At 43.5% G+C, this 144,179-nt stretch overlaps 1 protein-coding gene across 1 annotated transcript; it reads left to right on the top strand.

Annotated features, from left to right (window-relative positions):
- Positions 1–67,766: 67,766 nt before the first annotated feature.
- Positions 67,767–132,673, top strand: nsmfb (NMDA receptor synaptonuclear signaling and neuronal migration factor b). Its single transcript, XM_059994310.1, has 16 exons — positions 67,767–68,050; positions 69,465–69,532; positions 83,410–83,841; positions 87,744–87,819; positions 100,312–100,317; positions 100,424–100,492; positions 101,360–101,412; positions 108,891–108,980; positions 111,515–111,639; positions 113,882–113,965; positions 117,744–117,777; positions 120,567–120,637; positions 121,524–121,603; positions 124,369–124,471; positions 130,214–130,289; positions 132,434–132,673. The coding sequence occupies exons 1-16, from the start codon at positions 67,980–67,982 to the stop codon at positions 132,529–132,531; spliced, it is 1,536 nt and encodes a 511-aa protein (XP_059850293.1). The 5' UTR covers positions 67,767–67,979; the 3' UTR covers positions 132,532–132,673.
- The last annotated feature ends 11,506 nt before the right edge of the window (positions 132,674–144,179 follow it).

Raw genomic sequence — 144,179 nt, 5'->3', positions numbered from 1 at the left:
TGATTGAACCTTCCTAACTAACCTTCCGTGCGGAACCTTGTCAAAGGCCTTACTGAAGTCCATATAGACAACATCCACTGCTTTACCTTTGTCAACTTTCCTAGTAACCTCTTCAAATTACTTTAGATCTTAGACTCTGGCAGCTGTAGTGGCATTGGTTTCCTTGGAAAATGGTGAGAGCAGGATCAGTAATCAGAAATGAGACCGTAGCATGCACGTTCACACTTTACCTCCACAAAGTTTTATTTCCCATGTGTCATGGTTCTAAGTTGGCTCAATATGTTAAGCTACAATGATACGTTGTGAAAGAAACCATCTGATTTGTATGTGAATAAATCAGCAATGAGCAATGATTTCCCACATTGTCCTCATAACTCACAAAGCAAGTCATCCTTGACTTCAACGGATTGCACAAGAAGAAGACTAACCGCCAGAGTGCCAACAGATGGCCAGTGAGACGTCGTGAGCAACAGGAATGAACAGCAGGAGCCCGTTGCTGATTGCTCTATTCACATTTGTTCTGCCCTCTGAGTTTCTACAACAGTGATTGAATAGTCTAATATCAAACACTTAGCACAAATATTTATATTTCTCAATGCTAGGCTGAAATGGAGACTAAAATCCACAATTAAACCGTCGGATTTTCTCTGCAAACATCATGAGTCATTTGTTTCTAATTAAGTTCCTGGAAGCAAAGTGAAAGGGAGAGAAAAAGAATACAGCAGGAGTCAGAGTGAAAGAGAGCTCCAACACTAATTAAAGATTCATGCAGTGGCCAAAAGGAAACGTTAGCTGGTGTGACAACAGAGCACCCCGAGATGATAAGATGAGAAACATTGCCGGTTGTATTTTTGGCAAATTTAACATAGAACTCGGTGGAATGATACACAAGTAATCACTTTGCATTGGAAAAACTTCTTCAGAGTGCTGTGTGGCAGATGGGGGAATGTTTATTGTAATGCAACATCTGAAGCCCTTGACTGAAGGGAGCCTGCAGGCAAAGAGAGAGTTAGCCTTGTCGAAGAACTTGTAAATTAACTGAAATGGCCCATGACTAACAATGTGTATTTGTGTGACTTAACCTTGTATCAAGGTATTTGTCAAGACTGAATAAATTAACACCCATCCAACAAAGAACGTTTTAGGAAAGATGAGCAAAGGGCTCGTCAAAGTTAAAGGGTCTAAGGCAGGGGTCAGCAACCTTTACCACTGAAAGAGCCACTTGGACCCGTTTCCCACAGAAAAGAAAACACTGGGAGCCGCAAAACCCGTTTGACATTTAAAATGAAATAACACTGCATACAACGTTTTGTTTTGCCTTTATGCTATGTATAAACAAACTATAATGTGTTGCATTTATGAAATTGATGAACTCCTGCAGAGAAAACGAAATTACATTTCTGCATGCAACAAAAACATGTTGACCTCCGAAAAAAAGACGTTGGGTTGAAGGTTACTTTTAAGTAAAATACTCAACGTCTATTTGAGTCCTTCTTGTATTTATGAAAAACGCCAAACTTAAATTTGCCGCCAGCAGCAAACCAAAAATAACGTCAGCCAGCTGTCAACCTGAAAAATAAAAGGACTATTTCACTGAACAATGAAAGCATATGAATATACGTAAAATAATAGGCAATTAAAATATTTATCATCCTTGTTCAGGTTGACTCACACCTGACAATGCAGTCGTATTCAGTAGGGATGGATCGATGCTTAGGGGAGTGACCAGGAAGGATAATGTGTTTTTTTCCTCTCTGAACTCACAGAAGCGTTTCCCAAACGATGTTTGCATTGCGATGATTGCCCAATGTAAATACTCCGAATTTATCATGTCGTGACCTTTTTTGAACTCTCTCAAATTGGGGAAGTGAGACAATGTGCCTTTCTGTAAATCTCTGGCAAGCAACGTCAACTTGCGCTCGAATGCCAAAACATCCTCCAACATGTGCAGGGCTGTACGTCCTTACCCCGTTGAAGAGCTGTGTTCAGCGTGTTCAGGTGCGCTGTTATGTCTACCATGAAGTGTAGCTTTTCCAGCCACTCTGGCTGTTCCAGCTCAGGAAAGGTGAGCCCTTTGCTGCCCAGGAAAGTTTTCACTTCTTCCAGACACGCGACAAAGCGTTTCAGCACCTCCCCTCTGGACAGCCAGCGATAAAAACACGTTGTAGCGGTTGCTACACGCAGTCAGTAAACTGCAGTCAAAGATAGCTTTATTCGAACTAAACAGCCTTGCTTTTAAGCCTCCCTCAACCCGCCCCCCATGGGCGCGGATGCTGCAAAAGACACGTACTCACAAACCCCCGTAGGCTATCTCCCTTAGCCTGAACGCTGGCTAATTGTGAGCCGGTTCGGATGTGTCAGGAAATGGGTCGCCACAAAGTCTTATTTAGATTGTACAAGATCACCATAATCTTCAAATTTAGATTTACATTTCAAAAACTAACAAACTAACATAAAATACATTTTAATTAAATACTGACCATGTAGCGGTGTGCTACACGCAGCGCTAAAATTACGACACGGAGTCGGTAACTGCAGTCGAAGGAAAAAACTTTATTCGAAATCTTCAGCCTCACTTTTAAGCCTCCCTCAACCTGCCCCCCATGGCGCAGAGGCTCCAAAGCTCTGTGCTCGCAAACCCCCGTAGGCTATCTAATTGTGAGTCGGTTCGGATGTGCCAGGAAAAGGGTCGCCACAACCAATTATTTCCCAAAGCAACAGGGAGCCGCAGCACAGACGTAAAAGAGCCACATGCGGCTCCGGAGCCGCGGGTTGCCGACCCCCGGTCTAAGGATATTTATTTCAGAAATAAGCTTCTTTCATAAAAATATACAAGAATACAAATCACTACATGTCTTTCTTTACATCATGGTATCAGGTCCATGGGTTCATTTTCCCCTTTCGAAGCACCAATGATACTCATGATTTGGAAGATGATCATAAGGAAAAGTGGCTAAATATCAAGAGAAATAGAAGCTGAAATAGACCAAATGGCTCAAGTCTTTTCCACCACTCATGAAGATCATTAGTACTTTATCACCATTTCCTTGCACTGTCCCCATGACCCCAGCTCCCTTTAATATCAAGAAATATGTCAATCTCTGTTTTGAAATTAATTCAGTGATGAAACCTCTGCAGTCTTTCAAGACTTTTGTTCCTCATTTGAGTTCACAATAGCCTTCCCCTTTTTTTGAGACTGTCTTCCCTGGATTTTGATTTCTCATCCAGGTGAAACATTCTCCCTTCATCCAGCCTGTAATGATTTTATACATTCCAGTGAAATCTCTCCATCTGAACTCTACTCTGTCTCTACTCAAAATGCAAGTGCACTATTCCTGGTACTAGGCTATGGAATATTTTATCTTTGCTAAACTGTCCTAATGGCAAGCATATCCATTTTTAAGGAAGAAGACCAATCCTGTAGTTCAAAGTTCATATATGTCACCATATACAACCATGAACTTCATGTTCTTGTGGGCACTCCTAATAAATCCATAATAGAATAATAACCATAATAGAATCAATGGAAGACTGCATCATTTGGGTGTTAAACCAGTATGCAAAAGACAAGAAATTGTGCAAATACAAAAAGAAATAATGATAATAAATATATAAGCAATAAATATCAAGGACATGAGATGAAAAGTCCTTGAAAATGAGTCCATTAGTTGTGATGCAGCAAATGAGGTTGAGTGAAGTGAAGACAGAACATCAAACATAGAACACAGGTACAGACCATTCGGCCCACAATGTTGTGCTGAACCACCTAAAAAGCAAATCAAAAACACCCAAATATTAATCCCTCCTACCAACACCATGCCTGTATCCTTCCATCTTACATCCATGTGCCTATCCAAACATCTCTTAAAAACCTCAAATGTATTTGCTTCTCTCACCACAGAAGGCAGTGCATTCCAAGCATCCACCACTCACTGAGTAAAACTTACCCCTTACGTCCCCTTGAACCGACCCACTTTTACCTTCATTGCATGCCTCAGGTATTGGACATTTCAACCCTTGGAAACAGATACTCTCCGACCACTCTACCTATGCCTCTCATAACCTTGTGAACCTCTATCAAATCTCCCTTCAGCCTCCAGCGTTCCAGAGAAATCAACCCAAGTCTATCCTGCCTCCAGCCTCTCGGGGTAGCACGTGCCCTCTGAACCAGGCAGCATCCTGGTAAACCTCGTCTGCACCTTCTCCAAAGCCTCAGCATCCTTTCTATATTGGGATGACCAGAACTGTATGCAATACTACGAATGAGGCCTAATCAGAGATTTATAAATGTGCAACATGTCCTTTTGACTTTTGAACTCTGTACTTCAACTAATAAAAGCAAGTATTCCATAAGCTTTCTTAACCACCTTATGTAGCCTATGTTGCCACTTTCAAAGAGCTATGAATTTGGATCCCAAGATCTTTCTGTTCAGTAACACTGTTAAGGATTTTGCCCTTAACAGTCTACTGTCTCCTTGTATTTAGGCTATCAAGGTGCAACAGTTCACACTTATCTGGGTTAAACTCCATCTGTCATTTCTCTGCCCGTATCTACAATTGCACTATATTGCACTGTCTTCTTTGTCAGTCTCCACCAATCTTGGCATCATCCACAAACTTATTACCCCACCCAACCACATTTTCATCCAGGTCATTTATATACATCATAAATAGCAGAGGTCCCAGCACAGATCCTTGCGGAACACCACTAATTATAGATCCCAGCTCAAATAGGTCCCTTTTAACCACTACTCTCTGACTTCTATGTGCAAACTAATTCTGAATCCAGACAGCCAATTTGCCATAGAGTCCATGCATCTTAATCTGCTGGATTGGCCTCCAAAGAAGGACTTCATCAGAAGCTTTAATAAAATCTATGTAATAAGCATCCACTGCCCTACCCTCATCAATTTTTCTCATCATCTTATCAAAAGACTTAATCAAGTTGGTAAGACACGAACTGCTCCTTGCAAAGCCATGTTGGCTCCCCCTCATTAGGCCATGGGTTTCCAAATGCTCATATTTCCTATACCTAAGAATTTTCTCCAGCAATTTCCCTACAACTGACATGAGACTCACTGGTCCATAGTTCCCAGGATGTTCCTTTGTTCCCTTCTTAAATAGAGGTACAGCATTAGCCACTCAACCATCCTCTGGTACCTTGCCTGTGGCTAGAGAGAACATGAAGATACTGGTCAAGGGCCCAGCAATCTCATCTCTTGCCTCCTTCAATAACCTGGCATAAATCCCATCAAGCCCTGGGGACTTATTCACCTTAATACTCATTAGGAGAATGAAAGCTTCTTCCTCCTTAACTTCTAAACACCTTAATATACTCAGCACTTAACTCCTGGTCCTCTATATCCTTTTCCTTGGCAAATACTGAAGCAAAGTACTCATTAGTTACCTCACTCTCATTATCCGCATCCCCTTTATCCTTATGTGGTCCCACCCTCACCCTGGTTATCCTGTTGCTCTTGGTGTATGTATAGAATTCCTTGGAAGTTACCTAATTCTACTTGCCAAGTTATCCCCTTTGATATACGAGCTGGATGGTTGAAGGGTAGTAACTGTTTCTCAACCTAGTGGTGTGAGTTCTGAGGCTCTTGTACCTTCTTTCTGATGGCAGCAGTGAGAAGAGAGCACGCCCTGCATGGTGGAGGTCCCTAATAATCGATGCTGGTTGGATCTCCATGGAGATGTGCTCATTGGTTCGAAGGGCTTTATCCATGATGGATTAGGCCATATCCGCTAGATTTGGACATTGGTATTTCCAACCAGGGTGTGATACAGCCAGCCAATATACCCTCCACCACACATCAAAAGAAGTTTGTCAAAGTTTTAGATGTCAATCTGGATCTTCGCAAACTCCTAAGGAAGTAGAGACGCTGCTGCGCTTTCTTCATAGTTGCACTCACATGCTGGGCCCAGGACAAGTCTTCTGAAGTGATAACACCGAGGAAGTTAAAGATTCTGACCCTCTCCAGCTCTGATCCTCTGATGAGGAGTGGCCTATGGACCACTGGTTTCGTCCTCCTGAAGTCAACGATCAACTCTTTTGTCTTGCTGACATTGATTAAGAGCTTGTTGTGACACCACTCAGTTTCATTTTTAACCTCCCTCCTATATGCTGATTCATCACCACCTTTGATTGGGATAATGACAGTGGTATCGTCAGCAATCTTAAATATGGCTTAGTCCCACAAACATAAGTATAAAGTATCACAGGGGAATAAGCACACAGCCTTGTAGTGGACCTGTGCTAATGGAGATTGTGGAGGAGATGTTGTTGCCAATCGGAACTGACTAGTTCCTAGGCAAGTGAAGAAATTGAAGATCCAATTGCACAAGGAGGTTTTGAAGCCAAGGTCTTGAAGCTTATTGAATTCACTAGAAAATAATTGTTTTCAAGTGTTGCTTCTTCAGAATTTTTTGGTTATGATAGACCACTTGAAGCTAAACTCAGATATAATTACATAATATCAGATTGTTGTATCACATAGGAATTTGGAAAAACAAGAGATTGACTTTTATTGAATATAATGTGTTTAATTGCATAACAGTGCTAATGCTTTGCAATATTTCAACTAAGCTAAAAATGTTTTGATGATGATTTTTGTTTGTATTCAGTGTCTGAGGCTTCTCGCTTAAGGGTCCAACAATAAACTGCCAGCATTGATGGATTCCCAGTTGCCCTGATACTGTTTCTCCATGACTGCAATGTCCTGGTGAAACTTTCACCTTGTTCATCACTGACAGTGCCAAGGTTTGCAGAAAGAAGTCTAAATGGGAAGGCAACAACTGTGAAGAGCCCAAGCTTTGTTTTGGTCACCAATTTTACACTCAAAGTGGAGCTCAAAGGCTTTCTTAATAAGAGGAGTCATACTCCGTCTTTGAGATTTAAGCAATTTCTCACCACAAAAATAACAGAAAGTATTGTGGCTGTTGCAACTTTGGTGAGACATTTTGCCACCACAAATACTCCTGAAAATACAATTACTTCATTGTTGTGAGTACACACATGTAGAAGATGTGCATCAACGTGATCGCAAACCGATATACATGTGAAGGCAATGCATTGAGCAGTGTGGTGTGATGATTTTATAGTTTTATAAAATCTGCCCTCTGTGCCATTTCCGCCCTGCCTAAGCATGCCCAGGCATGCTTGGACAAGATTGAAAACATTCAGCTTACATTGTGGGCAACCTTTTAATGGACTTGAATTATGAATTGAAATAACAAATATAGGCAATTGCACAAAAATCGGTGCATGGAAGGGAAATTTCATCATGATTTTCATGATCAGCTGTCCAAAGTCTGTAAGATACATGCAAAAGTATTCAGGAAGCAAGATCTTTGTTGTCCGGTGTTAGCATTGATGGAATGATAATAACACAAACCTGTTCAAATATTGTGGCCCCCATGTAACTGCAGAGATTCCCTTACTCTTGTGTTCAAATCCTCTTGCAACAAAGGCCAAGTTACCATTTCATCGAATCACAGAAATGGGCCTATTTGGCCCTTGCTGTATATGCTGACCACAATTTGTGTACTGAGTTGACTCCTACAGATGTATCCGTTCACAACGGTGCAGGCCATTGAGAGCAGTGAACTTCCTGACCCCATGTTTGATGAGGTAGCAGCCTGAAGCAACCAGTTCCCTGCGCCACAGTGGCAAAGCGGTTAGCGTGATGCTATTACATCTTGGGGTGTCGGGAGTTCAATTCTGATGCTGTTGCAGCTTGTTGGGCTGGAAGGGTATGTTCCATACTGTATCTCTAAATAAATAAATATTACATAATCGACTCATGTGACTCCATATGAGGGTAGGGTGGGGGCAGAATGGTGTAATGGTTAGTGCCTCTGCTTCACCACTTCAGAGACCTGTGTTTGATCCTGACTATATAGTTTGCACTTTCTGCTTGCAACTCTCCTCAAAGTGCTCTGTCTTTGTTCCTGCTTCTCAAAGATATAATTTGCCAACTGTAAATTTCCCCCAGTGTTGGTGGGTGGGAAGTTGGGAGAGAGTTGACCGGTTAACTGCTAGAGAAGTGGGATTGGTGTAAATGGGTGTTTGATGGCCAGTGTGACTTAATGGGCTGAAGGGCCTTCTCTATGCTAGGATTCTAAACTGTATATGTAAACATTTGAATATTTACAGATCTGTCAGAGTCACAGGTGACCCCTGCCCCTTGGACTTATGGTGGGTGTAGCCACTTGGGACATTGACGACAGGTTACCTCAAGCTCCTCATCGCTGATCCCCCGCAGTTACCTCCTCTTCTGCTCTGGCATCCTCTCCAAACCCGATAGGTGACTCATGATTCAGTTTGACATTAATTCTTATATTTTGGGGTGCAGGCAAATTGCAAAAATCATTATGAACCTTCCAGAACTTTTGGCCAAAGTTTGTCGAGAAATTCCTATGCTTCAAGGTTCAAGATTTAAGAAGCAAGCATACATCAAAACGTACAGTGAAATGCGCCATTTGTAGGAAAAAAAACTGTGCTGGGGGAAGCCCGCGAGTGTTGTTGAATGTTCTGTGCCAATATTGCATGCCCACATTACTTGGCAGAATAAGATAGAACACTACAAAACACAATAAAACATACAACAACAGCAAAACAAGCCCTGTTCTGCCCTTTCATCCATGCCGTACACAGTTTGGATTCTTTGGCCTCCAGCCACCGGCAGACTTTGGTTCGGATGCAGGCATGAAGACGTTGGGCCTTCAACCACCACACAGTTTCATTGACTCGGGGCACTGGCCGACGGTACTCAGCTTCTGGACTTCAACTTTGACTCATAGGCCTCAATGCTTGGCATCGACCACATGACTCACCGATCACTCAACAGTCCTCGAATGCCAGACTCTCCGGTGATGAGATGTCAGAAATTAGGCCCTAACTCTGATTACACCAATTCATGAACCCAGGAGGTCATCAGACTTTGCTCCTCCCGCTTTCACAGAACTTGGACTACAGAACCTGCTGACAACTCACTGACCCTGGGGAAGCCACCAGCCTTCGACTACACTGGTCTGTTGGCTGGTTATCCTGGCCAGGTTTTGCAGACGTTCCATGTCTGCTGTGCTGTCCTTCAAACACGGAGCAGAGACTAGAGATTAAGATTCTGACCTGTCCTTCAATTCTGCTAATTCCCCCCCCCATCTCTGTCCCTGAAGCCCTAATGTCACCCTAACTCCCTTCTCATTCCCCAAAATTGTACCCACAAAACTAAAGCACAACCAAACAACTAAAACTGAGCTGCAACCTCAACAGAGGTCACAGCTCAATGCCATCTAGAGTCTCAATTACCCCTTGATGACTTGCCCAGACCATGAGATGTAAGTACTTGAATTTTGACCCTCATTCAAACCATCTAGGTTAGTAATCTCGTTCCATTTCCCTTCACTTCCACATTTGGTTGCACCGCCATTGATCTTGTCCAGATTAGTGGTTCATCAAAGCCTCAGTAGAGGAGTTTCAGTCAGATTCAAGATGCCTATAGGAGGATTGCATGTGTGCACAGTAAGGACCAGCCTAGTGTGTCTGGAAAGGTGATTTGAGGCAGGATGAATTCCAACATTGGCTTTGATCATTGTCTAAAATTATTTCTTAACATGGGTCACTATGGTTACCCTCATGGTTCAGGATCTCATTAGACACATTTCCAACCAAGGCTGGAGTTGGTGTTTTGTCATCTGAGGACTCTCTCCGGTCATATGTGGCTATAATTAAGATGAACCCTCTGGCAGTGCCTCTCCAACTATTTCATCTCAGAGTTCTCAGAGTCTGGGCAAGTGATGAGTTGAGTGTGTGTTAACCATGTCATTAGTTTTGTAAAATCATACAACTTATGTCTCAGAGGGAAATCACTTGGCTCATCATTTCCATGTCAGTGGAAAAGTACTGAGCAGGTCATCACCAAATATGCCCACCACTGTCTTGATCTGCATCACGCCAAGATACAGCCTTGAAATGCTCCTGTAATGCTGTGTCTCCATGAAATTCACTTTCTGATTTGTGGTCCATTTAGGACATCTGCACCATTCCTATGTCAGGTTTGTTCTATTAACTCAACATATCAAAGACCATAATCATAGGAGCAGACTTTGGCCATTCTGCCCAGCCTGCTTTGTCATTTCATCATGGCTGATTTATAACCCCTCTCGATCCCATTCTCCTCCCTTCTCCCTGTAACCTTCAACAACCTGACTAATCAAGAACTTCTCAAACTCTTCTTTAAATATAACCAATGACTTGGCCTACACAGCTGGCTGTGGCAATGAATTCTGGAGATGCACCAAATTCTGGTTAAGAAATTCTTCCTCATCTCTGTTCTAATTGGACGACACTCTATTTTGAGACTGTACCTTCCGGTCCTAGACTCCCCTCTCCATATTCACTTTATCGAGATCTTTCAATATTCCAAACCATATGAAACACCACTAGTCACCCTCAGCCAACCAGAAAAGGTCCCCTTTTTTCCGACTCTTTACCTCCTGCCGGTCAGCCTATATTCTATCCATACTACTATTTTTCCTATAATACCATTGGCTCTAATCTTGTTAAGCAGTGTCGTGTTTGGCACCTTGTCAAAGATCTTCTGAAAATCAAAGTAAACAACACCCACTGACTCTCCTTTGTCTATCCTGTCTGTTATTTCCTCAAAGAATTTCAACATATTTGTCAGGGAAAACTTGAAAGAACCCATGCTGACTTTGGTCTACTTTATCATATGCCTCAAATACCCCAAAATCTTATGCTTAATAATGGACTCCAACATCGTTCCAACTACTGACGTCAGGATAACTGGCCTGTAATTTATTTTCTTCTGTCTCCCTCCCTCCTTAAAGAGTGGAGTGACATTAGCAAGTTTTCAGTCCTCTGGAACCATTCCAGAATCTAGTGATTCTTGAAAGTTCATTACTAATGTCTCCAAAATCCCTTCAACTGCCTCTTTCAGAATCCTGGGGTGTAGTCCATCTGGTCCAGGTGTCATACTGTATCAATCTACATGTCATGTAAAATAAAATATTTTTGGAATTTACTCTGACTTCTTGGAATGGAGTACTGGGAGGACGTTTTGTACTGCAGAACCTAAGACCATAACCATTGTAGGAATGTATTACAGCCCATTGTTGCAGCTGTGATGCTTCCAATGAGGGAAGGACTAACTTTGGCCCAAGTGTGGCCAAAAGAGCTTTGCAATTTGTTTTGAGTATAAAGTAGAAAACTGTAAAAGTGGTAAATAATATTGAATATTTTGATTTGTGCATAATTCTTAGTTGTGCCAATGTGGGCGAAGCATATGCTATAAGCTGCTCTTGATCCATATCCACAACTTGAGTAATGATCACTCCAACACCATAACTGGAAGTATCACAGGAAGGCCTCAGTGCACTTTCTGTGTCATAGATGGCTAAGAATAACTCACTGCTGTGATTTGCTTTACATTTCCACACAGCCCATGTTTTTTTATCACCCTGGAGGCACTCGGGAGAAGCTAACGTTATGGCAAGGGTTGGTAGAACGTGACATCATGTTGCAGAGTGCCAAGATTTTTTTCTGTTTTGTGCATAATTAACACTGCTGACATCTCCTACCTGAAAGGCCATAACTCATTCTCATCCAGGCCTAGGTACATGAACGGTTTATGCAGGGAAGTGCATTTGCAGTTTAATGTTGTATACACAAAGTCTCAGGGAAATCTCTTCAAGTCTCCTGAAGTGCTTCTCTTGTCGTGGAGATCATCATGATTACAGAGACAATGAGGAATTCTCTGTAATACCCCAACAGGCAAGATATAATCCAGAAATGGTAACATAATAAATACATGCAATGCTTTATAAGTAATTACTTCACAGTGGCTTTGAAACACCTGGCCTACACTGGGCTGGGATATGTGGGAGGTGAGCTAACTATCCTCAGGGAACATCCGCAGACAACAAGCTTCATTCTCCCCTGTCCCATTAAAAGTGACATTATTGTCACCACAGAGATAGACTTCTGTCTGCCTTTGGAACTACATCCTGATGTTGCCCATCCTTTTCATGCTACCTGTCCCAGATCTCCATGTTATTCCAATTTAGTTCATCTACTTTGATCTTAAAACATAGGGCATTGGTGTTGTTGTTGGTGATATGCATCTCACCATTTGTGAAAGCTGCTGTCCACAGAGTGCTAGGATTCCATCCAGAGGGCCATATGTGGTATTGGAGTCTTGTTCAGATTGGAAGCAGACTGTAGATTTGTGTCTAATTGAGCTTGAGACTTCAACCATTCCTACTCAGCAATATTGGTATGCGTGTGTTTAGTCTGCCCATAATTAGTTGCCATATGATAACCTCACCTTTATGAAGTACATTTCACATCAACTGCTCCACTATCCTTAGCTCTTCACCAGAACTTCTGTTTAATACCATTTTGTGTTAATTAGTTGGACGCTTATGAACTTCTGGCTGTGTGTATATCATCCTATTGTCAAGGAATCTGCTGCTATGCCTTTATTTAGATGTAGAGTTTGGCCAGGTACTCCACAAGCAGTCTTGAAATCTGTGGCATATCTGTTATTTAAAGTCCATTTCCCATGGTGTTCGTTCAACCCAAAATTGTCCAGAGCTCTCTTCTGTCACTCCTTCATTAGCTTGCTCACTTCCTAATTGAATTGAATTACTAATTGGATTGGATGAATCTCTTAATATCTAAAAATCCATTGATTGGTGTGTTGGATATGTTCAGAGTCTGAGTATCCACAGCCCTCTTGGAGAAGAAATTCCTTTTCATCTCTCTTTCTGACATCCTCACACACCAGAGACCACGACTGCTAACTGGTTCTGTTAGAGGTTAATCTAACTGAGGCTGGTGCCTTTATTGACTCATTGGTACTAGCATTCAATGATGTTGTTGAAAAATTTCTTGGCACCTACAAAGCACCAAACTACGTGCAGCTGGTTGACAACATGGTTCAAGCATATAAATCCATGAAGTCCAATATGTCTTTAAAGGTTCATTTTCTGCATTCCCATTCAGACTTCTTCCCTGCAAATCTTGGTGTGTCAGTTATGAGCATGGCGAAAGTTTTCACCAGAACATTGCGGTCATGGAGTAATGGTATTAGGGCAACTGGAATCCATCAATGCCAGATGATTATCATTGGACACATAAGTGAGAAGCTTCAGACACTGAGTACAAATGAAAATCATCAACAAAATATTTTATAGCTTAGTTGAACTATTGCAAAGTGTCAGCACTGTTAAGCAAGTAAACACTTACTCAATAAAAGTTATTTTCTTGTTTCTCCAAAATCCTATGTGATACAAGTAGTCTGAAATTATAATTGTGTTTAGTTTCAAGTGGTCTATTATAACCACAGAAAAAAACTGAGGAGCATCACTTTCAAAAAAATAAGCTGTTCAATGATAGAATTCATTTTAGAAAAGGTTCTTCACAAAGTGTTCAATATGTCTGTCTTATTCAGGCAACAAGGCCCTTTTAAACTGGAAACTGGGCTGGCATTACACATAAATGAGACTCTAATTGTCATTTTAAGCCAGAGCTAATGGCTGTCAGCAGAGCACCTGCACTTATTAGTCCCATGGGTGATGGAACAGCCCAGAAGGAGCGAGAGCATGTCGCATAAATAATCCGGCTGAGATAACCTTCCTGAAGTATCTTCACAGCTAGCAGTGAGTTTGACCAAAATTAAAGACTCATTCCCCACTTGTGTGAAGTAAAACAATCAACTAAAAACCCATCAGTTGAATCACACCTGCTCACTCAGTTCTGTATACCTACAATTAACTATAGAATGTCAAACATAGATGGTTCTTTCAACATCTATCTAGCTATGTGTCTCATAAATCTCCTGAATGTATCCGCCTCTACCAGTGCTCCTGGAGTGCATTCTACTCTGTGTAAAAAAAACCTACTTCTGTCATCCAACTCCCTCCCCCCAACCAAGCTTAAAATTATGCCCTCTCTTATTAGCCATTTCTGCCCTCGGCTGTCCACCCTATCTATCCTGTTATCATTTTGTACACCTCTATCAATTCACCTGTCATCCTCCTTCACTCTAAAAGAGAAATTGATTTTTATTTAAAGTAAAATGTCATAAAACAAAGAAGACAAGCATTTTACAGATTGCTTTGGATGGTGCTTCACAGACGCATGCCATGAAACTTTCTGAAATGATATCAATCAGAAAATTACTTATCTGACCTTACTAGTCACTTCATTTATGCTTAATTAGAAAACTTAAGTTTTTTTACACATTTTCTTTAAAAAAAAATCGTGCTATTTAACCAAAGCAGATACGCAATCACAATGGGCACTGTAAAATATGAATCGAACATCGAGTGACTGGATTCATAAATCTGCTTCCAGTGTTTACCCTCAGTGACTGGAGTTTGATTCATGGGATCCACTATGGAGAACTATTATATCTGGTTTTGGAGATTGTGGATACATTACAGAGCCACTGGGGGAGGGGGGAGGTCTTCATTCAAGAGCACTTCTCAATCTCAGTAATTCATCCATTCCTATCAGCCGGTCAGTCTCTTCCTCCAAAATATATCAAGGTTGCAGCAGTGCGCCTGGAGTGAGATGTGAAGTTTACATATATTATTCTCTGCATGGGATTAGCTCCTCTTCAGTCAATGTGTTGCTGATTCAACAGAGCTAAATATTAAGATTTCAAGATTGTTTAATGTCAATTCCGGTACACAAGTGTAAAGGAGAATGAAATAATTGTTATTTTGGATCTGACACAGCACAGAAACCACACAATAAGATAAAGAACACAATAATAAAAAACAATAAATATAAATACATAAGGTAGATAGCTTATATACATAGGTTGATTTTATGTCCATAAAGTGATGATTGTATGTCCATGAAGTGTGGAGGGATGGGTCAGTGGTTCGAGGTGTTGATCAGCTTTACTGCTTGGACTAAGTAACTGCTCTTGAGGCTGGTGGTCCTGGCATGGATACTACGTAGCTCCTCTCCGATGAGAGTGGGACAGATCATCCATGAGCAGAATGAGTAGGATCCTGCATGATGTTACTGGCCCTTTTCTGGCACCTTCCTGTATATATGTCCTTGATGGAGGGTAAGCCGGTGCTGATGTTGTGTTGTACAGTTTTGACCATCGATCGTTGAGCTTTCTTGTCCTTGCAGTGATGCAGCAAATGAGGATCCTCTCTACAGTCCATTTGTAGATTTACTGGCTATCTTACAAAAGAAGCTCTGAAGTTCAAGTTGCAAGTTTAAGTTTAATTATCATTCAGCCATACACGAATATAGCCAATCAAAATAGTGTTCCTCTGAGGCCAAGGTGCACAAAATATTACCAACAACACACTGCACATAGTGTATAGCACAAATAGCATATATGATTATGATTTCAGAAAAACCTGTGGTCACACAGAAAATTAAATATAGCCCAAGTCCCTGAGTGGCATGACAGTTATTGTCCTGGTTCTGCTTGTTCTTCCACCAAGTGAACACTAGAGAGCAGCACCGAGTGAACACTGAAGGCAGCACCGAGCAAGTACTGGAGTGCAGCATCAATGGGAGAGGCCAGCCTCCAGCCCAGTACACCCAGCACAGTCCCCTTCTTTCTTCCATATGACCTCAGCTCTCCTTTCCAGGGTGGCTGCAGCAGGTGACACTGCAGGCTCAGCTTAGGCTTAGTCCTTGCCACAATTGCAGCTCTCCCACTCATTCCCCACTTGTGCATTCACAAGAAGAAAACATAAATTAAATATAAATTACATAAGTTTTGCAATAAACAATTGGAACCAATAAAAAAGGATTCCTTCCTTAGTGAAGTTAAGTATGCTAAATTTTGATGTTCATGCTCAGATGTATCCACAGCTAATAGAGGTCAACTCAGCTTCCACAAATCTGTGCCAATGTTCATTGAATGAACAACTGGCATTAGCTCTTTATGCAGCAAACTGGTCTCGGGAGTCACTGCGTTTAAAAGATTAGATTGCAGTGTACAGCTAATCAATCAGAAAAATCAAAGTTAAGATGGAAACATTTAAGGATTCCTGGCTCGCTCTGAGGCCCTTCATGCTAAATAGCAACACACAGGTGCTTCCAGTTCAGTTCATAAGCAGCTGCCTGACTAATCCGTTTCCAAAGTGTGTTTGCAACAAAGCTTTTCCAGCTCATGTGTAAAATCACAGATGCTAATCTCTGGCAGACGTGCTCTGATCAATTTATCTTTCTCCATTTTAAAACACTACTCTCAGAGGAAAGTTCCATCAAGTCTGCAGCATTGTCTAGTATCTGGTGGTATTGCTCAGTGGTTTTGAGAACACTTCCCTGCAATGGTCAATGATCTGCTTTAAGTTTCACTAAGCCTGGCTTAATCCTGATAAATCCGAAAGCATTGGTACAGGGTTCAAACTTGTCACAGGTAAAAGAAATTGCTAAGAATTACTTATCAATTTGTGCAGGTCTTGTCTCTGTGTGTCTCTCAATCTCCTTGATTCAAGGGTAACCAGATGTCCATTTTCTGTTGTTTCTCCAGAATGAGGGGCATTGGGCTAGACTGTTACCTCTCTTCGAAGAAGATTGTCGACAGAAAGATTTCACACTGCCGTTTATCTTCAGAATAAACTTTCATTATTACAAGTTGATGTCAAGAAGGGAGTCACTCACCCTAGAACGAATACCCCCAATCCAAAGTTTTCATTATTTTTATATTATTTCTGATCCACTCACCCCCCCCCCATCCCCACTACCTCTACCCAGCACGTGCTGTATAAACATAGGGTGAGATAAGCCTTTTGCAGTGTCAAACTTCAGTACCTACGCTTTATGTGAGCTTTGTATAATGCCCTTTTTACCTTATATGTACAATGACAAGCTTCTCCCCTAACGTTTTATAAAGTTTTAAGAACTTCTGCTAGGTAGCTATGCATGAGTTCACGATAACGTTTTAGCTAAAGCTTCGTTGCTCAGTCCAGTTGGGCCTGTTACAGACCCGTAAGCCTGTCTTTAACTCTTTACTCCGTGCTCATCCCCCTTCTGTTCAAGATGGTTCCCGTGAATCTCAGTGGCTTCTGGTTGGTGGCTAATGAAACAAGGAAACCAACTGAATACTTTGTTAATCACTCTTTTTCTGGTAAGCGATCATCACAAACTATAGTCTGTAACTTCTGTTTGGACTTGGAGGCAACTCGACGTGGCGGAGGCGAGGTGAGGCAGTGGGCCTATTGCCGAGGGTGAGGCAGACTTCAGATTCGATCGATTCAAGTCCCAGGCTGAATCAAAGAGGTCGGGTACAGGGCCCAGAACGTATCAAAGCAACCTGATCTTTGGACAATGATTTAGGCACCAGGCCAGATTGAAAAGGGTCAGAACGTTGGACCCTGAGGCTAAGCACAGGCAGGTTCAGCTCGCTGATCCACATTGTTTGCTCGGCTGTGCGTAGAACTATGGGTCTCGGACTCTCTTTGTGGACTTCAGTTCAGAATGCTTTTTGCTTGCCTACGTGATTTGTTTCTTTTCTCTTCACATTGAGTGTTCAGTAGTCTCCTTAATGGGTTCTTTTGGGTTTCTTTGTTTTATGGCTGCCTGTAAGCAGACAAATCTCAAGGTTGTATAATGTATACGTACTTTGATAATAAATGTACTTTGATCTCTCTCTGTTATGCTACAGAGCCAAGAATTCACTATTCCCTAATATGAATTTATTATCTCTTACTACAATGATAATATTTAAGAACTGAATTATCTCTGCTCAGCACCACTTCATTCCTTGCAGAACCAACCCTAACCCTCACCCTGGTTTGATCCTGACCTCTGCAGTTGCCTTTGTGGAGTTTGCTGTGACAGTGTAGATTGCCTGTGGGTGACCCAATTTCCTCCCAAATCTCAAAGATTAACTGGCCACTGTTAACTATCATTAGCATAGGTGGATGGAAAGAGAATCAGAGTGGAGTTGAGAGAGAGAATAGGTATGCAGGGAAACAAGATTGACGGGATTGCTCTGGAAGCCTGAATTGACTCAATGAGAAATGAAATCTTCTTGGGCTCTTCTCCAGCTTTCCTTCTGAAATCTCAGAGTAGCTTTATCACATCTAATAGATTACAAGAGCTTATTCAGATATTGAGCATGTCCCAGTACAAACTGGAATCATGCCACATCTGTCAAGGTTACATTCCTAAAATGGCTTTAATTTTGGCTGAATCTACAAAATATTCTTGGCTTGCAGCAGTATGTCCAATCATGGCAACTTCTTACCTTTGAAGTTGCACTTTGTCTTTCTTTAGTGTTGCTCTACACTCATTATACCTTTGTTGAAACGCTTCTCTACGTTTATCACAATCTTGAAATAATTCTTTAGATTTTCTTCACAACCTATGACAATCCTTGCAAGTTTAATTCTTGCAAGAGCATAGCGGATATACGCTACAACAACTCCTCCATCTATATAAAGCCTCATGTAGCATCTTGGTTCAAACCTAATATAGCACACTCCACACCATCCAAACCCTAGACATCACACCATTGACAACAAAAGCCAGATTCTTGGTTCCACTATCTGCTGATGTGAAGATGATGTTTTCCATAGAACTTCCTTGCAAATGGTTGCTTGCTACACATTTTACCTAAAGCAGCACAGAATTCCCTCCTCTGGAGCTCAGTCTTAGAGTTCCTTGAGCCTCAGTTGTTACTCTAGTGCTTTCCTTGGCTTTGTGTACTCCACTTATATTCTGCACTCTCCATTCACTTGGGACTATAAATTCTTCCTTGGTGCTCTGTGCTGAATAACAAACCTCTAAGCTTGGATTCGTTTCTGGAACAAATTCTTTCCTCACCTTTGAGTCTGTAGGACGTGTGCAAGCACCTTCTCTGGCCAGAAGGGAAAGTAAGCTGCACGGTGCAGATGGCGAGAAATGAGTGTTATATTAGTTTAGAGTCAGGAATAGTGCACTAGAGTGCAATAATGAGAGGCTGGTTAATGCAAATAATACGAATAATGAACTTATGGATTAAATTGGCAGTCTGTGAGAGCACCATACCGGTAAAATCAAAATTAAGTTACCTTCAATCCCTGCTTCCAGTATTTAGAGTACTAGTGTTACGTAGATTGAAAAACATAACAGAGCCCATTGAGTTGGCACCAACTATCAAACACTCATTAACCCTTTATCCCCCATCCCATTTCATTCTCCTCACATTCCCATTTTCTCATCCTTGTTCTTGCACCCCTTCCCCCCCCCCCATTCTATCACTTTCCCACATTAGGGGCAAATTATATCGGACAATTAACCTACCAATCTGCATACCTTTGGGGTGTGGGAGTAAGAATGAGCAAACTGCACAGATTGGACTGGACGTCATGACTGAACTCGGTTCGCTTGAGCTGTGAAACAGTGGCATACTTAGCTGCGTCACTCCGGATCAAATTCACAAATATTCAGTGGGTTTGGGCCACGCTGCTCTGCATTTAATCTTGTGTTCCTCTGTTAAATGTTCTCTTGCAGCTGGCAGGGCCGAGAGAACTTCTGGGGCACAGCTGCTGCCTCGTACCGCTCACTGTCCTGGGTGCAGTTTGTAGAGTTTTTGCTGTCCTACCCCCTACTCTTATCAGACAAGTGGCAGCCCAGACTCATTCTGTCTGCAGCTCAGTTTCACTGCCACAGCAAAGATCTGACCACTCAGATGTCCTCCACCTTCTGACCCCTTTCCGTCATGTATTTCCTGAAGCCATGCTGCATGGATTTAAAATCTTGCGACACTTAAAATTCAGATGGAAAGCCTCAAAACATGGTGAGGAATGTTTTAAACATTCCCTTCCGTGTGATTTTTCCCAGCTTTTGATTCTTCATATTCCATTGATCCTGTATGTACAAGTTTAACCTTGATGTTTTACCTAAAACAAAATTAGATTTTCCTTGAAATGTAATGCTAAAGGTGTAAAGCATTTCACAGACTGCCTCGCAGAGACTGTCTGGAAAAAGTAAAGAGACAAATCTAATCAGATGACTTCACTAACCACTGCCAGATTTACTTTCTGAAGTCATCAGTCCCTTTATGCTCCTTCCTGTGCTGAAACTCACAAGTACTCACAAGCACAAAGCATCCAGTTTGTTGCTGGATCAGCGCAGCAACAAACGCCTGTCCCACACTGAATTTTCTTTTGTTTTTCATTATTAATATAAATCCATTTGCATTTCAGACCAAACAGAAACCTGGCTGCACTTGATGACCCAATCACTAATTGCTACGGTACCATACAGGTTCGCAGTGGGGTCCCAGCACTGTACCCCACTAGTCACTGCCTGCCATTCTGAAAAGGTCCCGTTTACTCCCACTCTTTGCTTCCTGTCTGCCAACCAATTCTCTATCCACATCAATACCATACCCCCAATACCGCGTGCTTTAAGTTTACACACTAATCTCCTGTGTGGGACCTTGTCAAAAGCCTTTTGAAAATCTAAATATACCACATTCACTGGCTCTCCCCTATCCACTCTACTAGTTACATCTTCAAAAAATTCTAAAAGATTCGTCAGACATGATTTTCCTTTCACAAATCCATGCTGACTTTGTCCGATGATTTCACCTCTTTCCAAATTTGCTGTTATCACACCTTTGATAACCGACTCTAGCATTTTCCCCACCACCGATGTCAGACCAACCGGTCTATAATTCCCCGCTTTCTCTCTCCCTCCTTTTTTAAAAAGTGGGGTTACATTAGCCACCGTCCAATCCTCAGGAACTAATCCAGAATCTAAGGAGTTTTGAAAAATTATCACTAATACATCCACTATTTCTTGGGCTACTTCCTTAAGCACTCTAGGATGCAGACCATCTGGCCCTAGGGATTTATCTGCCTTTAATCCCTTCAATTTACCGAACACCACTTCCCTACTAACATGTATTTCCCTCAGTTCCTCCATCTCACTAGACCCTCGGTCCCTTACTATTTCCGGAAGATTATTTATGTCCTCCTTAGTGAAGACAGAACCAGAGTAGTTATTCAATTGGTCTGCCATGTCTTTGTTCCCCATGATCAATTCACCTGTTTCTGACTGTAAAGGACCTACATTTGTCTTGACCAGTCTTTTTCTTTTCGCGTATCTATAAAAGCTTTTACAGTCAGTTTTTATGTTCCCTGCCAGCTTTCCCTCATAATCTTTTATCCCTTTTCTAATTAAGCCCTTTGTCCTCCTCTGCTGGTCTCTGAATTTCTCCCAGTCCTCAGGCTTGCCGCTTTTTTTTGCTAATTTATATGTTTCTTCTTTAGACTTGATACTATCCCTAATTTCCCTTGTCAGTCACGGGTGCACTACCTTCCCTGGTTTATTCTTTTGCCAAACTGGGATGAACAATTGTTGTAGTTCATCTATGCGATCTTTAAATGCTTGCCATTGCATATCCACCGTCAACCCTTTAAGTATCATTTGCCTGTCTATCTTAGCTAATTCACGTCTCATACCTTCAAAGTTACCCTTCTTTAAGTTCAGAACCTTTCTTTCTGAATTAACTATGTCACTCTCCATCTTAATGAAAAATTCCACCATATTATGGTCACTCTTACTCAAGGGGCCTCGCATGACAAGATTGCTAACTAACCCTCCCTCATTGCTCAATACCCAATCTAGAATGGCCTGCTCTCTAGTTGGTTCCTCAACGTTGGTTCAGAAAACCATCCCGCATACATTCCAAGAAATCCTCTTCCTCAGCACCCTTACCAATTTGGTTCACCCAATCTATATGTAGATTGAAGTCACCCATTCTAACTACTGTTCCTTTATTGCACGCATTTCTAATTTCCTGTTTAATGCCAACCCCAACCTCACTACTACTGTTAGGTGGCCTGTACACAACTCCCACCAGTGTTTTCTGCCCCTTAGTGTTATGCAGCTCTACACATATCGATTCCACATCCTCTAGGCTAATGTCCTTCCTTTCTATTGCATTAATCTCCTCTCTAACCAACAATGCTACCCCACCTCCTTTTCTTTCCTGTCTATCCCTCCTGAATATTGAATATCCCTGGATGTTGAACTCCCATCTTTGGTCACCCTGGAGCCATGTCTCTGTGATCCCAACTATATCATATTCATTAATAACTATCTGCACATTCATTTCATCCACCTTGTTATGAATGCTCCTCGCATTGACACACAAAGCCTTCAGGCTTGTTTTTACAACACTCTTAGCCCTTATACAATTATGTTGAAAAGTGGCTCTTTTTGCTTTTTGCCCTGGATTTGCCTGCCTTCCACTTTTACTTTTCACCTTACTACTTTTTGCTTCTACTCTCATTTTACACCTCTATGATTACAATATATATTAATGATTTAGACGAAGGAATTAAATGCAGTATCTCCAAGTTTACAGATGACACGAAGCTGGGCGGCGGTGTTAGCTGTGAGGAGGATGCTAAGAGGATGCAGGGTGACTTGGATAGGTTAGGTGAGTGGGCAAATTCATGGCAGATGCAATTTAATGTGGATAAATGTGAGGTTATCCACTTTGGTTGCAAGAACAGGAAAACAGATTATTATCTGAACGGTGGCCGATTAGGAAAAGGGGAGATGCAACGAGACCTGGGTGTCATTGTACACCAGTCATTGAAGGTGGGCATGCAGGTACAACAGGTGGTGAAAAAGGCAAATGGTATGTTGGCATTCATAGCAAAAGAATCTGAGTACAGGAGCAGGGAGGTTCTACTGCTAGTGTACAAGGCCTTGGTGAGACCGCACCTAGAATATTGTGTGCAGTTTTGGTCCCCTAATCTGAGGAAAGACATTCTTGCCATAGAGGGAGTACAGAGAAGGTTCACCGGACTGATTCCTGGGATGGCAGGACTTCCATATGAAGAAAGACTGGATTGACTAGGCTTATAATCACTGGAATTTAGAAGATTGAAGGGGGAATCTTATTGAATAGTATAAAATTCTAAAGGGATTGGACAGGCTAGATGCAGGAAGATTGTTTCCAATGTTGGGGAAGTCCAGAACGAGGGGTCACAGTTTAAGGATAAAGGGGAAGCCTTTTAGGACTGAGATGAGGAAAAACTTCTTCACACAGAGAGTGGTGAATCTGTGGAATTCTCTGCCACAGGAAACAGTTGAGGCCGGTTCATTGGCTGTATTTAAGAGGAAGTTAGATATGGCCCTTGTGGCTAAAGGGATCAGGGGGTATGGAGAGAAAGCAGGTACAGGGTTCTGAGTTGGATGATCAGCCATGATCATACTGAATGGTGGTGTAGGCTCGAAGGGCCGAATGGCCTACTCCTGCATCTATTTTCTATGTTTCTATGCATGATGTTATTACCACCTGGAACATTGGAATCCAGAGTTCAATTCTGGCGACCTCTGTAAGAAATCTTGCATATCCTTCCGGTGAAACGCATGGGTTTCCTCTGGGTGCTCCGGTTTCCTCCCACAGTCCGAAAATGTACTGGTTGGTATGTTAATTGATCATTGTAAATTGTCCTGTGATTTGGCATTGTTCCAACTGCCCTCTTGAAGGATGTCTTTGACATAGTCGTTCCCAGCACCCTCTATGATTAAGAGTTCCCTGGCCACTGGTACCATTCCAATCTGCTTCAAGCGTGCTGTGGTCCATCCCCTCCCGAGAAAAACAACTTAGACCCTACCCTACCTAGCAACTACAGACCTATTTCTAAACTTCCATTCCTGCCAAAGGTTCCTGAAAAGGTTACTCTCAGTAACAATTGCTGCTCTACTTACACCAAAACAACATCTTGGAAAGATTTCAGTCAGGTTTTAAGGCTTATCATAGCACGGAGTCTGCCCTGCTGAAAGTGTACAATGACCTGCTCCCCTCTATCGACTCAGGTGACTCTGTCATTCTAATTCTTGACCTCAGTGCAGCGTTCGATGCTGTGGATCATGCCATTTTATTGGACCGTCTCCAATACAGAGTTGGTGTTGATGGCACTGCATTGAACTGGTTTATATCTTACCTCAAAAATAGAAACTTCCCCGTCAGCATAGGCAGATTTTCTTCTCCCCCAGCTAGTCCCTCCTGCGGAGTCCCACAAGGTTCCATCTCAGGCCCCATTCTTTTCTCTATGTATATATGCTTCCCCTCGGCCAAATCATTAAAAAATACGACATTTATTTCCACTGTTATGCTGACGACACACAGCTTTATCTCCCCCCGAAACCAAATGACCAGTCAAATCTCGTCAGCCTCATGAACTGCCTTGAGGACATAAAGTGTTGGATAACACAAAACTTCCTACAGCTGAATGAAGGCAAGTCTGAAGTTGTCCTATTTGGCCCCCCTGACCCCATCAAAGTGATTACCAACAGTGTTAGTAACCTGTCTCTCCCCCTGTCAAACCCCATGCTAAATCCCTTGGTGTGATATTTGATGCCACCTTAAAATTTGACAAGCAAGTTAATGCAGTAGTTAAAGCCAGTTTTTTTTTCCCAGCTACATACTATTGCCAAAATGAAGCAGTTTTTCTCTTTCAGAGATCTCGAGAAAGTCATCCATGCCCTTATATCCTCCCGCTTGGACGACTCCAACTCCCTGTATACTGGGATTAGTCAGTCATCCCTGTCCCATGTGCAACTGGTCCAGAACTCTGCAGCCAGGCTCCTGACAGGTGCCCGGAAGAGGGACCTTGTTACTCCTATCCTGGCCTCTCTCCACTGGCTGCCAGTATGGTTCAGAATTGATTCTCCTGTTTGTTTATAAAGTCCTAAATGGCTTGTTTCCCCCCCCCCTTATATCGCAGACCTTCTAACCCCTTTTTCTACGTCCAGGTCCCTCAGGTCGGCTGACCTGGGGATCCTGGCTGTCCTGTGACCTAAACTTAAGCTCAGGGGTGACCATGCCTTTGCTGTGGTAGCCCCTAGACTGTGGAACAGCATTTCCCTCCCTGTCAGATCTGCCCCCTCCATCGACTCTTTTAAATCCAGGCTAAAAACTTACTTTTATTCACTAGCGTTTGAATCCTCCTGATGTGGCTGACTTTTGGTTTGTGCCTAGGCCTTGTGTTGTTTCTTTTGTGCCTATAAGCTGCTTGCCTTGTTGGTTATGTCTGTGTTTCTTGTATTTGTGATTTTAGCTATCTGCTCTGATCTGTACTGCACTTTGGGTTGTTTCTAAATGTGCTATATAAATAAATTTGACTTGACCTGACTTGACTTGAGTTGCTGGGCAGTGTAGCTTGGTGGACCAGACGGACCTGTTCTGCACCGTATCTCTAAACAAAATAAAAACAGTGGCTATAAAAAGTATTCACCCCCCCCCCCCCCCCCCAGAAGTTTTCATGTTTTTTTGTTTTACAACATTTAATCACAATGGATTTAATTTGGCTTTTTTGACACTGATCAACAGAAAAAGACTCTTTCATGTCAAAATGAAAACAGATCTCAACAAAGTGATCTAAATTAATCACAAATATAAAACACAAAATTATTGATTGCATAAGTATTCACCCCCTTTATATGACACACCCAATCATCACTGGTGCAGCCAATTGGTTTTAGAAGTCACATAATTAATTAAATAGCGATCTCTTTTTGGAGAACTGGGTGTGGTCAACATGTTTCAATTAATTGTAGTAAAAATACACCTGTATCTGGAAGGTCCAACTGCTGGTGAGTCAGTATCCTGGCAAAAACTACACCATGAAGACAAAAAAATACTCCAAACAACTCTGCACAAAGGTTATTGAAAAGCACAAGCCGAGAGATGGATGCAAGAAAATTTCCAGGTCACTGAATATCCCTTGGAGTACAGTTAAGCCAATCATCAAGAAATGGAAAAAATATAGCACAGCTGTAAATCTGCCTAAAGCAGGCTGTCCTCAAAAACTGAGTGACCGTGCAAGAAGAGGACTAGTGAGGGAGGCCACCAGGAGACCTACAAAAACTCTGGAGGAGTTACAAGCTTCAGTGGCTGAGATGGGACAGACTGGGCATACAACTGTTGCCCGGGCGCTTCACCAGTCACAGCTTTATGGGACAGTAGAAAAGAGAAAGCCACTGTTGAAAATAACTCTCAGGAAATCTCAGCTAGAGTTTGCCAGAAGGCATGTGGGGGCCTCTGAAATCAGCTGGAAGAAAGTTCTAAGGCTTGATAAAACCAAAATTCAGCTTTTTAGCCATCAGACTAAACACCACACATCATCAAAAACACACCATCCCTACTATGAAGCTTGGTGGTGGCTGCATCATGCTGTGAGGATGCTTCATCACTGCAGGCCCTGGAAAGCTTATGAAAGTAGAGGGTGAAATAAATGCAGCAAAATACAGGGAAATCCTGGAGGAAAACTTGATGCCGTCTGCTAGAGAACTGCGACTTGGGAGATGATTTGTTTTCCAGCAAGATAACGACCCCAAGCATAGGGCCAAAGCTACACAGAAGTGGCTTAAGAACAACAAAGTTAATGTCCTGGAGTTGCCAAGTCAGAGTCCAGACCTCAACCCAATTGAGAATATGTGGCTGGACTTGAAAGGGCAGCTCTACTCATGATCCCCATGCAATCTGACAGGACGTGAGCAGTTTTGTAAAGAAGAATGAGGAAAAATTGCATTGTCCAGATGTGCAAAGCTGATGGGGATCTACCACAAAGACTCAAGACTATAATTGCTGGCAAAGGTACATCTACTAAATACTGACTTGAAGGGGGTGAAGACTTCTTCAATGTATTATTATGTGTTTTATATTTGTAATTTAGTTCACTTTGTAGAGATCTTATTTCACTTTGACACAATAATGTCTTTTACTGTTGATCAGTGTCAAAGAAAGCCAAATTAAATCCATTGTGATTTAATGTTGGGAAACAATAAAACACGAAAACTTCCAATGGGGGAGGGGGTGAATACTTTTTATAGGCACTGTAGATATGTTCTTGATCCTTAGGCCTGGGGCACCTACTGTAACCCCCAAATTAAACTGTGGATGAGATCCCAAAGTAGACATTATAAATTTAAGATACTCGGGAAGAAATTCTGGGGAAAATGCTTTGTTCAGGCATTATTTCAACTCTGAAGTTCACCACCACATGAATTATTTATGAGGAATCCAGTTAAATACATGAGGGAGGAAGAAATGGAAAGGTATTTTATAATTTACATGGGACACCACTGCTGCTAGTAAAATATCAGATGATAATGAGGAGGAGGTGTACTGGAGTGAGGTAGATCAGCTGGTTGAATGCAACAACCTTGCATTCATCGTCAGCAAAACCAAGGAACTGATTGTGGACCTGTTATGTATTTAATATTTCAATAATATTTGAGTAATTTTGTAAATATATTGTTTGATTTAGTATTCTTTGTTATTTACACAATTCATTATGGGTTGTGTGTAGAAGTGTGTGAACGGCGTACATCATTACACTACCACGTCATAAGTTCAAAGTTCAAAGTACATTTATTATGAAAGTATGCATGCTATATACAGCCTTGAGATTTGTCTCCTTACAGGCAGCCATAAGCAAAGAAGTCCAATAGAACCTATTAAAAAAACGGCTGTCAAACACCCAACGTGCAGAAAAATACACAAATCATGCAAACAATAAAAGTAGGCAAGTAACATTCAGAACTGAAGTTCATGCAAGTGAGCCCACAGCCACGGTCAATCACAGCCGAGCCAGGAACTAGTTGCAGGCCTCAGCCTCAGGTCAGTGCAGAGACAAGTAAACCTTGCCGAGCTGTGAGCTAAACGGCCATTCCTTGCCTCTGATGCTGGCACACTGATCTTTTCAGTCGGCCTGGCACTTAAATTGGTGAAATTTTGGGTTGTTCTTCACTCTTGGCCAAGGGCCCTGCTGTTTTGATATGTTCCTGATATGATTCAGCCCCTACCTGACCTTCCCAAACTGGCCCAATGCTTAAATTGGCCAAACAGTGCACACTTCACTAAATGTCAGAACTAAGTGGACACGTTAAACTGTTGGCATGTGGCCTAGTGGATAAGGCATCAGTCTAGTGATCTGAAGGTCACTGATTCGAGCCTCAGCTGAGGCAGCGTGTTGTGTCCTTGAGCAAGGCACTTAACAACACATTGCTCTGTGACGACACCGGTGACAAGCTGCTTGGGTCCTAGTGCCCTTCCCTTGGACAGCATCGGTAGCAAGGAGAGGGGAAGGCTTGTAGCTTGGGCAGCTGCCGGTCTCCCATACAACCCTGCCCAGGCCTGCGCCCTGGAAACCTTCCAAGGTGCAAATCCATGGTCATGAGACTAATGGATGCCTATATATATCCTGGGTTCCATGCTTTCCTTTTGATTAATTTAACAGTTTGGAGTTAAAAAGTCGAGGGAACATACACCAGTCCTCATTGAAGGATCAGGGTGAGCAGCTTTAAGTTTTTGAATCTGAACATCTCCAAAATTCTGTCCTGGGCCCAAAAACTGATACAATAATGAAGAAAACGTACCAGTGCCTTCATTAGTAGATTGAGCAGATCTGATACATTATTGATGTCGCTTGAAAATTTCCATAGATGCATGGTGTAAAGCATCCTGACTGGTTGCATCACATATGGTGTGGAGTCTCCAGTGCTCAGGACCAAAAATTCATGGGCACAACATCACAGTTCTATCACGTGCAGAATTGTCCCCGCTATTGATGACATCTGTAGAAGGCAGTACCTCAAGAAGGAGGATCTGTCACTAAGGACCCGGATCATCTGCGATACGCCCAGTTCTCATTATTACCATCAGTGAAGAGATGCAACAGCCTGGAGACCCACTCTCAGTAATTTGGGAACACCTTCTTCCTCTCTGTCAGCAGAACTCAGAATGGTCCATTATCCATTGAATGTTACCTTAATGTTTGTTTTCCTTGTACCTTTTATTTATTTTGTAATTTATAGTCACTTTATGTCTTTGCTCTTTATTGCAGCCACATAACAACAAATTTCACTTCATGTAAGTCAGTGATAGTAAACCTGATTCAGATTATGAACCCTGATGATCATTGATGAATAGGAAATCATGAGACTTGTGTGGGCCATAAACACTAGTAAAGACCATTCTCTATTTCAGTGCTGTGGAATCTCCTGTGCCTTCAGTGATTTAGCGATGGGAGCTAGCCGTTTCTCAGCAGCACATTGCAACGTAATCTCATATTATGTGGGGCCCTTCACCACTTGGTCCTGTCCCTTCAATAACATCCACCATTGATGCAATAAATGTGTGCCGAGTCACTTCTTATGCAGAGCTCCCAGAAAGCATTCAACACCTAAATGTGCAGACTTGAATTTTCCTGCACTTTCTCCTAATCACACTATGCCTGACGATAGTATAATCATTCGTACCCGTTTAAACAAGAAGCTACTTTGTCCACTCATTCTTTATCCCCAAGGACTGATTGTTTTTTTTTCCTTATTAAACCAATCAGGAAGCTCACCTGCAGAATCTATACCTTCCTTTCCTCTGAACTATTACTTTTCGAGAGGGTTTCTCTTTGTACGGTATTCTGACTTTGAGAGTTCACTCTTGTGTCAGCTTTTTGCACTGATACTCACTTACACTGTTACAGCTGTCGAGTTCTGTATGCACTGGTGAAGTAACATGGAGAAGAGGTAAATCCTCAGCTGTTTTACTCCTATATATCAGGAAGTAACTTTGATAGTTTGGGTCACTGAGATACACTGCCTCATGTACGGAATGAGATGCCTTGAGCAGCAGCCAAATGCCAATAGATGTCACGTCTGTCTCAATGAACTGAAGCAGGACGTAACTTGCGTTCTTGGTTTCCTGCAGCCCAGGCTCCACTTGGTGACCCAATCTCTCCAAGTATTAGTTACTACTGAATTCCTTTAGCATGAGACACAGATGCTGATGCAATCCTGGGATTCATCAGGCCCAGTTCTAAAAATAGGACACTAAACATGAGCCGGTATAATCAGTGCACCATACTGAGAGTGCCCCCCTCTTTAATGACTGCCTTTCAGTTCTCTTACACCCACAGAGGGAGGTTCTAGACATCAGCTTAAATACCAGCAAGAGGCAGCTGGTAGCTTTTCAAAACAAATTTGATCCACTTATCTTTGCGTTTGTTGGGGATGCCCCATTCTTCATCAATAGCACAGCCTAAATGCACAACTCCTCTCGAAATCTTGAAACTGTTGTGGAATGGGCAGAGGGATCGCTTCTCTTCAGGATGAAGAATGTGTGGGGTGGAATCACCAGCCCGCCCACCAACTCTACCGTCCATGCCCTCCAGTACAAGAGGAGAGTCTAACCATCTACTGTAGCCATTCAATAGCATTTTCACTGCGAATTCCCTAACATCCTAAACATGGACCAGAAGCTCAACTGGACTGGCCACATAAATATCATGGGACAATTGATAGTCAAAGACTGGAATCCTTCAGTGAGTGACTTACCTCCTAAGATCCAAACACTTTCCATGACCTACAAGGCACAAGTCAGATATGAGGTGCAATGTTCTTCACTTGTCCGGATAAGAACAACACCAAGAGTTTTCAAGGAACTTGACGCTATCTCAAAGCAAAGCAGCTTGCTTGGTTGGAATCACATCCACCACCTGAAGCAGCCATTCCCCATTCCCTCCACCATCAGCACACCAAAGTTGCAGTGTGAACCATCTACAAAATGCATTGCAGTCACTTACTCCAGTAGAACTTCCCAAACCCACAAGCTGTACCACCGAGAGGGATAAGGGCAGCAGGTTCTCTTCCCCTAAGTCACAGGCCAAATTGGCTAGAGAATATATATACTGTATCACCAGAACTATGGTGCCATTAGGTCTACATTCTGGAACTCCTTCCCCAACAGCATAGTGTCATACCTTCAGCAGGTGGGTCACAGTGGTTCAAGCAGGGGCCGCACCTCCATCTCCTCAAGGGAAAAGAGAAATGACAGTAAATGTTGGTCTTTTCAGAAATGCCAAGAGCTTAATAAATACAATCTCTCCATGAACTTACTCTCCTAAGGAGGATTATTCTGATCACTCTATGTAAATCGATTCCTTCATCCCAAGTTGAAGTTCTCATCAATCAGTGTCTGTGGGGTATTGTTTTTAAGCAGCTATGTTATTGCAGGCACCAATGGGTTTCTCATGGGTATTCCTTTTTCTCTATTTCTACTTGTTCAGGAGCAGGAACCTTGATGGAATGTCAAGCAGTTTAAGCAGTAGATGCATGTGAAATAATCTTTCTTATTCTCCAGGCCCCATTACCAGCCTCACCCATCTCCCTACCTTCCAGTTTGCTAACCGCCTGGTGGTCCCACTGACCTTCACAGCCTCTAGCCCTTAAAGGCTGCTGGAACCCAGATCCAGCCTAATTGTTGGCTACTTACAACATGAAACCCCTAAGCCAGACTCTGATTATCTGTTACACCCAATGTCGGCCTCCTTCGCAAAGCACATGCTTCTGAGTGACCTTTCCTTCATCTTCCTTTGGATCCCCATACTTCTGTCAAAACATTCCCAAAACACTCCCTGACCTGGCTCCAAGAGTCTGATTGGACGTAAGCCTCTAAACCACCTCCAAATCCCTGGATCAGGCCATCCTGACTGACACATTTCCAAACAGGAGAAAGTGCAATTCTGAATGAGCTTCAGCCAATACTGAAATCTGCATCAGTGGTTCTGCCTTCAGACTTTTTGGGCAATATTTCTGAATGCAGCTGTGCAGTTCAGTGACTTCTACTGTATCAAGCTCACCGTTCAAAATCAGGCCAGACAACCGGCATTTATAGAATCACTGTCCTTGACAAAATTATGAGGCCTAATTCAAAGCTCTTTGGAGGAGCTACCTACAAATCAAAACCATGACAAAACAATTCCATTGAATGTATTGGCTAGACATCACTGACCTAAGGGAGGGATGCACAATAAATGCTTGTGTTATGATTAATAACTACATTCAGCAAACAAATAGAAATCTGTAAACTCAACTTTATTACTGATATATATATATGTTTTACACTATTACTTTGATTAAAAACTATAATTGGATATTGGTGATTTTAATCACTTGAAGAGTATTTTAAATACTGAAACCAAATGGTGAATGATCTTGAGTCATCTTTGCCAGGTGATGGGGCCACATATTTCAAATCTTCAGTCTATGTTGATATCCTGATTAGTGGAACAAAAATCTGAGAATATGATCAATATTAAATGTATGCACACATAAAACCCCAAAATTCTGTGGGACCCTTAGAAAATGCAATTGAGGTACAGAAGCCTGAAGGCACACACTCAATGATTCAGGAACAGCTTCTTCCCCTCTGCCATCCAATTTCTGAATGGACATTGAACCCATGAACACTACCTCACTACTTTTTTTTCTATTTTCTTGCACTACTTATTTAATTTAACTATTAAGTTAAATTAACAACTTTCATGGCATATGCCAGTGATATTAAACCTGATTTATATTTTCTTGGTATCTGACAGAAGTCTTGTGAAGTTTCCCGACTAGGGGCTTGAATTCTTATTTGAAAGGCAGGTAAGTGAAATTAAACCCAAAGTTGTTTTTCTTGAAGCCTTGAACATCAGACCCTCTCTGGTGGATCTCTAGTGAAAGGGAAAGTGAAGCAAGCTCTGCTTTAATACCTACTACAGGCACTTTGCTGATCAACTGTGAGCAATGTCCATCTGGTTAATTACCTGCATTTGTCAACCCACAGTGAAATTCATTACACTTCAATAGCTTTGTGAATCGTTAACCTTGGCTGGTTCAATAACATTCTGAGAATCGAGTGCGTTCAATATTCAAAGTCCAGCAACCTTCCACTGAGAAGATGAACTTCAAGGAATCTTCCCCCCCCCCCCCCCCCGCCCCCGTGCATCCTGCAGGATTACAGTATAAGCCACTGTGACCCTAGCCAGTTCTTAGTATTCTAGTTGGAGTAATATGGCCCAGCATGGCTTAAGACTGTTGAAGGCCTCATCATTCTGAATCAGTTCCTCTATAGTCTTACCTGTTTCCATCTCTATACCTTTATCCAGTCATACATCTCTCTGATTTCTTTTTGCTGCATTGGTTTTTAGTTTATTACTGTCACATGTGCTGAGATAAAGAGAAAAACATCATTTTCTCAGCCATCCAGACAGACAATTCTAAAGCTTAAGTGTGTTGACGTATTAGAAAAGTTAAAACATTGACAGAATACAGAATATAGTGTCAGAGGCACAGAGAAAGTGCAGGTACGGTATGTAATAAGGTGCAAAGGCTACAATGAGGCATATTGTGAAGACAAGAGTTCACGGGTATCATATAAGAGTCTTACAACAGTGGGATAGAAGCTGCCCTTAAGCTTGGGATCCATACTTTCAATCTTTCATAACTTTTGCCCAATAGTAGTAGGAGAGAGATTGACTGGGTTGGGTGGAAGTAGGAGAGAGATTGACTGGTTGGGTGGAAGCAGGAGAGAGATTGACTGGGTTGGGTGGAAGGAGGAGAGAGATTGACTGGGTTGGGTGGAAGTAGGAGAGAGATTGACTGGGTTGGGTGGAAGTAGGAGAAAGATTGACTGGGTTGGGTGGAAGTAGGAGAGAGATTGACTGGGTTGGGCAGAAGTAGGAGAGAGATTGACTGGGTTGGGTGGAAGTAGGAGAGAGATTGACTGGGTTGGGTGGAAGCAGGAGAGAGATTGACTGGGTTGGGTGGAAGTAGGAGAGAGATTGACTGGGTTGGGTGGAAGTAGGAGAAAGATTGGGTTGGGTGGAAGTAGGAGAGAGATTGACTGGGTTGGGTAGAAGTAGGAGAGAGATTGACTGGGTTGGGTGGAAGCAGGAGAGAGATTGATTGGGTTGGGTGGAATTAGGAGAGAGATTGACTGGGTTGGGTGGAAGTAGGAGAGAGATTGACTGGGTTGGGTGGAAGCAGGAGAGAGATTGACTGGGTTGGGTGGAATTAGGAGAGATTGACTGGGTTGGGTGGAAGTAGGAGAGAGATTGACTGGGTTGGGCAGAAGTAGGAGAGAGACTGACTGGGTTGGGTGGAAGTAGGGGAGAGTTTGACTGGGTTGGGTGGAAGGAGGAGAGAGATTGACTGGGTTGGGTGGAAGTAGGAGAGAGATTGACTGGGTTGGGTGGAAGTAGGAGAAAGATTGACTGGGTTGGGTGGAAGTAGGAGAGAGATTGGGTTGGGTGGAAGTAGGAGAGAGATTGACTGGGTTGGGTAGAAGTAGGAGAGAGATTGACTGGGTTGGGTGGAAGCAGGAGAGAGATTGACTGGGTTGGGTGGAAGCAGGAGAGAGATTGACTGGATTGGGTGGAAGTAGGAGAGAGATTGACTGGGTTGGGTGGAAGCAGGAGAGAGATTGACTGGATTGGGTGGAAGTAGGGGAGAAAACGACCACGTTGAGAGGGGACCTTGACTATGGTTGCCGCTTTCCTGGGTCGGCAAGGAAGTGTGGATTTTGTCAAAAGAGAGTATGCTGGTTCTGTATCCTCAACTCTCTTAGATTTCATGTGCTCTTCATTCTGACCTCTTGCACCTCCCCAGGGTTCATCGATTCATTTACCATTCAACTGCCTCAATATTCAGCTCTGTGGTTCCCCTCATGTGCCACAATTGATTCCAGCTCTTGATCCTCCCTTATATTCTTTAAAACCAAGCCTTTGATCAAACTGCTCTCTCTCCTAATGTAGCTCAGTATTAAGTTTTAACTACTCCTGCTCTTATGTCGTGCCTTAAGACATTTTGCCTTGATGAAGGCATTGTGTAATGAAATGTTTTGTTTGAAAAATGAAAAAGACAATTGGTTCCATGGAGCTAAAGCATGCATTCAGTCTTCAAATGTAAGTCAAAATAACCCATTAGTACCAGAATGCATTGACTGGAAAAATTGCTCCATTGAATAATACACTCAGTAAGGAGCTGTGCAGTTCCATTTACATACATTTCCTATGTTGCCTGTCTGTGCAGCTTTCAGTGTCTCTCAACACACAATGCTTCTCTGCATTTTCTGTCCATCCACTTGTCCCTCACTTTTACCCAATTTTTCTCTCCATTTCACGCACAGGCACATTACTCACACATTCTGACGTTTCTATTTATTCTGCCTCTATTTGTATTAGAGAAAGGAAAGGAGAAAAAAAACAACATTTCACAGAGACAGGGCATTGCAACGTTCTTTACAGCGAATAGAGAGATTGGAAGGGAGGCCATTATTTATAATTAAATAGGCAAAAGCTAAATTTTCACTCGTTAGGGTTACATCAAAAGCAATGACCAGAAAATGAGCTCAGATTCCTGAGTAAGCTCTTCAGTCGTCCTCAAAACCATGTTTTAAATATACTCTGCCCAGAGGATAAATGAAGTTAATGGTCTCATCCAAGTGACAGGAACTGGGTGGCAGTCCAACAATCCCTTGGCACCAGTTGTTTCCTGGAGTCTCCTCAAGTCTCTTGAACTCAAGTCTTCCTGACTCACAGGCAAAAGTGCTGTCACCCCTGCACCTAAAATGATGATAAGATGGTTCTAATGAACAAATATCACTGCTATTGGGTTCTATTATTCGTTGAGTGGTTGTCATTTTCAGTATGTTTTCCAGGGCTGCATTGCGTTCAATACTGAGGGAGAGTGCAGAGCACACCGGGACGCCAGCATGCAGAATACTCAACTGAACTTTATTGATAAATCTGCTTGTATCATGTGAACTCCTCCCATGCAGGAGTGGCCTACAGAGTGACATAGGAATAACACTATCACGGACCACTACATCTCCCCTTCTTGAAATAAAAAGATAAACTAGGTTTGTACTTCTTATCCATAGAACGTCATTGAAATTATAGTCACTGGAATTGAGGGATTCAGATCACTTTAACCATAGCACATAAATTATGCTCCTTACATAAATATAGAAAATAATTGCCAATATTATTACTGTCTTTCTCTTTGTTATAATGGTCTCCCACTCTGTTCATTAAAAAAAGGAATTGACAACATTCTAACTGTCTTTCTCTTTGTTTTTAACAGTCTCTCTCTTTGTTTTCCTCCTTTATTCCATCAATTCTTTTTTTCAAGAACAGTTTCATTTTGTGAATTGTTTTCAACACTAGAATTGTATTTTTTAAAAAAACACTTAGTAGACTACCTGAACACTGGCAGTGAGAGGATTACTCTGCCTCTTTAGTCACTTACCCTAAGCTATAAGGGTGTGGAGTATCTCTCTGTGGTGGGACAGATAAACGACCTGATCTGGTATAGGTTCCTGGAAGAGTTGGGGTGGATGGAGATTCTTGAACAGGTGTGTCCACCTCAGGTAAGTGGTCATCATTATAAGGATCAGGCCACCCTGTTTCTTTCTCTGCCTTTTGTGGACTTTGAAGGTGCACATGCCTGATTTCACCTTGTGGTGTTGTTATCACAAACGATCATGGTACATGCTGCCAGACTATTGTTCCTTTAGTGAATTCATCTGAAACCCAAACAAGTTTACCACTCCTGAGCATCAACAAGGATTTTGCTCTGTGTCTGAGCTCATGCATGCTCTCTGCTGTGACATCTCAAAATTTCCCACTTCATCGAAGTCCAGTAAGTGAGATTGGAGAAGGGAAGGAAAAAAGGGCAGGCTTGTTCTCAGCCCATTGACAGCTCGGATGGACTGTAGCCATTTACAAGAGATGTGGAGTGATAAGTTGCCAATGCTTCATAGGGGTCCTTTGCCTTCAGTTATAGACTTTTAACCATTTCTACTGCCCTTTCCACTTCTCCATTTGCCTGTGGGTATTGTAGACTGCCTGTCAGGTGTTTGAAGTCATAGACCTTAGGAAAGGCTTTGAATTCTGAGCAGCTGAATTGTGGACCGTTGTCTGACAGAAGTGCTTCTGGTATTCCATGGTGAGCAAATACTGCTTTGAGGTGCTGTGTAACTGCCTCTGAGCTTGGACACCTCAACATTCCGTGAGTAGTAACCCACAATGAGAAGAAATTTGTCTCTTTTCAGCTAAAAAATCCCTACAACTTGCCATAGAACGTGTGGGCGTTCTGTGGGACAGAGAGGATCAGCATCATTTTCTGCATGCTTCACTTTGCTTTACATAATCTCCCAGCTGTGTGCTCCGACCAGGCTACTGCATGGATTTCCTTGCTCTTAGGCGATATTTTTTGATGCTCTGATGTCCTTGGTGGATTCAACTGATGATTTTGGCATGCATGGGAGAATAATGATGAGTCCGGAGCCCTTTAGCAGCAAACTGTCAAGAATAGTGAGTGTGTCTCTTTCAAGCTAGTAAGGTCAGAGACTGTGAGCTGCTTTTGGAACAGCTGGCCATCTATGCTCACAGTACTCCAAGACCTTGCTGGTGATTTGGTCCTTTTTCAACTCTGTGTGAATTTCATCCGGTTTTCTCTGTGATTCGAGAAAGCTTTCACATACCTGAGCTAAGTAGATTTTGGTATCTTCTGTGAGGGCGGAGTCACCTTCCGTCCACTCTCTTCTGCATGGCATCCGCGACAGAGTGTCTGGTGTGGTGAAACACGTGCGGGGAACATGTTCAACGTTAGAACAGAATTGCATAAGCATCCTGAATCCTTACAGATGTGGAGGTAAGTCACCCAAGTGTTTCAAACTGAAGAGGCTGACGAGTAGCTTGTGGTCCGTTTCAAGTAGGAATTAGGTGCCTATCAAGCTGCAGCTGAAGATCACAAGCCCACACGAGAGCCTGTATTCCATTTGAATTGGGCGTAATACTGTACAGTAGGAGTCAGTGCTCTTAAATCATATGCCACTGGTGTTTCCATACATCACTGCAGTGTTGTGTGAGTACTGCTCCTAGGACAAAGGAAGAGGCATCTGCTGAGACCTTGGTTGCTTTGTTCAGATCAAAGAATGCCATTGTTGGTGGGGAGATAAGCTCTGCTTTAAGAGATGAGAATGACTTTTCCTGTGGTGTGCCCCAGATCCAAATGTTTCTCTGAGAGAGGGGGTAATGTAGTGGCTTTGTTTACTCTGCCAAACCTGGAATGAACTTCCCCAGCTGGTTTACCATACCAAGGAAACTGCAGATCTCTGATTCATTTGTGCGTTGTTCCATTTGCCGAACTCATGCCAGTTTGGCTGAATCTGGTTGCACTCCCTCTGAGGACAGTTGGTGGCCTCAGAACTTTACCTTCAACTTCGGAAATTCACATTTCTTTCTGTTCAGGGTGATACCAGCCTGTTTCAGTTTCTCCAATCAGCTTCCACTCTTGTCGTTTTCATCATTTGAGTCTCAGAAGATGTGTATATCGTCCATGTGGCAGACTATGCCTTCCAGTACAGCCGAAATTTGGTTCACCCTCATCTTAAAGAGTTCAGGGGCTGATGAGATGCAAAAATGGAGACTCTTGAAGGCATAGTGTCCATATAAGAGTGATAAAGGTTGTGAGCTTCTAGGAGCTAAATGGATTTTCCAGAACCCTGAGTTTGCATCTAATTTGGTGAAGAACTTTGTTCTGCCCAGTATACCAAACAGAGGGCAGAATAAACTTCAATTTATTCAATTTTGTTAGATCAACAGATCCTCACTGTGCTGTATAGCAGGAACAATGCTCGCACACCAGTCAGTAGGTCCATTCACACTAGTTATGATGTCAAGCGCCTCCAACCTTTCATGTTCAGCTTTGACTTTGTTCATCAATGGGGCTGGTATATGCCTCACTGTGTTCAGAGAGTAGGGCAGCACTCCTGCCCTCAATTGGATAAGGTACTCTTCTTTCAGTATCCACAGGCCTGTGAACAACTCCGACTACTTCTCCTACCACTGAACATCATTTAGCAAATCCAACCTCGCAGTGAGGTTCAGCTTCTCGATGGTACGTCACCCCAGTAGTGGTGAGAAGAGCTTCTGAACAATATAGAAGTAGTAAGCATTTCTTTCACACTGAGCTTACGTTTCCCTGGCCCCATGAACACTTTCTTTGTTGGGTTTAGCGGAAAGCCTGTTTTCTTTCCAGTTTTGTGAACAGAAATTCAGGGATGGCTGTAGATCCGCCCCGTTATCCACTTTGAATGTCACTGTCTCATTTTGCATCTGAACAATAGTACGCCTACCTGTCTATTTGAATCTAGAGTCCCAAGGAAAGATCTCTCTTTGTCTGAATGATGGTCTTCTTTGACCTCCTGAAGAACTGTTTTTGAGTGGCACTGGATTTTGAGTGACAACTCGGTTGCATTGGTGGAATTTCACTTCTTTTGCTGGACAGAGCTCTTTGATGTGGAATGGAGACATCCCACATTGCCTGCATTTTACTTGCTCTTTGTTTCACTCACCTGTCTTGTTTGAGCTGAACTCTACTGTCACCTCTTTCTGTCGTCTTTCCGACTGCACCTTGTTGTGCCCTTCTTTTCGTACAGCTTCTAGCTTTACCTCATCATTGTTTCCGTGCCTGAGTTCTGCCTGTTGCTGACAAACATTCTCACTCTGCCTGACCATTGTAATAGCTTTCTCTAGTGTGAGATTAGTCTGACAATTTGGCGTCTAGTAGCCTGACAACAATCCTGTCTCTAATGAGCTCTGTGGGCACAGTTGTCTGACAGGTCATGCAACGCTATGACAAAGTCATTTACACTTTTATCTGTCCCCTGCTTTCTGGAGTTGGTGTTCCACTCCCTTATATCATGTTTTGCTTTCTTGTGAAATATTCTTTGAATTTGTCCTGCACTGGTTTGTACTCCTTTTTCTAGGCATCTTTTAGTCCTAATCCACCTATGATGTCATCTGTTTTATCACCCATGCAGTATATCAGTGTGCTTACTTGATGCTCCTCTAAAGCCTGAGTGAGACTGCTTGCAACCCTAACTCTCTCAAAGAGTTTGAGCCATCTCTCAATGCCCCCTGGTTTAGAGAAATAAAATACCTCAGGGGTCTTTATTAGGGAAGTAGATGTAGGTACTGCAGGGGGTATTTGATATATTTTTCTGTTTATTTATTGTTATTTTATTTATTTGGAGTGCAAAAGTCTTATTTTCTCTTCTTAAGAGTTTGACTGACTTCTATAGCCTCTCTGCTGTGTCTGTGTCTCTGAGAACTTCCCCAGTCTAGCGGCCCACAGATCATTACAATGTATCCATTCTTGGGTGTAGCTCAAAGGCATTGCCTAGCAACCCTGGCTGTTTCTCAGCTCATGCCTCTTGGTGCTTACGGGTAGCAACCTAACATAAGCAGTTTAGGCTGATAAGTCTCTGGATATTTTTCATCGATATATATGAACTGGAACAGTCTTACTGTAAATTCTTTCCTGTTGGGGATCTCACTTGGTCTGTAGCACTAATTCACCAACATCTGGCCACTTCTGGCACTATATTGCATTTGATACTGAGGGATAGTGCAAATCACACCAGGAGGCCAGCATACAGGATATTCAACTGAACTTTATTGCTAACTCTGCCTGTCCAGAATATGAACTTCTCCCATATGGGAGTGGCTAAGTGAGTGACATAGGAATAACCCTATCAGCTCCCACCACAGGCTGCATAGTTTGCTTTTCCTACTTTTATGATTCCACCACAGTACCCCTTTGATTTTGCTTTCCCATTCCATTGACAAAGTTGCTGAAATAACTCAGAGGGAGCTTGCGGTATCATTGGTTTTCTTCCAGTCAGGTTACAGTTTGAAATGAATGGAGTACATTGGATGCACATGGGAAATGCATTCCATTTAGTTGAAATGCCCTGGTGATTTGCTTCGCTGTGATTTAAGATCCTATCCCTGAACAGAGGTGATTATACTTTGATTGTCAATGCCTTGTTCAATGAAGATCCTCAGTACTGATTATAAATAAAATATAGCAGATTGCAGTTAATTGGTCCCACATTGGGACCAGTACATTTTGGCCCAATTAAGAGGCTGCCCCAACCAACTGAAGTTTTGTGGAAATAGTTCAAAGTTACAAAAATGACAAACTACCATTTAATTGAGTAACAGTTTATGCATTTAAATGAAATAAACAACAAATTAGAACACAACTAATACCTCTACAGTACTATAAAACTGTGCATTACTTTATAATTATTGATGGAGGAATTAATCTGCAGTGTTCTTTTGATTGGCTGTAAATGAACAAAATCAGCAGAGACACCTAGTGCAGATAATGGACTGCCTTCATACATTTCTTTAGTTGACTTTATACTCCAGATCTTCATTTTAATTGCAACATCGTCAATACCTCCAAATTTTTTGTAATTCCTAACTTGTTGAAGTAATGAAATCATTTTGTTTTCACTCCCGGCCATTTTTGGCATCTTCAAGCCTGAATGCTTGAAACTGTGGTGAGCAAAGCAGTTCCAAATTGTCTTACTGCTTATTTCTAGCCAACTATCAGTGACAAAAGTCACTGCTTTTTGAATACAAACACACACAATTGATGCTATTTAAAGGTTGTTTGCTTTAAGCATGGTGTAGTGCAGGGATGGCCAACGCATGGCGTTTGCGCCAAAAGCGGCACATTGCACCCCAGTGATAATAATAAAAAAGTAAGCCTACTCATGCAAAAAGTATTAACCAAAAACCAATTTGTAGAAAAAAAATCTATAACAGGAAATCAAGTAGCTTAGAGCTAGAAATGGGTTTTACTGAGAATAAATCTAAAACTTAGCAATTATTTTTAGCGATTTTATTATTTCATGCACATCTTATGGCGAATGTTATCTCCTTCCACATTAATCTGCTTTCAATTTAAAAAAAATACTCAATGAGTCAAACTAGGAAAGAAGGACTTTTGTTCTGCAGTCGTTCCATAACTGTTCAATACACGTTTGATACTTGTTTGATCCTGAGGCGCCAGGCATCTGCACCAGCGGTGCATCACAGGTTTTTGCCAATCAGTTTACAATTGCCACTTGTGCACTACGGAGTTGTGCTTTGTTCGTCCTTTGTGAACATTTGCAGTTTTGTACTTTTTCGAAAATTAAGCCTTGTTTTTACATTCAGTTATCCATCACAATGCAAAAGAAAATGAGCAAAAGAAAAGCAGAAAGTGATAGTAAACATGAATTCAATGAACAGTGGGAAAATGAATTCTTATTTATAGCGGGCCCATCAGGAAAACCTCTGTGCATTATTTGTGAAAACACTTACTCACATAATAGAAGACATGATCTTAATAGACACTATAAAACACAACATCAGACTGAAATAGAAGGAAAACTGAAACTAGTGCTTGGGTCCGAGTTACAGAAAGAATACGTGATTAAGAAAAAGGAAGAAATCAAAAGAAGACAAAATATATTTGTTAAGTCTCATTAAGGTAAGTAATGTTTATCCTGTTTTTATATTAAATCAATATATCATGTAAAAATGCTGAATATGTCTATATTAACATACTTTTACAAGAATTGAATGGGGGTACAAGAGTTGCATGGCACATCTGAACTCATGCGTGAAAAAATTGACGCACGGAATGTAAAAGGTTGGCCACCCCTGGTGTAGTGCCGAATGGCCATACAAGTGCACATGACTGTTGCTAGTTAGAAACTGTTTAGCAATAGTCTCCTGTCCCAATTAAATGGCTTAGTGTCCCAAATGGATGAAAGGAATCCTGGCTGTTTTCTCGACTTACTTATTATTCTTTAAGAGTTGTCCCAAATACATGGCTGCTCCAGTTCATTGATGGCCTAATTAACTGAAACCCATTGTATTCACAGTGCTCCAGCTAGCAGAGCTGTTACCTCACATCCCTTCTCCTTCTTCCCCTCTGCCACCTGATTCCTAAATGGACAGTGAACCCATGAACACTACCTCACTTATTTATATTATTTCTGTTTTTGCACTACTTGTAATTTAACTATTTAATATGCATATGTATTCTTACTATAACTGAGTTACTTATTTTTTCTATATTATCATGTATTGCATTGTACTGCTGCTACTAAGTTAACAAATTTCTGACTTATGCCAGTGATAATAATCCTGTTTCTTATTCTGATTCTGATTCTCTAATAATCAGGTTCAATCTTGACCTCCAGTGCTGTCTGTGTGGAGTTTGCATATCCCTGTGATCACATGGTCCTTCTCCAGGTGAACCAGCTTTCTCCCACTTCTGAAGGATGTGCGGATTGATGGGCTGATTGGCTGCTGTAAATTGGCCCTAGTGTGTAGGTGAGTGGCATATTCAGGGAGAGAGGGGAGAGGGTAGGCGGTGTCACATGTTGAATGAAACATGAGGAGAAAATGTAGTAGTGGAAATTTTTGGGAGGGCAGTTATGCTTTGTGAGACAGTATAGATTCAATGGGCTGAGTGGCCTCCTCCATATCGTAAGAAAATTTAGAAATATGCAACTGTATTATTTACATTTTCCCTTGGCACTTTAATGTTGTGCTTGAGAAAGCAGGTGTTGTAGTCCAGTAAATATCAGAGAGGTATTTCTGCTTGGCTGGAAATGCTCCTTCTGCTTACTTCCAACTGGCTCAGGGATCGTGCAGCTGTTCTCTATGTTTACCTGATTTGCAGCTGTTTTGGGTGCTTACCTGATCAGGTGCCTTGCTATCTTGTAGCAAATAACCTGAATGCCATTTGCCATATAGACCAGTTACCTCAGGAGCTTTTTAAGTTCAAAGTTCAAAGTATCTATAAATTATACAGCCTTGAGACTCATTTACTTACAGGCAGCCACAAAACAAAGAAACTTTAAAAGAATCCATTTTAAAAAAAGAACATCAAACACCTAATGCGCATCGAGACAGGAAAAAAAAACAAATCATGCGAACAATAAAAATAAGCAAATAGCTTCAGATCTGAAGTTTTACGAAGACACAAAGCCAGGCATCACTGCAGCTGGAGCAGGCCACAGCTTCAGCTCATCACAAAGCCGAGCAAATGTTGCAAGACCCAGAAGGGAAGCCAGGCTTCCCAGCAGTGGGAGCAGGCCACCCTCAGTTCAGCACAGAGCTAAGTAAATGTCATTGAGCAGTGAGCAGAACTTGCCCTCTCCTCACCTCCAGCCCTGACACCCAGATCTTTCCAAGCTGGCCCAGCGCTTAAATTGTGCAAACGTCAGGTCACTCCTCGCTCTTGGACTGCCCTGGGCCTGAACCTCGCTGGCACGATTCGGCCTGTAACCAGCCCTTTCAATTTAGCCCAGTACTTAAATAGATCAGATGCTGTGACAGTCCTTGCTCTCAGAGACACCTCGACTCTGCCTCGACTCTGCCTCGACCCTGCCTCTGCCTTCACCTGCCTCGACCATGCCTTCCCTGTGCCTCCATCTCCATCACTGCTCACTTCCACTTTCCTCGATCATTTCTCACCTCTGCCTCTACCACCACCACTGTTTGCCTCTCCACTGTTAGCATTGATCATTATTAATCAAGTGTTATTAACAAGGTCTATAGTAGTTTCCTTTGTTTTGCTTTTTTTGCCACCAATAAGTAGTCACTGGGTATTACCAGTGCCATCTCACACCAAAAGTTTAAGTAATGAATATGATTTACTGTATATACAGTAGTAGTTTTAAGATAGTAAAAGTATCCCAGAAAAAAAACACCTGATGCAATGAGTAAAAAAACTCAACAGCAAGCAACGTGTAATAATTTTAGAACAGTTACAGAGTCATAGAGTTATACAATATGGAAACAGACCCTTCAACCCATCTCATCCATGCTGGCCAAGCTGCTTTGCTGAGCTAGTCCCATTTGCCTTCATTTGGCCCTTAGCCCTTTAAACCTTTCATATCCATGCTCCTGACCAAATGACTTTTAAACATTGTCATTGTACTCACCTCTATCACTTCTTCTGGAAGCTGACTCTGAATACCAAAACATTCCCTCAGAATCCCTTGGAATTGCCCTTCTCTCACCATAAACCTATGCCTTCTGGAAAAAGGACTGGAACTATCCAGCTTCTCTATAGTCCTCATGACTTGATAAACCTGTGAGGAGACCACTCCACTTCCTTCACATAAAGGAAAAAGATTACAATGAGTCAATCTCTCCTCTGAACTGAAGTGTCTTAAATGTGGTCAAACTGAAGTATTTTAAACATTTTAACCTGTTTTAACACAAAAAAGAAACAGGTAATCTTCAGAAGTGAATTTTGGAGCTTAAATACTGTACCAAAAACTGGGATGATAGTTATGGATGATAGCGAGATAGATAAGAGAGAACTACAGGATTGGAGAAGCACTTGAAACTTGTAGGATTGTAGAGAAGAAAATATGTTCTGCCTGAAGAGCCCTCAAAGACTAAAACAGTAGAGCTTTTACTGCATCTCAATGCATGCCAAAGGCAGAGTAGATTAATTGAGAGACTCCCTCTAAGAATCAAAGAACATTTGGTTGTATACCCTTTGAAAATGTGTACAGACCATCATTTCTGACCTTTCCTTGTCTAGTGAGGCTGGTGATCCTGTCATAAGGAGCCTTTCATGGTCTTCTGTCACAAGTCCTGTACTGAAGAAATACAAATTGATATCATATTTGCATTGAGAATAGGATTTATCCTTCTGCACCTTCTTTATAACCAGTCAGTGGCTGTATAAACTGTGGTTGATTCTGAGGATCCATTATGCCGAGTGGTCCCAGTCCTTGGAAACATCCAACACCTTCCAGTCCAGTGATCTTTGTTAGTGCAGATCTGTCCTGGTGACTTCCATTACTGATTACTGACTCATTACGTCAACAGAAAACTGGGGTTTCTCTGACTTCCATGAGACTATAATAGAAATGATTCTTATGATTCATGCCCTCTACTCTATTTCTCTGTCACTGCTCCCATACACAGCGTTACAGAAAAGTTAGACCAAGCAGGAATTTTATCACACGTCTGCCTTCTAAAATTTCAGGTTAGGAGATGCACTCAAATACCCCTGTATGACAAGACTGAGGTTCTCTAAAGATGATACTCCTGAGTTGGAGCTACACTGTGCAGTCATCAATGGAATAAAAACTTGGTCTTTTGGGTTCTGTGCTAAAACAGCAGCTGCCAATATCCAATAAATCTCTCAAGCTGTCACTCACAGTTGTATCATGTAGCTCCTGCACCTGGAGTCCTTGATTTTCCCTTAGAAAACTAAAGGTTCTTAAATGGATCACACCAGAGAAAATACCAGGAGTGACCGGTGATCAAGACAGCAGTGCCAATTGTCCATCGCAACCAAGTGCGAGAAGATATTTTTCCACCTCCTGAAGAGACTTCTTACAAACACTAATAACAGCTGAGTAAGCTGTAGTTCTCCACCCCAAGCCTTCAAAATGAACTGGGAATAAAGAGGCACCAAAAAAAAAATCAGGCAGTGACTAGTATGGATATCTTTGACAAACTCATTGGCTGATAATGACTGCTCTTCTTTTCAATGGTGTTTGGGGTTTTATTTTGCCACTCAAGAAGGATAACTAGATCCTGGTTTTAATGCCTCACCCAACAGATTACAAATAAATGATCTGCCTATACAACACCTTTCAAGAATTTTGGATAATATAAGCACTTCCCTGCCAAAAAAAAGAATTTACCAAGGAAATTACAAAATTCTCCATCAGCTGGTTGTTTGATCATATATGTAGTGATAGGCAACACCAGTAACATTGAGACTCTGGGATGAGAGTGTCAAATTAAGGTTGGCACCACACTGAAGCACTACCACAATTATTAAATCAACAGCACAAAGAGATGGAACTACTTGCTTCTGTTCAGCTTTGTCAATGAGCTCTCCAGGGTGCTGAAATAAAAGAATTGCTGGAGCTTGTATAGGACACAGACCCAGCGTTCTTCTGCTAAATGTGTCTGTAACTTGACTATTTTCAAGTTCAAGTGTAAGTCTCACAAGATATTTTGGAGTTTTCATCCCACATCTGCTTGCCAGGATCTCCAACTATTTACTTCTTCACTGATTTCACTGCATAAAAATCTGCCATCAGCATTTCAATTGTGCCTTTTGGATTGTTACAGGCAAACAGGCAAACATTCAAACCTACTCCCAATGCTCTCATTTACATGCAGTACTGAAGTGGGAGGGGGGCATAGGATCAGTGGTGCTATCCTAGACTGAAGTGGGTGTCGAAGATTCAATGAAAGAAACGGAGATTTGTCAATGCCATGGCCAACATTAATCTGTCAACCAGCATCACCAAAGCAGCTTGTTTTGATATTATCACATGATACAACTGGCTGTGATATTTCTCACATTTTAATATTAACCACACTGAACACGGCTTCATTGGCAGTGAAATGGTTTGGAATACAGAAGTACAAATCCTGAACGTTAAAATCCATAGTGAAACATGTGTCTATCTGTGGATATGCCTTCACTATTGCAATGCTAAATTTCAATATACTATAATATATGAATTAGCCTCAGGAGTGGGCATTATGATCCTTTATGTCTTCTCTGCCATTCCATAAGTTTGTGGCTGAATTTGTTTTAACCTCAAACCCATTTTCCCCACTATTCCTATAATCCCTTAATATGTAACAACTATCAATATCTGTCCTGAAAACGTCCAATAACTCAGTACCTAAAGACCTGTTTGGAGTGAATTCCAAAGACTTACTACTATCTGCTTGAAGAAATTTCTTATCTCTCTTCTGCTTCTACCTTGCAAAGCCTCGTGAGAATTCTATATGTTTCAATGTGATCACTTCTTATTCATCTCAATTCAAGAGAGACTTGGTCTGTTCTGCTTAATCTCTCCTCAAGTGCCGTACCAATTATAGGATTCAACCTGGTGAACTTTTGCTATATTCCTTCTACCTCACCCTTTCAAACCTTCATTCTTGAAATATTGATGTCACCAGGAAGTCAGCATCTATTTCAAGTCGAGACTTATTTTGCATTAGTTCAGTTAAGCAAATGATAAGGCCCACTTTAGAGGATAGTTAGGGACATATGAACATACAAATTAAGAGCAGAAGGAGGCTCCTCAACCCTGCTTCCATTTTGATCAGAGCTAATCTGACTGAAATTTCAACTCCACTGTAACTTTTCATCCTCTTGCTTAAAGTATCTGTTTTCCTCCAACTAAGAATCTGCTTTCACCGTCCCTTAAGGAACTAAGCTCCAAAGAATAGAAAAGAAAAATTATTCAGTGAATTGCTGGCTTAAATAAGTAAACCCTTCTTTAATCAAACAGTGATCCCTATTCTAAATTTATCCACAAAAGGAAGCATCCTCCTCACATCCATATTTGGGTAGAATTTTATTATACAGGTAGGATGAGCAAGCTTTCAAATCTCAAGAGAACAAATAATCTCAGGGGGTCTACATAGCAATCCTACAGATTAAAGAACAGTTTCACTGATGCCATCCTCTCATTTCCAGGAAACATGAAGATTAAATTTAAAATTTCAAATACTATAGCGAGCTCTGTACTCACATTATTTAGATTGCTAATTTTATCACTTTTGAATAAAATTATACTTTATTGAATTTTATAGCCATTGCTTTCCTCAAATGGAAAATATTGTAAATGCTTTCATTTTGTATGATAAACAAAGGCCATACGTGAAGCAGAAGTCTGCTGCAATGCGATGACTCCAGGTGCTCCCGCTCATTTTAACACTGAATGACAAGCTCCTGCAGGGGGAAGTGACTGAACAACAAGGGGTCCTGTCACACCGTGGAGCACGATCGGTAAAGTCTGGGCATCAAAGTAATGTCCAATGCACTTTAGTGCTTCCCTGATGGGACAGCTTTTAATACAGAAATACAGCAGCAATTACAGAATTGGAGATGGACTGTTTTCAGATGGTAAGTCGGTGCACCCTTTCTTTACAAGTGAACTTGAATTACATAAATATTATTATCCACTTTATTATTATCCACATATTACTATCCACAAATTATCCACTTTGGAAGCAGGAACAAGAGGGCAGAGTATTGTCTGAATGGTGTAGAGTTAGGTAAGGGAGAAATGCAAAGAGACCTAGGAGTCCTAGTTCACCAGTCAATGAAGGTGAATGAGCAAGTGCAACAGGCAGTGAAGACAGCAAATGGAATGTTGGCCTTTGTTACAAGGGGAATTGAATACAAGAGCAAGGATGTCCTTTTGCATTTGTACAGGGCCCTGGTGAGACCACACCTGGAATATTGTGTACAGTTTTGGTCTCCAGGTTTAAGGAAGGACATTCTGGCAATTGAGGAAGTGCAGCGTAGATTCACTAGGTTGATTCCTGGGATGGCAGGGCTGTCTTATGCAGAGAGATTGGAGAGATTGGGCTTGTACACGCTGGAATTGAGGAGATTGAGAGTGGATCTGATTGAAACGTTTAAGATAATTAAAGGATTTGATAGGATTGAGGCAGGAAATATGTTCCAGATGTTGGGAGAGTCCAGTGCCAGAGGGCATGGATTGAGAACAAGAGGTCAGTTATTTAAAACAGAGTTGAGGAAGAGCTTCTTCTCCCAGAGAGTTGTGGAGGTGTGGAATGCACTGCCTCGGAAGACGGTGGAGGCCAATTCTCTGGATGCTTTCAAGAAGGAGCTAGATAGATATCTGATAGATAGGGGAATCAAGGGATATGGGGACAAAGCAGGGACTGGGTATTGATAGTGAATGATCAGCCATGATCTCAGAATGGCGGTGCAGACTCGAGGGGCCGAATGGTCTACTTCTATTGTCTATTGTCTATAAATCATTGGAAATCAGCTTTGTGGGCAATAGAAGGGTGAAATTCAGCTGAGATTTCAGTTTCTTGTAGTTCCCCTGACAAAATCCCATTGTATCTCTCTCTCTCTCTCTCTCTCTCTCTCTCTCTCTCTCTCTCTCTCCCCCCCACCCCCCCCCCCCCCACCAAACTTCTGTAACATAACTGGGTCCCTTTTTCTGTCTGGGTAGTATATTCCATCTGGGTATCCTGTATCCTGATGGAATGAACATCTATTTCTCCTTCCAGTAAAAATTTCCCTCCCCTTCCCTCTTTTTCTATTCCCACTTCAGCCTCTTACTTCTTTACACCTATTATTTTCTATCTCTCCAACTTCCCCTCCACCCACCTTTTTATTCTGGCATCTTCCCCCTTTCTTCTCAGTCCTGAAAAAGGGTCTCAGCCTGAAACAACGACTGCTTATTCATTTCCATGGATGCTGCCTGACCTGCTGAGTTGCTCCCGCATTTAGCATGTGTTGCTTTAGATTTCCAGCATCTGCAGAATCTCTCGTGTTTATGAAACCTTCCATTTTTGTATTGAATTTTTTTGGACAATCTCTAAACATCTGAAGACACAAAGGTTTTAGCTAACACAGGTACACTGTACAGCACAGTGGCGTTCATCAATCACATCTATACCATTGCTTTGGAAAAGCCAGTAATATTCATTCTTTCCCATGCCCTGCATAATATTTTCTTTTTGGCGCACGCATCCAGTCCCCTTTTCAAAAGTTACAGCTGAATGCTTTCACCTATGGGTAAAACAGTCTGGATATTTGAGATATGATTCTGTGACAATGCGAATTTGATTCCAAGCACAACTACACCAAGAGTCATATTAAATTAATAAATATATGACTAAACTGAGCAATTAACCAGATCTAAGGCAATAAAATTAAAAGTAATGAAGCAGTAATGAAGACGCTCAGAGGAAAGAGATACGAATTACATTAAATAAAAACCAGGCAAATGTGAATAACTGAACATTAAATAACATTGAGTGTATCAGAGGAAGACAATACAGCCAGCAGATTACAATGAACCTTCTCATTGTGCTCAATGTCGGGATCACTGTTTGCTCTCCCATCAAGCTCAGTAGAGGGATCACTGTTTGCTATTCCATCAGGGTCAGCGCTGGGATCACACTTGTTATTAAAGTAGATGAATACAGACTGAAACATAAAAATTAAAAGGTACATAAACAATTAAGGATGGAAAGGCATTTTGGTGACTGTAAAAAGATCAGGAAAAAATATTTAGATAGTAGAAATAAGCTACCATGTTGAAATACTAAGGAATATAAAGAGGAGAAGGAAAACATGCAAAGGAATATTACAAAAGAGTGAGGTCACTGTAGGCTCTTTCAACACTCTTCTGGTATGTTAGTAAAATGGTGGAAACACAGTACTGTGCACAGTACTATATTTGGAGCGGAGAGCGAGCTTGTAAATCAGACAGGAGCAAAAGATGTTGGGAGGGGCAAGGGGGGAGCACTGCAGAAGGAGTGTGGGGCAGGTGGCAGAGAAGGAGTGCCGGTGTGGGTGGCGGGGGGGGGGTGGGGGTGGGGAGAAGGTAGCAGGGTACAGACACTCCCAGCCCTGAGACACCAGGCAATGTCACCTAGTTCCAATATAATTGGTTTATTGACCACTACTGAATGATGTCCCTCTGGTGCTTCCCACTCCCTCCCCTCTCCCTTCCCCTTTTCCTAACTATGATTCCCCTCTTCCTGTCTCCTTCTCACTCTCAGTAGAGACCCATATCAGAATCACTTACATAATTTTACATAATCATAATTTTATGTGGCAGCAGTACAGCGCAATACATAAAACTACTACAGCTTTGTGGAAACATCTTAGGCACCCTAGCTATATATGTATATGTGCCTAAGCCTGTTGCACAGTTCTGTATGAACAAAATTATTTTGCATCCGAATCTACCAAGCAGTGATAATGGACATAACTTCTGGAAAAACAATGAGGGAAATGATCCTGCTTCACATAGTTTAGATCCATGCATTTAAATAAAGACTAGGAAACCATATCACAGGCACTACCATGTAAAAGTACACATTCATTAACTAAGGAAGTGTGCCAGAGGACTGATGAATAGCTAATGTGATTCCAATATTTTAAAAAGTTAATGTAAATGCCTTGGCAAATATATGCAATTAGCTTGATATGATTGATCTCAAAGTTAAAGGAACTTTGACTTAAAGATGCAATAAAGCAAATCTAGAAAATGAAAAGATAATAAAGAGATGTTAGCACTTATTCTAAGAGGTAGCTCAACCTTTATGAAACTTTTAATGAGGAAGTAACGGTAAGGTAGATTGAACAATGTAACGGGTACAGTATGTTGTATTGCCAGAAGTTCTTGATCAGGTGCCAGTCAATGTACTCCAGACTAAGGGCAGAACATGTGGAATCAGAGGAAAAATAATAGAGTGGAGAACAAAGTGGCCTTAAAGCAGGAAATAGGGAATGGGGATGAAACATTGTTACTCAAAGTTGCAAAAGTTGGGAAGAGGCATTCCATAAGATTCCGTATTGGGATCACTGTCCACCATTCCATCAGGAACTCTGCTGGATCATTGTTCACTATTCCGTTTGAGTCAGTGCCAGGATACAGTTCACACTTTTCAGAGGCACAGTATTGCAAAGGAGAGAAATTCCTCTGAACATTTGGAACTCTTGTTATATAGAAATATTGCATAATTGTTTGGCAAAAACAAGGAATCACAGGGTGATTGACTTAGATGGGTAGGGTAGGTGCTTACAGGAAGAGTTGAGTGGAACATGAACATTGTCACAAAACTACTTGCCTAATATATTTCTGTACTGCCAAAACTAAGTCAAATCAACCTTAGGATGATGGTAAGTGCTTTTTTCACTAAACCTAGTGTTCAGGTGCTCCCACTAGATTTAGAAGTTCCAGCATTTCAATTTATTTATCTATGTGTGGATGGTGTGTGGTTCAGAGAAAAGCTCAGAGATGTCAGTCTTCACTTGCATCCTCTACCCTTCCCCAGTCTGACCTTGAGCTTGGGCGGAGATGCTAAAGAGCTTTGTCACATTGTTGGAAGTATTGTAGATTGAATGCTACTGACCACTTATCAGCCTTTGCCTGAAGGTTGTCTAGGCCTCGTCGCAGGCAGTCATTGACTGCTTCATTTAGCTGACAAGTTGCGAGTGGATTTAGACACTGTGCAATCGTTATTCAGCAACCCATTTCTGACCTTGTGGTGGAAGGAAGGATGTAGCTGAACATGGTTGGACTTAGGACACCGCTCAAAGGATCTTCTGCAGTGATCTTCTGCCCTGGTACTGGTACGACAAACAACAACCATCTTCTTCTCAGTGAGGCATGGCTCCAGCCACCAGAGTTGCCTATTGACTTCAGTTTTATGAGGATCCTGATGCCACACCAGGACAAATGATGTCAAGGGCAGTCTGTCTCAGATTAGGTCTGGTATTCAGCTCTTTGATTTGTGATTAGACCAAGTCTACGATAAAGCCTGAAGTTGAGTGATTCAGGTAAATTCCAAGCTGGAGATCGGTGGGTGAGATATTGGTGAATAAGTGTCTCGTGTTAGCACTGCAGATGACAGCTTCCATCATGTTGCCGATGATTTAGAATAGACCGATTAATCTATTAGAAGAAGTAATTAGTTAAATCGGATTTGTCCTGCATTTTAGGGACAATGTGTACCTGAGCAATTTGTCAGTGTTGTAAACTTACTGAAATATTTAAACAGACACATGGTGAACTTTGGAGCACTGTTTTTTATTTATATAGTCGGAATATTGTCTGATCCTACAGCCTGCGCTGTATCTAGCCATTTCTTGATACCACATGCAGTAAATCAAATTGGCTCCTGTGATGAAGGGGCGTGCAGGAAGAAGCCAAGCTTGATCATGAATGCAGCATTTTGACTGATAGTGATTGCAAAAGCTCCAGGCATGTCTTTAGCACTGACATAGTGAGCCTTACAGTCACTGAGGATGGAGATGTTCTTGTAGTTTTTGCCCTGACAGTGCTTAATAGAGTTGTTATAAACTTTGAGGAGCTTTGATTGAAAAGAGGGAGAAACTGTTTCCACAGTTCACCCTAACTACCTCAAACAAAGTTGAAAAGAAACAAGGTGATCTGGGAAGAAGTCCTTTGATCCAGTCAGTTGTTGTGAATTGAAATTGGCTGCCAGGAGGGCTGTTGGAAACAGACTCAGTAACATTTTTCAAAAGGGAAAAAGGAAGAGGGAAAGGAATAGTCCTTGGAACAAGCAGGATGTGGGATTAGCAAGATTACTTTTTTTGAGGCCAGGAACTGGCAGAACGGCCAAGGTCAGCTTCTGCTGAACTATCCTTTCTACTAGGGTTCCAACACTGGAGTAGGTCAAATGAAAATATTAACTGTCTCTCTCACAGAGGGACAAGTGGAAAATAATGGGTTATTGGGTGTCTGCCGTGCCATTGCATAAGATCATGGCTCAGCCTCTGCCTCATACATGTTCCCTGTTTTGATTTCAATGTAAAACGTACTCAAAGTCTGAGCATACAGACACCTCTGGGCAGAGAATTTCAAAAGTTTACAACTGAGCACTTTGCCTAGTCTTAAATGGACACCCACCCCCTCCCAAGAGTCTGCCCCTTAGTTAGATTAGATTTATTTATTAATCACATGTATATTGAAAGAGTGTAATGTGTTGCTTACATCAACAACCAACACAATCTGAGGATGCCTGGGGGCAGCCCACAAGTATCACCAACATTCTGATGCCAACATAGCATGCCCACGATGGTCAGCAGAACAACATGTAGCCAATATACAACAAGCAACGACAACAAAACATATCTTTCTCCCACCTCTTCCGCACCCCATTCTCATGCACAGATGAGCCTCCAAACCTAGGACAGGCCACCTCTGACCTCCAGACCATGGCCCTGGAGTCACAGACCATCAGACCTCCTGCTTCTGAACTTACTATCCTAGGGGCTTCAACTTTTGGGCCTCAAGTTCTAGCCTTGCTAACCTTGGGTTTTGACCTCCAGACTTGCTGATCTCAGACCTTTGACCCCAGGACTCACCAACCTTGACGATCACGAGCCCTGGTTCTCACAGACCTCAAACCTCTGTTCTCAGGAATCAGTGTCTTCCGAACTCAGAGTGCTCCAAACGGAACTCTGACCTCCGGTTCCTTCCCGTAACGCTTCATTTATTGCCCCAGATCTCTCACACCTAAAAATCACTGTTCTTACCCCATAACCTGACCCATAAGTTCCCACCCTGACCTCAAAAAACAACCTACAAATTTGGAAAACTAAGTCTTAGTCACAAATCTAATGGACATCAGAGCCGGGAGAGGAAGTCTCATAACCTTGCATATCTCATTGAGGTTGACTATCATATGTCTAAATTTCTCCTAGTACAGACCAATTTTAATCTTTCCATTTGGGTTGACTACTCATCCCAGAAGTCACTCTGAAAGCCTCCACTGGTGGGTAAGAAGTTAAATTTGTCCTGGATACTTCAGACATAGTTCCACTGAGTTCCATGCGGTAACTCCTTTGCTTTAAAGGACACATACCTTTTGCCATGCCAATGCTATCTCTATCTGCGGTCTTCATTCTACATTTTAACAGGAAATCCTACTTGGCCATTCATGAGACTTACATTCAGTCGCCACTTCTTTAGGTACACCTGAACACCTGCTCGTTAATGCAAGTATCTAACCAGCCAATCACATGGCAGCAACTCAATGCATAAAGGCATGCAGACGTGGTCAAGAGGTTCAGTTGTAGTTAAAATCAAACATCAGTATGGGGAAGAAATGTAATCTAATTGACTGTGAATATGGAATAATTGATGGTGCCAGGCCGGATGGTTTGAACCTCTCCTGGGATTTTCACATAAAATAGTCTCCAGTTTACAGTGAATGGTGCGATTAACAAAAGATATCCAGTAAGCAGCAGGTTTGATGGGCAAAAAATGCCCTGCTAATGAGAGAGGTCAGAGGAGAATACCCAGACTGGTTCAAGCTGCCAGGAAGTCAACAGTAACTCAAATAACCACGTGTTAGAACAGTGGGGTGCAGAAGAGCATCTCTGAATGCTAACACACCAAACTTTGAAGTGGATGGGCTACAGCAGCAGAAGACCACGAGGCATCCACTCAGGAGGTATCAAGTAAAGTGGCCACTGAGTGTACGTCTCTGACCTTGGCCTGAACTTGGCTTTCAATTGTAATAGAAATAATCTGGTGTTTGCAGCAGAAGAGAATGAAAATGTTTAAGAACAATTGAGCTTTTCCAGCCATTGACAGAAATTCTCAACCTGTCAGCTTATGGAATCACCCATTAATCAAAGTGTGTTATTCCTGCTGAGTGAAGAGTTGCTCTCAACCATTGGGCAATTATTGCTTTTGAATGTTCTCGTAGACAGTAGACAGTGACATCCCATACATTTGTCCTGGATGATATCAGAAGATATCATATATCAAATATATTTTAACATAGATCAAGTATCTGGTGCAGTATTAGGGTCTTCCTGATAGAAATCTTTAAAATCATCAGAGAATTTTGAAGAATGAAATCCTTGAGAGAGCTCTTAATAGAAAATAGGGCAGCACAGTGGCTCCATTGATGGAGCTGTTACCGGCTGTTACCTAAAGGCTCCAGCAAACCAAGATTGATCCCGATTTCTGGTGATGTGTGTATGGAGTCTGTAATGTCTCCCTGTAACTGTGTTTGTTCCTGTTTACTACCAGATCCTAAAGACGTGGTGTATTGCCACCGTAAGTTTCCCCCAGTGTCCAGATGAATGTTATCAGTTTTGGTTTATGATTGTCACATATACCATGATCCAGTGAAAAGTTTACCTTGCATACTGTTTGTACAGATCAAATCACTGCACAGTACATTGAGGGAGAACAAGGTAAAACAATAAAAGAATGCAATATAAAGTGTAAAAACTACAGAGAAAATGCAGTACAGGTAAAGCACACGATCACAATGAGGTAGACCATGAGGTCAAGATTCTACCTTAACTTACAAGAAGTTCATGAGTCTGATAATACCAGGGTAGACACTCTCCTTGAGCCTGGTGGTACGTGTTTTCAGACTTTTGCATCTTTCGCTTGATGGCGGATGGAAGAAAAGAGAATGTCTGGGGTGGCTGGGCTCTTGATTATGCTGGCTGTTTCTCTGATGCAGCAAGTATAGACAGAGTCCATAGAGGGGAGACTGGATTCGGAGCTGTGTCTACAACTTTCTGCAGTTTCTTCCGGTCACATGCAGAGCAGCTACCGCACCAAGCCATTGCACGTCCAGATAGGATGCTTTCCGTGGTGCATCAATAAAAACTGGGAGTCAGAAATTTTAGGCGGGGGGGGTGAGTTTATCAAAATGTGGGGAGGAGAAAATAGGCAGGGTATAAATGAGAGATGGTCAGTGGGCTAAAGGGCCTGTTTTCATGCTGGGTCTCTCTATGATATTAAACCTGGTTCTGATTCTTAAATCTCGAGACCATCGAAGCTAAGATGAGCGATAAGTTATCAAGCAGGGCATACGGAAGGAATTCTTTACTCAGCGAAAAGCAGGACTGTGCGAGGGTGTGGTGGGAAATTGTTTTGCTCAATACATGTATGAGGAGGACCATGCCCACAGGGAGTTGGGAAAGGATGGGAGGAGTCTCAGAGGCAAAAACAGAATGACCGCTTTCTGCAGAGTACATGCTGCGCAATTCGATGATGCACCGTTTTCTCCGGCTCACACTGTGTGAGGAGGTCTCATTTTGCTACGCTATCCGATCACTCCCTAACCCGACCACATATCTATCCTCAGCAAAGACACAACCTCGTCATTGAGGGAGCTTCACATGCAAGCTTTCAGCAGCCAAGCTGGCTCAAATTTTCTCTTTGGTCACCAACAGTTTCTTAAGCACAGCAGGAAACATTTTCTTGAGCATTTATTGCATTTTTGATTTGTTTTGACATTCCGAATGAACCCTCTCTCACCATTCTTCAAGAGGCTATGGTTCTCCCTGAAAGCTGCTGTATTCTCAATCCTCTTGAATCCACCTTTATGGAACTAATCACATTTAAATTTGAAAGATTCCTCTGGTAGTGATTTTAAGTATGCTGCACATGCCAATTAAGGCTAATGCTTCAAATTTTCATAATTAATAACTATCCTAAACCGCTCAGCAGCATTTGTAGAAAGACAGCGTTAATGCTTCAAAGTGAAGACCCTTCACCAGAATCTCTTCCCACCATTTCAGTTTTTCAACCCAAAACGTTAACTGTTTCTCATGCTTTGGGGCCCATGTAGCGTAGGTTAATTCATAACCACTTTACATTTGGCTTCTGTGGAAATTGAATTTCATTTGACAGGGGATGATAAGATATAGAAATATGTAGAATTTCAGATCAACTTCCACATTGTGCCTTCTGGGAGAAGACTGAGTTAGGCTTGACACAACACAAAGAAGCCTCTTGTCTAGTAGACTAAGGCCACCACCACTCCTTGAGATTCCACTGCTTCTTATGCTAGCTTCTCCACCACTGTCCACCAACTAGTGACCATATCCTGCCCTGGAGGAAAACTAATGCGGGACATGTGTCAGGCTCAGATAAGTCACATGGATCTTCTTGAGTTAGGGGCAAGGTGGCTTCCCATTTAACTCAGCTCACATGGTTTCTGGTGCTGAATTAAAATCTGGCCTTTTAATTTAGATGGAGAGTGAAACTTACTGATGAAAATATGGAAAGGAAATGCAGTTGTGGAGGTGGAATGAAACGGATACTTTATCAGAAAGGGAGAAAAGGGTTTAATGCCATTCACATGGCCTACATAGTACAGTGAAAGGGGCATGCAGGCTGTGATGTCAAGAGCCTCATTGAAAGAGACACCGAGTGAGAGAAGCATTCAGAGAATTGATTTCTGAGTTTATGAGACAGATTAGCCCTGGATGAGGGTTAGAGAAAGGGATCCCAGTTAAAGGAAGGACGAGAGACATGCATGGAGTGGGAGAGAGGGAGAGGGAGAGGAAGAGAGGGGGGGGGGGAGAGAGAGAGAGAGAGAGAGAGAGAGAGAGCAAGAGAGAGAAAGAAAGAAAGAAAAAATGAAAATAAAAATAATAATAATCCAGGCAAGCAGTAATATCTTTGGCTAAACCTCACACTGAGTGACCCAGACGGTAGATCCACACTGAAAGATTAGAGACGCATAAACTGACGCAAACACAGAGAAACAGTAACACTGACATGCACACATCGAGGTACAGGTAGAAATGTGTACAGGGCCACACAAATGGAGAATCACGCAGAGAGAGCCACAGACGTGGATTCAAAGGCACAGGTGGTGGAAGCAGAGCCACAGAGATACAGAGGTAATATTTTGATCCACAGGCACAGAGGAAAAGTTATACAGCCATGGACTAAGAAATGAGTTGATGTAGAGAAATATACAAAACTACTGAAGTCTTGACCAATTAAACACATTATAACAAATGCCCTCAAGGCTTTATCCTGTGTCTCAGTGAGTTTCAGTGGAACATAGAACAGTATAGCTCCGGATCAGGCCCTTCAGCCCACAAGGCTATGCTATACCATCAATGCAACACCACCGTCTGTATCCTCAGCATTACTGGCCCCAGGATAGCATGAACTCAGAAGCCCCCTACTGATTTTTGACGTTCATTCACCAATCCGCCACATTTTCTATCTGATGGAGCTGTTCTCACCCACACTGGACAACACTTGAAAGAAATATCGGGAGTGACAGGGACATAGACTGTGATCTAGTGGGGGACTTCAATGAAGAGCGGCTCCATAAGACCATAAGAAATAGGATCTGCTCTGCCATCGACCATGGCTGAATTTTTTTCAACCCCGTATTCCTGCTTTATCCCCGTAACCCTTTATCAACTCAGCACTGTCATTCTCCAAGTAATTCATGTCCTGAAACTCCCGTCAGTGAGAATGGAGAGAAAGATGAAAGGTAAACCTGCTTGAACTGACCTTCAGCAATCCATTTGCCACCGATGTGCTGCCCACAAGTGAAAGGAGACTGCCTCTCAGGCATTGCAGAGAATGCCTCTCATTTTGACAGTGAGACCACCCTCCAATGTATTAAATTGCATGATCTCTCTACTAAATTGATCCAAAGCACAGATCTACCAGAACAAAGGCAGAGAGTAGGGTTTGGTTCTCGGTGTAAACTCTGGACTTCAGGTCAGAGACGTCCTCCTGCTCATTATGACTTCAGAGGTTTCTGTCTTCCTGCCTGTGATGTTTCTGGGCCATTATTACCACTCTGACATCATAATCTGACCTATGGTAGAGTCATAGAGAGAAAAGGTACAGAAACAAGCCCATCAGTATGAAGCCACACTGACTATCAAGCACCCATTTCACTCTTCCCACACCAACCCCTCCAAGTGTAGGACTGGCTGTATTTATTCTCCCATCACCTCTATAATCAAGAACACCATTCTGTTTGAGCAACACACACAAGGTGCTGGAGGAACTCTGCAGGTCAGGCAATATCTATGGAAGGAAATGAACTGCTGATGCATTAGGCTGAGCCCCTTCTTCAGGACTGAGTGATGACGGTGATGAATCCCAATGAATCTGACAAAGATGGAGCCAACGAAGAACGTGACGAAGGCGACATCCTTCAGACAGATCATGGAACTATTTCTTCCCTTTCCTCCTTCTTCTTCTTCTTTCAAATATGACTCAGCCACTGCTGGAGTCTGTGACCTACATTTTGATTGTGTGTATTTGGGCCAATTGAGTGATCCAGCACTTTGTTGTCTTTGAGGGAGTTCAGTGAGCTTTTAAGTGGTGGAGGCCAAGAAGCGTAGGGAGCTCATGATTGACTCCACTCTTCACCGATGAAAGCGTCGAGGAAGATTGAAATCAACGAGACGGGGATGAGAGTGCAGGGCTAGTGGGTGTTCAGCATCGTCTGCGAGTGGATGGTCTCTCGCCCATCTCCCTCTCGCTCGTCGCTGCCAGAGGATGGTACCGAAGGTCGTGGGTCTTGGGCAAGGGTTAACCGATGCAGTTTGTAGACTGGACTCTGTCATGTTGTGCCTCTTGTTTCTGGTTGCTTCTTTCTCTGGTGATATTTTGTGTGATTTTGATTGGGGCGGACTGGCTCTGTGGCCTACAGTCAACAAATGACACAGTGTTAGATTGAACTGGTCTGAGCAGAATTTAAATATTCCGGTACTGTTTCATTGACTCTGTAGTTCAATGTTTTACATTCGGTGATTTTCACTTGTTTTTTTTTTGCCGCTGCTTGATTTATTTTGTTTTTTTTCTGTGTTGGTGGGAGTTTAATGTTTTTCCTGAAGAACTGTCTCGGCCCAAAATGTCGACAGTGCTTCTTATAGATGCTGCCTGGCCTGCTGTGTTCCACCAGCATTTTGTGCATGTTGTAATGTTTTTCCTAAATGGGTTCCAGAGTTTTCTTTGTTTTATGGCTGTCTATGGGAAGATGAATCTCAGAGTTGTTTACTGCAAGCATAATTTGATAATAAATGTATGTTGAACTTTTAATGAAGAGTCTTGACTTGAAACGATAACTCTTCATTTCTCTTCATAGATGCTACCAAACCTGCTGAGTTCCTCCAGAATTTTGTGTGTGTTGCTCAAGATCTCAGGCATTTGCAGAATCTCTTGTGTCTCTGACATTCTATTTGTCTTCCATATTATCTGGAGAACATGCGTTTAATTTCTGTTTCATGATGATGACCCGCACATCCTTCTGTACTCTGTCTCCGTTTTAACATTAATCTTTTTGTACCAAACTGGGCACTCTCTCCTTTCCCTTTTTTTGTGTTCGCTGTAATGCATTCAAAGCTTTGTCTGTCCTTGAAATTGATTGTAAGCCGTTGAGGACCTGGCACTGATTCTTGTGTCATCCCAGTAGTGAAATGGATTGGGAATGAGGAGACGTCGGCTATACTCCCTGTACACTGAACCCGTGAAGTGGGAATGATACAATAATTCCTCGTTCTCCAGCCGCTTGCAATACAAGAACATACTAATGGTGTGCTTGAGAAATGCCAGCATATCCCACGACATAATATTTTAAAGGTTGTAAATTAATACTTCTATAAGGCTACTTTGTGGGTTTATGTAAAAACTGATTAGCCTTACGGTACAGAAACTTTGGTTCATTGGGTCTGGGCTGACTATCAAACACTCATTTTACATTAATCCCATCTTTATTCCCCCTCACGTTCAACTGTTCACTTAACACCAGGGGCAATTTCCAAACGACATGCCCTTTGGAACATAGGAGGAAAGCAGAAAAAGCCAATGTGGTCATTGGGAGAACGTGCAAAGAGTACACAGTCGGGACTGGTCAGGATTGAACCCAGGCTGCTGGGGCACCGAGACAGTGGATGCACTAGCTGTGCCACAGTGCAACACCTCCCTCATCCACCACAGTCAACGGCTGGCCACCTCTATGTGGGTGCAGAGAACGAGCCACCAAGTACACCTAAAGGGTGACATGTGCAGCTGGTGAAGCTGCAGCACTGACTTAAAGGCAGGCTGAACAGCTGATCGAGCAAGCAGTGAGATTGCGGAACCAAAGGGGTAGGTCAGTGCTTTGCAGTCCAGCTGCATCACCCTTGGACAGAAGCTAACACAAGCAATTAATGGAGGAAATACAAGTTGTTGGAGGCAGCACTGGTGGCGGGAAATGGGTAGCTGGTGCTTCAGGTCAAGGCCCTTCCTACAGATAGAGGGGAAGTGGCCAGTATAAAAAGGTGAAGGGGTGAAGAAGGAACTAGAAACTTCAAGTCATGTTTCACTTTAAGTAAGCTTTCCTCCTTAATCTGGAGTTGTGCAGCGCTCTTTGCTCCACTGTTCTCCCGCTCCTTCACTGTTTCCACTCTACTCTTGCAGGCCAGATGAAGGGTCTCAACCCATAACATCGACCATCCATTTCCCTCCACAGATGCTGCCTGACCCACAGAGTTCTTCCAGCATCTTGCTTGTTGCTCCAAATTCCAACACCCGCAGTCTCTTGAGTGTCCGCTATGAAGGACAAGATCCACAAACTTAACCGCCCCTTTGCAAAAGGCACGGCTGAAACACTCCACAACTATCAGAGATGCTCAGAGGCAGGTCCATTACGATCTCTCCTAACAACTATCAGAAGCATCAGGAAGGGTTGATACATGGCCAGTGGATCACACCAAAGCTCTGCAGCCCTGCCACACCTATTGGGGACGATTAAACAATTATCTGGGGGAGGAGATTTCAAGAATCTACCCCATTGTCAGTGATGGTAGGACCTGGCAGGTGAATACTAGATACAAAGATACAGCACTTGCTGCAGAGTTCAGCCTAAAATGCCCAGTGTATGATCCATCTCAATGTTCTCTTTGTATAGCTGAGGTGGGTAAATGAAGTATTAGCAGATAGTACCGTGACAATTGTGTACCGGGGTGGAGAGAATGAATGTCTTTACTGAAGCCAGTCTCCAGCTAATTTTATTGCTTCACATGATGTGAAAAAATGACTGAGAGAAATGGTTGAGACAACCTCCAAGATGTGGTACTGAAGATCTGTGCTTCAAAACAAGCTGTACCTCTAGCCAAGCTGTTCCAGTTCAGACACAACACTGAAAATTGCCAAGGAATGTAGAAAATTGCCCAGGTATGTCTGTTTCACAAAAGGCAGGATCTAGTGTTCAGGAATGCTACAACAGGATAGGGTCAGTACTCCCAGTAAATAGTGCACTGATGCTCAGTTTGGGTTTTGTCAGGATAACTCATCACAGCTTCTCTAAACGTGGACCAAACAGCCAAACTCAAGAGGGAAGGTGAATGACTGCCTTAACTCTAGCAAAGTTTGCCCAAGAGTGGCCCTGGAGCTGGGAGAAACTGAAGTTAAGGAGGCATTGTGGCACAGCTAGCTGTGACGTTGTCCCACTGCACCAGAGACCCCGGTTCAGTACAGGTGGTGGTGGTGGTGATGGTGGTGGTGGTGGTGGTGGTGGTGGTGGTGGTGGTGGTGGTGGTGGTGTGTGTGTGTGTGTGTGTGTGTGTGTGTGTGTGTGTGTGTGTGTGTGTGTGTGTGTGTGTGTGTGTGTGTGTGTGTGTGTGTGTGTGTGTGTGTGTGTGTGTGTGTGTGTGTGTGTGTTCGTTCCTTCCTCTGGATGGGTTAGTTTCCTGAAGGTGTGCAGGACAGTAGTTTAACTGTCCACTGCAACATTCCCTATGTTAGTGATGGAATCCAGGGGGATTTAAGTGGTAATAGGTGGTTGATTATCTGCATAGACAGTGGGTCAATGGGGTTGACCACTTTCTCTCTATGGCTTTATAATGATGATATTAATGAGCATCAAGTGAAAACTGTTGCAATAGTGGTGGGTCATGACCTGCACATTGGAAGATAGCTATTGTTATAAGGACAATTATCCTAGCCCCAGAACCTCATTGCTGGCCTTCCACAGATCAGTGTCATAGACCTAACTACCTTCAACTTCTTCAATGACTTTCCTTCCATCATATGGTCATGAGTGCGGATATTGGGTGAAGATGACAAAATGTTTAGTTCCACTTGTAACTCCTTAGCAGTTCAGGCCTCTCAATAGTGTTGTCAGGAATGGGGTAATGTAGCAAGTAGCAGTCACACTGCAGACGTACCGGACAGTGACCAACAAAAGAGAGTCCAATTTTGACACCCAATGCTGTTATCATTTGCCAATTCCTATTATCAACATCCAGGGATCACCAGAGACTATAAATTCTCTAAGTACTGTGGCTGGAAGAGCAGCTCAGAGGCTGTAACTAATTCACCTGCTTACTCCTCAAGCCTTTCCACCATCCAAGAGCCTCAAGTCAGAAATGTGTTTGAATACTCTACATGCACTTGGATGAGTGTATCTCCAACAACACTAAAGTCCTCAACAACATCCAGGACAAAGTTGCTCATTTGATTGGCATTCCATCCAGCACCTTAAACATTCATTCTCTCCACCCCTGGTACACAACTGTTACGGTACCATCTGCTAAATATACTTAAATTACCCACCTCAGCTATACAAATAGCATTTCCCAAGCTCTGAGTCCCTACCAGCAAGAAGGACAAGGGCAGCAAATGCATCAAAACATCAAATCACACACCATCCTAACTTGTAAATACTGTATATCACCATTCCATCATTGTCACTGAGTCCAAATCCAAGAACTCCCTCCCCAACAACTCACTGGGACAGCCTTACCCACTGAACTATGGTAGTTCAAAACTCATCACTATCATCTTAAGGGCAATTGGGGGTGCTTGACCATATGTTGAAAAAAAGTTAAGCAAAAGGGCTACTCTCTTTAGCACCAATTCTTTCTCCTTTTCCACGTCTATCAGTCTCACTTTATTCACTGCTGCTTTGTTCCTTACGGTCTCTCACTTTCTGTAAGCTGCATTTTAAACTCTTCTCTTGTTCCTTCCCTCCTCCGATCCACATGTCCAAGCATCTTCATCTCCCTCTCTAACCCCCTCCCTATCTGACTGTTCTATTGATATACTCTCTGTCCCGCCCTGTATCTGTCTCTCTTCTTCATTTGCCTCATTCTTTTTCACATCTCTCTGCTCCATCTGCTTCTCTGATTCACTCGCGACACTATTTACATTCTTTTACCAGATATCAGCCTCTCTGTCTCTGAGCTTCTCTCTGTAATGCTCCTTCCTTCTTGCTATCCTTTATCTACTTTATCTCTTTATCTACTCTCTTCCATGTCTCCTTATCTACCTTCCACTGGGCACTTTTGCTATGTAGCTAGCCTCTGACTTCCTTCACAATTGCCCAGCCTCTGTTTCTTGGCCAGCTCTGAGGCCTTTCCAGTTCTTTCTGCTGGTCTTTCTCTCCTTTTGCAATCTGCCATGTACTTTTTCCTCTGCTTGATCTCTGCTAACTACCTGTTCTCTCACCTGCCCACTCTGTTTGTCCTTTCTTATCCATCCTCTTTCCACTGCCCATTTTTTCACAACTCTCTGCTCCTCTTTCTTTATATTTCTCGCTACACCTAGCTGCTCTCAAATCCTTTAATAACTCTCTCAATCTTTCTAACACCCTTCTGTAGCTACACTCATTTCTCTCTGCCCCCTCTGTCCCAATTTCCCTATCTGACTCCTTCCCTCTTTCCTCCACCTATCTGCTTCCCCAATTCTCTGCCCTTTACATGCCATTATCCTCTTCTATCTGCCCCCTCTGTGCCTATAGCTCTGCTATTCTCTGAGTCCTTGTCCTTATCTAACTCCTCTCTAACCTTGCCCTTTCTCCCACTCTGCCCTCTCTCCTATGTGCCCTGCAGCCTCAGCCTGTAAGCCCCTTTCTCTCTTCTACCCTCTCCAGCTGCCTCTATCTCTATCCCCGCTTCTATTTGCCTTCCCAAACTCTATCTTCCCTTCTCCTTCTCTATCTGCCCCTCTGTCCCTTTCCCTTCTTTCCATCTTCTGTGTGTTTAAGTACTGCTGTGTCTATCTTCCTCGTTCTGCATTTTTCTGTCCTCTGCCCCTTTCTCCCTCTGCCTGCTCTTTCGCTCTAGCTTAGTCCACCTCTCTACTTCTCTTTTGGTCTTTCTCTGTCTATAATCTTTATCTGCCTTTTTCTTTCTCTCTCTGTCCCCTTTGATCTGAACTCTCCTTGCCCTTTAAATTCCTTTCACACTTTCTGTCCTCTCCCATTGATCTTCTCTCTATCCGTCCTACTTTCTTTCTACCCTCTCTATCCTTTTCCCCATTTGCCTCTTTCTCTACATGCCTCACCCATTTCTCTTTCTGCATCTTCTCTGACCTCTTCCCCTTTACCTCCAAATTATTTCTGTTTGTCTGCAAATTTACCCTTATGTGTTCTTTCTTCAACATTTCTGCCTTTTTTCTGCCCCCTCTCTACTCGCCCTTCTCTAATCCTCCCCTCTTTATTCACCTTTTGTTTTCCAATTTGCCTCCTTATCCACCTTACAAAACATACCTTTCCCTATAATTAGGTGCTTTAGCTGTCCCCTCACTCCACTTCCTATTTCTTTATCTACCACCTTCTCTCTTTCCATTCCCTCAACCTCTTCCCATTAAGGTCCCACTCTATCTAAGCTCTACTATGTTCCTCCTCTGCCTCTTCACTGGTAGAGAAGTCAAGATCAAAAGTGACTGGCAAAACCAGAAAAGAGACTCAAAGTAACAATTTTATTTTCCCCAGCAAGTGAGGGAGAGGGCAGGGGAGCTGACCCAGTGTTCAGGCAGATTCGTGCTCACTGTCCCACTGTCATTTTCATCTCCTTTGCTCTGTCCCCTAACTCTGACCCTCCTTTATCTCCTCTCCAATATCCCCCATGCCCTCTGAGCATCTACCACTCTACCACACTCTCACTCTGACCCCTGTCTCTCTGAAATCCTTTCTTTTCCTCTTGACCCCTCACCCCTCTTGACCCTCTCCAGTTCTCTCCTTCTACAACTACACTCCATTTCTTATCTCTCTGTCTCCTTCTCTGACCTTTGTCCTCCTCTTTCTGACCCTCCATCTGCTCTTTCTACAATCTCTCCATTCTGTCTCCCCCTTTCCATCATTCTCTCTCTTTGATCCTCTTTATTCCCTCTATTCCCTACCTTTCTCCCTCTATTTATCTCCAGCTCCTCTAATTTCCTCCCTCTCTCCCTCCATCTCACTAATCATCTCCACTCCAAGAATTTCTTTCCCTCCTGACCCCACTGTTTTCTCTCATTCCTCTATCCCTTACACTCTCCCACCATACCTTCCCTCATTTCTATGATTCCTTCACCCCGACACCCTCTTTTACCCTCCCTCTGACTCTTACAACTCTCCATTCCTCACCTCCCTCCCTCTCTCTGTGAACCCTTTAGCCCTAACCCCCTACCATCCCACCTCCCTCAGCCTCTTTGACCTTTCTCTCCCTGACCCTCCAGTCTCCTCTACTCATCGACTGACCTTCGTCGCCATGACTTCTCCAAACCTGACACCCCTCCAACCCTATCTCCTATCATCTATCCCCCTCTCTCTCTCTGACGCCTCTAACCCTTCCTAATCTGACATGCTCCACACCTTCCCTCTCACCCCCTCCCTTCACTGACCCCTCCAGCGCCCTCTCCCCCCCCCCCCCCCCCCCGCTGCCGATCTCTCCTCCCTCCCCCCTGGGGGTGGTCCATTCGCGTCACTTCGGCTCCCTCCTCCTGCCCATATTTGGCAGCCGCCCTTCCTGCCCAGCTTCTCGGCGACGGCCGGCGTCGCTCTCCCCGGGAAGGTGCCACACAGCCGGTGCTGCAGGAGCTCGGGAGTCCGGGCAGCGGGGCATGGGAGTGAGCGGCGTGCGGCAGTCAGGAGCCAGCCGCAGGAACCCGGCACAGCCCGGCGTGGGCGAGGGGTTACACCCGGCCGCGCCGACACTGCGATGAGTCCCATTCCCGAACTCTCGATCCAGCATGGGCAGCGCTGTATCCAAACGCAAAACCCCGCGGAGCGAAGCCATCTCCTCGGCTGAATCTAAGGTTAGGTAAGTGAGGCGGGGTTCAGCTCTCAACCCTCAGGCACCAGAGATTCTGCTGCCGCTTACACCTTGTTTCCGAGCCTGCTTTCATTTACCGTGTGCCTAAGAGGCACACTTGCCTTCTTTCTTGCCTTCTCCTTTCCCACAAACTTTGCGCGCTTTTCTTAACTCGAAAGGCGGCTGAACTCACTGGGTGCTAAAATCCCTGCCCTGGGAGACGTTGGTTCAGTTTCCGCAGAGGAAGGATGATCCGGTCCCTCCACTGATTAAATGTAGGGCTGATTCCGGCCAAAATGCGCCCGTCCAAACGCCCTGACTTCTCCAGCCTCTGCAGCTCTCCCTGGGGGGAGAAGGACAGTTGACACCCTTCACCGAAAAGTTGGCTGTCCATTTCCCCCGACCCGCTGAGTTCCTCCAGCCGTTTGTTTTTCGCTCCTCATCCCAGCATCTGCAGTCTCTCTGGGGCTATCTCCCGGTTCCTCCCTCTCTCTCCCAACGCACAGCCTTATCCAGCCCTGTTTCATTGCATTGCCCATTTCTGTTCCTTTCTTTGCATTGTGCGTGAACCGTTTATCGGTGTGTTATATCTTTGCTCTGTGAATCTTATTTTCTCTCCTCCTCAGTCCTGGTTTTTTTTCTCTGTTCCGCTTTGCAACCTATTCCCACTTCGCTCTGCGCCCTGCTTTTATTCCCGTGGACAATGTTCATACACAGTTCATACAAACGCAGCCTGCGTTTTATAATCCACCCTATGAATTACCGTGTACTCCCATTAGCTCCCCATCAACTGTGGGGCCGCATAACATTCCTGTATGCCCTATTCTAACATCAGCCCGTTTAAAATAGCAGCTGAAATAGCAGGGGCCGGTGGAAGCCGAAAAATGCGGGAAATACTCAGCAAGTGATGGGAAGGCTTTGCAGTGTGTCAGTATCAAATTCTCATAATCCAACCAATTATTTCCTGCATCTGTTTTATTTTCAATTTCTCTCTGTAAATGTTCCTATTGTTATGCAGAAGAAAAATTGTGCCCTTCACTTTTTGAATTAGTTTCATATTTTTCTTTATCTGGAACACTTAAAAGGTGCAACAATTGGATATGTGTACATATTGAATGTGCTTTATTGTTGATTCTGTAATGGGCTATTGATTGGAATGAATCATATTTACAGTGCTGGCTGCATTAGAGCAGATGGGTTCTTTCACAAACATTCATTCATTATTCCTCTCACGGATGTAGGCTGGGAGAATCTGGTTGCACTTTACATTTATCATTCAAGCCCCTTTTAAGTGCTGGGATGAATTGGTAATTTGCTAGAGGGAGGTTGAAGTGCAGCTTTGCAAGGTTTATAAACCCCTTATGTTTGTGCTCTTTGCCTCCCTGCTCTGCCCTGATGCCTTGATGTGGATTTGAACCTGAAGAGCAGCCCAAGCTTTTGGAGAATATTTATCACAGAGTGAGGCTGGTACCAGCAGCAACAAATTGCCAGGTAAGAGATCATCTGCTTCATGTCACTGGGCCTTGAACTAACAAAGGTTGGTTAAGAGGGCTGCCAGGATGAAGGGTCTTGTCCCACGAAGTTGACGCCCCATTTCCCTCCTGACCTCCTTAGTTCCTTCACATCTTGTGTGTTGAGCCAGGCAATTTACTTTCTTCGGAATGCAGATCCTGGTATGGACGTTCCTGATTCCTTCTTGGGCTTTCAGGATTCACTGAGACTTTGGGATGGATTGTACTTCTGATATTGACTCTGTGTCTATACAGAGACACACTTCTGCCATTTAGCTCTACATTGGTTTGTCTCCTTATTCCAACTCTTCATGGCTGCTTAGCATCCCTTAATTTCTTTTACCCAATCAAAATCCATCTCTCTCAGTGTTCAATGGAACCCTAACCTCAGCAGCTTTTGGAGAGGGGAGAGTGGCTAATGAATATCTGCTTCTTGTCCTCATGACCAGGTGGCCTGGGCTTCACTGTGCATCTGTGCCTGCTCATTCTTGACATCTCCATGAGATAATGTGTGTAGTCCACATCCACAAGTATAGGTCAGTCATAGCTCCATAAATTGCATGTGTGCTATACAAGTGCTCAGTCAGGAGCATCTAGAATGAAGGGGGGTGGGTGTGGTTGGTGTCTAGCAGCCTGCTGTCAACATCCAATGCCTTTATCATGGGCAGATTCTACATCCTGGAGATCACCATTGACTAGATACTAAACTGGATTAGATAGAGTCATACAGAGTAGAAACAGGACTTTCGGCCCATCACATCCATGCTGACCTTTCATCCTTAAACTGGTAACATCAGCGGCTGGGTATTATACACTGAGTGACTCACTTTCTACTTCCCCAAAGTCTTTTCCCCATCAACAGTGCTGGAATATCTTTGACTTGCCAAGAGGTAAAACAACAATAGAGAATGTCAGTGCCACCCAAAATCAAGAAAGTGACTTGATTCTCACCAGCCTGTTACCCTGAAGTTTCACTCTCTCCACATGCCGCAGTTTATACAATCTATAATATTCAGTAAATGAGCTTGTTATGGGTTCCTTAACAGCACCTTCCAAACACATGACCTAGAAGCAGATGTTTCACACTTGAAACTGCTCCTCTACGTCATTTCTGGACCTAACTTGCCAAAGAACATTGAGGAGTGCCTTCAACATTTGGGCTACAGCAGATCATTATCACATTCCCAGTGGCAATTAGAAAAGATCTTGCCTGAGATTCCATATCCCACATTAATCTTGACACTTACCGTTAGTTGAAAAGAGGAGAGCCATTTATCAAGGATAGGTCGTCTCTGACCAGCTCATTATTTGGGTTGCTGGTCTGTTTATGCTGAATAGCGACCCCCAAGTTATTGTTGGTGAAGGTCTTAGTGATGATAATGCCCTTGAATGTTAAGAGTTGGTGGTCAGACTCTCCCTAGTTGGCATTTTATCTGGCGTTTTTGAGGTGTGAACTTCATTTGTCACTTATCAGCGTAGACCTGAATGTTGTCAGTCACTTTACTGTGTAAGAAGATACGAGTGTAATTGAATATTGTGCAGTCATCATATGAATGTGCTCACTTCTGTGATGGTAGGTAGGTCAGTTGAAAACAGTTAGGCCATGAGCCCTATCCTGAGCAACTTCAGAAATGTAATAATGATGAACGTCTTCCCTGATGCAAGGACTGACTTGAGTCATTTTACCATTCTCCCCTTATTGCCTTTGGCTTCAGTTTTATCGGGGTGTCTTGATGCTGGAACTTGTCAGATGGCACTTTAATGTCACAGCAGGCCCACTTCCCTTTGCTTTGGAATTCAGCTCTGCGATCAATGCTTGGTCCAAGGTGGCGACAAGGTTTGAGCTGAGTGGTCCTGTCAAAACCCAGAATTAGCGTTGGTAATAACAATAATAACATCTGTCGAGCACTTTTCATACAAACGATGCAGTTCAAAGTGCTTTACAATGGGATAAAGTGCAAACATAAAAATAAAAGACAGAATTATGTTAGTTAAAAGCAGAATTAAATGAACACGTTTTGACTTACTGCCAGTTATGCCGCAGCATTTAGCACAGCAATGAAAGTCCTCCATCTCTGGTGGTGTTCAGGGCTTCCTTCATCTTGTTAGTAGCTTCCTCTCAGTTTTTGGGTTTTGCAAGTCCCGGTTGAAGATTCAGGAATACCATCACACTTGGATGTAGAAGGATCCTTCATTGCTGTTTTTATCCTCTTGTTCTTAAAGAAGCTCTTGAAGAGCAGGAGGATAAGACGTGAAAGAATAAGACCAGCCAAATGTGACAGTGGGAAAATGTGTATGGAACCGGAGGAAATAGCAGAGGTACTTAATGAATACTTCAGTATTCAATACGGAAAAGGATCTTGGTGATCGTAGTGATGATTGCAGCAGACTGAAAAGCTTGAGCATGTAGATAGTAAGAAAGAGGACGTGCTGGACCTTTTGGAAAGCATCAAGTTGGATAAGTCACCAGATGAGATGTACCTAGGCTACTGTGGGAGGCGAGGGAGGAGATTGCTGAGCCTCTGGCGATGATCTTTGAAACATCAATGGGGACGGCAGAGGTTCCGGAGGATTGGAGGACTGGAGCAGCTGCACAGGTTGACTCTGTGGTTAAGAAGGCATACAGTGTATTGGCCTTCATTAATCATGGAATTGAATTTAGGAGCCAAGAGGTAATGTTGCAGCTATATAGGACACTGCTGAGACCCACTTGGAGTACTGTGGTCAGTTCTGGTCGCCTCACTACAGGAAGGACGTAGAAGCCATAGAAAGGGTGCAGGCGAGATTTACAAGGACGTTGCCCGGATTGGGGAACATGCCTTAATAAAACAGGTTGAGTGATCTTGGCCTTTTCTCCTTGGAGGGAAGGAGGATGAGAGATGACTTGATAGAGGTGTATACGTTTATGATAGGCATTGATCGTGTGGATAGTCAGAGGTTTTTTCCCAGGGCTGAAATGGTTGCCACAAGAGGACACAAGTTTGAGGTGCTGGGAAATAGGTACAGAGGAGGTGTCAGGGTTAAGTTTTTTACTCAGAGAGTGGTGAGTGTGTGAAATGGGCTGCCAGCAACGGTGGTGGAGGCAGATACGATAGGGTCTTTTAAGGGACTTTTGGATAGGTACATGGAGCTTAGAAAAATAGAGGGCTATGGGGAAGCCTAGTTATATTTTTTTAAATTTTATTTTTATTTGGATAAGGTATTGGCAAGTATTAGAGAAACCTTTTTACATATAAGGTTGGGACGTGTTCGGCACAGCTTTGTGGGCTGAAGGGCCTGTACTGTGCTGTAGGTTTTCTATGTTTCTATGCTGTCTTTGTAACAGTTTTGTTTTATCAGTCAGGGTGATCTGCCCTGAGCTGAATTCCCAAACCTGGAGATCTGGTGGATCACTCAGTCTGGCCTCTACACTTTGACCAATTTGGCATGAGTGACACTATCAAAGCCAAAGGATAAGGACCTGACTCTAGCCAGCATAGACAATAGACAATAGGTGCAGAAGTAGACCATTCGGCCCCTCGAGTCTGCACTGCCATTCTGAGATCATGGCTGATCATTCACTATCAATACCCCGTCCCTGCTTTGTCCCCATATCCCTTGATTCCCCTATCCATCAGATATCTATCTAGCTCCTTCTTGAAAGCATCCAGAGAATTGGCCTCCACCATCTTTCGAGGCAGTGCATTCCACACCTCCACAACTCTCTGGGAGAAGAAGCTCTTCCTCAACTCTGTTTTAAATAACTGACCTCTTATTCTCAATCCATGCCCTCTGGTACTGGACTCTCCCAACATCTGGAACATATTTCCTGCCTCAATCCTATCAAATCCTTTAATTATCTTAAATGTTTCAATCAGATCCACTCTCAATCTCCTCAATTCCAGCGTGTACAAGCCCAATCTCTCTGCGTAAGACAGCCCTGCCATCCCAGGAATCAACCTAGTGAATCTACGCTGCACTTCCTCAATTGCCAGAATGCCCTTCCTTAAACCTGGAGACCAAAACTGTACACAATATTCCAGGTGTGGTCTCACCAGGGCCCTGTACAAATGCAAAAGGACATCCTTGCTCTTGTACTCAATTCCCCTTGTAATAAAGGCCAACATTCCATTTGCCCTCTTCACTGCCTGTTGCACTTGCCCATTCACCTTCATTGACTGGTGAACTAGGACTCCTAGGCCTCTTTGCATTTCTCCCTTACCTAACTCTACACCGTTCAGACAATACTCTGCCCTCTTGTTCCTGCTTCCAAAGTGGATAACTTCACATTTATTCACATTGAATGACATCTGCCAAGTATCTGCCCACTCACCCAGCCTATCCAAGTCTCCCTGTATTCTCTGGATCATTGAGACACACAGAACTCCAAAACACGACAAGTTTGTGGTCCTCTCAGAGGAAACCGGGTTTGAGCTGGTAAAAGTGTCAACTGAACCTGCATCTCTTATAGTTTTGGGCATTGAGTTCCATAGTTTAGGAGCGCAGTTTACAAAGAAATTGACGTGCCAATTTTCTTTTGAAATAAGAGATTGTTTAAATTTAAGATACTGACAGAAGAAGACCTGAGAGCTCAAACAGGATTATAAAAATGAAAGTGATTCTGTGATGTACTCTAGTCCCAGACCATTGAGAGTTTTAAAAACAAGAGAACATTAAAATCAACTCTAAAAGATACAGGAAGCCAGTGCAGAGTATTTAGGACAGAAGTGATATTCTCCCTCATCCTGGTTTGAGTTAAAAAGCAGTGTTCTGAATGAGTTGAAATTTATCAATAGATTGCTTTGGAAGGCCAGTGAAAAGTACATTGCAGTCATCTGGCCTATTTGATACAAAGGCGTGAATTAGTGCCCAGATTACTGCTGATAAGCGACAGTTGATAATGCTATCAACAGCATCTTCTTTACAGATGACTAAGAGCAGACTGATTGGATGGTAATTAACTGAATTTGAGTTCTGCTTTTGAAATAAAGAGCATGATAGTCTGATTTATAGACATGAAGTTCTTTTAAAAAAACACATCACAAAGGCTGCAGGAAAGAAAGGTGAGAAATGTAAATTGCTATCTGATGCAAAGAAAATGGATTTTATTAAAGGCAGTTGCAAGACAGGCAGAACAATGTTAACCCACTTTACCTTTTTATGCCTTATTCAGTCTGCTCTGATTTTGAACAGGACAAGTGTTTGAATGGTTTTAACACAAGGAAAGCATACTGCAGCATATCAGAAGCACCATGATCTAGCGATAAATGGAATTGATGCAAAGATAATAGACAGCAGCTCTGTTACAATCACATAGTCACACCCATTGTCACAATCTTACACCACGATGCAGCTAGTAAACTGCTGCCTTGTAGCTCCTGTGACCCTGGTTCCGTCACGGGCCACCCGCTACCATTGAGAATATCTACTCGGAATGTTGTCACAGGAAAGCAGCATCCATCATCAGGGACTTCCACCAACCAGGCCATGCTCTCTTCTCACTGTTGCCATCAGGAAAAAGGTACAGGACCCCCAGGACTCACACCACCAGGTTCAGGAATAGTTATCACCCCTCAACCATCAGGCTCCTGTACCAGAGGTGATAACTTCACTTTCCCCAACATTGAACTGCTCCCACAACCCAAGGACTCTTCATTTCATATTCTCGATATTTATTGCTTATTATGATTATGTTTCCATTCTTTTTTGTATTTGCACAATTTGTTTTTTTGCACACTGGTTGTCTGCCCTGTTGGTCTGGTCTTTCATTGATTCTGTTTAGGTTATTGGATTTATTGAGCCCACAAGAAACTGAATCTCAGGGTTGTATATAGTAACGTATATGTACTTTGATAATAAATTTTCTTTGAACTTACCTCAGTGCTGCATGCGTGGAGTTTGCACATTCTCTCTCGAACATCTGGGATTCTTCGGGTGCTCAGGTTTCTTCCCATGTTCCAAAACCAAATTAGTGAGCAGATTACTGGTAATGCTGTCAACAGTACCGTCTTTACTGATGACTAAGAGCAGACTGATTGGATGATAATTTGCTGAATCTGATTTGTCTTGTTAAAACAGGTGGGTTGGTTGGTTAATTAGCCCCTGTGAATTACCTCTTGGGTAGGTGAGTGGTAGGACCTAGCATTAGAAATGGGATTTGTGTTGGATTAATGTAGATGGATGTTTGATGGACTCTGTAGGCAAAGTATCCTGTTTCTGTAGCGTAAGACTGTGATTCATTGACACATAATTCCACACACCTACTGCTACACATCCATAATCAACTCTGATGTAATCCTGTGTAGCTATAATCTGACAGAAGCAACCCCACAACACAAAACTTTACATGCTTATTGACACATTAACAAATAACCTTTACCACTGAGAAGGACAAGGGAAGCTGGAGCATAGGAACAAACAAACGTAGATTCCTTTTCAAGCTGCATATGATCTTGACTTCGTTTTCCCGACCCAACAGCACTGCGGGAGTGCCTTCACCAGAAGGACAACAGTGATTCACGATGTAGCTCATCACCACAGTGACGAGTGGTATTAGGTTTGGGTAATTAATACTGGAACGGTATCTGTAACTGGAGAAACCCAGGAAATGCTGTGGGAGCTCAGCAGGTCAGGCAGCAACTATGGAGAGAAATGGACAGTTGATGTCTTGGGCCACGACCCTTCGTCAGTACTGAAGGAAAAGTGGGGGGGAGACAGCCAGCATTTTCTTTTCAGTTCTGGCATTTTATATTGACTGTCTCCCCTCTTTCTTTCCAGTCCTCCAGCATCTGCAGTAACTTGGGTCTCTGTCTGTAGCTGGCATCGAGATGCCCATCAATGCCTTTTGTGAGGAAATTTCTGTCCTTTCTGCTAGCTCTGTCCAATGTATTTCAATCTTGACCTCTGACTGTGTATACTATGGCCACGGGCTTTCATCATTTTCTCCCACACAGCAGGACTTACTTGCATTTGGAAAGTCGAGGACTAATTTGGAATAGTCAGCGTGGCTTTGTGTGTGGAAAACTGTGTCTGACAAATTTAGTTTTTTGAAGAGGAGACCAAGAGGATTGATGAGGTCAGGATGATAGCTGCTGTTGTAATAAAAATTAAAGATTAGCTTTATTTGTCACACGTACATCGAACCATCAAAACATACAGTGAAATGTATTGTTTGCATCAATGACCAACGCAGTCTGAGATAAGGTGGGGGCAGCCTGCATGAACTTTACATGATCCTTCACAAGGATCATGTAGCCTACAATGGTAGGCTAGTTCCTTTGCACGTCCCGTAGCACACTGGGCAGCATTTTTGCTGATTCCTTAGCATTCTTCTGTTTATTATGAGGCCAGGTTGCTAGCTCGACACTCAACCCAGCGTGGATGGGAAATGAGCAAGGAGTTGGCCAGATTTGAACCTGGGACCATTCGCCTCGAAGTCCGGTGCTGATGCCACTACACCACGGGTTGGCAATGCTAGGCCAGTCCAAACAACTATATCACACGTGATCCAGGGTGAGCTAGCCTACTGGATACAAAATTGGTTTGGTGGGACGAGTCAGAGGGTGGTAGTGGAGAGTTCTTTCTCAGACTGGAGATCAGCAAACTGTGCAGCAATATAAACTGATGCTGGACTGACCCCTGTGCTTTGTACATTTGCTCAGTACCATTCCTGTAGCTAGAGCCCTTTGGCTATTTTGTGTGCCTATGTCCACTTATCTTCAGCTAGATACATGACATATTGGAAAGCTAATGGTGTACTGAAGGGCATTGTATTATGATCTGCTGATGAAGATTAGTTTTATTTATCAATTGTTCATTGGAACATGAAGTGAAATGCATCGTTCGTGTCAAATCAAATGGGCGTGGATTGTGTTGGGCAGCCCACGGGTAGTGCCACATTTCCATCACTAATTCAGCATGTCGTTAGCTCACTAACCCTAAATTTTATATCCTTGGAACGTGGGAGAAAACCCACCCGGTTATGGAGGGATTATACAAACTCCCAACAGATTAAAAATGTAGCGGTTGGTAAATTCATTGGGCGTTGTAAATTTTCCCGTGATTGGGCTCGGATTAGGCTGGATTAAATCAGATGATTGCTGGCCGACGTGTCTGGAAGGGCCAGAAGGCTTATTCCGAGCTGTATTTTGATAAATAAATAAGCGGTGCGATCCAACCCCAGTCATAGAGTTGACGCTGTAATGGCGTTACACTAACCGCTTCCTACCCAACTCCCTTTTGAATGGCCCTTTATCATGATGTTAAGTGCAGGGCTGGAGGGAGTGATCACAACCCCCATATTAATACTCTAGTGATTGTGTCAGGGCCATGACCGGAGGAGCGATTTAAAGGTCCTTTTCTCAATGCAACAGTCTCAGTCGGCCAGCGATTAAACATAATTACAGTGAGCTAGCTAATTGCTGTTGTTAACCTGGCCCACATCCCGGTGCCTGCAGTCACTCCTGCTGCCTGTTCCCATTCAATCCAAGTCAAAATTGAGTCTCATCCACTTGTCCCAGCGGGTGTCAGTCACTCTTTGTGCCTTTTTGTTAAACTAGTTCTCTGTGTGTTTGTACCCGTCTGTGGATGGAAATCTGTCTGTGGTTGCAGGTATTGTGGGGGTGCTTTTATCAGCCGGCGTGGATGTGAGAATGACTGTTGTTCTGTGGATTTGCTTGTGTTCATGTTTGCAGCTGTAAGGAGATGTTTGAGTATGTACAGTCTCTGCCTCTGCAGAAGTGAGTTGTATGCATATATTTCTACATGGATACCTGTATATCTGGCATTTGGACATGAATGAACATTTGTTTGAGCAGGTGTCCGCATGTATTGTCACAGTGGCGTAGGGGCTAGCACAATGCTTTACAGTACAGGCAACCCAGGTTCAATTCCCGCTGCTGCCTGTAAGGAGTTTGTACGTTTTCCCATTTGGTTTCCACCGGGAGCTCCAGTTTCCTAGATCTAAAGATCTACTTGTTGGTAGGTTAATTGGTCATTGTAAATTAAGCTTGGATTAAATTGGGGGATTGCTGGGCGGCATGGCTCGAAGGGCCAAAAGGCCCGATTCTGCACTGTATCTCAGTAATAAAATCATGATATTTATATATGGTTACATCTTTGTGTATATATTAATAAAAATGTATACGTGTGTGAATATGCATGCATATTGCATGTATAATGTAAGTGCATATTTGAATGGGTTTGTCGTTGATAGATTATAGGCTTTTCCATATGTCTGAGTGCTTTCTTATTCAGCCATTTGTGCGTCTGTGCTTGTCTCGTTGGTCTCTGACCATGTGAAAGCTGTCCTTAAAGACCCTGACCTGCTAATCAAACTTCACAGAAAGATGGCCTTGCTTCGGAAGGACTGAGCCTTACTGATCCACGTCTGTTTGATTCACAATGTTTTGCAGTCACAGAAGTGAAGTTGTTAACAAACAAAACCAACGTCCAGCACGAGAGTACTCAAAAGCTAGGACTTGGACAGCCAGTGGTGAGAACCTCTGGCAGAGGAAGTGTTAATCTTATGACAAGTGTTTCTTTGAGCCCTTCTGCAGCCCAACATGTGTGAAGAGAGGAGTGTCAATGGTGTGCCTCTAATTCAAGTGGTATTTACACTGGTGTGTGCTTTATAGAGTCATGGGTTTGTACATTATAGAAACAGGCCCTTCAGCCCATCACATATATGCCCACCATGCTTATCTATAAAATCCCACAAGCCTTCCTTAATTCCATATCCCTCTATGCCTTGCTTATGCAGGTATACAGTATGTCAAGAAGCCTCTTAAACATTGTTACTGTTCCTGCCACCCCACCTCCTCAGGCAACTCATTCTAAATACAAATTATTTCTTTATGTGAAACACTTACACCTGAACTCTCCCTTAAACCTTCTCCCTCTCACCCTTGATTTTTAGATGACCCTACCATATCAGCTCTGTCATGGGTACTGGCAGCCATAGTAACCAGGACACCTTCAAGGAACGATGGCCAAAAAGGCACTATCCATCAAAAAGGACCCACGCCATGCCTCGTTCCCATGGCTACCATCAGGGAGGAGGTACAGAGACCTGAAGGCGCATACTCAATGATTCAGGATAGCCTCTTCCCCTCTGTAATCAAATTTCTGAATGGACGTCGAACCCATGAACACTGCCTCACAGCTTTTTTATTTCTATTACTGTAATTCACGCTTTTTTTCTATTATTATGTGTGCATTGTACTGCTGCCGCAAAGGCAGCGACCTTCATGGCATATGCCGGTGATATTAAACCTGATTCTGATGTTCAGCGTAAGCCCGAGGCAAGTGAGTGTGAAGAAGCATTTGAAGTTGGATAATTAAACAACGGTCTTGTAGTTAATGAAGAGTTTTTAGAATTATTTCTTATCTGCAGAAGTTCGGGCTGGTAGTTGTTCCATGCCTCAGACGACGCATTAACCACAGGAGCGATGCACTGTCATATGATTCCTGTCATCGGATCAATAGGATTAGAAGCAGGAAGAAGGCAATTTGGCCTCTGCACAGCCACTGAAAAGATCCAGATGCCACTATCACCGAATTCTATGAGCACTAAGGCTCACTGCTGCTTCAGTGCATTTCGCTCTAAGCATTTAGTGCGGTAGAAAAGGCAGCTGATTCCTGTCCCTGGTCGCTCTGCCATTGCCAAGCCAACAGAGACAGAACTACAACGGTAAATACTCAGTAGGTCAGTCAGTATCTCTGGACTCCCAGCTCGGAATCCCAAATCAGCAGTGTGAAAGAGAGAAGTTAATTTGGATAGCAGATAAGGTAGGGGAGTACAATGGGTGGAACCAAGCAAATTTCTCTGGTCCATTGACACAGGGTGATCTAATGTGGGACATTGAAGATGCAATTAAGCTTCCTTGCGTGTGGAATAGCTAGTGAGTGGTAAGTTATAGAGGAGACATAAGAGATGCTGAAAATCCAAAGCAACACATACAAAATGCTGGAGGAACTCAGCGGGTCAGGCAGCATCCGTGGAGAGGAATAAGCAGTCAACGTTTTGGGCTGAGACCCTTCTTAACAGAATTTTGAAGTTATTAGAGCAGTTGTCTCACTTACTGTGCTATCTGAGTGGCGTTTGTGTGACATTACGGGTTTCCTCTCTCATGCCAGTGGGTAGGTTATAACCCTGCAACCATGAGGCTCCTAAACCAGTATGGATAACTTCATTCCCACTAACCGACCTACAAACTCACTTCCAAGGACTCCTTATAATTCACGTTTTCAGTATTTTTTTCATTTGCGCAGTTTGTCTTCGGTTGTTTATCAGCCTTTGACTGCTCATGTATAGTTTTTCATGGTCTGTTGTATTTCTATTTCCCCTGTAAGTGCCTAGCAAGGAAATGAATCTTGAGGAGATGTGTGATAACACAAAGCATATCTTAATAATAAAATTACTTTGAACTGGTTCAGAATTGGTTACTGTAAAAATTTCTCTGTATGAAGGTGAGTGGTGGAATCTAGTGGGAGTTGATGGGAATGAGGGAGAAGAAAAATGGGAATATTTGTAGGATTGATGTAAATGTGTGGATGGTTTTTGGTGCAGACTCAGTGGGCTGAAGGGCCTGTTTTGTGTTGTTTCTTTCTGTTTCTATATCCACCAGAGCAAACTATGCAAAGAAAAAGGAAAAGCCGAACCAAAAGGATAACAGGCAACAACCATCCATACCCATGGTATAGGGCTTCCCAACTCTTCTTTTTATCCCATGGACCAATATTATTATGCGAGGGCTCTATGGGCCCCAGCTTGGGAAACTCTACTATAGAAAGTGAGAGAAACTGAGAATTGGGCAATTTATTTATTGTTACAACTGAACATAAGCCCTTCTGGCCTTCGAGCCACAGTGCCCAGGAATCCCAAGATTTAATCCTAGCCTAATTATGGGACAATTTACAATGACCAGTTAACTTACCAATCAGTACATCTTTGGACTGTGGGAGGAAACTAGAGCACCCGGAGGAAATCCATGCGGTCACAGGGAGAACGTAAAAACTCCTTACAGTGGGGTCACCTGGACTGTAAAGCATTGGACTAACCACTACACTACCGAGCCTTCACTAATTTAGTAGAGTCCTGCAGGCTGCGGTGAAGCCGGTGGGAAGGTGAGGTGTTGTTCCTGTACCAAGATGGGTGCTGGATAAATGAATGATCGGAAATGCACCGACAGAGATACCTTGATTTTCCACTCAGCCTTTAAACTGCAGTCTGTGGACAGCTGCAGTCACAAGTGTGTAGCATTGGCAATATACGATGAATGGGGACAGATGATCTGCATGAGTACGGGAGCCATTCTCCCAGTCACTCGCTCACTCCAGGGCCTGCTGTGAGTTACGTAATGTGGAATCTGATGCGGAACTGTTGTTGCCATTAACAATGGGAGCATTTGGCCCCGTGTGAGTGACAATGTAAGAACAGCCTGCATTCTGGGAGAGCTGACGTTTATGCCGTGAGTAACAGGTGCCTCCCTCTCAGCTGGGAACGCGGTCTGCAGTCAGCCAAGTGGTGGGTGTTCAAGTCCCTCAGCATCTGAACTCTGACCTGGGAATTGTTTTTATGTAAAAGCAGTGAAAATGCCGATCTGTCTAGAAGAGCAATTTGAAGAATTAAGATACTGCAAATCTAATTTGCTTTAAATCTGTATTGTAATCCCCTCTGTTGAAATAACGGATAAGCAGGTCTGGTTGGATCACTAATCCCTGGATGTATAATCTCCAGCTGTCATTGTCAGCTTCCTGATAGTTGCTTCTTTTCTCACACTACTCTGTGCAGACAGTAGATTCACGACTCAGACCCAGAAAGTACAGGCTCTGGAGCCGAGTGCCCTCTGCATCAATAATTACTTTGGACACTAGTGCAAACCAGTTCCTTTCCCCACTGATCCTACCTGGGCATCTCATCAGAGGATTTGGGCAGCCCTCCTGCTGCCACTCTGTAGGTGTTGGCAGGCTATTCCACCACTGGCCTCATCACATCCAACCTTGCCCCTGTCCTCAAATGTCCAGATTAGTCACTGAACAGTTATTGGGGTATTCCTGATGACGTGCCAGTTGAGGTTAATGGGCCACTGCAAATCTCCCCTTGCCAATTCAAGTACTTCGTTAAAGACGGTGCTAAATCCTACTGAGCAGAGGCATTACCAAATCAATGTGGTAACTGATAAGCTGTTCCTTAATGATGATCTCTGAGAGATAAACATTGGTGGAAATACTGAGGATACCTCTCCCTTTCTTCATCATGCTTTTGATTTCTTTGTTTTCCAAGGGCAAGGTTATAAATTGCAGGTCAACAGTGTGGGCCTGGCTCATCGCTCATGCTGAGGGCCACTACACATTCGAAGGATCAAATGGCCTCCTTTTTGGCTCACTGTTCTGTGACTCCATGTCCACCGGTTGGGATGGTCAGTACATTGATTTAAAGCCTCACCACTGACCATGCAGGACTCCTTTGGTATTGAAGAGAGTTCCTCCATGTTCCTGGAGCAAGGCTCGAACTCTCGGCCTTCTGCTTGGGAACATCTGTGCTGTCCACTGAATTGGCACAGGGAGATGGTCGTTTGGGGGAAAAAAGTGGTAGTTGTTAAGACATAGCACTTAAGGAGCAGAATTAGGTCATTTAATGTATCGAGTGTGTTCGACCATTTAATCATGGCTGATTTGTTTTCCCTCCTAATTCCATTCTCCTACTTTCTCCACAAACTTTTAATGCCCCGACTAATCAGGAACCTATCAACCTCTGTTTTAAGTATACCCATTGACTTGGCCTCGATATCCATCTGTGGCAATGAATTCCACAGAATTCTAATGAAATCGGTTCTATAGATGGAGGTATCAACTGCTTCTCTCCTCGCCTTTCAGATCATCTTGTGGTAGAGACATCAATCGGCCCAGAAGACTCCTCTCAGCTCCAGCCACCAGTGCAGAACAAACGCCGCCTGTCTGCCATCTCACAGAGCAGACTGGACCGCAGCTTCTCGGAAGAAGGGACAGAGAAGTCGACCGAGGCCCAGAAGCCCCGGGTGTACACCATCTCCGGTGAGAGCCAACTGATGGCAGAGAGGGAGAGCGAGGGCCCACGGCCCGGCAGGGTGGGGCAGCAGGCACCTCAAGGGCCCTGCAGCTCGGGCAGGAGCTGGTCCAGCAGCAAGCAGAGCTCCAGGGACTGTCCCGGCTGTGCAAAGGGCTCTGTGCCCACCCCGCAGACCTTCAGCCTGGAGCAGGCAGCGTCCCGTGAGCCTGCCCGAAATCGCAAGAAGCTGGAGCGGATGTACAGCGTGGACAGGGTGTCTGGTGAGTGGGGACGCCGGCCTGCGTGTGGCTGGTTGGCCATGGACATGGAATGTAGAACACAGGACAGCAGAGTGTAGAACATAGAACACAGGACAGTGCAGCACTGGTACAGGCCCTTCAGGATGCCAAATTAAACTAACCCCTTCTGCTGCACTTGATCCATATCCTTCCATTCTCTGCAAGCTCATGCACCTTTCTAAAGGCCACTTGAACACCACGACAGTATCTGCTTCCACCACCTTCGCTCTGTGTAATAAAAAAAAACACTTACTCTGTACATCTTTAACCTTTTCCCCTCTCAACCTAAAGCTCTCGAGAATTCGAGATTTCTACCCTGGAGAAAAAGATTTTGTCTGTCCACACTATCTATGCCTTTTGGAATTGTTTAAATTTCCAGTGGGTCTCCCCTCAGCCTCTGAAACTCCACAAACAACCCCGTTTTGTGCGGTGTAGTGAGAGGAAGGGAGTGCTGGGATAGGAGTCCAGGAGGGGATTGGTGGGCTGAGATGGGGTGTAAGATGGCAGGTCGTTGTGTCGGAGGAGAAGGGCAGACTTGCCTATCGAAAGAAAACTTCATTTCTTTTCCTACCACTGACATTGCTCAACCTGCAGGTTTTCTCTGCTGGATTGCCAATGTTGGTGGGTTAGATGTGGGATCATGGAACACGACTGCAACCTCAGTGACCTAGTTTAAATCTGATGGCCGGTGCAAGTGTCCTACCTTAAAGCAATTTCAATCCAAGTTTTTTTTTTAAATCCAAAAAGCACTAGAGCATTTATCAGTGCTTCTTCCTCTCTTGAGATAGCCTTGCTCTTCTTCACTGAAATCAGTGAATGTCCAGTCCCTTCTCATTTGGCTTTTGTTCCTGCCTCAGTCTCGTCTAGAGTCACCATCTGGCATAGTTAGTGAGTCTTCAGTAAGATACGGAATTGTACCCTAGACCTGGTGACCTCTCCCCTAGAGTCAGAAGACTATAAGACCATGGATGTAGGAGCAGATTTAGGCCATTTGGCCCATTGAGTCTGCTCCACCATTTCACCATGGCTATTCCATTTTTCCTCTCAGCCCCAATCTCCTGCCTTCTTCCTGTATCCCTTCATGCCCTGACTAATCAAAAATCTATCATACCTCTGCCTTAAATAAACCCAATAACTTGGCCTCCACAGCTGCCTGTGGCACTAGGGTTAGCATGAAACAGGTTCTTTGGCCCATTTAGTCCATGCTGACCAATATCCCCATCTAAGCTGTTCCATTTGCCAGCGTTTTGCCCATATCCCTCTTATCTCTCCTTCTCCATGTATCTGTGCAAATATCTTTTAGATGTTTCAGATATTACTTGCCTCAACCGTTTGCTCTGGTTCATTCCATCTACTAACCACTCCGGGTGAAAATGTTACTCTTCAGGTCCTTACTAAATCTCTGCCCTCTCACCTTGATCTGACGTCCTCTAGTTCTCGATTTACTTCATCCTGGGAAATCAGGACTAGAGGGCATTCACTCTGTCTATACACTCATAATAGACAATAGGTGCAGGAGTAGGCCATTCAGCCCTTTGAGCCAGCACCCTCATTCAAGGTGATCATGGCTGATCATCCACAATCAGTACCCCGTTCCTGCCTTCTCCTCATATCCCTTGTCTCCATTATCTTTAAGAGCTCTATCTAAACTCTTTCTTGAAAGCAACCAGAGAATTGGCCTCCACTGCCTTCTGAGGCAGAGCATTCCACAGATCCACAACTCTCCGGGGGAAAAAGTTTTTCCTCAACCCTGTTCGAAATGGCCTACCCTTTATTCTTAAACTGTGGCTGGTCCTGGACTCCCCCAACATCGGGAACATGTTTCCTGCCTCTAGTGTGTCCGATCCCTTAATAATCTTATATGTTTCAATCAAATCCCTTCTCATCCTTCTAAATGATACAATATGATACACCTCTTTAAGGTCACCCCTCATTCTCCTCTGCTCCAATAAAAAGATCCAACCCACTTAGCCTCTCTATATATCTCAGCCTGTTGAGCCCTGAAGAGGTACCTGTAAATCTCCTCTGCGTTCTTAGCAGCCTAATGTCATCTTTTTGGTCATGAGCCCGAGAGTCTGGGGAGGAGTCTCAAGCTGAGGTACTTGCTGCTGCAGAGAGACAATGATCAAGCCTCCTGTGTTGAAACAAGCTCAAAAGCAAATTACTGTTCTGATTTTCAAGGCAGGAGTCTTATTGAGAAATGATTTTCAGTTGGTTGCTAGGAGGCTGTACAGTCAGCGTGTATTTTGTAACAACATACTGTGTAGTGGGTTACTGTGTTTTTGCATGATTACAACAAGGCAGTTGTAAAATGACTCGGATGGGTGATGGCTTGCGGAGTTATCTGTCTTCTTCGCCTTCAGCATTCGCAAATGGATCTGACTATTACTCTCCGCAGGTATAATCAGTGGTTCCATTTAATATCGGAGAATGCATACAGCCTGAAATTCTTACTCTTCACAGACATCCACAAAACAGAAGAGAAATCCCAGAGAATGGATGACAGAAAATCGTAGAACCCCAAGGCAGATTTCCATCAGTTTCCACCTCTTTAAGCACGTCCTGAGTTGGCCATAATGGCACTGTTGTTCAGTCTGCCCACTTTTGATAAGTGCACTGTCCTGACATGGCTGGTTTTACAGCCTCGGTAACCCCGGTTCAATCCTGACCTTGGCTGCTGACTGTGTGGAGTCGGCCATGTTCTCCCCGTGACCGTGTGGGCTTTGCCTCCCGTATCACAGTGGTGTGCAGGTTGGTAGGTTAACCGGCCACTGTAAAATGCCCATGGTGACCGGGAGAACTTGGAGCAAATTTGTTGGAATGTGGGGGAGGATACTGTGGTTTGCTTTGGATTATTTTGAGTGATGTGGACTCAGTGAGATGTAGGGTCTGTTTCTGTGCTGTATTTGTCTATCAGCAGGGGGAATGGCATGCTGTTGCCTGTGCAGTTAAACTCCTATGTGATATGATGCTAGAAGTCTGATTTTAGCAAAGCGTCAGGTAGTCCTGCATAGAACTGTGAGATCCTGGTAAAAGACCATGTAGGATTTGAGGCAAAAGTCCTAAAGGTCCTGGGACAAAGTCTTCGGCCCTGGATGTAAGTCTCCCCGGGTAGATGTGCTGAACAGACACCGAGGTGATGTGCCAAATTCAGACTGCAGCGACTGTCTTGAATCTAGGATCCAGCAGTTTGGAGAGATCAGATCGTGCCTTCACCTCAGTGATGCTTAATCGAATCAAGCTCTGTGGAAATCAGCAGATAGCTCTGCTTATCAATGGGAGTGGGGAGTTATATGTAGGAACCGAACAGATGAGTGCTTGTCTAGCTCACATTCATGTTTGGACGCCTTTAGTCCTAAGGGCTGGCCAGTGAGGTTCTGGATCTGCTACTTTTTCCTACTTCTGCAGTGCTGGCTCCTTAACCCATGATGCAGAGTTTCATTTGAAGCTGGGTGATATTCTCTCCATTCTTGATATTCAATTGAAGATTGGATGCTGGAATCTGGAGCAGCAATGTAATTTCAGTGGATTGAGCAGCACTTTGGGAGGAAAGGGAGTTTCGACATTTTGGGTCAAATTCCTGCCTCAGTTCCTCGGGTCTAATTCAACCTGTAGCACTGACATTTCCTTCTTTCCACACTCCACACAGATACTGCTTGACCTCTCTCACCTCCCTTCCCCTCCCATGATTGGCTGATTGTTGGTCACTTGGACATCTCTGGGTCAATCTTCTCTCCCCATTTCTATCTATGGTCACAGTCAGTATCCAGTTAACAGACTCAGTGGTAGCTCACTGCTGTCTGTTTTAGTGCAAGCTCTACAGGATCACTTCCCTAATTGATCTTTCCATTGTTATTTCTGATCAAAGTCTGTTTTCTTTTCAGATGATGTTCCAATCCGGACTTGGTTTCCAAAGGAAAATCTTTTCAACTTTCAGACAGCCACCACCACAATGCAGGCGTGAGTATAGTAACACATTGCCTTTGCTTTCTGAAAGTTCATTATTAGGTAAGATCACTCAGGTGGTAAGGAAATTTTAAGTGTTGGAGATCATTGTAGGAAAGAAGACTATTACAGAGATTCAGAACTAATATTGAAAGACAGAAAAGATTTGACTGCTGATGACTTGCTGCTATTTCCTGTCTTTTCTATCATGATCTCATGTGAAAGACTGTGCAAAGACATGCAATTGTAAGGTGCTGAGTTTTGCTGATAAAGCAAGACCACAAACACGAGGAAATCTGCAGGACAAGAACCACTTTGCCTTTAAACTTGGGGTTACTTGGCAAAGTTTACTGGTGCAAGTAACCCCAGGTTTAAAGCCAGAACTGTTATTGTTTTCACAGCAAAACCCAACAATTGCCAGTCAGTGCACATTCTTTTATGGAAAGAAAGACGAGGGAAGTTACTTGGCAAACTTTTACTGGTGCACAACATTACAAGCAAATTTTGCTTTTAGTTTTGAGTCTGTGATCGCTGCAGTGTTAGAATTCCAATCTCACAGGTGATATGTTTAAGCTTAAACCCTACCAACTACCTTACATGAATGTAAGAATGCACATTTTGAAGAAAAGCACATGAAGATAAGTTATCAAAATCCGGGCAATATTCACTCTACCCACAAGACTGCTTAGGTGTATGGTGTCCTGCAGTGAAGATGCTACCTTCCATATTTCTCTAAATGAAGATGGTGACAAAATGTAAAGAATAATTAATTAACAATGAAGTGTTTTGGGATTTCAAGAACATATGAAAGGTAATATGTAAATAGGAATAAAAACAGGAAGTCATGTAAACATTCATCAGTTTCAGCAACATATATGGGAAGAAAGGCCAAGTTAACTTTGTCAGAGCCTCTTCTTACCAGTTTTTTTTTAAACTCTGTCTCTCCACATCTGCTGTATGTTTCTAGCATTTTCTACGATAATTTCAGATTGCCAATATCTGCAGTTATTGATTTTCAATGATTTATTTTGCTTTGGGTCCAGGTTTGGCTTTCATTGGGGCCCAGGTTGATTTATAACACTTCACGTTTGGGATTTGAGGAAATTTGACTTTAATTTGGCAGTGGCAGATTTGCTGCAGAAATGTGTGCAATTTCATGGCTACTTTCCAGATTGTGTCTGCAGGGGAAATAAGTGAATTAGTCTTAACTCAACTCGAGGAAGCCTGTTGCCATGTGAACAGTGGTCATCTATTACACTAGACAGTGACCACCTCCCACCCAGAGGGAAATTGATAAAGACCCATTCACACATATTTCAACCTGAAATATTAACTTCCTGCAGTTGCTACATGGCCTATGGAGTGTTTTTTCATCATTTTCTTCTAAATTTCAAATTTCAAGTGTAACACTTGCTTCACCAGCAGCTTAATATAGGGGATGATAACCCCCCCCTGCCCAGCCAAACTTAAGAAATCTCGTTTGTGTGGATACTGCGCGATGTGTCCCCTGTTACAAATCAGTACCCCGAAATAACAAACAGTGCACAATACGCAATTTAACAATTAAGCTTTATAACTCTTACTTTGACTGTATGGTTAGTAGGGAAACAAAATATAAAAGAAAAAGGGCGCCAATCTTATTTGTCTGTGCACAATCGTTGGAGCTCACTCAGTAGTCTGCCTTCCACCACTCGATATCTGAGCGTTGCCGACCTTTGGACCCCCCCCCCCCCACTCGGAGTCCACTCCATCTGGCGGCCTACCGAATCTCTCCATTCGCGTCTTCTCTCTTCATTCCTCTCTCGCCCTCTGGCAGAAGCCCGCGAAACCCACAGCTTCCAGTGTCACCAGACAGGGCAACAGAATCCTGATTGGCTAATACGCATCCTGTTATCTCCCTCCATAACCCAGACATTTGTGCTATAGAGAAACCATTACCTCAGCAGGTAACATTACAGAGAAGCCATTACATTAGCCTTAGCAGTGACACATTACAAAGAAGCCATTACACAAGCATTTGCATTCTGACTCAGTTTTCATATAAATGCAAATTATTTCTTTAAATATGTACCATTAGTAGAAAAGGCCAAAGATTCAGTCTGTTGAAAGCCTTACTTGGTTGGGTTCATTAAGATTTCTGTTGATGGTAATACATTAATTTTAGGGGAACTTCATAAGCTAAACTTTCCCTAGCCTGGAAGTTTCAAGGCATCTTGCTTTCAAATCTTAGTTTCCCCATTCATTATGTCAATAATGTGGTCAGGTTCAGACTTCAGACATAAGGGTCACTCATCAATTGTGTGCCATCAGGGAGCAATACAAATTCCCTTCCATCCAAATGAACATTGAATCACTTGAGCTACAACATCGCAGGTTGTGCCCTCATACATTCCCTCCATATCGGAAGTGTAGAAGTTGTCCTGGATGACAGTGAAACTTCCTTTTTCAAAGAGTGCAATGAAGACCTGGACAGAGACAAGTTATACAATATTACGAGAGAATGAATTATTGCCTCTGATGATACTTTTATACATTTGTTTGGGATCTGGGCTTTGCTGACAAGGCCAGTATTATCTGCTTTGGTTTGCTAGGCGTTTAAAAATCAACTGCACAGGGAGCAGCATTCACCTGGACCCTGAAGCACTGGTTCCTCCATGAACTCCTCTCTCACAGCTCTGTGGCTGTCTTCATCTTTCTCCCAAATTGTATGTGGGCTGTTGCAGGGACAGGGAGTGTATGTGTGTGTGAGACGGAGAAGGAGAGAAAGAAAAGAATATGCTAAGGAATATCCACGTGAGTGCCCACCACATTTTGGGTGTGCTTGTTAATATACATGTAGATGAATTTGGTCTCCAGTTGCTATTGGAGCAAGACCCCTCCCTCTGTCAAGTTCATATGGCGGCTGAAGATGAAGGGTGGCATTGTAACATAACAGCTAGTAGCATAACAGCACCTAAGACTGGAAGTTGGAGGTTCAATTCTGTAATTGAAAGGAGAATGTACAGGTTACCTCCAAATGCTCCAGTTTCCTCTCACAGTCCAAAGACATAGGACTAGTAAGTTATATTGTTTTATCAATTTTGCGATTTAATCAAGGGACAATTTACAATGACCAATTAACCTACTGACTGGTAGGTCTTTGGACCCTGGGAGGAACGTACTAACTCCTTATAGGCAGTGGCGGGAATTGAACCCTGGTCACTGGTACTGTAAAGCTCTGAGCTAACCACTATGCTACCATGCTGCCCCAGAGTGTGAGTGCATGAGGGAGAGAGTATCAGCAGGTTAAAGAAAGAAGGTGTGAAAAACGATTCTGCTAGGAAGTGTGAGCAAGAAATAATTCCTAAGAAGTGGGTCAGCAAGTGAGAGACTGAAGCACAGACTCAATGCATAGTTTGGGGAGAGAGAGTCAGTGCTTGTGAGAGAGAGAGAGAGAGAGAGAGAGAGTCAGCACATGGGGAGGGAGAGTGTCAATGCAAGAGGAAGAGAGGTGTATATGAAGGTGAAGGAGTCATAGTACGTCTGAACTGTGCATGATGCGGGCAGTGAGTTGGTGTAAGTGAGAAAGTGAAAGGTCTGCGTGGGGGAGTCAGAGTGTGGGGGGTAGAGGGTCAGTGTGAGTGAGGGAGGGAGAGTCGGTCTCTGAGAGAGAACTGGTTCCCCCTCCCCACCTTTACAAAGGTAGATCGTTCCTATGAGACCTTTCTTAAGCCGGAATGACGTAAAGCGAATAAATTTATATGGGAAAAATTTTTGTAGAAGCGAAAATGCTCTCTGTAATGCAAAAACAGGTTACTAATGTAGGTCTTTTGTAAAGGCGAAGTGGCATAAAGTGAATATTCATAAAGCGGGGGTCATCTGTGTATGTAACTGAGGGAGAATCAGTGTAATTGTGTGAGAGAGGGAGTGGGAGCCAATGTCTATGAAGGAGAGAGTCACTATGTGTGAGGGAGTCCATGAGAGTGAGTTACTCTGTGTGTGAGGGAGAGAGAGAAGCAGTCAGTGTATGTGAGAGAGTAGGCAGAGCTTGGCACTGATGGAGACGTAGTCTTGCAGTTTCTCCTCTTTGCCCCAAGCTACAACCACACATCAATAATGGTGACATTGTAGACGGTTACGATAATGTCCTGTGGAAATGGAAGAGATTGCATTGAAGGGATGGCCTGTTCCACTTTATATACAGTGCCGCTGATGGTGAAACCTGCTTGAAACGTATGCTGGTTGCTGTGCAATGATGTGGAAAAGCTCCCTCAAGCCCTATTTACATCAGTCATATTGGAAAATGACACAGTGACCTTCAAAAGCCATACATTACTAGCAAGTTAAGACACCTTTAATATAGCAAAATGCCCAAAGGTATTCTCAGAATTCTATTCATAAGGAAGTAAGTTAATTGACCAATTTCCCCTTAATATATAGGCGAGTGTTAGAATCGGAGGGGGGGGGGGAGTTGACGGAAATCTAGGGAGAACAAAAAGGGATTTAAGTCAGAGTAGTGCAGATTGGCGTTTGATGGTTTTAGTGCACTTGATGGGCCGATGGGTCAAATTTTGTCCTGTATGACTCTTGCACTCCGAATGGTGTTTGGATAACATTTGGTGGAAAGGAAAGGGAACCAAGAGATGTAGAGGGCATTTCTCGAGTAGGGATCAGGAAAGCTGATGGCAGACACCCGAGTGAGGGGTGAAGGAATGGGCGATGAGCAAGGGTACAGCATCAGAGGAACTCTGAACCTGAAGAAGGCCATGAGCCTGGAAGGATTTGAAAACGGGGATGGGAATTGTAAAGCAGAGGATATGGGGATTGGCAGCAGTGCAAGCTGCTGTGCTCAGGTGCAACCTGACAGACAATTATTATTCCCTTTTGGTCAAGCCACACAAACAGGAGTCGGCAGTGAACAAGCACGAGCTGCGTTTTACTGATGCGAGCATTTGTTCTCTTTTATCTGGCGTGTACTGTACATGAAAGGAAAATGCACCTGGATTTAGTAATGACAGAAACAGGCGGTACCAACAAGAGGTCTGAACATGGCTTTATAAGCATCCCACACCCTAAGTAGTATTCCACTAATCTGGAACTAATTGGGTGTCACATAACAATCAAGCTTTCTCTAAAACATTTCCATTATTCCTATCAGTGATTTTTTGTTAAACATGCAAAGTATGCCAGCATTTGAGAGCTAAGTTTGGTGTTTAATGAGATCACACTGAATATTGAGTAGCAGTAAGTTCAATCAGCTAACATGTTAAGTGAGTGCTCCCATTGGTAAATTTATAATTGAATGTAAATTTATTGCACCAGTGGTGGGTCATATAAAGTATAATAATTCCAGGGTTTCAACCAATAGTTTTCTTGATGATAATCCTCTTTAGGAATCAGCAGATCGAATAATGATTACACTTGCCTTAAATATGGAGCGCTTCCAGAGCTCGATATTGTCTCCTGTATTTCACATGTCTCAGTTCCCAAGGTGATGAGGTTCAATGTAATTGCTCATCAGCTTGCCTTTAGTAAGTGCAAATCCAGAGTGTGACTTCAAATGACCATGGCATGACTAAGCCATGAAAATGTATTCCAGTAGAAATACCGGGACTTAGTTTCAAACAAGGAACATCAAATGAGCGTAATTTCTTTTCACAAAATTGTGGAGGGAAACTTACTTGGAGTTGTAAAGATGTGGCAAATCACCTTCTAATATGTCAATACACGGAACTGGAATCGGGTTTAATATCAGTGGCATATATCGTGAAATTGTTATGCAGCAGCAATACAATGCAATATATAGTAAAAGAGAAAAAAACTGAATTACAGTTCTATGTATATTTAGTTACACACACACGCATATAATATAAAATAGTCAAATAAGTAGTGCAAAAATAAAAATAAAAAGTAGTGAGGTAACGTCCATTCAGAGATCAGATGGCAGAGGGGAAGAAGCCATTCCTGAATCGTTGAGTGTGTGCCTTTAGGCATCTGTACCTCCTTCCTGATGAGAAGAGAAGATGGCATGTCCTAATAGCGGCCCTTAATGACGGATGTCACTTGTTTGATGCATCGCTCCGTAAAAATGTACTAGATACTACAGAGGCCAGTGCCCATGATGGAGCTGATTAAGTTTACAACTCTCTGTAGCTTATTTCGTTCGATCCTGTGCAGTAGCCCCCTCCCCCCCACTCATACCCAGACGGTGATGCAGCCGGTTAGAACGCGCTCCAGGGTACATCTGTGGCAATTTGCCAGTGTAAAAGAGAAGCATAATAAAATAGCAAGAGCCAGATTTCCAAGCATTTCAGCTTGAGAGATCCATACGGGTTATCAATGGCTAACATGAGTCTCTGTCTATCCCTTAAACTTTCATCATATTCTTCAACATAAGAAAGAAGAGATTCTGCAGATGCTGGAAAGCTTGGTCAACACATAAAACACTGGAAAAACTCAGCAGAACAGACAGTATCATACAATTAGTGGCCACTTAATTGGGTACGTCCTGTACCTAATAAAGTGGCCACTGAGCGTACATTCCTAGTCTACTGCTGTTGTAGCCCATTCACTTCGGGGTTTGGCATGTTATGCATTCAGAGATCGTATTCTACACACCACTGCTGAAATGCGTGGTTATTTGAGTTACTGTCACCTTATTGTCAGCTTGAACCAGTCTGGTCATTCTCCTCTGACCCCTCATTAACAAGGTTTGTGCCCACACAACTGCTGCTCACTTGATATATTTTTTGTTTTTTGCACCATTCTCTGTAAACTCTGGAGTCTGCTGTGCGTGAAAATCCCAGGAGGTCAGCAGTTTCTGAGATACTCAAATTAACATCAACCAATCCACGGTCAATGTCACTCAACTCACATTTCGTCCTCATTCTGGTGTTTGACCTGAGTAACAATTGAACCTCTTGATGATGTCTGCATGTCTTAATGCATCAGGTTGCTAACGCGTGACTGGCTGAGTAGATACCTGCATTAACGAGCAGGTGGGCTTAATAAAGTGGCCACTGACTGTATCTGCTCAGCTTAATGACTTCCCAGTTCTGGCATCATCCTATTAAATATCCGTTGCACCTTGTATACTGCTGCCCTAAATGTTTTAATTCTTGGAGGCCTAAATTCTTAGAAGTACTCATGAATATACAAATTTAACATTGCTTTGCTACATATCTAGCAAATTAGCCAGGTCTAGCAGGGATTTAGCAACCTTTGCAGAAATTTACTCATCTTCCTACAAACACGAGGAAATTTGCAGATGCTGGAAATTCAAGCAACACACACAAAACATCGGTGGAACGCAGCAGGCCAGGCAGCATCTATAGGATCTCCCAGTGACCACACATTTTAATTCCACATTCCATTCCCGTTCTGATATGTCTATCCATGGCCTCCTCTACTGTCAAGATGAAGCCATACTCAGGTTGGAGGAACAACACCTTATATACCGGCTGGGTAGCCTCCAACCTGATGGCATGAATATTGGCTTCTCTAACTTCTGTTAATGCCCCTCCTCTCCTTCTTACCCCATCCCTGATTTATTTATCTTTTCCCCCTTTTTTCTCTCTCTCTCTGCCCCTCTCACAATCACTCCTTGCCTGTTCTCCATCTCCCTTTGGTGCTCCCCTCCCCCTTTCTTTCTCCCTAGGCCTCCCGTCTCATGATCCTTTCCCTTCTCCAGCTCTGTATCCCTCTTGCCTATCACTTTTCCAGCTCTTAGACTCTTTCCGGTCTTCTATCATTTTGGATTTGCCCCTCCCCTTCCCACTTTCAAATCTCTTAGTATCTTTCCTTTCAGTTAGTCCTGATGAAGGGTCTCAGCCTGAAACGTCGACTGTACTTCTTCCTATAGATGTTGCCTGGCCTGCTGCGTTCCACCAGCATTTTGTGTGTGTTACCCATTTTCCTTGTTTTGTTCAACATTATTGGTATGATATTACTTTAAGCAGCCTCTGTGTGTATCAGTCCCTGATATCCCCCAGCTTAGTTAGGAGCTATTTTTAATGAAACATGTTACTTCCTTATTCTTGGCACATTGCTAATAAGTGATTTACCAATTGTGTGTCCCCTTCATAATTGTGTTGACGTTCTAAGTCTTCCCAGTGACCTCCTTTGTTTAGTGATATCTGCAAATATGAAATATTTCCAATCTACAGGTTCTAATTGTAGTGAAGCAATAATGGTCTCTGCAACTGTTTCACTTCAATGACTAATCAGAGAATTACCTTGAACTTCTGCACCATGCTCTGATTTCAGCCTGCTTTCCATTCCTCATTCTAGTTTAGAAAAGAGACGTCATTGCACACAGGACTGCGGACCCATCGTTTTCGTAATGCCCGTCAGACAGGACAAATGGGAATGGCTGGTTTTCATACCAATTTAGTATTGTAAGGGGCACAGCAGACGTAGACGTTCATTATCTTTGGGTTTCTTTTGTTTTGAGGCTGCCTGTTAGGAGACGAATCTCAAGCTTGTATAATGTATACATACTTTGATAGTGGCTAGCACTATGCTTTACCCCACCAGAGACCCGGGTTCATTTCCCGTGGCTGTATGTTCTCCCTGTGACCCCGTGGGTTTACTCTGGGTTCTCTGGTCTCCTCCCACAATCCAAAGACGTACCAGTTGGTAGGTGAATTGGTCATTGTAAATTGTCCTGTGATTAGGCTAGGGTTAAATCGGGTTGCTGGCCAGTGCAACATGAGGAGCCGGAAGGGCCTGCTCCGCACTATATCTCAATAACTAAATAAGAAACTTACTTTGAATTTTGACTATCTCCACTTAGCAACATCCAGTCTGGAGGGGAATCTGACTGACTAATGCACAACACTGGTACCCAGGTGGCTCCAAATAAATGAGCAGGCACTCTAAAACCTTCCCTGCTGAATAAATATGAAAAATAATCCACCTGACACCTGTCTTTTGCTCATAGGCATCGTTCCATGAAGAGAGAATTTGAACATACAGCAGTACCTTGTTGCAATGTTACGGGCTCCAAAATATTTAAGCTGTTTATGCCTGCAACTAATAAAGCTTTCATGTAAAAAAAATATAAACTGAAATGTTTATTCCTTTTAAGATTAAGTTTACTACTTATCGTTAACAGAGGGATTCTAACTAGTTTTTCTTTATGTTCTGATGTACGGTAGGGAAGGAAACGTGTTGTCATAATAGAGCCACACAGCATAGAAACAGGCCCTTCACCCAACATGTTTGTGCTGCTCATTGTACTTATTTATACTAATCCCTCTTCCCCAAAGTAGCTTTGTTTGGCCTCTAATTCCAAACTGATTGGTTATTCAACCTCCCTTCAAAATTCCCTTCAGCAAGTTGCTCAAATCAATCAAACATTGACCAGCATGTTAAGGGGGCTGCCCGTGTTTGCTGCTTAAAGTTACCCAGGTCACAGTATTATACAACATACTTCTTCGACTTCCTTTCAAGAGAAATAGCCATTGCGTGGTGCACTATGGAAATATTTTCTTTTAAGCCTTTCAAAGAATAAGTACAAAGCACCTTCCACAAGAGAGTCATCAAGGAAAGCAATACCAACTGATGAGTGTGTCAGCCTGTGAGCCCAGTAGGTCGAGAAACACCAAAGTCTAAACTGACTCTCTGGGGTAATTCTGTAGTAACTGCTTTTTCTCCACCCTTTAGCTTTCAGAGTTCATACTTTCTGCAGCAGTTCAGACCAAGCACTTCATTGTAATCTGCTTTGTGATGTCTTGCGCTTGTGGAACGTTCTATATACTCTGTTCATAGGGTAAAATCTTACTCAATAAAGAAGGGCCTTGTATATAGCCTTTCACATCCCTATAAGTGGTTAATGGCCAGTGGAGTGGCTTTGATGTGTGACTACAGAGGAAGCAAATGGGTAACTTGAATGTTAACACTCAAATAACAAAGACGATCATGTACAGAACCCAGAGGTTGCCATTTTCTTACCCACAATCCCCTTTCCTCCCTCAAGCAAAAGTGTTCATCCTAATTAAATGCTTGCTTAGCCCAAATGAACGGAATTCAACATCAAACACAGGCTTGATGAACAGTGACATGGTGATAAACAGTTATGCATCTGTCATTGGTTTGAGGAATTCATATTCACCAGGCAAAAGGGAATAACTCACCTGCTTTTCTTCAAAATGGTGTAATGTAATCATTTACAGCAAAGGAAGAAAAACTGGCATCTCAAACAGTGCAGGTCTGTATCACTGCATTGATCTATCAGCTTTAGTTTTTGTACACTGCACTAAACTTGAACCCCTGACTTTTATTACTCCAAGGTCAGGAATGCTATAACAAGTGAAGCAGTATTTTGAGGAGAATCCTGAAAGAGGAAAGGGAAGCAGGTTTAAAGAGGCAACAACAGATCTTAATGGAAGAAGCTGCTTCTGATGAGAGACAGATTAATGTTATGTGTGCCAGAGGCCAGAATGGTGAAGTCACACAAGTCAATTCTATAGGGCAGATAGCAAGTCAAGAGAAGGGAGGATTTGAAACAAGGGTGTGAATTTTACCAGAACAGCATTAATGGGGCATGTTAGTAGCTGTGAATTGACTAATTGATACATTGTCTTCGTGTTGGATAATGAATACAGTAACCTATCCTTGTGTTGAACTGTACAGTGTTATGATTACAATACCTGCACAAAGATTTAAGAAATGTTTCTGAAATAGTTGTCCATATGTTGAATTGTAGGGTAAATTGCTACAACAAGAAGCATGCATTGTAGATCTTGGAGTGAATTCTGTAACAATATCCCTGTTAGAGTACAGTGGGTTACTGTGACGGTGTTCCTGCATTGGGTTACAGAGTGAGTTTATGTAGCACTGTGTTGGATTATGGACTCCGTTTGGCAATAGGGTTCCTCTGTTGGATTAGGGATTGAGTTACTCTGACGCTTTCCTTCTATTGGAAATGGCATGAGTTACTGTGATAGTGTTCCTGCGTTGGGTTATAGAATGAACTGTGAAACACGGTCTCTGTGTTTGATTATGGAGTGAGTTGCTGCTCCTTTGTTGGACTGTGGTGCAAATTAGCCCCTCCCTCCACCACCCCTCAGGGTCACGTGAAGCCACGGGAGCAGCTGGTGCATATCTCAAGCCCTGGTTGTCCGACCACTGACGTAGGGCGCACAATCTCTGAGGAGTATTGATAATGACTGGGGTCACCATCTTGTAAAGACACTGCTCGGAAGAAGGCAATGGCAAACCACTTGTGTAGAAAAGTTTGCTGAGAGCAGTCATGGTCGTGGGAAAAGACAAGAGTAAGAACAGCAGAGTGAAGGAGGTATTAAAGAGAGATGAAAGACCATGATCACCCACATCATACCACATGGTGCATAACAAACGATGTGTTGGATTTGGAGTGAGCTGGTGTAACACTAGCTCTGTGTTGGATTATGGAGTGAGTTAGTGTAACAGTGACTCGATGCTGTTTAACAGAATGGGTTATATAACAGAATCCATGTTGGTTATGGCACGAGCTACTGTATCAGTGTCCTATTGCCTTTCATCTTAGAATGAGTCATGACAACTATACTCCACTGTTGGATTATCAAGTGACTTACTGTAATATTGTCCCTGTGCTGGATTAAGTATTGCATTCATGTAAAAATATCCATATGTTGATTATATAAGGAGTTTCTGTCACAGCATCCCTGTGTTGGATTACAGAATGAGTTCTGTATCTGTGTCCCTGTGCTGAATTTTTGCAGTGTCTTTATATAACAAAAATTCCCACAACTTGGATTATATACAGGTTTCCCCTGCTATCCGAAGGTAGAGCGTTCCTATGAAACTGTTTGTAAGCCGAAATGTCGCAAAGTGAAGAAGCAATTGCCATTAATTTATGTGGGAAAAATTTTTGAGCGTTCCCAGACCCAAAAAATAACCTACCAAATCATACCAAATAAAACCTAAAATAACACGAATATATAGTAAAAGCAGGAATGATATGATAAATATACAGCCTATATAAAATATTAAGATTGTATATACGGTGAAGTTTCACATATCAGAATTGGGAGACAGCGAGCCAAAATTGATTTGGAGAAAAAAAAATGGCACATACTCGCATGCGTACGTACACACCTACGCACACAGCTGCCTGCACAAGGCTTCACGGTCATGGTAGTCTTTCTCAGAGTAAATACACGTATAAAGCGGCCGTCTTTTTTTCATAAAAGCGAAAATCCTCTGTGGTTAGCGAAAACAGGTACTAATGTAGGTCTTTTGTAACAGCGAGCTGTCATAAAGCAAATGTTCGAAAAACGGGGGCCACTTGTAATGAGCTACTGTAATACCATCCTTCTGTGGGGTTACAGAATAAATTCTGTACCAGTGTACCTGCGCTGAATTTTTGTCGTGACTTTTAGGAAGAATGTCATGTGTTCAATTACAGAATAAGTTTCTGTCAGAATGTCCTTTCAAATGTTGGATAATATCTGCTCCAAAGTCACTAATCCGATCTTTTCATTTTTTTTCCTTTCAATGCCTATCCATGTGCCTATCATGAAGGATTTCGTGAGTACCTTACTTTATTTCCATCGCAGCTCTTTCCTCTTTCAAATACGTGCATTTTCAAATCACACCTCAGATTGTGTTGATTGTCCCTCATATCTTCCAACAGGGCTTTCCGAGGCTTCACAGAGCGGAAGAGAAGAAAACGGGAGAATGAGTGTGCAGCTGTGATCCAGAGGTATGCATCTTCTCCCCGGTTCCTCTTATCGAAAGCATTGCACCGGTGCACACCTGCATTGGCCCTGCCGATGCCGTGGGTGAGACGATCCTTGCTGTGCTGACAGTCCTATCTCTCCACTTTGTGGAAGAACCCCAGCTGGAACAGGTAGGTTCTGCAACCAGCGGCTGTGCACTGCGACCCCCAAAACCAACACTACTGGAGTCGCTGTCCCATCCTTTCATCCTGGCATACGCGTGGAGCGAGGACTTCTGACCGTTGGTTGTAAAGACCAGAAGTGTCTGCTACAATTCACGTTACTGTTGACAGTGTATCCTGGAGAAAGGATATAGAATCAGAACCGTTCGGTCAGCACTGGAGGAATGTCGCACTGATGCCCTGCTGCATTGGAGCAGTGCCGATGAAGCTTTGCGCTCTGTATCCCCTGTTGTTTGATACTGAACGGGAATGTCCTGTCAATTACACGCACAGTCTCTGAAGTTCAGTAGTCTGGCAGTGATGTTGTATGTTGGTGTAAAGTTTGCCTCAGGTCACTAAATGTGATGGCCTTCTTCCCTGGCCCAGTTCACATGTGGCCATGTCAATAGCCAGGTGTCCAGGGTAAGTTGTAAAACAACACAAGAAGGCTGTTGGGGACAGATTTTGGCACAGGCTGAATATCTCCTCAGGCCGGTGCAGTTACAAGAGGGATCTTCCAGCCCTTGCACACGGTCGTCTGTTTCTAGTGCGTTGTGGCTTTGCCTGACTGATACCTTCACCATCACGCGACGAACTGTATGTTACTTCAATCACAGCGATTTCATCGCGTACTTTGGCTTTGAGACGACTCAGATTACTTTGGTTTTAAGTGAAGTTTCTTCCCTGCAGAAATTTCCGAAAACACCTTCGAATGGTTGGGAGTCGAAGAATCAGAGTTCAGAGTAAGTACTGAGGATGCCTGTCTCCCTGTGTCTGGCAGTGTGATTCTGCCCTTGACCGCGTCAGTCTGCCTGCCTGTGATCCGCCTGTTTCCGTTTGTTTTTACCTGCGTGTTTATGTGTTACTTCGGGGTGGATGTGTGAGTCTGACTGGGACGTGTATAAGTGTGTGGGAAGGTATGTGTTGTTAGTGTGTCTGAGTGAGAGAGATTATATCAGGGTCCTTTTGTGGATTGAGATGGAGTTTACTGATCTTTACTGTTTACTCAAGAGCTGGGACAACATTCCTGCCACAACCAGGATCACCAGAACTGGATATTCATCTCATTGCTCTTTGTGATTCGGCTGCCCCACTTCCCTGAAGAATCTTTCTGTGAACACAGGAAGATGCCTTGCAATATGAGCCATGCCGTATTAAATGAACGCCCTTCTTAACCTGTGCCTGGCGCAAGTTTCTGCTGCTGACCAACAGTGGTCGGTGGACGGTGCAGGAACTTGTTAGTTCCGCTGGTGTAGCGGAAAGAAGAGTTTTTAACGCCACCGGAGTCTTCTGCTTTGTCAGAAATTGGCTGGCATCACGTTGAACAGTGCCTTGAGCCTGAGTTGCCCAGGACATCGTGTTCTTCCTGCTAGCATTGCCAAGTCCTTCCAATTGAACTATATGAAGCAGGAGTGTCTCATTGCACCGCCTGGGGACTTCCTGTTGCAGCCTGCTGGTTGAGGTGGATTGTGGGAGCAGTTGGATCCAGCTACCTGTCTACATTGCCCACTTAAGGCCTCTCCCTGTCTGTATGTCGCACAGTAGCTTTAAGGCAGGTGCAACTTTGTGGGATTCTAGGGCAGAATGATTGCAGGAAGGTCTGCTGCTTATTCCGGAGGACCCAGGGGAGAGTAACCGTCAGCAGATGCTGATGCAGCTGGCCCACAGAGCTCAGGTGTTCACTTGCCCTGTGTTAGGAGACACAGCCTCAGCCTGAAGGACTACCCTGGCAAATGGGAGAGTGAAATTGCAAACCTATTGGTTCTGCACCATGTGTTCAGGATTACGAACTGCTGGCATCATCAGCAGTTACCACGTGGGAGGCTTTAGAGTCATAGATTTGAAACAGGTCTTTAAGTCCATGCTCTGGACCATACTGACCACTGTTCCCATCTCAGCGAATCCCATTTGCACATGTTTGATGCAAATCCCTCGAAACCTTTCTTGTGTATGTTCCTGTCCTTTAAGTTGCCTTTGGAATGTTGTTAATGTACCTGCCTCAACCACTTCAACTGGCAGCACATTCCATGTACTGACCATCCTCTGGTGAAAATTTTACCCCTGTTTTCTCCCTGAAGCCTTTGAAGTCCTTACGAATCAAAACTCTTGACAGCCTCTGCTTTTAGCGTACCCAGTGACTTGGCCTACACAGCCAGGTGTGGCGGTGAACTCCGCAGATTCACCACCCTCGGCTACAGGAAAATCCTCCTCACCTCTGTTTTAAAGGGATGTCCTTGACCTCTGAGGCTGTGCCCCCTGTTCCTCGGCTCGCCCACTATTGGGGGCATTCTCTCCATGTCCACTCTGTCTAGACCTTTCAATATTTGGTATGTTTCAGTGAAATCACCCCCCCCCCCCTCATTTTTCTAAATTCCAGGAGTCCAGCCCCAGAACCGTCAAACACTCGGCATACATTAACCCTCTCGTTCACTGAAGGGTGATCTTATAGGGGTGATTAAAACTATGAGGGACACAGACAAGGTGATCTTCCCCAGGGTTGGGGAATTGGGATCTGCAGGACATAGGCTTAAGGTGAGCGAGGAGAGATTTAAAGGGAACTTGAGGTAGAATTCTTTCACCCAGAGGATGTCAGGATATGAAACAAGCTGCTGGAGGGAGTAGCTGAGGCAGGTAAGGCACTTGGGCAGGTACATGGAGAGAAGAGGTTTAGGTAGATATTGGGACCAGATTAGAATGGGGCTTTGGACAGCATGGATGAATTGGGCTGAATGGTCTGCTTCGTGCTGTATAGCTCAACGACAGAGTGTCTGCAAGCTGTACAGCAGAGAGTTCAGGAACAAGATTGATCACAGAGTTGGTATTTAATTGCTTATTAAATCCTGCAGTGGATTGCATCACCTGCCCTGTCCTTTCATGCATTATTTAACGCATTCTGCTCTTTTAAGTACCATATCACCTTGCTGATGTCAAAAACTAATTAAAAGCATCCCCTTGGGTGGCAGCGTGAGCCTTGATTAAGAATACCGAGACCGTGCTTGGCAGGACACGGGGCTAATCACTACAGAGCGCAGGGGACATCAAGCAGATGGACCAGCATGTCCGCTGCTCTGCTCATGCGGCACATCGTCGGGTGGCAACGGTCCAAGGGGGGATGTGCTGAGCTGCTGCCCGATCCCAAAACCACTCCCCACTGCTGTTGATCCTCCACCGTCAGTCTCTGACCCCTCCCCACCATCCTGACCACTGCTAACCTCTCCCCTCGGCTGTTTTCCCCTCAGCACCGGCCTCTTCCCATGGCAGCTGACACCTTGGCGCAGTCACTCACCGCTCCCACAATCAGTTATCCTTCTCTGTAGTCATTAACCACTCCCACAGTCACTGGCAATACCCCTCCAGAGTCACTGACTCCCACCCCGAGCCGCTGACCCCTCCCTGTTGTAATTAACCCCTTCCCCACATTAGCTGACCCTCTCCCCACTGTCACTACAGTTCCAATCTCCCGCCAGTCGCTGGCCTTCTCACACAGTAAGAACCTCCCTCCATTTACTGATCAACCCCCACCTACAGTCACTGGCCCTCCCTCTCAGTCACTGACCCCTCCCTCTGTCACTGAACCACCCCCATACAGTCACTGACACCTACCCCCAGAAATGACCCCTCCCCAAGGGTACTGAACCCTGTCCACGGTCACTGACCCCTCCCCATGGTCACTGACCCCTCCCCACGATTACTGAACCCACTCTATGGTCACTGACCCCTCCCCACTACTACTGAACCCTGTCCACGGTCACTGACTCCTCCCCACTACTACTGAACCCCATCCACGGTCACTGACCCCTCCCCACGATTACTGAACCCTGTCCACGGTCAGTGACCCCTCCCCACTACTACTGAACCCTGTCCACAGTCACTGACTCCTCCCCACTACTACTGAACCCTGTCCACAGTCACTGACCCCTCCCCACTACTACTGAACCCTGTCCACGGTCACTGACCCCTACCCACGATTACTGAACCCTGTCCACGGTCACTGACCCCTCCCCATGATTACTGAACCCAGTCCACGGTCACTGACCCCTCCCCATGATTACTGAACCCCATCCACGGTCACTGACCCCTCCCCATGATTACTGAACCCAGTCCACGGTCACTGACCCCTCCCCATGATTACTGAACCACGTCCACGGTCACTGACTCCTCCCCACTACTACTGAACCCTGTCCACAGTCACTGACCCCTCCCCATGATTACTGAACCCTGTCCACGGTCACTGACCCCTCCCCACGATTACTGAACCCTGTCCACGGTCACTGACCCCTCCCCACGATTACTGAACCCCGTCCACCCCTCCCCATGATTACTGAACCCTGTCCACGGTCAGTGACCCCTCCCCACTACTACTGAACCCTGTCCACGGTCACTGACCCCTACCCACGATTACTGAACCCCGTCCACGGTCACTGACCCCTCCCCACTACTACTGAACCCTGTCCACGGTCAGTGACCCCTCCCCACTACTACTGAACCCCATCCACGGTCACTGACCCCTACCCACAATTACTGAACCCTGTCCACGGTCACTGACCCCTCCCCACGATTACTGAACCCTGTCCACGGTCAGTGACCCCTCCCCACTATTACTGAACCCTGTCCACGGTCACTGACCCCTCCCCACTACTACTGAACCCCATCCACGGTCACTGACCCCTACCCACGATTACTGAACCCTGTCCACGGTCACTGACCCCTCCCCACGATTACTGAACCCCGTCCACCCCTCCCCATGATTACTGAACCCTGTCCATGGTCACTGACCTCTACCCACGATTACTGAACCCTGTTCACGGTCACTGACCCCTCCCCACGATTACTGAACCCTGTCCACGGTCAGTGACCCCTCCCCACGATTACTGAACCCCATCCACGGTCACTGACCCCTCCCCACGATTACTGAACCCTGTCCACGGTCAGTGACCCCTCCCCACTACTACTGAACCCTGTCCACGGTCACTGACCCCTACCCACGATTACTGAACCCTGTCCACGGTCACTGACCTCTCCCCATGATTACTGAACCCCATCCACGGTCACTGACTCCTCCCCACTACTACTAAACCCTGTCCACAGTCACTGACCCCTCCCCACTACTACTGAACCCTGTCCACGGTCACTGACCCCTCCCCATGATTACTGAACCCAGTCCACGGTCACTGACCCCTCCCCATGATTACTGAACCCCGTCCACCCCTCCCCATGATTACTGAACCCTGTCCACGGTCACTGACCCCTCCCCATGATTACTGAACCCCATCCACGGTCACTGACCCCTCCCCACGATTACTGAACCCTGTCCACGGTCACTGACCCCTCCCCACGGTCACTGACCCCTCCCCATGATTACTGAACCCTGTCCACGGTCACTGACTCCTCCCCACTACTACTGAACCCTGTCCACAGTCACTGACCCCTCCCCATGATTACTGAACCCTGTCCACGGTCACTGACCCCTCCCCACGATTACTGAACCCTGTCCACGGTCACTGACCCCTCCCCACGATTACTGAACCCCGTCCACCCCTCCCCACTACTACTGAACCCTGTCCACGGTCACTGACCCCTACCCACGATTACTGAACCCCGTCCACGGTCACTGACCCCTCCCCACTACTACTGAACCCTGTCCGCGGTCAGTGACCCCTCCCCACTACTACTGAACCCCATCCACGGTCACTGACCCCTACCCACGATTACTGAACCCTGTCCACGGTCACTGACCCCTCCCCACGATTACTGAACCCCGTCCACCCCTCCCCATGATTACTGAACCCCGTCCACGGTCACTGACCCCTCCCCACGATTACTGAACCCCGTCCACCCCTCGCCATGATTACTGAACCCTGTCCACGGTCACTGACCCCTCCCCACGATTACTGAACCCTGTCCACGGTCACTGACCCCTCCCCACGATTACTGAACCCCGTCCACGGTCACTGACCCCTCCCCATGATTACTGAACCCCATCCACGGTCACTGACCCCTCCCCACGATTACTGAACCCCGTCCACCCCTCCCCATGATTACTGAACCCTGTCCACGGTCACTGACCCCTCCCCACGATTACTGAACCCTGTCCACAGTCAGTGACCCCTCCCCACTACTACTGAACCCTGTCCACGGTCACTGACCCCTCCCCATGATTACTGAACCCCGTCCACCCCTCCCCATGATTACTGAACCCCGTCCACAGTCACTGACCCCTACCCATGATTACTGAACCCTGTCCACGGTCACTGACCCCTCCACACGATTACTGAACCCCGTCCACCCCTCCCCATGATTACTGAACCCCGTCCACGGTCACTGACCCCTCCCCACGATTACTGAACCCCGTCCACCCCTCCCCATGATTACTGAACCCCGTCCATGGTCACTGACCCCTACCCACGATTACTGAACCCCTTCCACCCCTCCCCATGATTACTGAACCCCGTCCATGGTCACTGACCCCTACCCACGATTACTGAACCCTGTCCATGGTCACTGACCCCTCCCCATGATTACTGAACCCTGTCCACCGTCACTGATCTCTCCCTACGAATCCCAGTCTCTTCCCACAGTCTCTAACTCTCCCCTCAGCCACTAACTTCATTCCCTGGTCCATGGCCTCATCCCCTGGTTACTCAGTGCGTGAAGGTGTGCAGGCAGCTCAGAGGAGAGCCACAGAAGGCTGAGGCCAGAGCCAGTGAGGCCTAAACAACTATCTTCAGCCCTTGTGGGGAAGGGAAGCTTTGGACAGTCTTGTCTCCTGCAGATTGCACAGTAAGCTTCCATTAAATTGTGATCTTAATGCAGAGGCTGCTCCTGAAGCACCGTTGCTGGGCAACAGCTAGTTCATTCCCAACGTGTTTCCTCAGACCCCAAGTTGTACTTTGCGACTGATTGCAGCAGAAGTCCCCGCGTTGATGGGAGCTTAATCAGACCGACACTTCCCCTGAGCCTCAAGACTGAGGAGCCTTCTGCCCATCATGGACCAAAGGGTGCAGGAAGGCACACGACTCCTCAAAAAACAGAACACATGTTTTGGAGGGCTAGGGATGCCACAGAACTGGGATGCGATAGGTGCACAGAAAAATTCCAACATGAGATGAGCAATATATATATATATACCGTGGATTCCGGCTGATTGGGACACATCAGGACAAATGCATTTTGGCCCAATTAAGAGGCTACCCCAATCAGCCAAAGTTTCATTGAAATACAGTAGTTATTGTTGTTCATTCGTTAAGTCAAGTCTGTCTCTTTGTGACTTCATGGACCTTAGGGTCTGTATGGAAGTAGATTGCCAGGCCTTTCTTCCGTGCAGATACTGTTGCTGCCCAGGTTGGGAGTGGACTGGGTTTGATCTCTGTCTTGAAGTCCAGTGCTGATGCCACTACACCACCAGCCTGCCCACAATAGTTATAAAGGCATAGAAAAAGACAAGCTACCATTTAGCTGAGTAACAAATTAAGTATTTAAATGAAATGCAGACAAATTAGAACACCATCAATACTACTACAGCACATAAAACTGTGTTTTAGTTATTATTGATGGAGGAATTCACCTAGTGTACCTACACACTGCCGCCTTCTTTTGATTGACTGTAAATAAACAATATCAGTGTGGATTCCTGGTGCAGATAATGGACTGCCTTCATACAATTTTTGACTATTGCATCCTCCAGATCTTCATTTTCATTGTAACATTCAAGATGATTGTCCACACCTTCAAATCCTTCGTAGTTCCAAGCTTGTTGAAGTAGTTACATTATTTCATTTTCACTTGAATGCTTGATTTGCCCTTTTTCCTGGAGTTGTGGAGTCAAGAACTAGAGGGCATAAACATAACGTAAGAGGGGAAAGATTTAATTGGAACCCAAGGGGCAACTTTTTTACATCCGGGGTGGTCGGTATATGGAATGAGCTGCCAGAGGAAGTGTTCGAGGCAGCTACATTAACAAGGCAGGTATATAGATAGGAAATGTTTAGAGCAGGAACTCCCAGTCCTTCTTATGCCATTAACCAAGGGGTCTGGGAACCCCTGATCTGCAGACATGGGAAAATGAGACTAGCTTAGGTGGGAGCCATGGTCAGCATGGACCACTTGGGCTGAATGGCCTACTTCCATGCTGTATGACTCAATGACTATGACTCTGTGGTACTAATGTTGTGTTTTATACATTGATTATCAATAACATGGTACATTTCACACCTTTTTACAGGTTTCTCTGAGCGACAAGAGAAAAATTTAGGTCGCTCCTGGAGTGACCCCACACCAGTGAAGTCCGATCTGATGTGTGACCCCCGTGATAGTAGGTTCACCAGTAACTTTTTACATCAATTAGTTTCCTTTCCTTTCCTTCAGGAGTTTATGGGTTTGTTGGGCTGGTAGCGTGGTGGAGTGTCGTTGTCAGCCTAGTAACATGGTCTTAAAAGAACCACAAGCTCTCTCAAATTTCCTGGCTGGCATCTCTCCCTCAAGTGGCTTATTTGAAAGTTGATATAATTAGCAGCTTGTGGGATCTTAACTTGTAAAAATTAATTAGCCTTTTATACAGGATAAGTTAAAAGAAGTTAAGATGTCTGCAAACATTATAAGGGTCATTATAGCTTCCACAGCTGTTAGGTGTAAAATTGTGTCTTAAGTCCATCTATTAATGCAGTGGAGGTTGTAAACAAGGTTAAGGTTAAGGGCAGCAGAGAGGTGCAGTGGGTGGTACTGCTGCCTCACAGAAGTGCACTGTGTGGAGTTTGCCTGTTGTCCCTGCAAGTACAGGGGCTTCCCTCAGGTGCACTGTTTCCCTTAAACATTGCAAAAATGTGCTGCTTGGTGAGTTCAATGGCTACCTTAAATTGCCACGGGTGTGGGTGGCAGAATCTGCGGTGTGTGTGTGTGAGAGAGAGAGAGAGAGAGAGAGAGAGAAAGAGAGATTGGGTTCAGGGAATTAAATAAGGGAATGGGATTATTACAGCGGCTCAATCAAAGCCAGCATTGACTGAATGACTTCCTTCTACGTCATCAAGAAATGCAAAGTGTAAGTTGTTTGATCTGACGAAGGTTTACCAAATCACCAGCCGCACACCTCTCCCGGTTTAACATTAACTTCTCGGGGGGAGGGGGGTGGAATCTCAGGTGTTTTGTTTTAAATTGCTGTTCAAAGTTATGTTACTAGGTCCCTGGGCCCAGGTTGAATTGTAAGGCAACAAGGTTGGGCTTCAACAGGCTTTCTATACAGAAGGCCGGGTCAACAGAAGCACAGTCCAAATGCCACAGCAATTACAGCAGAGCGCAAAGGAAACACTTGGGAATAGATTCCGGGAAACTGGGAGGAGATCTGCACCATTTGGTAGTGTGGTAATTAGTTGATGGGACCGTGCAAATGGAATTTATTGTATTTAGAGTCATAGAGCACTACAGTATAGAAACAGGCCATTTGACCCATCTAGTCCATGCTGAAATATTATTTTGCCTAGTTGCATCAATCTCCACCCAGATCATAGCCATTCATAACCCTCCCATCCATGTACTTATCCAGACTTCCTTTAAAGGTTAAAATCAACCCTGCGTCCACCACTTCCACTGGCATCTGATGCATCTTCTGCTAGTGACACTTGATGGGAAAGCGTTGAGGGAGGGAGATTTACTGTGGCAACTGATCAGCTCCAAATTGACCTAGAAATGTGTGAAAAGGCAGTTTCTAGCACATATGGAACTGCCCTGGAATTTTGTGAATAGAGGACTATAAAAGGAAGCCGTATAATATTATGAAGCAATGGAATTGTAGGTGCACAGGAGTCCCCTGATAGTACACCTCACATTATACCAAGTTGGGGGTCAGCATTCAGACAGTATAAAGCAAATTTATCTTGCACCTTGCTTGGTCTCTGAGAGGATTAGATGGTACCAGAGCATCTACGTTTTTGTAGATGTCTGTCATCTGACGAGCAGCAGAGAAAATAGTGATGTGTTATTGATTGATACAGAAAGCAGATGTTGGGGTGGCACCGTGGTGTAGTGGTTAGCACAAATGCTTTTCGGTGCAGGTGACCCAGGTTCAATTCCCGCCACTGCCTGTGAGGTGTTTGCATGTCCTCCTCATGGCCGTGTGTGTGTTTCCTCAGGGTGCTCTGGTTTCTTCCCGCAGTCCAAAGACGTACTGGTTGGTAGGTTAATTGGTCATTGTAAATTGTCCCGTAATTAGGCTCAGATTAATCAGGGGATTGCTGGGTGGCATGGCTTGAAGGGTGTATGTGTGTGTGTGTGTGTGTGTGTGTTTGTGTGGGGGGGGGGGGGGGGGGTTGCAAATTCTGTGCTGTATCTCAATAATTAAAAATAAGTGATTGCAGCCACAAAGGCAGTTATGGTGAAATAGGACCAAATCGTACAAATTGGGACAATTTCATCCAACTCTGCTTTATTCAGGCTCCTCTAAATGTTGGGCTCCCATACAACCTCGTTCGTTCCCGTTCATTAGCTTGACACCTAATTATGATTTACGCTCTGGAGTTAATGGAATTACAAGAGGAGATACCATGTTGTGTGAGTGGCATCTGCTTTCTGAAGTCAGCCCCTGAAGTGATCCGATAATCCTGCTTCCTGAACAGCTTCAGTGCCTCAGCTCACTCCTTTCCACGGGGGTCCCTGCAGCGGCATCTCCTCGTGAGAGGTTCACATTGTCACGCGTAATGAAGACACATAACGCCCAAGTAACAGATGGGGCGTCTTTTGAGCTCAGCCCCGACAGTGTGTTTTTATGAAATACTTATTCAAAAGACTGCACTGTTGGAACACTGCCTAGGTCTCCATGGTAATCACTGCCTGATCTCCCTTTTTGCGTCACACCAGGTCACGAGCTGCAGAGCCTGTGCGCTGCTTTGGATGATGACTTCGATGATCTCAGCTGGGAGGCAGAGAAGGAGTTGGAGCTGCTGTCGTGCGACGGTGAAGACTTTGTTCCGCCCAAGATTATGGTAAGGTTTTCAATGAGGGAATGTTCAGTGGCCATTTGAAGTTTTTGACTAGCCCAAGCCAGTTAATTCACATAATTATGTCAGCTCAAAAGCTGTCCTGCAATAATGGCCTGGATTCAACTCTCACACCTTTTCTTCTGAGTGATACCGCAGTTAATATCTCATACCTAGTCCTGGCATCTAACAGCTGTGAGCTAAAGATCGAATTGACTGTCAAAGTAGGAGGAAGGGTTGAATGCCCTCAGTCTGCTCCCATTTCTTCTTTTTTCACTGTACACCACTCTCTATACGCTTCCAATCCAACACATAACTTCTTGTTAAACTTCTCTACCTTCCTGGTTCTGTAACCTTCCTGAAACTTGCACCCCTCTGGCTTCTGCATCTCTGTTATTGCTCACCAGGCCTTGCGCTGCTCAAGTCCTAAGCTCTGGAATTCCCTTCCTAAATCTTACTGCTTCTTTCCCTTAAAGCACGCATTACATTTTTGACTTAAGATTTTGGTCTGTTGCCTTGCTGGTTTTGGGTGTTTGGTTACAGTTTTTTTGGAGCTTTGCCAAAGCTAAAGGTGTTATATAAACACATGTCATCGTTGAACCCGGGCAGTAAAACTGTTGCCAAGGCAACAGATCGGGCCTAGTGGCCCTACGACCAATCCTCACATGGGTGGATGTGATGCTGAGAGCAGAGACTGAAAGCAAAATACCGCAGATGCTGGAAATTTAAAATAAAACTACAGGCATTGGAAATAATCAGATTATCTGTGCAGAAAATGTTGATGATCTTTCATCAGAAATGGGAAAAATTAAAGGTAGAACAAGTTTAAGGTTACAGAGGATAAGGCAGAGAGCACAAAAGCAGAGGGAGTAGAAGGCCTCAGAGATCGAATGACAGAATTGTTGAAGGAGACAATAAAGGTGACCAAGAAATAGAGGCAAGAATATAAAGGGACTTCATTCTCTCTTAAGTACGGTTTCTCCTCTCCTATTGTGGACAGAGCAGTCAAATCACAACACATCTATTTCCTCACTCTTTCACCCACTGGACAGAGATTGCTCATCCTCACCTTCCACCTCACAGGCCTCTGCAATTTCTGCCAGCTGCAACTAGATTCCACCTCATGAACTCCTCTCTCAGCATTTCAAAGGGATTACACTCTTTGTGAGTCCATGGACCACTATTCTGTCCTCTCTTACCGTTCCTCATCCTACAGGACTTTCCCATGCAACCAGGGGAGGGGCAATACCTCTTCCCTTTCCACCCAGCAGGGATCCAAACAGTCTCTTCCAACTGAAGCAGAAATTCACTGTACAATTCCAATCCACTGAACTGCAAACAGTGTTTACAATGCGACCTTACACTGAAGAGAACAAATGCAGATTGGATGATTGCTTTGGGAAGTACCTCTGTTCATCTTGCAGGCGTAACCCTAAAACCTATGAGCGATCCCAGCAACAAACATAAAATGCTGGAGGAACTCAGCAGGCCGGGCAGCATCAATGGAAAGAAGTACAGGCGACGTTTTGGGTCAAGACCCTTCGGCAGGACTCTGAAGGGTTTCGGCCCAAAACGTCGACTGTACTTTTTTTCCATAGACGCTGCCTGCCTGGCCTGCTGAGTTCCTCCCGCATTTTGTGTGCGTTGCTTGGATTTCCAGCATCTGCAGATTTTCTCTTGTTTATGAATGTTCCCAGCTTTGATGTAAGATACTTACTGCACTGATGCAGCTTGATCTGCTGAGTATTTCCAGCATCTTCTGATTTTTGCTGGCAGTAGTTAAGCTGGAATTGGAAACTCTTTCTGCTCATCTACTTAGCCTGCCTATCATTGGTTCAGTATGCTGCCAATCATCTTCAATTAGCCTATTGCTGATGAGCAACAAAAAGATTACAATCCAGCCAGTTATTTTGGGGAACGACATTTTTTAAAGTCAAGTTTATCATCACATACACAAGTACATGAATGCACAGCTGGAATGAGGAAGCAGCAGCAGCATCACAAGCACAGAGCATCATATAAGCAGCATTCACAAGATATATATATAAACAAATCATACATAATTTTTACAAGAATGGAAATATAATTAGAACAACAAAGAACAAAGTGTTCAGAGAGTGTTGCATTTCCTCCACAGATGTTGCCTGACCCATTGAGTTCCAGCAGTGTTTTGTTTGTTGCTTTCAGATTCCAGCATTTGCAGTGTTGTCTGCCTCCACCTCAAATAATTATCTTCTTTTGTTTGCAGCTTATTTCATCCAAGGTTCCCAAGGCAGAGTACATTCCGACCATAATCCGCAGGGATGACCCCTCCGTCATCCCCATCCTTTATGTGAGTAAAGATTTTCGGACATTTGCTTTCCAGTCTGGCTGTTTTAGTCAAGGGGAATATTTCACGCCTGAATGGATTAGGATTAAAAACCCACAGTCTCCAGGAATTCTGGATGAATCTCAAGGACACCGTGTAAGCAGTTCCTGTGGGAAAAAAAAATCACATAGCCATTTAAAATTTACATATATCAACTTTTTTGTTTATTAGGTAGAAGAGAAGGTCGTCTGAAAATGCTGTCCAACCTCTTCAATTTTTCCTACTCCACATTGTTCCCTGCAATCCTTGTGGTTATGTAGAATGAGTATTTCTCCAAGCAATACACACAAAATGCTGGAGGAACTCAGCAGGCCAAGCAGTATCACAGAAAAGAGTACAGGCCGGAACTTCAACTCTACTCTTTTCCTAGATGCTGTCCGGCCTGCTAAGTTCCTCCAGCACTTTTTGTGTGTTGCTCAGATTTCCGGCATCTGCAGATTTTCTCTTGTTCATGATTGAGTATTTCACTAATTTTCTTTTGAAAGGTAGTAGTGTTGAGAAAATCAGTGCACATGATCCAGGAAGTATAGAGCCCCATTGTGTACTCACTTCCCCTGAAGCCGTGTTATTACCCACTCCTAACCTCTTGTCCCTAATTCCCTAACTCCCTGACTAAAATCACAATTTTCCCTGCCACCCAAAAAGAGGGCAGTCCCTGGCAAACAATCACAACGCCATCCATCCCCACCAGATCTGAGATCATGTTGCCTGACACCAGTGTCCTGTACCTTGGAATCCATAGCCAAGAACCTCCCCACGTAATGCACTCTGTACAATGTGCATTAACATCCAGGCCTGTGCAGATGACCTGGGGCAACAGCACTGAGCTGAACCCAGGAATAAATGTAAATCAGAGAGTTGACTTGCAGAAACCAGGCCGGGACAGTACAAAGTACTTTGCTGGAGCTCTGGTAGAATATTCGGGGCTGTATTCAAACTTTTGTTCTCTATTCAATCATGGACGTATGATCTTCACTTTTATTACCTTCCCGCCTAAACAGAGTGGCTTGCCAGGCTATTTCAGAGAGAAGTTAAGAATCTCTACCTTGGGTCTAGAATTACATAGTGGAGGCGACATGGTTCCTTCCCTGGGAGACATAAGTTTTTGGATTCCCACTATTAATATTAGCTCTTCAATTCCAGAATTGATTTAATTAATTGAGTTTAAATTCGTTGCCATTTGTGGATCATCACCATCCTAAGTGGCAAAAAGACTTCTTGACAATAGTCAAACTCTTGACCTCACAATCTACCTCAATGTAACTTCGCACCTTACCGTCTATGTTTTCTCTGAACTCTGTTGTTGATTTACCTTGTACTACTTCAGTGCAGTGTTGTAGTGAATTGATCTGTATGGATGCTATGCAAGACAAGTTTTCCACTGTGACTCTACATATGCAAATAATAATAATAAAACATATTAATACATATCAACAAATTTCTCAAAAATCCTGAAAAGGGCCCAAATTCTTGACAGAAGGTAAAACATATATTTTATCTAAAGGAGAAATCACAAATGACCCATCAAACTATCATCCCATTACTTGTTTACAAACTATATATAAATTTGCAACATCATGCATCTCGCAACTAATCACCACTCACTTAGATAGCCACAATATACTTACAGAAGAGCAGAAAGAATGTAAAGAACAACTGACAATTGGTTCTGTAATTCTAACTCAAGCCCAGTAGAAAAGCAGAAATCTTTCATTCTGTTATATCGACTACCAAAGAGCATTTGATTCTGTCCAACACTCATGGTTAATGGAAGTTCTTAATGTATATAAACTACACCCAATAATTGTGAAATTCCTTCAACATCTGATGAAGCATTGGTGTACTGTAATCACCCTATCTATTAACAACCAAAAAAAAACAACCACTGTTGTCAAAATAAACTGACGCGTTATTCAGGATGACTCTCTAAACCCTCTATGGTTTTGTCTGGCTTTAAATCTGCTCTCTAATTTACTGAATCAGGCGAAAATAGAGAACAAATCAGAAATGACCGAACAAATTATATATTGACACACCTTCTGTACATGGATGATTTGAAATTATGTTCCTACATCTGTAAAGCTAAAACAGTTAATTCAAATAATAGAACTATTTTCAAAAGATATTAACATGAACTTTAGACTCGATAAGTGCAGAACATTAACCATAAAGAAAGGTGCAATAGAGGTCATAGAATGTAAAACAAAGCAGCAGGATACAATACAACAGATGGATGAATACAAAACTTAGATAAATATCTGGGATATCAAAAAGCAAAGAAAGTAGATCATAGTGCAATAAAGGGAAAATTTTTGACAGAATTGACTTTAAGGCTTAAGAAAATCTGCCAGAGCTCAACAGTAAAAATATAACAAAGGCAATAAATGCTTTTGCTATACCCATATTAATGTATTCTTTTGGCATAATATCTTGGTTTGAAACCAATCTGGAAAGTTTACAAAGGAAAATAAGACCCGAAATGACAAATGCAAACACTATGTACTCTCAAGCACGTCTAGATTCACAGCACCTAGGACTGAAGAAGAAAGAGGAATAACGGACATTAAAAATTTACGCAACAGTCAGATAAAACTTCAAAGGATATATTTTGATCAACAAAAACAGGATTTAGCACTCCGTGTGAGCATATGCAATTTTGTTAAGAACTACACACCACTAAACATAAATGGAAGCACACCTTGAAAAGTGAAGAAATTATCACTACAGGAGAAAAAGTTAACCAGTGGAAGGGCATGACCCTCCTCGATCTGAGCAGGGAGTGCTGAACGCCTGGCTCAGAGTTGGAGACTTCATCTCAGAAACAGAGGGGCTCCTTGTGGCAATACGGGACCAGGTGGTTAACACAAAAAAAATTAAAAATACGTAATAAGAAACCAACAAATTCAAGATGATAAATGCGGAAAATTCCAAGAGAAATCAGAAATCATCCAACACATTACAGGATCCTGCAGCAATTTAACTCAATCTGATTACTTACCTAGGCACAGTCAAATGGCAAACATCATTCACCAAAATCTTACTTTAAAATAGAAACTGATAGAAGACCTTCTACCTTACTATAAATACAAGTCTGATCCAGTTTTAGAGTCAGAATCCTTCCAAGTTATACTACAACAGATCCATTATCACAGATAGGATAATCCATAATGACTGTCCAGATATAATATTACAGGATAAACAAGCAAGAATAGCTTACTTAATAGATATGGCCATTTCAAATTCACACAACATCAGAAATCAGTAAGTGAAAACCACCAGAAATATGCTGAATTAAAAGAAGAAATTGAAAGACAATGGAACATGAACAGGGTATGCATTGTCCCAATAGTATTAACTACAACTGGTATCGTCCCAAAGTCACTACACAGTAGTATTAAACAATTAAGACTTATGCAGCAATATTTATGTAAATCTCCAGAAAGCCACAATACCACTAGAATAGTCCGAAAGTTCCCAGCAATTGAGAAACGAGTGTGCTTGGCTATGCTCCTAACTCAGGTTTTACCAGCTTGAGCTAAGTAAAGATAAAATATATAACAACAATTATCATAAAAGCAATATGAAGGATATTAATTTCCAGTCAGTAGGGACTGAAGATTTGATATTTCACCATGGCCACTTACACCTGCTGAAGGATAAAACATATCCAAGGCAGGTAAAGGTGTGGCGAGAAGGTACTAAATGTTTAAAGGGTTAACAGTGCTTTTCATTTCTCCAACAGGACCATGAACACGCTACATTTGATGATATCTTAGGTGAGTGAACTCTAGGCTTAAGTGGTTGTTGAAGCCACTGTTGGCCAGAGCATTTAAAGATTCACTTTGCCTAGATCCTGCAATGATCTAGAAAGATATGGTACATTTTGTGGTGAAATAGTTATTATACATGGCTGAAGGCTCCATCTCCAGCGGATGTAAAAAGACTCCGAGGAACAGTGTGGAGGAGGAGTAGCAGGTGCAAATAGAGAGGTGTCCATTTAGAACAGAGATGAAGAGTTATTTCTTTAGCCGGAGACTGGTGAATCTGGGGAACTTGTTGCCTCAGAAAACTGTGGAGACCAAATCATTGGGTGTACTTAAGGCAGCGAGACTGATAGGTCTTGATTAGCCAGGATGTGAAAGAAGGCAGGAGAATGGGGTTGAGTGGAAAAATAGTTCGGCCATTATGAAATGGCAGAGCAGACTCAATGGGCTGTATGGCCTAAATCTGGTCCGACCCCTTAAGGTCTTCTGGAGGGATCTCACTGGTGTTCTGCCCAATGTTCATCCCTCAACCAAAAGCACTAAAACAAATTGTGGAATCAGTGTCAAGTGCCATGTGCATTTAAAATGCCTCTGTTCTGAATGATCACAAATGCAGCACCTCAATGCACTCAGTTGGCTGCAAGTTGATTGGGGATGATCTGAGGATGCAGTGAAAATGCAAAACATTTTTTTAAACCGAAGTTCACCCTGCTCAGATTCCATTCATTTCAGAGTTTTTTCTCTGTAAAAAAATTATGTTGCAATGTTGCAGCTGTTCCAATCCCCACCAGATCTCCTAGAGAGGTGACTTCTAGCCCCTCCATCGGTCACAAACACTGAGCACTGTGAGGCAGTGGGCAGGAAGGGGGTGAATAACCTGCTTCTGATTGGTCAAGAGGTGTGTCAGTTTGTTGGATAGATAGATCGGGTTTACTGCTTTATGGTAGCGTCACCAGTTGGCAAACTGACCTCAGCTGCACAGGTGCTCTTTGCCAGTTCTGTGACACCTTTTCACAACTTCCCCTGGACCACAACCCCACCAATAAACATTAGATCATTGTCTCCCAGACAGTCTCTGATCTCAGTTTCTTTAGAGCTCGTCACTCTCATCCCTCAGTCCTTCAGTCGGTCTCCTGCCTCATTGTCCATCAACCAAGCTTGTGTTTGTATCCTCCTCGAGATCCACAAATGGGGCTGCCCTGATAGACCCATCATCCTCGCACCATCCCGCAAATCTTATTTCTGAACTCCATGCCCCTTTGTCTAGTTTCTTCCCACTTACTTCCATAGCACCTTTGATGTCATATACCACTTTGATGGTTTACTGTTTCCTGGTTCCAGACAGGTCATTTCCACCAATCCAGTCTCTCTACATTTCCATCTTACACCAGGATGGCCAGAGAGCACAAATGGTCACCTTGCAATAGAATCTTCCTTTACTTGGCTGAACCCCTCTTTCTCATGTTGAACAATTGACCCTTCAACTCTACTCTCTTTCTTCAACTCAGAGGTCATGTGTCCAGGCCACCTCTGACTCTTGTGCATGTACATGGGACACACGCTCAGTGGCTACTTTATTAAGTGCAGGAGTAGAACCCGGTGTGATCTTCTCCTACTGTAGTCCATCCACTTCAAAGCTTGATAGGTGGTGTTCAGAGATGCTCTTCTGTGTCACTGTTGTAACATGTTGTTATTTGAATTACTGTTGCCTTCCTGTCAGCTTGAACCAGTTTGGCCATTCTCCTCCGATCTCTCTCATTAACAAAGTGCTTTTGACCACAGAATTGTTGCTGACTGGATTTTTTGTTGTTTTTCACACACTCTCGTAAACTCGAGATAACTGTTGTGCAGGAACATCCCAGGAGATCAGCAGTTCCTGAGATACTCAAATCACTCCATCTGGCACCAGCAATCATTCAAATGTCAAAGTGACTTAGATCACATTTCTTCCCCATTTTGATGTTGGTCTGTGACACAGCTGAACCTCTTGACCAGGTCTGCATGCTTTTATGCATTGAGTTGCTCTCACATGATTGGCTGGTTAGATTAACACACAGGTGTTACAGAGCTACCTAATAAAGTGGCCACTGAGTGTATATGTGGCTCAGATTTCCTCAAGCCTTCTCCGAGTACTTTGATGACTGTATCAGTGCTGCTTCCTTGTACAGAACTAGGAAAGGTCAGTGTCTTTGCTCCCAGTTTGCATCCCATGCTCCATTTCACGCAGTCCTTCTCTTCCTTTACTCAACACTCTATCTCCATATCAGTTAATAGGCTGGGTGCCAGTATCCTTCATGTATACAGACACCCACACATTCTTCTGTTCTGGCAGCCTCCATTCTATTCCCTGTTCCTCGAGCTGCCTTGTATTTGTTCTGATGACACCATCTTCCACACCCACTCCTCCAGAAAAGCCTCAGCCACTTACAGCCTGCTTCTACCTCCTCCCCAAGATCCACAGGCAAATTCCCTCTTTATGCATAGTAGCTTGGAGCCTTACTCACAGTGCTATGAGTGTGAGGGTAGCACAGTAGCTTAGCAGTTAGTGTAACGCTTCGCAGTGCCAGCAATTGGGGTTCATCCCACCACAAGGAGTTTGTCTATTCGAAAGGTGTGTGGGTGGGTAGCTTTTTGGCACGCTATGTTGGCACTGGAAGCATGGTGACATTTGCAGGCTGCCCCCCAACGCATCCTCAGACTGTGTCGGTTGCTGGCGTAAGCAACACGTTTCATTGGCTGTTTCAATGTAGGCGTGACAAATAAAGCTGATCTAATCTGAAGCCATGTTTGTTTCCTCACAGAGGAGATTGAGAGGAAGCTGACCACCTATCGCAGGGGCTGCAAGATCTGGAAGCTGCTGATCTTCTGTCAGGTGATGCTGTGCGATTGACCGCTCTTCTTATCAATTTGATGTCCTATGATTATGAGTCAGTCTTGGAGTGTCATCAGTCAGGCCCTTTTATGAGAGGAGTGGGAGCTCAGATCCATTGTAGAGGTTTGCGCTCTCGGACTGGACTGTGCCTCTGCCGTATATTGAGCTGGAGACCCACTGTGAACACCATTTCTGCCCTTTGCTGTTTCACTGACTGCTCCCTCACTTTGTTAAAGACCTGCAGGATATGCTGCAAGCATCGCATCTCTCATACACCCACATACTCCTCCCTCTCCCTCTGCCATCTCTGTTGGTGGGGTTGGGGTATTAAATTGATTCTATTACAATATAGTCCAAACCTTAGATCTTGTTCTGTTTGCCTTTCCCTCCTCCACCTATTCCCACTTCGCTTCTCAATATAGCGTTTGATTCTTTCACAAGTTGCAAGTTTCCTGGAATATTGATCAAGGGAGCAGAGTTCCAATTCAAGCAGTTAAATAAATCTGAAATTTTAAAAACAAAATCTAGTCTCAATAATGGTGACCATGAAAGTCGAGTAAAATCCATCTCGCTCGATATTGTTCTCCAGGGAAGGAAATCTGCCATCAATATCTAATTTGACTTCTACGTGACTTCACGGCCACGAGCGTTTGTGGACAGTTAAGACAGGACTGGACTTTCTCATGATGTCAACATCCTGAGATTGAAGACATTAACAAAATTTCCAAAAAATGGGCATTCCTGTATGCCTGGGTCAACATATCTTGTGAAATTGTCTTCAATAATTGATCATTTCTTCACAAGGCATGTTATAGTAAAGTGATGCAAATATGCTGTTGCCACAGCAACACTTTATGTAATGATGGGTTCTGTGCTTTTTTGATAGGGGGGTCCTGGCCATTTGTACCTTCTGAAGAACAAGGTTGCCACTTTTGCAAAGGTGGAGAAGGAGGAGGATCTGATTCTGTAAGTCATTTGCATGTCATATGCAAATTGTAGTCTTGAGGATTTTTGGAATCCTGAAATAAAAATGGTGTTGGAAGTACATAGCAGGTCAGTCAACAGCTCTGCAGAGAGAGACAGAGCTAATGTTTCAAGTGGAAGACCCTTTTGTGGACTTGGATAGAGAAAACAATTTAATTTTAAACTACAGGGAGAATAAGTTCACCTATAGATTATCCCAATGCCAGTCCTAGCCACAACCTACTAGGGGTCTTATCCGTCCCTCAGTAGTTCTGGCACGTGGTTCAATGAGAATCTGCTGGAGGGACTGCGTTAAGGAGAATAACATCTAAAATTCCATGCAGATGGCATCAGCTGTAGCCTCTTCAACCTTCTCGGTTACCTGATCAAAATCTATATTGGGCTAGTCAAAATCCGGCAGGTCACTGCTGGATTTCTGTTTTCCAAGTGTCTGCTATCGTTTTCTGGAATCAGTTTTCCTCAAAACACCCCACAACCGGGGATTACCTGACAATTCCTTAGACCTCTTTTTGAACAAAGATGTTTCCTAGAGCCTTGCTGGTTTCTCCTTTTTAAGAATATATCTGATTTCCTTTTTGAAAGTTATATTTAATCTGCCTTTTTCTTTTAGCGACTGCACTACAGTCACCGCATTTAAAAATGAAAATCCCCTTCCAATGTCAGAGGCAACATGAAACACCACGGGGATTTGTGGTCTTGCAGACGCCGGAGAAAGTAATTAGTAAAAACAACTCTATTCTTCATCGTTAATGAGGTCAGAATCCCACAATAGCTATCCTGTCACCAAGCACACGCGCAGGGACGGATGTCCTACCTCTGGTTCTGGTAACTGAAGCCTTTCTTTCCTGGAAGGGCTTTCAGAAATGTTAGCCTGGGTAACAGCTGCTTCACCCAGACTGTGACACTTGAACATTCTCCTACCGCCCAAATCAAATTATTTGTGACAGTATTATGCTGTTGTATGTTTCAAATGCACTTTATACTGTTGTATATATAACTAAGGGGCATATACACTTTATATTAGCTTATGCGTCTACAGAATATTTTTATTTATCTGTTAATATTATGGTGTTAATGTTCACGTGATATATGTTCTGGGTTTTTCACCTTGGTCCCAGTGGACCATTGTTTCGTTTGGCTGTATACGTGTGTACGGCTGAATGATAATAAACTTGAACTTGAAAGCAGACACATTGAAACTGCAATAACCCATCATAATCCAGACTTTTGGCTGTTAGATATTACTTATGTATCGCACACACATTTATTTGATTTCTATATTGTTACTCAGTGGTATAATACGTTTTTCCAATGGAAACAATGAGTTTAAATGGGATGGGAAACTGAATGGCACCAGTATGTTTGAATAGTGTGTGGGAAGCTGAATGCAGTGAGTTTCAGCTTGTAAATTCAAGGTTCAGATTTATTTATCGTGTACATTGAAGCACACAGAGAAATACATTGTTTGCGTTAGCAACCGAAACACCGAAGGATGTTTTGGGGCTATCCCGCAAATGTCATTGCACGCTCTGGCGTCAGCATGGCACTTCCACAATGCTCGGCAGAGCTACAAAACAAAACAAGTGACAACCAGCAAACCAAGCCCCGTTCCTCTCTCCCACCCACATACACAGTCCACCAACCCCAAGAGAGGCTGCCCTCAGCCTCCAGCAGAGTCAAGGACTCAAAGACATTGGGCCTTTGACTTCCCCAGCAGACTTGCAGAGGTTCACAGACTCAGGGCTCCGGACATCCGGTCTTGACCACCCGACTTCCGATCCAGCTTCGGTATTGACCCATAGCTCGCCGAAGATGATGGATGAACACCAGGCCTTGAACGGCGGACTCACCTCTGCTGGGACCTGAACATCGGGCTTCGGACTACAGTCGCGCCAATTTGCATACTTAGAGGGTCACCAACTCTCCTCCTTCCAGCCTGCGTGGAATTCTGGTTCCAGAACCCGTCAACAACACGCTGACCTGTTGGGGGGATGCGGATGGGGTTGCCACCAACCCTCATCCACGCTGGGCTGCCAGCCCGACACCCCGACTGCAGATGTCCCACGTTCATATTGCTGGCCTCTGAATGCTGAATGGAGGCTTAAGCTCTGGCCTGACCTCTAATTCCCCCACATCCCTGTCTCTAAACCCTAACCAGATCCCTAATTCCTCTGCAAAATCATCCCTACAAACCTAAAGAACAACTAGTTCGGAGCCATGACCTCAACAGAGACTGCAGGTTTATCTTATCTTGACCAGCAAGTTCTGGCTCTAAATTCGAGCTCCGGTGTCACATCTGGTCCCACAATCCCAATTCCTGTTCTAGAAACACACACGTTCAGCACCCTGGATCCCTCACACTCTGGCTCAAACTCCCAGTGATAAGCAGCTGGCCCGTAGCACGGGCCAGGTCCATGGATAATGTTGCCTACTAGTGACAGAAGCAGATGCAAACCCATCGGATTTACCGATCGATCAGATAACAGATTATCAGAGCTTTACAGCATTTGGGCATGTTGGTTTCCAGTTGCGTCCCTGAATTCTGCCTGCGAATTGGTGGCTCGAAGATGTGGATTGAGGTGAGGGGTTGCACTGCAGACGCCTGTCCCTCTGCGTTTTTCTCTCTGGGCCAAATGGGAATCGAGAAGCTGGTGCTCTCGCCACGTGTGGTTCTTAGAGGGTGGGTCTGTGTTGGCTGATCGGCAGCAGAAACATCTGACAAGAGTTTTGTGTCTTGTCCGGCGCAGGTTTTGGAGGCGACTCAGCAGGATGATGAGCAAGATTAACCCCGAGCCAAATGTGATCCATATAATGGGCTGCTACGTCCTCGGAAACCCCAATGGAGAAAAGGTAGGCCTCACCGAGCGGTGGACAATCCTTTGGGTGGAGTCTATGCCATCCAGGTGTCCTGGCAATCCCAGTGTCTTTGGGCAACAGTTCCCAGATACAAGGTGGCTCCAACTGCCAGCCCTTGCACTTTCTAATGAACTTTCAACAGAAGGAACACATGCGGGCACAGGAGGAACTCAGCAGGCAGGAAGCATCTGTGGAGGGTAAATGAGCAGTCAGCATTTCTGGTTGGGACCCTTCCTCTAGACAGATCAAGACCTAAAACATCGAACATACATTTTCCTCCATAGATGCTACCTGACCTTCTGAGTTCCTCCAGCACCTTTATGTAATGCTCCAGACTTCCAGCATCTGCAGTCTCTTATGTATCCTACAGAAGAAACTGTACAAATGACATTTAGCATTGTGTAGAGCATCAAAAATATCATTCAGAACAGAGCCATCAATTCTTCCTTTTTCACATTGATTAATCTGGGGCAAAAGCATGGGACTTCCTTGCTGTTTTGATCCCTCGTAGACAGTGAGTGAACACTCCATTGCAAGTCTCGCAGGGCAAGATGCTCTCTTCGCAATCCTGCATTCAATCCTTACTGGATCAGATTCGCAGGTTGCCCCACGGGGGGAAGTATGATCACTATACCATGTGGACAGATGTGAAAACGGGATGAGTGGATTCCTGGAGAGATGTCAAGAGGAGAGATGAGGAATAAACTATGCACCGTGATATATTGTGATTTGCCTGCTGATGGTGTTTTAAACTGAGATCTGAAATACCAGAGAGAAGCTGATAATCACCACAAGCAAGCACTCTTCTGGAGACACTCTCAGCAGAATGCCAAGATACCTGTGATCATCACTGATATGCTAAGTGACAACTTCAGTCTGGTCTGCCAGCTTGACCTCAAGTCAAAATGGTGTAGGTCAATTAACCTCGTTGTCCGACATTGCATAAAAGAATGTCTCATGGTCACTTTGTCTTACGTTGCATATGAGGACATCTCATGGTCACTTGATGGTGCAAGCCACAGCCAGCTGTGCTCCACGGACAGTGCTGTTTATTTGCAAAGGTGTCCTTTTAACTTCAAAGTAATCACTGCTTGCAACTTACATTAAGAACTGGAGTCTGGTTCTTGTTTGAATTAATGTTTGCTATATTTACATAATTCCATAATTCCTCAATAGTCCCTAAAAGTGGAATGAAATTCATTGATAACTTTTCGATTAGGAACTGGATGAATAGTTGAAAACAAAATTAAATTGGTAATTGGCTTATTATTGTCACGTGTTTGGGGTGTCATGGTAGTGTTGGTGTTAGTGAAATACTATTACAAGTAGGGGCATTGGTGCTTAACATTCAATTCCAAAGCTGTTTGTAAGGAGTTTGTATGCCTTTCCAGTGGAACATGTGGGTTTCCTCAACTCACGAGACATAAAGAGTAAACTGTACACCGTTGTGATCTGTCCGATGGTGGTGGTGTGACTGTGACCTGAATTACAGGAGAGACCTTGAAGCTGGTTATATGGAAGTCTTCATTCATCATGACGAGCAGGCAGTCCTCTAGAGACTCTCTCAGTAGGGTCCCAACGATACCCGTGACCTTAACTGTAGGTTAGTAGGTTACGTGGTCATTGTAAATTGGATAGGGTTAAATAGCTGAGATGCCGGGCAGTGTGGTTTGCTGGGCTGAAAGAGCCTGTTTGTCACTGTATCTCCAAATAAAATAAAATTAAAATATACCGAGCTGCAGTGAAAAACGCTTTGCCCACCTACCATACAGATCATGTCATCACATCAATATATCAGGGAAAAGGAGTTACAGAGCACAGAGTGTAGTGTTTCAGTTACAGAGAAAGTGCAGTGCAGGCAGACTGTGAGGTGCTAGGCCAACACGATGATGGTTATGAGGTCACGAGTTCATCGTGGCATACAAGAGGTTCTTTCAATAGTTTACAACACTATAGAAATGAATTTGAGGCTTTGGAGAGGGTGTTGAAGGGGTTTAGCCTGGATGCTGCCTGGTTTAGAGGGCATATGCTATCATGAGAGGCTGGACAAACATGGGTTGTTTACCCTGGAGGGGTGGTGGCTGAAGGGAGATCTGACAGAGATTTGTAAGATTAAGAAAGGCATCAATAGAGTACACAGGGAGCATCTTTTTCCCAGGGTGGAAATGTTTAATACCAGAGGGCATGCATTGGAGATGAGAGGGGGTAGGTTCAAGGGCCGGAGGGCATGCATTGGAGATGAGAGGGAGTAGGTTCAAAGAGCCAGAGGGCATGCATTGGAGATGAGAGGGGGTAGGTTCAAAGGGCCAGAGGGCATGCATTGGAGATGTGAGGGTGTAGGTTCAAGGACCAGAGGGCATGCATTGGAGATGAGAGGGGGTATGTTCAAGGGCCAGAGGGCATGCATTGGAGATGAGAGCGGGTAGGTTCAAGGGCCGGAGGGCATGCATTGGAGATGAGGGAGGTAGGTTCAAGGGCTGGAGGGCATGCATTGGAGATGAGAGGGGGTAGGTTCAAGGGCCAGAGGGCATGCATTAGAGATGAGAGGGGGTAGGTTCAAGGGCCAGAGGGCATGCATTAGAGATGAGAGGGGGTAGGTTCAAGGGCCAGAGGGTATGCATTGATGAGAGGGGGTAGTTCAAAGGGGATGTGAAGGGTAAGTTTTTTTACTCAGAGAGTGGTGGATGAGTGGAATGCGCTGCCTGGTATGGTGGTCGAGTCAAATACTCTTAAGAGATGTTTAGATGGGCACAAACATGCATGTGGGGAAGGTGGAAGGATATGGACATTATGTGGGAAAGAGGGGTTAGTTTTTGTTTTTTTTTAGATTTACTTTTCAGCTGGTTCAGCACAACATCGTGGGCCGAAGGGCTGTTCCTGTGAGGTACTTTTCTACTTTCCAGTTATCTTCGAGCCCAGCAGTGAGGGCTTTCGGGCTTTTGTATCGTCTGCCCGACAGGAGTGGAGAAGAGAGGATAACTCTGGTGGGAGGGGAATTCGAATTATGCTGGCTGCTTTACCGAGGAGCGAGAAGAACAGTGAGAGACTGTGGAAGGGAGTCTGGTTTCCGTGATATGCTGAGCTGTGTGACAAGGCGATGGGGAAAAAGTAGAGATGTTCGATCAACCTGATAGCTCTTCAGAGAATTGGCACGGGTCCTGATAGTGTTATATGGAAACTGTCAGCATTGATATTGGCCACCAAGTAGTTATCTTAATGCGTTTCCCAGTCTACCAATCTGCTCAGTATCTGCAGTTCAGTTGCAGTGTGAAGTCTTATTCATGATTGAACAGAAGTAGGCAGTAGCATCAACCTGACAAAATGGCATCGTTTGTGCCTGTTACAAAAATGAATTATGACTCCTTTTGTAAAGCCAGGTTATGTATTAGTCTTAAATTTCTCTGCAGGAAAGGTGATTAGAACAGCCGATACTGCCTAGATCACTCTAAAGGCAAATGATTTAATTCCCTTCAAACGTTAAGATTATACAACCATGGATAGTGAGCCAAATAAAAACACAATTTTTATTTTTGAATTTGATTTTTTAATTTGCTAATTCTATTTATCAATCAATAGCGAAGGACCTAATCATTGACTTAGTTTCTGATTAGATTCTTATCCTTCTGATTGTCCCACTTTATCATTGCAAGCCTTCACTCTCCCTCCATCTCGCTGTACCTGCTAACCCTTGCCAGGTTTCCTTCACTAGCACAGAGACATTCAAATTCAGCCTGAGGGATGAGCTAGAACAGTGTGAGGTGTGAATATAGGGAACCTTGGAGCAGTCACTGCTGGTATTCTGGCCGTCTCCATTATTGCAGGATGGGGAGGGGGTAGAGGTTGAGAGGGATAAGCAGTCTCGTGGTGAATAGGATGAGGAGGAGGAGATCAGAGCAGCTGTTGGTGGGGGTAGGGGTGTGAAGTCAGGGAGGTAGGTATGTTCCAACAGGTGTGGGCTGGCAGGACAACAGTAAAACAAGTTTGGGAGGTGGTGCTGCAGCGTTGGGTGAGCACAATTAAGAGTTTAAATATGGGTCAAGGATCTAGGACATTCGGGGAAGCTTGTTTTAGTGCAGTGGAGGCAGAGATTTTATTTAGCATGTGGCCATCTAAGGTTAGAAGTTAAGTTTCAGATCACTGTTCCAGGGTGCCTAAAGACAGGATCCTTCTGAGCAACACAGTCCAAACACTCCTGCTCCTGAAGCAGGGGACTATCTGGAATGACATCACCCTGCTTCTATCTTTATCGTGATCTGTGGCATTCTCATCATATCCCTCTCCCTCTCTCATTCACTTCTTATTCTCTATCCCATTCTCTCTCTCACTCTTATTTTCTCTCATTCTCACTTATTCTCTCTCTCATTCTCTCTCTCTCTCTTCCCCACTCACTCTTTCTGTATCACTCTGCCACCCTTTCCCTCTGCACACATGTTCCTGAGGATAAAACAGTCTTTCTCCTCCTACCTCCCTGGTGTGCTTAATATCTGTGTTCATCTTTTTTCCAATTCTTTACTGTTTCACCTCTTTTCCCATTCCCATGCCTCACTCTATCTCTCTAAGCCTAGGTGTAACCCTAACCCTGCAACACAATGGAGATGGTGTGGAAGCTATTCACCCTGTGAAATATTTATTACCCCTTGGTTAGATAAGACCTCTGTTTACCCATCTTTGTTCTCTAACCCTTCTTACTGCTGGCAGACAATAACCTATGTTTAGAATTGGGATTTTAATTTTACTGAGCTACCCTTTATTGCACAATAGTAATGCCAGCATCCTTACCTTCCTCTTTATGATGAAGTACTCCTGACATAGTCTTAACAGCATAGCTCTAATTTTAAGGTTAGCGGTCTTGTCTTTGACTACCTCATCAGAAGAAGTTATTTCCATTTACCATCCGAACAACACATTGAAAACTCATCAACTGGAGCCGAAAGATTCCGCTCGTTAAGTCAATTTGAAGATATTACCAGTGTGCCATGGATTAATTCCTCATTTGTACTCACCCCAGGCAGCTTCTTGTCATGTTTATCAAATCATTATTTTAATTAAATTAAGAACAAGAAAATGGAAAGACTCAAACTCAATTGATGATCTAAACTATTTCCTATAAAAATCTATTTTTGCAAGTGTGCTCCTATATACACAGTGGCCACTTTATTACATACTCCTGTACCTGTTCATAGTCTTCTGCTGCAGTGGCCACTTCATTTCAAGTTTCAATGATTCAGAGATGCTCTTCCACATAACACTGTTGTAACACTTGCTTATTTGAGTTACTGTCACCTTCAGCTTGAGCCAAAGTGGCTGTTCTCCTCTGAACTCTCATTAACAAGACTTTTCTGCCCATAGATCTGCAGCTGACTAGATTTTTTTTTTGCTTTGTGCACTATTCTCTGTAAACTCCAGAGACTGTTTATGAAAATCCCAGGAGATCAGCAGTTTCTGAGATACTCAAACTCCCCATTCTGGCATCAATGATCATTCTATGGTCAAAGTCCATTTGATGACATTTTTCCCCAATTCTGGTGTTTGGTCTGAACAACAGCTTAACCTCTTGACCATGCCTGCATGCTCTTATCCATTGCGTTACTGCCACATGATTGGCTGATGAGATATATGCATTAACGAGCGGATGCACAGGGGTACCTAATATATTGACCACTGAGTGTACGTTGACAGCACTTCATTCACGTTGGAATTCCCTTATAATTAATTATTCATTGCTTCTGCTTTCAGCTTTTTCTGAGTCTGAAGAATCTAATGAATCCTCACCGAATATCCTTCGAGTCTCCTTTGGAACTGTCAGCCCAAGGTATGTCCAGATTTGAAAATCTAAAAACCCACAGATGATGATAAATCTGAAATAAAGGCAGAAAATGCTGGAAACTCTCATCAGTTTTGGGTGGTGGCCACGTCAAGAGAAACAGTTACTTTTTCTGATCAAAGACCCTCCTTGTATGTAGTGCCCCTCCTGCCAGATCAAACCAGTAGGCATCAGTTTGACGTTTGTCAGATCAAATATTGGGAAAATTGAGGCCTTTTAATTTGAGCTCAATAACCTTATTAGTCTCAGAGATGTCCTCGTTAAAGGGCTTCCCTTTTGAAGGTTAACAATAGCTGGCTCAATCCAAGTCCCAAAGGAAGCATAGCTGGAAAAATTCCCTTATATTTTAAATTATTTTTATAAACTGACCCAACTGAAAATGCAGGAATAAGATGCAAAATCCCAACTGCAAGTCTGCAGACGGCACGAAAGAAGCTGGGTCAAAGTTCAAGGATCCAAGGGAAAAAATGAGAGGGACACTGTCCAAGAAGTCCTAATTTTTGGACAAGCATAAGTTTTATGTAGGTTGGAATGTCTGGAACTATGGAAGAGGAACAAGAAAAAAAGTCGTAGAGTCATTTAGAATCTCTACTGCAGTGCTTCCTCACCTGGGGTCCACGGACCTCTCAGTTAATGCTAGGGGTCCATGGCATAATAAAATTTGGTAACCTTTTGGAGTAAAGGAACTCTAAAGGAGCTCTAGAGCAAAGGAACAGGAGAAACCTTGTTCACCTCTTATCACTGTTCTGCCTTTGTTTCTACTTGGACTAATCTGCACATTAACACAATCTCCCTACCTTTGCTCCACCTCCCTTGAGACACTTGCCTAATCCCAGTGTGTTGGCCTTTGAATGCTTGCAGTGACCTACCCTCAACCTCTTCCAGGGGTAGGAGTTCCCGGTTTCCATGATACTCCAGGTGGACACCTGCTCTTTGATTTCCCTCCCGGCCCTAACGAGCTGCTGCTGCTCTTGGGGAATGCCGGTCAGTGTGGTGAAAGCTTGGGCGGCCAAGGAAGCTACGCTTTTCTCAGTAGCTCAGACAGCAAATCCATCTCGTGTGTCTCCTGCAACACCGTGAGCACGCAGTCTGATTATCCGTAGTGTGTACCAGAATGCTCTCGACACCTCAGGTACAAGCAGGGAGTAAGTGTTGTTCAGAGTTCCTGAAGGTTCCTACGAGAGGGCCCTGTGAAGTCGGATTGGAACGGGATGTGCCATTCTGGACGGCCATGCCAGTGTTGCCGTGGGAAGCCAGTGCATCCAGACTGAGCACTTGGGATATTGCAGTGGATCCATCCCCCAAATGTAGCAGGATTTGCAAGCATGAAGGAAACAAAAATGTGCAAAATATCTGAACCAGTTTGAAAAGGCTGGTGTGAAGTCAGCTGAGTTCCTGCAATCTCCGCTTTACAAAAATGCTGGAAGAGGTTCCTCCCCTCTCTCTGGTGGGATTTCAGCTGCCTCTTTTCCCTTGAGCGCAGACTGTGGTTTCTCTTTTCCCTTCTTGTCTTTCCAGGGTATTGACCAAAAATAACTTGCCTCCACAGCCTTCTCCACAAAGGGCTAGCTGTGTCTTTTAGAGCAACCTTTTAGAAGGAGATTTTGCAGAATGGTTGCGCCCTGATGGGAAACTGACAAGATGCAGACTCCTCATGTAATCGGTGCAGGAATTGGTGAGGATGACAGAGTGGTGCAGCTAATAGAGCTGCTGCCCCATAGCTCCAATAAACCAGGTTCCTTCTTGACCTCCAGTGCTGTTAATGTGGAATTTGCACATTCCCCCACATGGGTTCTTCTCGAGTACTCCACTTTCCTCCCAACTCCCAAAGAGAAAAAGGTTGGTAGGCTACAAATGTAGTTGGCTGCTATACCATGCCGCTATTATTGGCATGGGATAGAGTCAGGGTGTAGCTGACAGGAAAGTGAGAGAATCTTTCATAGAGATGATTATTGGGGAAAGGGGATTACTGTGTGAGCTGGCATAGTCTAGACAGACTGAATAACTTCCTTCTGTGTTAAAAGGAAAAATAGAAATGGGCAGTAATAACTTCATTATATTTTACTTTAATGATTTGAAGACAGTTATCTTTGATAAATCCATTAACTGACAGTTGTCACATTGAATTACAGGGAAGCGGATGATAGAGACGTACTTTGATTTTCGTCTGTACAGACTCTGGAAATCCAGGCAGCACTCGAAACTGCTGGACTATGATGACATCTTGTGAGAAAAGGAAAGATGGTATTGGAAAGATCAATTGTAACTGCTCCTATTGTGAAGGACATCTCCTCAGTGCAGATGATGGAGTGTCTGTGAAGGGACGGAGAAGAACCAGGACACAGTTCTGTTGTATCTTATTCGGAGGAAGAAAGGGTTCATGGAAGTCCTGGTAAAGAATGGATCAGAGCAGTTAGGAGCTTTGCCTCCTTCTGCAGATAAAGCAGGAGCCCGAATTTTACTTTCTGCAGGGTGAGTCTGACCCAGGTCAAGACAGGAGAGCTCGGGTTATTTTTTTTTTCATCCCACCCTCCTTGCACAAAGGATGGGCTGCAGGGATCAGCTGTTGGGATCCTGGATAAACGAGAAGGTACCAAACAAGATTCCTTGAAGGTTCCTTGGGCTTGACTTGATACATGCATGGTTCTGGAGCTCCCCCTCATTGCTCCTGGACCTGAGACCTTCAATGGAGGCCAGTATTGTGGGGAGAAAAAGCAGTTGAAAGTTTTATTACTGAATATAGGTATAACGGATTTTTAATTGATTAGTGCTAATTATGAGTTAGTTAATAAGAGTTTCTCGGTAGTTAGGATATTTTCATCTATTTGAGAGTGTGATGCAGTGGGTTCCCATTAACATTAGTTTACCACTCAATCAGTGGCAAGGACGAGCCAGGTGAAGGGTTCACCATGTTGAAAAGTGACTCTTCAAACAGAAATACTGAGAGGTACCTTCCTGTGATGAAGTAAATTTGTTGCCTTTACTTTGTTTATTACAGTCCTAGCATCATTGTGTCTATCACATGTGATAGAGTTGTAGAAAAATAGTTTTGTGGGTTTTATTGTGTTTTAAACAAAAAGGATGTGGAAACCGTGAAGAATCAGCAATTAAGTTGTTGGTAAAATGGCAACAACTAGATAGGAGATTTAACAATGACAGGAGTTTATTGTGAGGGCAATTCTTACAGGGTAAGCTTTATCAGATCCGTTATGAACACCAACAGCATTGCCTTTATCTAATTAGAGACACTGTGATGATCTTTGTTACGAATTCTGGATTCGTCCCTCTCCAAGGAAGCCCTAATGCACTAGCAAAGGTCTGAATATGAAACATTGACTTTTATTGATTGACGTTCTGGTATTGATTGGATTTAATGATTATTTATGCTCAATTCCATTGCACCGTCATAGCAAGTAACTTTCTTAAAATGGTTGTGTGGCAGAACCTTGGAGATGTTTTATTGTTGTGACTTAGGCTAGGCTATGTAGGTTAGGAGATGTCCTTTAGTTAGGATGTTACTGTAATCAAAAGGTTTTATAAAAGAATATTCTTGAATGTGTTGCAATGTAGTCTAGCCATATGGGGGGAGGGGAGAAACACTCAAACTTGATTTTCAGTCAGCTACTTTTAAGGTAGTTCCTTCAACTCTTGAATTCTTTATTAATGTAAAATATACAAAAAAATAGGCTCGTCTCAGTAGCCAGATTGTTACCTCTGTGTTAAAAGTTGGGAGTGTGTGGGGGGGTGGGGTGAGAAGAGGGGACACTGAAGACCTTAACCTTCCAAAACCCAAAGAATTGCAGATTACCAAGCACCAAATATATTCTCCAATCACAATTTCCTCATTATAAAACCTTAAGCTATAGAATACAGTATTATCATGCAGGTATATTGTGATTGTACCAAATAATTTTAATTTCACCATTTAAAGCAAGCAGCTGTTCATTAAAAAAAAACATTCATCTTAAGTATTTTACATACATACTTATAATTCAACAATTAATGTTAGTCAAATTTAGCACTGCCGGTCATTAGAGGTGAGCACGTTCTATGACTACAGATGGAACACAATTAACAAATGGACCATCAGTTAATTAGGAATAAGAAAGACCATTCATCCCATTTTGGTCATTCTCGCAATGCTCAACCCTGTCCTGCAACAGTACTCGGTTGGTTATTTAAATAAGTTCCAGGTTTTTCATGTGGGAGATCCATTTCAAAGTTGATGATTCCTGTGTGCTTTCTGATAATCATTTCGGGTTGGAATTCCTTCAGTGACTGATCCTTGAAATTTCAGAGTAGTGTCTCCAGACATCCTGGAGAAAGGACATTATTACTGATTTAATTGCTTTGCGAAGAATTGCCACAAATCTGTACCAGTCCCTGAGAAACGTTACGACAACTTGAATTAGGACAGTCACTCAGCAATTCATCATTTTGAATTTGCCTTTATTAAACCTTTGTTTTTCTGAAACAATTTCACAATTTAATTTAAACAAGGTCTGAAAATGCACACTGTTAACTGTCCCTCTGTTACACCCTACAGTACTCCTTTGTTCAGCAACAGTCAAATTATGAGCTGTCCTTTGGGAGGCTGCCTTTAAAGTGAGTCATTTTTCTGCAACCACTGGCGTGTTTCACATGTTCTTGATGATAACCATCATCAATTCACTGTTAAGGTCAAACTCAGAAATGGGGTATTGGTTCAACCTCTGAATTACTTCATTCCCAGATATTTATCTCGCCCCACACTATTTTACATTTAAAATTAGAACTTCAGGACCACGGAGAATTTTCAGTTGTGCTTATGTTTAACTATATGTTGCATTATGTTTGCACGACTGAACACTTATATTGATTTTTTTATGAGGTTGAAGTTCATGTCAAGCCACTCATTCATTGTTGATTGCACTGGGGATGAAATGACAGCTGTGACTGGATTTCCACACATAGCTCCATGCACATGAACACTGGAAGTTGCTGACAGTTACAGAGTAAACCATGAGCCAAGCAACCCATACAAAATGCTGGAGGAACTCAGCAGGCCAGTCAGCAACTATGGATGTTTCGGGCTGAGACCCTTCGGCAGGAAACTACTGCAAACTCCAGACCAAAGTTTGGTTGGGCTAGCAGAAATTTTTCATTCATTATTGAACTATTTCAGATAAACTGGAAATCTGATTTAATTTTTATATACTATATATTAAGATACAACGTGGAATATGCCCTTCTGGCCCATTGAGCAATCCCCCAAATTAATCCTAGCCTAATCATAGGACAGTTTACATTGACCTACCAACTAATATGTCTTTGGACCCTAGGAGGAAACCCGCACAGTCTCAGGAAGAACGTACAACCTCCTCACAGACTGTTGCAAGAATTGAATCTGGGTTCCCTGCACTGTAAAGTGTTGTGGTAAACACTACACTACCGTGCTCCCCCCAATTTTTGTAGAAGTACTGGTCTAGAACTTGTCAATGAGCGTTGCCTAAAACATCCAGAGTCTCTCAAAGCCGTTTACAGGGCACAAGCATTGGAAATATGGATTAGAATCTTCCTGTGATTGATCAGTAGAAGAGTAGTTAAGCATTGATTGACAGTTTATAGAATTAACTCAATTAACTTGATAACCTGAAGTCAGCAGAGTGTAGAAGAAGTTACTTTTAGTTTTGATACACCCATCACACTTAATTCATTTACAGAAAAGTTCAGCCTAGTATAGGCTTCAGTAGATAAAAATCTCGAGTGACTTGGGTTGGATCCTCACTGACCATTAGCATAGTGGGGTGTTGGAGTTTTTCTCATCCCTTGCTTTCCTAATGCATTATGGTTCACTATGCTTAAAATACCTCCTGGAAAAACCCAATGAACCCACTTTGGTGCAGGTTGGTGCTATGTGGCAATAAAGTAAGACTGTGCTAATTGGCACTGTTGGGCACTGGATATCACTGGGTGATAGGATGTTACTCCTATTCCTACCAAAAAAATCATTTATTTCTCTTTGTTTCATGTTAGTAAAATAACATTTCCAGTGAACCCAGTGAGTTTTAGGAGGGTAGGAAATATACAGATACACAGGACCTTGACTTAAGCTACAACCCAGTTTAGACTCTTGCGAATCCTCCAAATACCTCTAGCCACACACTACACTTATACTCTGGACCCTGCCTCTCATTCCTGATTAATGAGCAAAGCAAGTGTTGGACCATCAGCATTTCTAAACAATCAGGTGCTGGATTGTCGGATTTTCACTGTTGATGGTGGCACCAACTGATCTATTGCGTCCTGATGCTGCTTGTTAAATACACAGGCCGATTGCCATCGTTCAGTAGGGAGTGGGTGGAACAACCCTGTCCCGCGTGCTCCTCAACTGATGTCTCAGGTAGCTTATGTGAGAGATGTTGGATACAGTTATTGTCGTGATCCCTTATTTAAATGCATTAATAATGCATTAAATGCAAAAGTTTAGTTAAATGCATTGGTGATAATACACCTCAGAGATGTGTCAAATGGCTGCATTATATTTTTAATTGTCAGCAGCAAATGCGGCTGGAAGTTTTCCCTGGAGAGGTAACCCAGTTTTGTCAAGAACACATTCTATAATTGTACTGCTTGGAGCTTTTCACCAGAAGTTCAAAGGGACAGAGCACCTTTTTTTCAGTCTCCTCTCCCGTGTTATCCTTGTTGGAGCTTTCTCTTATTTTTTTCTATATGTAGCGCCTGCAATGAGTTATACAGAGGATTTGTAAAGATAGTTTTACCAGACTGCAGAGCACTCTATGTACATAATGTTTCAAATGAGCTATCTGAAACGGCAATAATTAAGTTCAGATAATTGATTAGAGGGTCTTTAAGCTTCAATACATTTAAAATCAGCAGATTTTTTTATTATGATGTAAATTTTATGGAGACCTAAGATTAAAAAAGACATGGTGGAGCTGATACCCCAGTTAATCAAGGCACATTTTGTGTTAATAGTATTAGCAAAGTTCAGCAGATGATAAGTCACTCCAATTATATTGAATTTCCATTTACTCTTTTCCCAACCCGTTTCATCCCTGCTCTTGAATTCCTGCCATTTCCTCCCCCCAATCCCAAAATCTTTTTCCCCATTCCCAGTTATATGAGCTTGTGCTGTAAATCTCGTGGGTTGTTGCATCAAATGCCAGATGGCTTCACAGAAAGAGCTTGCAGGGTAACAATACCAAGAATGAGTCAGATCTAATTTCAAGCTCTATCAATAATTAAGAGTATTTTCAGGCCCCGAATTCTAAATGGCAGAGCATTAGAAGGATTTTGGAGGTGGTAGTGGAGAGGTAAGGGTTAATACTTAGAAAACTGAGAAAGCTTAAAACGACGAAGCAAAAGTAGGCCGTTCAGCTCCTTTGTTGACTGTTCAATAAGATCACGGGTAGCCTCTTACATCACTGGTACTCTTCGTTGATCCCATATCTCTTAAATTCCAAAAAACGATCGATCTCAGTTGCTTTGTGGCGAAAGTTAATGCATCGAAAATAAATGGTCCTCACAAACCATCTAGAAGTATACATATAAACTGAACCGTCAGCTGCAGGAATGTTCATGATCAAAGTATTGTGTCCACAGACTGAGTTTCACTGCATCTTCAACGTACCGTGAATTTCTTTGCATCAAAGAACTGTCAGGGAGGATGCTTTTTAAATGATCAGTGATCATCTTGCCACTTTGTACCAATCACTTCAGCCACAGAGGCAAATTGTAGCCCAAGCAACATTGAAGGTTTAAGCTGAACATCAGCCCAATGTATTCTCTGTAAGGACGTTGCTCCTGCACAGATCAGTGTTGCTGCTTCATCTCTGTGTCGGGATAGAGTCTTCAACTCTGAGTCCAAGCCGCACATCCAGATCCGGGAATACAAATCCTGATTTTCCCAACATTTACACTTGAACAACCTGGTTATTTCAGGCAAAATATTTGGCATGGTAAGGATTCTGAAATCTTGATGCAAATCTGAGGTTTTACTCAGCAGTGCAGGTTAGACTAGTGGATAGTCTTGGTTGCTGTAACTTATTTTGGTGCAGGAAACATTCGGATATCATGAAACATGATGCAGTGCCAGTCAGAAATGTTAGTAATTCAGAAAGGTCCTGGGTGATTATTTGGCATAATGCTAGTTAAGTAGGTTTTATATTTAGTATGGTGCCATTTCAAGAAGTTTGATGAGTGATTTGTTGCTAGTTAAGTAGTTTGGTTTTTGGAGTATCACTGATTAGCAGAGATTAATGTTTAACACAGTTCCGGTTCCACACTTTTGATTGATGTGGTGTTGGTAGGAACTGATCAGACCTTTTGTTTGGTCCTTTGCCACATGTTGTGCCTGAATTTGTTTCAGTTTTGCCTTTATATCTGTACTGTTTCATGGAAGCACAGATTTTCTATTTTATCAAAATGAAATCACTCTGTTGAATACTTGGAGCAATAAGTTAGAGTGCTGTGCGTACATCTTGGGGGATGGCTCCCTTGTTCCCCTACACAGGCTGCGTGTACACCAGCCTCATCACATCTCACCTGCATTCCTATCACAAAGGGACGATAGCATGGCACGGATGATTGGGAGTAGCTGTGATTTAAAGGCCATTTGTAGCCTAGCCTCTTATTTATATCCTTGTCCTGGGTGGTGTTGGGATTGTTAGCTCTCTGTGAAAGTCCCTTGGGAGGGACACTCTGACCATCCAACAGGCAAACCACCAATAATAACACAACTGCATCCAAGCTACCGCCACTGCACTGGCTACGAGGTGTTGGCCAGATTCTAGTCTGTGATTATTGGGGAAATACCTTCTGTCCCCACTTTGTTTATTGATGTTAACCATGTTGCAATGTAACTCAGAGCAGAGTTGCGTGAAGCGTAATGTCCTGGAGATTCCCAGGTCGGCAGGAAGTTCCTGCTCTTTCCCTCCCCGCTCCCAGTGCTGGATTGTACCCATTAGGTCAGGTGACCTGCTGCCTACGGCGTCTTTTCTCAGTTTCTGAGTCATCAATTGCCATCACCCTGCAACTCTTCCCACTTCTGAAGCTTTGTGCCCTTTGCTGTCCTCCCACTTCCTTCACATGCTTCCTCTCTCAAATTCTCCAGGGGTTCCCAACCTTTTTTTATGCCATGGACCAATACCATTAAGCAAGAGGTCCATGGACCCCAGATTGGGAACCCCTACACCTCACCATCACCTTCTCTCATCCTTCTATACTTGCCCTTTCTTCTTCCCTCGCCTACCCTTCCCTTGCTGTCTTCTCTCCTCAGCTTGCTTCCTGACCTCTTCTTCCCTCATTTCCGCTTCCCTTGCCCTCTTCCCTCAGTGCTCCATTCCCTGCCCTCTTGGCCCTTTATCACCTCACACCCCACCCTATTCACTCCTCATGTTCACTTCCTTCACTCTCAAGCACCCGTGCACCCTCATTAGCTGCCTTATTCTCCTCCAGTGTCTTACAATGGAATGCTCACCGACCTCTGAGGCAGCCATGCGGAGCCTACCAGCGTGCCTCCCTGCTTGGGAATTCAATGTCAAACCGGTCTCTGATACGTGCAACCTCCTCCACCTTCACATTGGGTACCAGGACGCCAGAAACTCCCACAGCACCTGGCATGGGTTAAGCGATTAACGAAGTCCACTGACCCTCCATATAGAATAGTCTTCCAAAAGAATGTAACTCATGCCGTTTTGGACTGATCTTGAGAAATTAAATGCCACAAAACCAAAAGGTCCATTTGCAAACTGTGAGCTACAGGGCAGCCTGACCAGGTCTATCCCAAGGGATGCCATCTTCTCTAACTCTGCCTGTTTTACCCACCACTCTCTGATTATTGTATAAATGTACAGCCTGCTCTTTCCTTCTTGTAAAGCTCTGCACTTTCTGTATTTAACATTCAGTACTGATTTGAGTAATTTTTAACATTTTACAGTTTCAAGATGTTATTTAATAAACTGTTTTGAGAGAAAAGAATGACATGAATGATCCTGCTGGGCTTTTCTTTATTGCTTGTCTCAGTAGGCTGTGAAATGGGGATTTGAAACGAGCAGTGAATCACACACTAGACATCCTACTCGCATATGTGACAATAGCACTACAGAACCCATTGCTTGGTTGTGAATTAGTTTGAAATATGCTGAAGGCGTCTTTAAAAACATTGTGTAGAAATATGCATTTGAATCTAATTGTACTCCTTGTCTTGGGCTGTATTTATAGATGCATAGCAAGAGGGGAAAACTGTTGCAAATGTACCAGCAGTTAGTGAGATCCCACAGATGAATCTGTTGCATTAATGTTGACTGCTGGAAGAATATTGCAAGGATTCGTACTCAATTTAGCATCAGACAGGACCACGGCAGGGTAGTTGGTCCTGCTGCCTCGCATGCCCAGTGATCTGGGTTTGATCCTTACCTCAGATGCTGTCAACGTGGAGTTTTCTCTGTGGCAGGGCTTCACCTTCTGTGCTTCAGTTGCTTCCCACATTCCAAAGACATGCTGGTAGATGAGCTGACCCTAGTGAGAGTGGGTGGAACGAGGAGAGCAGGAGACCAGCATTCCAAGATACTTAACATCCAATGAATTCATTGTTGTAATGAAGGAAATCTGTCCAAACTAGTACACACAGAGCTCCCTCGAACAGCAATATGATGATGGCCAGATAATCCATTTATTGATGTTTGTTGTGAGGTAACTATTGGTAAAGACATTGGGGATAACTTCGATCGTGCCCCAAATATCACCGTGGGGTTTTCTTAAGATGCACTGGTGTAAGCAGAGTTAACTGTGGTTTAAGAGCCTAAATATTCTATATCGCTTTTGAAAACATTAAAAAGCATTGTAATATTTTAACACAATCATCAATAAAAAGCACTGTATGGTTCATCAGTCAAATTCTATTCCCACAGGCATTTTTTAAAGAAGTTCCTGACACGCTAATTGACAGTGTAGTTGACAGAGTTAATTGCTCACTAGTTTCTGGCATCTTTCTGAACTCCTGAAAAACTGCAGTAGTTAAACCCCTGCTTAAGAAAAATAAGCTAAACTGCTCTGTTTTGGACAATTTTAGACCTGTTTTCAACCTGCCTTTTCCATGTAGGATTTTAGAAAAAATTGTTTTTCAACAATTAAGTGATTATTTAAATAAAAATACAATTCTTGACGATTACCAGTCAGGTTTTAGATCAAATCATAGTACTGAAGCTGCATTGCTTAAAGTATGTGATGGCTTGTGGCTTCATGTCACTTGCAGGTAACATATCAGTTCTTCTTCGATTTGAGTGCAGCATTTGATACCATCAGTCACAGCATTCTCATAAACCACCTGAATTGTTCTAATACTGCCTTAAGATGGTTTCAATCTTATATAACAGGAAGAAATATTTTGGTTAGCTAAGGCGATCGTATGTCTAAAACCTAAATATTGTCTTTGGTGTGCCGTAAGGATCAATTCTTGGGCCATTGCCGCTCTCAGCCTACATGCTCCCCATTTGCTTGTTCATTACGTGCCGTGTCATATGACGTAGGTGATCATGGTCTTTTTGTGGCCATGATTGCTCTAGGCAAATTTTTCTACAGAAGGGCTTTGCCATTGCCCTCTTCTGGGCAGTGCCTTTACAAAACAGGTGACCACAGCCATTATCAATGCCCTTCAGAGATTGCGTGTGGCATCAGTGGCCACATAACCAAGGACTTGTGATACGCACCGGCTGCTCATACGACCGTCCACTGCCCGCTCCTAAGGCTTCACGTGACCCTGATCGGGAGGTTAAGCAGGAGTTACTCAAGGATCACCTGCAGCTAGTGGAGGGAAGGATTGCCTTACACCTCCTTTGGTAGAGACATATCTCCACCCCACCATCTATTAGTCAGATTCTTTCAAAGCACAAGGTGAATTATCCCGGCTTTGCAGCAACACGTAGCTGTGTTTGTCTATCACTCTAGATGACCATGAGGCTTTAAAACCTCTGTTTCTGTGTCTTTCTAGCATTACAGAATGAGTGCCATCAAACTTCCTTAAACTAAATAAGGAAAAATTGGTAGCAAATGAAAAAAATTATGAATTTTAGAAATAAATTTGATCCTGTGGCTTTACAAATCAAACCTAAGTAAAGAATTTATGTGTTACTATTGACTCTGAGCTAAATCTGAAATCCCATATTAGCCATATTAGTAAGACTAATGTTCTTTCATTTAAGGAACATTGCAAAAGTTCGATTTCCTATAACATCTCAAGATACAGAAAAATAGATGCACACTTTTGTCTTTGGCCAATTAGACTACTGCAGTGCACTCTTTTCGAGACTGTCTAGGAAAGATGTAGATCGGCTGCAGTTTGTGCAAAATGCAGCAGCAGGAATCTTAACCAAACAAACAAAAAGAAAATCTGAGCACATTTCACTGGTTTTGGCATCATTACACTGGCTGCCTGTCTCCTTTAGGATCAGATACTCTTTAAAATACTCTTAATTGTATGTAAGGCTCTGAGTAATTTATCTCCCCCCGTATATTTTGAAGTGTCTATCCCCTTACATCCTTAATCACTAATGCTGGTTTGCTTAATGTTTCTAGAGCCAAGCATATAAGAACTGGTGGTGTAGCCTTTTGCTTTTATGCACCAAAAATCTGGAATACCCTACTGAGTGAGGTATGCCAGGCTGGGACTGTGGGATGTTTCAAAACACTTCTGAAAACTTACCTTTTTTAATTTGGCCTACTTATAGGATTACTCAATATCTGTTGATGTTGATTATATAATTAGGTATTTTTGATTACCTTTTATTCTATATGTTTATCTTTATTTATGATTTTAATTTTGTCTCATTTTTATGACTCTATTGATTTATCTTTACAATCTATGTGAAGCACTATGACCCTACATTTTAATGTAAGACCAGTGCTATATCAATAAAGTTATCATTATTATTAAATAGTGCCAAATCGTGACTGAGCACAGACTGCTGAACTTCTCCATAGCAATGTCACAGAGCTGCCAGCCCTTAACCACACAGCTGGAGTCGTGAGATGCAACTCTTAAGGGAACACGTGCAGCAGAAAATGATTGCTGCTGCAATGATATGTGGAAATTGGTTATGAGAGAGGTTGAAGAGGACACTCAGATTCACTAATAGATCACTCACAGGAGAAAGCTCCTATGTGCCTGATGCACCATCAATAACTCTTGGAGACGTGAGGCGGGATAGAGGCTTTTATTGGCTGGAAGAAAGCACGAGCAGCAAATGACCACCACACAACATCCTGGAGACTGCCTCCAATCGCCTTTATACCAGGGTCTGTGGGAGGAGCCACAGGAGCAGTCAGCGGTGGGGGCGTGTCCAGACAGGTATATGTACCTCACCACAGTGCCCCACAGTAACTAAAGGAGCTTTTGGCAGGAGCTTGCTAGGGAGATCTCTGACATCCACATTGACTTGACTCTGAATGCCAGTAGTTTGGGAAACCTGGAATGATAAGAGGTGCTCATGAACAAAAGGTTTAGGGTGGAGGAAAAGTAGATGAAATCTACTCTCCTTCAGTAATGCATTAACTTTTAAAATGTGAGGCAGATTAATGGCAGCATCCTGAGTCAATGCCGAGGCTGGATAGCTAAGGGTGACAACCTTGACTTTGATTATGAGGCTGCTTTGCAAGTTGCAGATCATGACGAGGACGTTCGTGGTAGAGTAGCCAGGGCTCAGCAAGAGCTGGGTGAGAATGTTGTTGGTCCTGAGTCTTGCTTTGCACTCTCCTGCGTCCCCTCTGTGGCAACCTGCTGTGCCGCCAGCCCTGTGTCCCTTCTGCATGCTGTTGAGATAGGGAGTGTGAGACGCAGACGGCCCCGCACCAGAAGTGAAGTTGTTGGCACAAGGAAGG

Source organism: Hypanus sabinus, chromosome 18, assembly GCF_030144855.1.
Source record: "Hypanus sabinus isolate sHypSab1 chromosome 18, sHypSab1.hap1, whole genome shotgun sequence".
In the NCBI taxonomy this organism is placed as follows: domain Eukaryota; kingdom Metazoa; phylum Chordata; class Chondrichthyes; order Myliobatiformes; family Dasyatidae; genus Hypanus; species Hypanus sabinus.
This window is presented reverse-complemented; position numbering and strand designations above follow the sequence as displayed.

Coding starts and splice junctions, on each gene's coding strand:
- nsmfb (XM_059994310.1), top strand. CDS start 67,980: ATGGGCAGCGCTGTATCCAAACGCAAAACCCCGCGGAGCGAAGCCATC. Junction 117,778..120,566: donor TACATTTGATGATATCTTAG/GTGAGTGAACTC, acceptor GTTTCCTCACAG/AGGAGATTGAGAGGAAGCTG. Junction 120,638..121,523: donor AGCTGCTGATCTTCTGTCAG/GTGATGCTGTGC, acceptor CTTTTTTGATAG/GGGGGTCCTGGCCATTTGTA.